Source organism: Oncorhynchus masou, unplaced genomic scaffold (assembly GCF_036934945.1).
Source record: "Oncorhynchus masou masou isolate Uvic2021 unplaced genomic scaffold, UVic_Omas_1.1 unplaced_scaffold_1462, whole genome shotgun sequence".
Classification (NCBI taxonomy): domain Eukaryota; kingdom Metazoa; phylum Chordata; class Actinopteri; order Salmoniformes; family Salmonidae; genus Oncorhynchus; species Oncorhynchus masou.
Window position 1 is genome coordinate 22,501 of NW_027004606.1, and position 127,166 is coordinate 149,666.

General features: G+C 49.1%; 1 protein-coding gene and 1 long non-coding RNA gene across 2 annotated transcripts; one reads left to right on the forward strand and one right to left on the reverse strand.

Annotated features, from left to right (window-relative positions):
- Positions 1 to 10,125: 10,125 nt before the first annotated feature.
- On the forward strand, positions 10,126 to 14,725 carry LOC135530933 (uncharacterized). The gene is made up of 3 exons (XR_010453923.1): positions 10,126 to 10,197; positions 12,020 to 12,112; positions 14,413 to 14,725. It is a non-coding gene; the product is annotated as an uncharacterized LOC135530933 (long non-coding RNA).
- An 11,360-nt stretch (positions 14,726 to 26,085) lies between these two features.
- On the reverse strand, positions 26,086 to 116,413 carry LOC135530934 (liprin-alpha-1-like). The gene is given in 35 exon segments (XM_064959101.1): positions 26,086 to 27,697; positions 28,071 to 28,138; positions 28,377 to 28,545; positions 28,982 to 29,050; positions 29,221 to 29,396; positions 30,351 to 30,448; positions 30,916 to 31,091; positions 32,217 to 32,243; positions 35,575 to 35,637; positions 37,119 to 37,147; positions 37,150 to 37,318; positions 38,552 to 38,633; positions 44,334 to 44,427; positions 44,607 to 44,785; positions 45,822 to 45,946; positions 46,544 to 46,573; positions 56,103 to 56,328; positions 57,540 to 57,766; positions 59,742 to 59,892; positions 60,327 to 60,409; positions 61,002 to 61,064; positions 63,226 to 63,357; positions 64,142 to 64,225; positions 72,089 to 72,223; positions 74,609 to 74,698; positions 74,700 to 74,771; positions 76,932 to 77,153; positions 77,618 to 77,719; positions 81,860 to 81,936; positions 82,025 to 82,193; positions 83,210 to 83,311; positions 107,386 to 107,421; positions 107,424 to 107,488; positions 107,491 to 107,644; positions 115,398 to 116,413. Coding segments are annotated over 33 exon segments (3,735 nt in total). The 5' UTR covers positions 115,398 to 116,413; the 3' UTR covers positions 26,086 to 27,697; positions 28,071 to 28,079.
- Between the last annotated feature and the right edge of the window lie 10,753 nt (positions 116,414 to 127,166).

Below are 127,166 nucleotides of genomic sequence, written 5' to 3' on the forward strand. Positions count from 1 at the left end.
GTGTTACTGTAGATCTACAGACTGACTGACTGTGTTACTGTAGATCTACAGACTGACTGACTGTGTTACTGTAGATCTACAGACTGACTGACTGTGTTACTGTAGATCTACAGACTGACTGACTGTTTTACAGTAGACCTACAGACAGACTGACTGTGTTACTGTAGATCTACAGACAGACTGACTGTGTTCACAGTAGGGCTACCGACTCTACAATCACCAGCTGTCATTCAAACCAAGCCATGGTCAGTTATAGTGTCCTCTGTTCTCCTCTATGTCCCTGTAACAGGGATGCTTCATAGCGTCTGTACGGTCGGTACTGAGAACCGGCTCATCTAACCACATAATTATGTTCTATGACCACATGAGTCATTTAATACAATCTCTGTGCCTCTAACTTTGTCCTGTTTGAATACTGACACCTTCCAGAATAGATGCTCTATAACATACATCCTGAGGCAGTAACATTAAAGTGGGCATAAAGTGGATTGGGTCACCTTTTACCTACCACTTCTAGTACGGGTGGTGTGATAAAGCAAACAGTGGATCATGTTGTGTAGAAACCACATCTCCTGAGGAGAGAGACTCTAACCACATTTATCATGAAGATCAAATCACATCTCCTGAGGAGAGAGACTCTAACCACATTTATCATGAAGATCAAACCACATCTCCTGAGGAGAGAGACTCTAACCACATTTATCATGAAGATCAAACCACATCTCCTGAGGAGAGAGACTCTAACCACATTTATCATGAAGATCAAACCACATCTCCTGAGGAGAGAGACTCTAACCACATTTATCATGAAGACCAAACCACATCTCCTGAGGAGAGAGACTCTAACCACATTTATCATGAAGATCAAACCACATCTCCTGAGGAGAGAGACTCTAACCACATTTATCATGAAGATCCAAGACATCTCCCGAGGAGAGAGACTCTAACCACATTTATCATGAAGATCAAACCACATCTCCTGAGGAGAGAGACTCTAACCACATTTATCATGAAGATCAAACCACATCTCCTGAGAGAGGATGATGTCACCTAACAGAGCAGATAGGGATTCATCTACGAACCGTACATCTGCATCACAAATGGCTCCTGGGTCAAAAGTAGTGCACTACTGTATAGGGAATAGGATGCCATTTGGGACGTAGGCTTCCAATAGTTTCTCAGTGCCAGTACTGTGGGTCTGAATGGGTCTTTGTAGTGTTTATGAGAGGCAGTACTGTAGTATTGTAGTAGTACTGTCTCCAAGACTTGGTAGGAGTCTGTTGTGTTCCCATGCCAAGCAGAGAGGATAGGAGCACCCTGTGGTTTGTCAATGGCATGCCAACACAGCACACTAAGCCAGGCCTGGTGCGCTCTCTGTCTCTGTCTCTGTCTCTGTCTCTCTCTCTCGTCTCTCTCTCTCTCTCTCTCTCTGATGTCTCTCTAACTCTCTCTCTCTCTCTCTCTCTCTCTCTCTCTCTCTCTCTCTCTCTCTCTCTCTCTCTCTCTCTCTCTCTCTCTCTCTCTCTCTCTCTCTCTCTCTCTCTCTCTCTCTCTCTCTCTCTCTCTCTCTCTCTCTCTCTCTCTCTCTCTCTCTCTCTCTCTCTCTCTCTCTCTCTCTCTCTCTCTCTCTCTCTCTCTCTCTCTCTCTCTCTCTCTCTCTCTCTCTCTCTCTCTCTCAATTCAATGGCTTTATTGGCATGGGAAACATGTGTTAACATTGCCAAAGCAAGTGAGGTAGATAATATATAAAGTTAATATATAAAGTGAAATAAACAATAAAAATTAACAGTAAACATTACACATACAGAAGTTTCAAAACAATAAAGACATTACAAATGTCATATTATATATATATATATACAGTGTTTTAACAATGTACAAATGGTAAAGGACACAAGATAAAATAAATAAGCATAAATATGGGTTGTATTTACAATGGTGTGTGTTCTTCACTGGTTGCCCTTTTCTCGTGGCAACAGGTCACAAATCTTGCTGCTGTGATGGCACACTGTGGAATTTCACTCAGTAGATATGGGAGTTTATCAAAATTGGATTTGTTTTTGAATTCTTTGTGGATCTGTGTAATCTGAGGGAAATATGTGTCTCTAATATGGTCATACATTGGACAGGAGGTTAGGAAGTGCAGCTCAGTTTCCACCTCATTTTGTGGGCAGTGAGCACATAGCCTGTCTTCTCTGGAGAGCCATGTCTGCCTTCGGCAACCTTTCTCAATAGCAAGGCTATGCTCACCGAGTCTGTACATAGTCAAAGCTTTCCTTAATTTTGGGTCAGTCACAGTGGTCAGGTATTCTGCCACTGTGTACTCTCTGTTTAGGGCCAAATAGCATTCTAGTTTGCTCTGTTTTTTTGTTAATTCTTTCCAATGTGTCAAGTAATTATCTTTTGTTTTCTCATGATTTGGTTGGGTCTAATTGTGTTGCTGTCCTGGGGCTCTGTGGGGTGTGTTTGTGTTTGTGAACAGAGCCCCAGGACCAGCTTGCTTAGGGGACTCTTTTCCAGGTTCCTCTCTCTGTAGGTGATGGTTTTGTTACGAAGGTTTGGGAATCGCTTCCTTTTATGTGGTTGTAGAATTTAACATTTCTTTTCTGGAAATTGATAATTAGCGGGTATCATCCTAATTCCGCTCTACATCCATTATTTGGCGTTTTACGTTGTACACAGAGGATATTTTTGCAGAATTCTGCATGCAGAGTCTCAATTTGGTGTTTGTCCCATTTTGTGAATTCTTGGTTGGTGAGCGGACCCCAAACCTCACAACCATAAAGGGCAATGGGTCTATAACTGATTCAAGTATTTTAGCCAGATCCTAATTGGTAAGTTAAATCTTATGTGGAAGTTACCTGTGGCGCTGATGTTTAGGCCGAGATATGTATCGTTTTTTGTGTCCTCTAGGGCAACGGTGTCTAGATGGAATTAGTATTTGTGGTCCTGGCGACTGGACCTTTTTTGGAACACCATTATTTTGGTCTTACTGAGATTTACTGTCAGGGCCCAGGTCTGACAGAATCTGTGCAGAATATCTAGGTGCTGCTGTAGGCCCTCCTTGGTTGGTGACAGAAGCACCAGATCATCAGCAAACAGCAGACATTTGACTTCAGATTATAGTAGGGTGAGGCCAGGTGCTGCAGACTGTTCTAGTGCCCGCGCCAGTTCGTTGATATATATGTTGAAGAGGCTGGGGCTTAAGCTGCATCCCTGTCTCACCCCATGGCCCTGTGGAAAGAAATGTGTGTGTTTTTTGCCAATTTTAACCGCACACTTGTTGTTTGTGTACATGGATTTTATAATGTTCAAATCAACAAAGCATGAGAAGACTTTGCCTTTGTTTTGGTTTGTTTGTCAATTAAGGTTGCAGGGTGAATGTGTATTCTGTCGTATGGTCATTTGGTAAAAAGCCAATTTGACATTTGCTCAGTACATTGTTTTCATTGAGGAAATGTACAAGTCTGCTGTTAATGATAATGCAGAGGATTTTCCCAAGGTTGCTGTTGACGCATATCCCACGGTAGTTATTGGGGTCAAATTTTCTCTACTTTTGTGGATTTGGGTGATCAGTCCTTGGTTCCAAATATTGGGGAAGATGCCAGAGCTAAGGATGATGTTTAAAGAGTTTTAGTATAGCCAATTGGAATTTGTTGTCTGTATATTTGATCATTCCATTGAGGATACCATCAACACCACAAGCCTTTTTGGGTTGGAGGGTTGGTGTTTTGTCTCATTCCATGTAATTGGAGAATCCAGTGGGTTCTGGGAGTCTTTAATAGTTGATTGTAAGATCTGTATTTGATCAAGTATATGTTTTTGCTGTTTGTTCTTTGTTATAGAGCCAAACAGATTGGAGAAGTGGTTGACCCATAAATCTCCATTTTGGATAGATAATTCTTTGTGTTGTCTGTTTAGTGTTTTCTAATTTTCCCAGAAGTGGTTAGAGGGATTTCTGATGAGCTGTTCCTTCTTTTTCCATCGTGTATTTCTGTACTGTTTTAGTGATTCACCATAGTCACCATAGTGAAGGAGTAGACTTTGGTTTTCTGGGTCTCTATGTTTTTGGTTGGACAGGTTTCTCATTTTCTTTCTTAGAGTTTTACATTCTTCATCAAACCATTTGTCATTGTTGTTCATTTTCTTCGGTTTTCTGTTTGAAATTTCTAGATTTGATAGTGAAGCTGAGGGGTCAACTATACTGTTTAGGTTTTCTACTGCCAAGTTTACACCTTCACTATTACAGTGGAACGTTTTGTCCAGGAAGTTGTCTACAATTTGTTGTTGCCTAATTGTTTTTTGGTAGGTTTCCAAACTGCATTCCTTCCATCTGTAACATTTCATAATGTTACTCAGTTCCTTTGGCTTTGATGTCTCATGATTGAGTATTGCTCTGTTTAAGTAGATTGTGATTTTGCTGTGGTCTGATAGGGGTGTCAGTGGGCTGACTGTGAATGCTCTGAGAGACTCTGGGTTGAGGTCAGTGATAAAGTAGTCTACAGTACTACTGCCTAGAGATGAGCTATAGGTGTACCTACCATAGGAGTCCCCTCGAAGCAACCATTGACTATGTACATACCCAGCGTGCGACAGAGCTGCAGGAGTTGTGACCCGTTTTTGTTGGTTATGTTGTCATAGTTGTGCCTAGGGGGGCATACGGGGGAGGGAATGCTGTCACCTCCAGGCAGGTGTTTGTCCCCCTGTGTGCTGAGGGTGTCAGGTTCTTGTCCAGTTTTGGTATTTTGGTCACCACAGACTAGTACATGTTCCTGGGCCTGGAAATGATTGATTTCCCCCTCTAGGATGGAGAAGCTGTCTCCATTAAAGTGTGGGGAAATAGGTAGCACACCGGAGGACATCATTTCCTTTTGAATTTCTAGCCAAATGTAAAATGTTCCTGTTTTGATTCATTTAATAGAGTGAGTTAGGTCTGCTCTATACCAAATGAGCATTCCCTTCCCTGTATCACACCTGGTAGTTTGGTGGATGGGACTACCAACTCTCTGTAACCTAAAGGGCAACCAGTGGGTCAGTCTCATCTATACCATGATTCTTGTAGGATGATTATGTCTGTATTTCTCATTTCTTTGATGAAGTCCAGGTTCCTGCTCTTTAGGCCAAAGGCAGATGACCTCAGGCCTTGGATATTCCAGGATGAGATAGTGAATTCTTTGTATTCCACAAAGTGTCCAATATTGTTAGTTGTGTGGTTTGGTCTCAGGACAGTAAGTGTGAGCAGAGCCTACTGAGCATCTGGTACATGCCATTGGCTTGAGCTAGTGTAAGAGTGGGGGATGGGCCTGTTTGCCCGCTCACGGCCTGGGCGTATGTGTGACTTTCATGTTGAGGCCCTCTTTGCGGGAGTGGAGTGTATGGGGTGGTCAGGAGGGGTATAGGTCGGATGTAGGTCCTCCCGGCGTGGGGGGGGGGGGGGGGTCCCGCAGGTCTGGCAGAGTGTCTTGCTGGTCTGGGCGGGATGTCTATTGATCTGCTGCTCCTGTGTGAGGTGTTGGGGCTGTGTTTGAGGGCGATGTCCTTTAGGGTCCGAGCGAATGTGGGCACTGCTGCCTTGTAGAGGTGGACCTGGTCATAAGAGGCTGTTCAAGTCCAGGGTGGAGTGGTGGGCCAGGTAAACATTTGGTTTTGAGGCACAGTCACAAGAAATACTTGCGTTTACCCTCTGTATGGAAGCAGGGTGGAAGTCTTTTCATGGTAGCAAGGTAGAGATAACCACGTCTCTCTCTCTCTCTCTCTCTCTTTCTCTCTCTGAGAGACGACTGTGTCCCCAATAACACCATATTGATTATACAGTGGACTATTTTATACCAGGACCCATTGGGCTCTGGTCAAATGTAATGTGTCCCAACAGAGTGGTCTTCTTCTATATGTCTCAGCAGACTGTGGAGTGTCCCAACAGAGTGGTCTTCTATATGTCTCAGCAGACTGTGGAGTGTCCCAACAGAGTGGTCTTCTATATGTCTCAGCAGACTGTGGAGTGTCCCAACAGAGTGGTCTTCTATATGTCTCAGCAGACTGTGGAGTGTCCCAACAGAGTGGTCTTCTTCTATATGTCTCAGCAGACTGTGGAGTGTCCCAACAGAGTGGTCTTCTTCTATATGTCTCAGCAGACTGTGGAGTGTCCCAACAGAGTGGTCTTCTTCTATATGTCCCAGCAGACTGTGGAGTGTCCCAACAGAGTGGTCTTCTTCTATATGTCTCAGCAGACTGTGGAGTGTCCCAACAGAGTGGTCTTCTATATGTCTCAGCAGACTGTAGAGTGTCCCAACAGAGTGGTCTTCTTCTATATGTCTCAGCAGACTGTGGAGTGTCCCAACAGAGTGGTCTTCTATATGTCTCAGCAGACTGTGGAGTGTCCCAACAGAGTGGTCTTCTTCTATATGTCTCAGCAGACTGTGGAGTGTCCCAACAGAGTGGTCTTCTATATGTCTCAGCAGACTGTGGAGTGTCCCAACAGAGTGGTCTTCTATATGTCCCAGCAGACTGTGGAGTGTCCCAACAGAGTGGTCTTCTTCTATATGTCTCAGCAGACTGTGGAGTGTCCCAACAGAGTGGTCTTCTATATGTCTCAGCAGACTGTGGAGTGTCCCAACAGAGTGGTCTTCTATATGTCCCAGCAGACTGTGGAGTGTCCCAACAGAGTGGTCTTCTATATGTCTCAGCAGACTGTGGAGTGTCCCAACAGAGTGGTCTTCTATATGTCTCAACAGACTGTGGAGTGTCCCAACAGAGTGGTCTTCTATATGTCTCAGCAGACTGTGGAGTGTCCCAACAGAGTGGTCTTCTATATGTCTCAGCAGACTGTGGAGTGTCCCAACAGAGTGGTCCTGAATTTCCCAGGTGAAATACACTAGCTGTATATCTGACTGGTTGTATTTTCTCAATATAATGGACCGTTAATGAACAACTAACATAGGGAAGTGTGTGGTCATTCCTGGACATGGGTGGGTCTGTATGGCTGTGTGTGCATGTGCGGCCATCTGTGTGTGTGTGGGCGTCCGTACATCTCTCTTACTCTCTCTCTCTCTCTCTCTCTCTGTGTGTGTAAAGGTTGTACTGGTACTAACAGCCAACAGTAGAGAATCCATCCATGGAATCTTACTCATTATGATAGAAAAAGACTAATTGATTCTAGATCAGCATTGCTCTGTGACACTTTGTGAATTCAGGCCCAGAGGTCTTGTGTTAGTTCAGCTCCCTGAGCTACTGTTGCCCCAGATCAAATGTAGTCTTATAGGGCTACAACGACCCAGGTTCAAACCCAGTCAAAAGCCTACATTATGACATTACAATGAGTGGGGTAAACATAGAGATCTTATAATGTAATCCTATGGGTGTGAATATGTTTTGGGCTCCTGAGTGGTGCGGCGGTCTAAGGCACTGCATTTCAGTGATAGAGGTGTCACTACAGACCCTGGTTCGATCCCGGGCTGTATCACAACCAGCCGTGATCGGGAGTCCCACAATTGGCCCAGCGTCGTCCGGGGTTAGGGAGTGTTTGGCCATCATTGTAAACTAAGAATTTGTTCTTAACTGACTTGCCTAGTTAAATAAAGCTTAAATATTATAATAATATATGTTTTACATCTATCCCTGGATGTCCACTCTTAGGCTGCGTTGACACAGGAAGCCCAATTCTGATATTTTTTCCACTAATTGTTCTTACCAATCACATCAGATATTTTCAAATCAGATCTTGTTCAGAGCTGAACTGATTGGACAAAATACCAATTAGTGGGAGGGGGAAAGTTCAAAATTGGGCTGCCTGTGTCAATGCAGCATTAAATGTCCAGCTTCTGACAGGCAGACTAAAACAGATGTCTGTAATATTCCTCCCTCAACCCAAAATCCTGCTCTGTAGTTTTATGTGAGTTTTAACAGTGGCCTGTTAACGTTTAAATGAGTCCAGTGTATTAGGATGGATCTGGCCTGTTAAACATCAGACAGCGTGTGTGTGTGTGTGTCTGTCTGTTCAGAGAAACGACCAGATGAATCTACCGTCTGTCTCTAGAGAAATATTTAGAAAAAGGACGTTAGGCGAGACTCTCTCTCACACAGCACCGTTAATAATTACATATCGTTTTTATTTTCGAGTGTTTGTGTGTGGTGACTGTATGCGAGTAACGCTTTCGGAGTAAAGTTAGTCAGTATCGCCACCTGCTGTCAGGAACAAGAACAGCAGAGGTGAGAATTAGTAAGAGATTATCAACGAGGGGCTATTAAAAATAATGATTTGTTTATTTTTATTTCACCTTTATTTAACCAGGTAGGCTAGTTGAGAACAAGTTCTCATTTGCAACTGCGACCTGGCCAAGATAAAGCATAGCAGTTCGACACATACAACAACACAGAGTTACACATGGAATAAACAAATAGTCAATAATACAGTAGAAAATATATAACAAAAAGTCTATATACAGTGAGTGCAAATGAGGTAAGATAAGGCAATAAATAGGCCATGGTGGGCGAAGTAATTACAATATAGCAATTAAACACTGAAATGGTAGATGTGCAGAAGATGAATGTGCAAGTAGAGATACCGGGGTGCAAAGGAGCAAGATAAATAAGAGATGTGTGTCCCACGACGTGCTAGCGGAGGGGAACTGACCTTCCATTGAGTTACATCCTTTTCCAGAGAACACATCGAGCCCAGAGTTGAGGATCCCTTTAATACCATGGCTATAATTAATCACATTTGCCGCAAGATATGTGTTCATTTTCCGGTAGAAATGTGTTCAACATCCACTGCAGTAGCTAGCAAGTTTACTAGATAGCTACAGTAGATGCATTGGTAACTAAACAAACAGACGTACTAGTTTCGCTAACTGAACCACCAGTCATAGCTTGCCAGTATGAACATCGAATTCAACAATTCCAATAATGTTTTAAATTCGACTTTTGCTTTTAAAAAGCAGCTTCAACATAGAACATGGAAGAATGAACTATAGCCATGGAATTCTACCATGCAAATATACCGTGCGTTATTTAAGCAATAAGGCCAGAGGAGGTGTGGTATATGGTCAATATAACACGGCTGAGGGCTGTTCTTATTGCATCACGCAACGCGGAGCGCCTGGATACAGCCCTTAGCCGTGGTATATTGACCAGAGGAGCCGTATTGCTATTATAAACTGGTTAGCAACGTAATGAGAGCAGTAAAACGAAACGTTTTGTCATACCCGCTGTATATGGTCTGATATACCATGACTTTCAGCCAATCAGAATTCAGGGCTCAAACCACACAGTTTCTAACAGTATATAACCAACAGGGGTCAGGAGAGGCTAAGGGAGGCCCAGTAGGCTGACTGGAGAGAGAGAACCGTTTAAGGATAGAAAATGTATAAATGCTTAATGAACTTAGTTAAACTGTCGTACCCCATCAGAACCCAAAACACAAGCTTGTTTTACTCCAATATTTGTAAACAAACATGTAAACAAACACTGTAGCCTCAAAACACGGTTAAAAAATATATAATTGAAGGTCAATCCTTGCATCCAAAGCATGTTGTATTCATTTCCGAGTGGTTCCATTTCTCGAGCGCCGTCCCTAAACGTTTTCTAAACCAGTGGTGCCAGTCCGCTTCGTTGTTGTTTCAACAGCAGATTGTTTCCTTAAAAATCATCCTCCGAATCTCAACTTATCGATGATGACAACAACGTCCTTTAATATTTATAATACCACTGATGATTATAGATGGGAGAAGAAGATATCTCTGAGAGATTTAAGGAATTAAATCAATTAAACAATTATTGAATATTATCAATAAAGTGGAATGGATTCAAAACATGTGTTCTTGAGAAGTGTGATGTATGTGGCTCTGTGAGTAGTTCTGTGTGAAACCTGAAGACGAGGCTTTAGCTCGGCAGGCTAACAGAGGCACGCAGGACATCCAGGGTTTCTCGTCAGTCATAAAGTCCTTAAAGGATATTGTTTGAATGATTAAGCAGGGACCTTCGTGTGTGTGTGTGTGTGTGTGTGTGTGTGTGTGTGTGTGTGTGTGTGTGTGTGTGTGTGTGTGTGTGTAAAACTACACACTTTATTGCTTTGCAGGGACAAAGTCTCAAAACCCTGTTCTATCAGAAGACATTCATAGTGAAAGTTAGAAAAGAACAAGCCACGGAAAGCAAGAGCAAGTGACACAATTCTGTCGGATAAAATTAGGAGGCTTCTCTCAGGTATGTATGTGATCAGTGATTGGACACTGACAGTTACGGTACCTGTAGGTTGTTTCATGAGCTTTCTCCATTCTGGTTCAATGAAAAGTGAAGCTCTTCAGAGGTTTAACAGCAGATTGATTTATCTTTCTTTTCTTATTGATCATAATGTGATTGTTCACAAATATGTTTCAGTTAATCAAAATAGAAAACATGTCAGATAACATACTGTATGTTTGTGACTATTACGACAATTTCTTAGTAATGTTATAGTTTATAATAGGTGTGTCTGTATCATGTCTCTTAGGAATGTTATAGTTTATAATAGGTGTGTCTGTATCATGTCTCTTAGTAATGTTATAGTTTATAATAGGTGTGTCTGTATCATGTCTCTTAGTAATGTTATAGTTTATAATAGGTGTGTCTGTATCATGTCTCTTAGGAATGTTATAGTGTATAATAGGTGTGTCATGTCTCTTAGTAATGTTACAGTTTATAATAGGTGTGTCTGTATCATGTCTCTTAGTAATGTTATAGTTTATAATTGTCACGCCCTGGTCGAAGTTTATTGTGTTTATCTTTATTTATTTGGTCAGGCCAGGGTGTGACATGGGTTTATTGTGGTGTGTTTTGTCTTGGGGTTTTGTTAGGTATTGGGTGTGTGGCTTAGTGGGGGTATCTAGCATAGTCTATGGCTGTCTGGAGTGGTTCTCAATCAGAGGCAGGTGTTTATCGTTGTCTCTGATTGGGAACCATATTTAGGCAGCCATATTCTTTGAGTATTTCGTGGGTGATTGTTCCTGTCTCTGTGTTTGTTGTTCACCAGATAGGCTGTATAGGTTTTCACGTTCCGTTTGTTGTTTTGTATTGTTCGTTCTTTCTTCGTCATTAAACATGTATCAAAGATACCACGCTGCATTTTAGTCCGACTCTCCTTCACCAGACGAAAGCCGTTACAATAATAGGTGTGTCTGTATCATGTCTCTTAGTAATGTTATAGTTTATAATAGGTGTGTCTGTATCATGTCTCTTAGTAATGTTATAGTTTATAATAGGTGTGTCTGTATCATGTCTCTTAGTAATGTTATAGTTTATAATAGGTGTGTCTGTATCATGTCTCTTAGTAATGTTATAGTTTATAATAGGTGTGTCTGTATCATGTCTCTTAGTAATGTTATAGTGTATAATAGGTGTGTCATGTCTCTTAGTAATGTTATAGTCTGTCTGTGTACTGTCTCTGTGTTGTTATACAACTATAATAGGTGTCTGTGTACTGTCTCTGTGTTGTTATAGGACTATAATAGGTGTCTGTGTACTGTCTCTCTGTGTTGTTATTGGACTATAATAGGTGTCTGTGTACTGTCTCTCTGTGTTGTTATTGGACTATAATAGGTGTCTGTGTACTGTCTCTGTGTTGTTATTTTACTATAATAGGTGTCTGTATACTGTCTCTCTGTGTTGTTATAATAGGTGTCTGTGTCCTGTCTCTCTGTGTTGATATAATAGGTGTCTGTGTACCTTCTCTCTGTGTTGTTATTGGACTATAATAGGTGTCTGTGTACTGTCTCTCTGTGTTGTTATGTGACTATAATAGGTGTCTGTATACTGTCTCTCTGTGTTGTTATAATAGGTGTCTGTGTACTGTCTCTGTGTTGTTATACAACTATAATAGGTGTCTGTGTACTGTCTCTCTGTATTGTTATAGGACTATAATAGGTGTCTGTGTACTGTCTCTCTGTGTTGTTATAGGACTATAATACATGTCAGTTAAGAATAAATTCTTATTTACAATGACGACTCTGATGCTGAGAGTTTCTCTCTTCTGGTTTTCTGTTCCCTCCAGTTTTATGTCAGTAACATCAATGAAGAGTGACCGTTCAATGGATTCCCCTCACTATTTCAAAGAGAGAGAAAAGGTCTCTCAGCCAAAAGCAGAGTAAGACCCTTTATTCTACCTTCTAAAACAGAGAAACTACAAGGGTGCTACTGCTTTACCAGCATATAATAAAATATTAAAGGATGCTACTGCTTTACCTCATTATAATAAAATATTAAAGGATGCTACTGCTTTACCAGCATATAATAAAATATTAAAGGATGCTACTGCTTTACCAGCGTATAATAAAATATTAAAGGATGCTACTGCTTTACCTCATTATAATAAAATATTAAAGGATGCTACTGCTTTACCTCATTATAATAAAATATTAAAGGATGCTACTGCTTTACCTCCATATAATAAAATATTAAAGGATGCTACTGCTTTACCAGCATATAATAAAATATTAAAGGGTGCTACTGCTTTACCAGCGTATAATAAAATATTAAAGGATGCTACTGCTTTACCTCATTATAATAAAATATTAAAGGATGCTACTGCTTTACCTCATTATAATAAAATATTAAAGGATGCTACTGCTTTACCTCATTATAATAAAATATTAAAGGATGCTACTGCTTTACCTCATTATAATAAAATATTAAAGGATACTACGGCTTTACCTCCAATATAATAAAATATTAAAGGATGCTACTGCTTTACCTCATTATAATAAAATATTAAAGGATGCTACTGCTTTACCTCATTATAATAATATATTAAAGGATGCTACCGCTTTACCTCATTATAATAAAATATTAAAGGATGCTACTGCTTTACCAGCGTATAATAAAATATTAAAGGATGCTACTGCTTTACCTCATTATAATAAAATATTAAAGGATGCTACTGCTGTACCTCATTATAATAAAATATTAAAGGATGCTACTGCTTTACCAGCGTATAATAAAATATTAAAGGATGCTACTGCTTTACCTCATTATAATAAAATATTAAAGGATGCTACTGCTTTACCTCATTATAATAACATATTAAAGGATGCTACTGCTTTACCTCATTATAATAAAATATTAAAGGATGCTACTGCTTTACCTCATTATAATACAATATTAAAGGATGCTACTGCTTTACCAGCGTATAATAAAATATTAAAGGATGCTACTGCTTTACCTCATTATAATAAAATATTAAAGGATGCTACTGCTCTACCAGCGTATAATAAAATATTAAAGGATGCTACTGCTTTACCTCATTATGATAACATATTAAAGGATGCTACTGCTTTACCTCATTATAATAAAATATTAAAGGATGCTACTGCTTTACCTCATTATAATACAATATTAAAGGATGCTACTGCTTTACCAGCGTATAATAAAATATTAAAGGATGCTACTGCTTTACCTCATTATAATAAAATATTAAAGGATGCTACTGCTCTACCAGCGTATAATAAAATATTAAAGGATGCTACTGCTTTACCTCATTATAATAAAATATTAAAGGATGCTACTGCTTTACCTCATTATAATAAAATATTAAAGGATGCTACTGCTCTACCAGCGTATAATAAAATATTAAAGGATGCTACTGCTTTACCTCATTATAATAACATATTAAAGGATGCTACTGCTTTACCTCATTATAATAAAATATTAAAGGATGCTACTGCTTTACCTCATTATAATAACATATTAAAGGATGCTACTGCTTTACGTCATTATAATAACATATTAAAGGATGCATATTGTAATGAAACAGATCAAGGTTATTATATACTGAATAAAAATATAAGCGCAACACACATGTAAAGTGTTGGTCCCATGTTTCATGAGCTGAAATAAAAGACCTAAGAAATGTTCCATATGAACAAAAAGCTTATTTCTCTCAAATGTTGTGCACAGATCCATTCAACTTTGAAGGGGTGTCCACATACTTTTTAATATACTGTATAGTGTACATTTCTCCAACAACTAGGAGCGTTGAAGCATGACTCTAAACTTCTTTGCTGTTTTGTTCCCGTAGCTACCACGGTTAGCAGAGTGAAGCGCACCCCAGCACATGCGCAGATTCTCTGTGTGATTGTGTGAGACCAAAGTCTTGCATCGTCTCAATGGCCAATTCTGGGCGGATCACTTTTGTCAAGTCTTTCAAAGTGTTTTCCATTCTGGGCATAAAAATAGTCTGACTAAATGTCGAATTGATGAAAAATCATGTGATCTAAGGTCATGAAGTGTCGACTGCAAGTTTCTGCAGTTGCTCTTCAACTTCATCCTGTTGCATTGTGGGAGGATCATGTAGTTGATATAATGTGTAGTAAATCTAACATATGTTTTATTGATCCATGTATTTGATTAGTAGGTCATTCCTCTTTTCTTTTCCCAATCAATAACCAGACCAGGAGAACCATGTGACATCTGCTCTGAGTGCAAAGCCATGAAGCTTTGTCTGACCTGCTCTGTCTACTACTGTGAGAAACACATTAGGAAGCACTTCATAATACAAGCACTGAGGAGACACATCATGGTGGATGTCACTGAAGAAGTCGTACTACAGAGAAACACCTCGGAGAAGAAGAGGAGGGAGGAGCAGGAGGAAGAAGGAAGGAGACAGGGACAGGAGGAGGGGCTGAGGTGGCAGACGAGGAAGGAGGACTTTAGGGAAGAGGAGAGGGGGCACCAGGAGGCTGCGGAACAACAGTGCAGAGAGAAGGAGAGGAAGAGAGAGCAAGAGAAGGAGAGGGAGAGAGAGAGGGAGAAGGAGAGGGAGAAGGAGAGGGGGAGAGAGAGGGAGGGAGAGAGGGAGAGGGAGAGAGAGAGGGAGAAGGAGAGGGAGAGGGAGAGAGAGAGGGAGAAGGAGAGAGAGAGGGAGAAGGAGGGAGAGAGGGAGAGAGAGAGGGAGAGGGAGAAGCAGCAGCAATCAATAGGGGACTCCTATGGCTGTACTGGCCAGGTCCAGCCTGAGACATCCAGGGTAGACAGGGCAAAGTCCATTCCTGAGCTGGACCATGTGGAGGAACCACAGATCAACATGACTAGCAGTGACAGGCTGGGTGAGGCATCATGGATAAAGGGCCAGCAGATCCTGCCCAAGGTGCAGCTAGAGAGGCAGCAGATCCTGCCCAAGGTGCAGCTGGAGAGGCAGCAGAACCTGCCCAAGGTGCAGCTGGAGAGGCAGCAGAACCTGCCCAAGGAGCAGCTGGAGAGGCAGCAGATCCTGCCCAAGGAGCAGCTGGAGAGGCAGCAGAACCTGCCCAAGGAGCAGCTGGAGAGGCAGCAGAACCTGCCCAAGGAGCAGCTGGAGAGGCAGCAGAACCTGCCCAAGGAGCAGCTGGAGAGGCAGCAGATCCTGCCCAAGGAGCAGCTGGAGAGGCAGCAGAACCTGCCCAAGGAGCAGCTGGAGAGGCAGCAGAACCTGCCCAAGGAGCAGCTGGAGAGGCAGCAGAACCTGCCCAAGGAGCAGCTGGAGAGGCAGCAGTTCCTGCCCAAGGAGCAGCTGGAGAGGCAGCAGATCCTGCCCAAGGAGCAGCTGGAGAGGCAGCAGAACCTGCCCAAGGAGCAGCTGGCGAGGCAGCAGAACCTGCCCAAGGAGCAGCTGGAGAGGCAGCAGAACCTGCCCAAGGAGCAGCTGGAGACGCAGCAGATCCTGCCCAAGGTGCAGCTAGAGAGGCAGCAGATCCTGCCCAAGGAGCAGCTGGAGAGGCAGCAGAACCTGCCCAAGGAGCAGCTGGAGACGCAGCAGATCCTGCCCAAGGAGCAGCTGGAGAGGCAGCAGATCCTGCCCAAGGTGCAGCTGGAGAGGCAGCAGAACATGCCCAAGGAGCAGCTGGAGGGGCAGCAGAACCTACCCAAGGCGCAGCTGGAGAGGCAGCAGAACCTACCCAAGGAGCAGCTGGAGAGGCAGCAGAACCTGCCCAAGGAGCAGCTGGAGAGGCAGCAGAACCTGCCCAAGGAGCAGCTGGCGAGGCAGCAGAACCTGCCCAAGGAGCAGCTGGAGAGGCAGCAGAACCTGCCCAAGGAGCAGCTGGAGAGGCAGCAGAACCTGCCCAAGGAGCAGCTGGAGAGGCAGCAGAACCTGCCCAAGGTGCAGCTGGAGAGGCAGCAGAACCTGCCCAAGGTGCAGCTGGAGAGGCAGCAGAACCTGCCCAAGGAGCAGCTGGAGAGGCAGCAGAACCTGCAGATGATAAAGAAAGTCAGACTACGCAACGACAACAGCTGGATCCGCCAGTGTTCCACCAGCAAGCCTCCTGCCGCCGGACCCATCAGGAAAGGCAAGTCTCTCGACAACCTGGACATCTGCTCTTCCTGGCGCTCGTCGTGGACACCGGAGAGCACCTCCTCCATCCTCAACTACAGTTGGCCTCACTCTGCCCTCAACAGCTACATCGGCCGGGTCGGAGGTCATTCCGGCTCAGCCACGATGTCCTCTCTCTCCATGAGCTCCCTCAGAGGAGCCGGGGTTGGAAGCAACCAGTCTTCATGGTCCCAGCGCTCTCCCTCACCCTCCTCCTCCTCTTCCCCCTCCCCTTCTACTGGCCCCAAGTCCCAGTCATTCCTATCCGTGCATGAAAGCAGCAGGACAGTGAGTGGCAAGGAAATGTGTACGTTGTGTGACACGGCGCTGGTCAAGGGAGCCGCCATGGTCATCAAGTCCCTGGGGCTCGTTTATCATTTGACGTGTTTCAAATGCGTCAACTGTAAGTCCGAGCTGCTGGGCGCATCGGAGGTCGGAGCGGAGGTCAGAATACGGAACCGACGGCTCTTCTGTGACTCCTGCTACGTGACTGAAAAGTGGACAGTCAACCTCCGTGAGAAACGAGTCAAAAGATTTTCAGAAGTGAAGCAAGATACACCAGCAGTGTTGTTTCCAAAGGGAGCAAATGAAACACAGTGGGCAGAACAAGGAGTTTCAAGTGAAGTTTTATTGTCACATGCACAGGATTAAGCAGGTCTGACACAGTACAGTGAAACGTTAACTTGTGAGCTCTTTCCCAACGATGCACAAGGAAGCCAGTGAGAAAGAAATAAAAACAGGACATGAGAGAAGAAACATGAGGATGCTGTTAAATACAGGTCTGATATACAGGTCTGATATACAGGTCTGGTATACAGGTCTGATATACAGGTCTGATATACAGGTCTGATATACAGGTCTGGTATACAGGTCTGGTATACAGGTCTGATATACAGGTCTGATATACAGGTTTGATATACAGGTCTGGTATACAGGTCTGGTATACAGGTCTGATATACAGGTCTGATATACAGGTCTGATATACAGGTCTGATATACAGGTCTGATATACAGGTCAGGTCTGATATACAGGTCGTCTGATCGCTGATTGAACAGCATGACTATTACACAGGTGCACCTTGTACAGGGGACAATAAAAGGCCAGTCTAGACATCTGTGGCAATGTGTTGTGTGACAAAACTACTACAACTTTTAAAGTTAAGGGAGTGTGCAATTGGTATGCTGACTGCAGGAATGTCCACCAGAGCTGTTGGCAGAGTTTCATGTTAATTTCTCTACCAATGTTGTTTTAGAGAATTTGGCAGTACATCCAACCGGCCTCACATCCGCAGACCACATGTATGGCGTTGTGTGGTTAGAGCGGTTTGCTGATGTCATTGTTGTGAACAGAGTGCCCCATGGTGGCAGTGGTATGGTATGGGCAGGCAAAAGCTACGAACACAATTGCATTTTATCGATTGGCAATTTGAATGTTCAAAAATACTGCGACGAGATCCTGAGGCCCATTTAAAATATTTAATATATTTTTTTAAAGTTATCTGTTAACAACAGATGCTTATCTGTATTCCCAGTCGTGTGAAATCCATAGATTAGGGCCACAAGAATCTTTTTAAATTGACTGATTTTCTCATGTGAACTGTAACTCAATAAAATGGTTGGAATTGTTGCATGTCGCGTTTATATTTTTGTTCAGTATATTTCGGAGCCCGTTGGTCCACGACTCGATGCTCCGGTACCGCCTGCCGGACAGGAGCAGATAGAACTTTCCATGGCTCAGGCGGCTGGAGTCCTTGGCAGTTTTTCGGGCATAAATGTATTGGATGGCCGTCCGCACCACCCTCTCAAGGGCCTTGCGGTCGTGGACGGAGCAGTTGCCATACCAGGCGGTGATACAACCAGTCAGGAGGCTATCGATGGTACACCTGTAAAAGTTCCTGAGGATCTGAGGGGCCAAATCTCTTCAGTCTCTGAAGGGGAAAGAGGCACTGTCACACCGACATGACTGTGCTGGTGTGAGAGGACCATGTTGAGTTCTCAGTAATGTGGACGCCGTGGAACACAGGTATTCCTCGTTTCTCGGCAGGAGAGGACAGTGTGGAGTGAAATAGAGATTGCGTCGTCTGTGGATCTGTTGGGGGCCCAAATTGGAGAGGGTTCAGGGTGTCTGGGATGATGGAGTTGATGTGAGCCTCGAACAGCCTTTCAAAGCACTTCATGATTACAGATGTGAGTGCTACAGGGCGGTAGTTATTGAGGCAGCTTGGGAACAGGAATGATGGTAGTCAACTTGAAACATTGGGATTACAGACTGGGATAAGGAGAGATGGAAAATATCTGTAAAAGATGCCTCCCAGCTGGTCTGCACATGCCCTGAGGACACAGCCTGGAATACCGTTTGGCCCCGCGTTCTTACGGAGTGTTGACCCGTTTGAAAGCCTTATGTAAGCCTCGAGTGATATCTCCCAGTCCTCCGGATCAACGGCCCTCATGCAAGGCTCTGTTGTTTTTATCGAAGAGTGCATGGAAGAAACAGATAGAGAAAACATTCTGTACAAAACAGCAAAGTTGTGTCGAAGCTCACAAGACTGCAACCATACGACACAGCGACATCTTGCAGGTCGCAGAGCCAAGCGCGGTCTCGCAGGTATTTGCATATTTCCGTTATGGAATGCCTACTCTGTGAAGTGTGCGCGTGCAGTAACTCAAGTCGTCCTTGCTCTCCTAAATAATGCAATTAAAAAAAAAAACTTTTAGTCAAGTCTACAAAACTTAGTCCACTCTGTTCACTACAGATTTTAGATTTGGGAACAGAAAACTGCATTGAGATCGAATGTTTCATCGATGAGAGAATTAGCAGAATGTCAGCCAAGTTTCATCGAGCTTCAACTTCACCCACAACTGGACTTCCAAACGAATGCTTCAGATTCATTCATCCTGCGAGAGATCTGGCTCCTTGTTACTACAGACACCCTGGTTTGAGTCCAGGCTGTATCACAACCGGCCGTGATTGTGAGTCCCATAGGGCGGCGCACAATTGGCCCAGCGTCTTCTGGGTTTGGCCGGTGTTGGCTGTCATTGTAAATAATAATTTGTTCTTATTAATTGACTTGCCCTGTTAAATAAAATGTTAAATAAATATTCTGTGACACTGTGCGACAGCGGATAGAGGAAGAGATGCCATGAACACTGCAACCAGCCATGAACACTTAACTAAATGACAACTGTAGTAGATGTTATAAATATATATATATCTAAAATGGCCACAACATTGTACATCAGAATTGACTATGAATTAATTCAGGGTTGGTGTTTTATGTGATTTAAAGTAGGCCTTGTTTAAAAACAATACTTGTCTCTGGATTTTTAAAACAGACAATTCTTGTTTGCTTTACTAGCCTTTTAGAGAAAGAAAAGGGGGGATACCTGTACAACTGAATGCATTCAACTGAAATGTGTCTTTCCCGACAATGATACCTGTACAACTGAATGCATTCAACTGAAATGTGTCTTTCCGGACAATGATACCTGTACAACTGAAATGTGTCTTTCCCGACAATGATAACTGTATAACTGAATGCATTCAACTGAAATGTGTCTTTCCCGACAATGATACCTGTACAACTGAATGCATTCAACTGAAATGTGTCTTTCCCGACAATGATACCTGTACAACTGAATGCATTCAACTGAAATGTGTCTTTCCGGACAATGATACCTGTACAACTGAAATGTGTCTTTCCCGACAATGATAACTGTATAACTGAATGCATTCAACTGAAATGTGTCTTTCCGGACAATGATAACTGTATAACTGAATGCATTCAACTGAAATGTGTCTTTCCGGACAATGATACCTGTACAACTGAAATGTGTCTTTCCGGACAATGATAACTGTATAACTGAATGCATTCAACTGAAATGTGTCTGAAATGTGTCTTTCCGGACAATGATACCTGTACAACTGAAATGTGTCTTTCCCGACAATGATAACTGTACAACTGAATGCATTCAACTGAAATGTGTCTTTCCGGACAATGATACCTGTACAACTGAATGCTTTCAACTGAAATGTGTCTTTCCGGTCAATGATACCTGTACAACTGAATGCATTCAACTGAAATGTGTCTTTCCGGACAATGATACCTGTACAACTGAATGCTTTCAACTGAAATGTGTCTTTCCGGTCAATGATACCTGTACAACTGAATGCATTCAACTGAAATGTGTCTTTCCGGACAATGATACCTGTACAACTGAATGCATTCAACTGAAATGTGTCTTTCCGGACAATGATACCTGTACAACTGAATGCATTCAACTGAAATGTGTCTTTCCGGACAATGATACCTGTACAACTGAATGCTTTCAACTGAAATGTGTCTTTCCGGTCAATGATACCTGTACAACTGAATGCTTTCAACTGAAATGTGTCTTTCCGGTCAATGATACCTGTACAACTGAATGCTTTCAACTGAAATGTGTCTTTCCGGTCAATGATACCTGTACAACTGAATGCATTCAACTGAAATGTGTCTTTCTGGACAATGATACCTGTATAACTGAATGCATTCAACTGAAATGTGTCTTTCCGGTCAATGATACCTGTATTTTTTTTATTGCACAGTTCTTCTCTTTTATATAACCATACTGCAACAGATACAAATCTGGACACTGGACACATTTTAAAACCAAACGACAGCTATTCCATGTTAATAAAGTGTTAATATACATTACTCTGTATCTTGAAAATCAAATGACACTTGAATAAAACAATAAAATAAAGATCCATTATCAGTCACACCAGAAGATGGTCGTTATTTGTGAAATCATGTCATCTTGTCTTTTACAATTGAAGCGCCATGCAATGGCTCGGACATTCTTCCCGCGAGGTTTGGAACAGAATTGAAGGAGTCATGAATTGTTCAGTAGGAAGGTTTAGCCCAAACAATAACTATAGGTGCCAAACTGGTACAAAGAACTGAAGAGGAAAAATATTTACATTTTACACCATAAAACAAAGCAGTTATTTAATAGAGCAATTCATTTGAAACAATTGGGATGAAGTGAAATGGCTATTTTAGTCTGTATTGAAAGGTCATGACCACATCATTTCCCACTAGATGGCCTCTTTAACCACAGAAAGAGATCTTGATGACAGCTCATTGCAATTATAAAGATCATCGGTTACTCGTTACCTTCATGTTCACTGTGAAATTCACGAGGGCTTTGTGAATCGGGCTGCAAACACACGGCTAAAAAAAAATCTACATTTCCTTGCAACCCCTTTGGCAAATATAATTTCCAAATAAAAAGTTGACAACGCTGAATCCAAAGCATTGCCAAGCGCCAACTGAGCGACCAGGGTTGTAAAATCCCAGTAACTTTCTTCAAATTCACAGAAATAAACAAGAAATCTGGAATCGTCCAACCAGGATTTCTGGAGGAAACATGGGACATTTAAGTAAAGTTACCAGAATATTTCAACCCTGTGAACCACAAATGACAGTGTTTCTGTATTTTCCTCCCCTTCATGTGTAAACAAAGTTAGCAGGGGAACCCTCGTCATCATGTCTAATCAAAGTTAGCAGGGGAACCCTCTTCATCATGTCTCATCAAAGTTAGCAGGGGAACCCTTGTCATCATGTCTAATCAAAGTCAGCAGGGGAACCCTCGTCAGGACAAACAGTGGTGTACAACTACAAACCACCAACCGAGTCACTGGAAGGTGTTTCTAGTCGTGTTAAGGCAAGTCCCTGGAAGGTGTTTCTAGTCTTTCCAGTCTGTTAAGGCGAGTCACTGGAAGGTGTTTCTAGTCTTTCCAGTCGTGTTAAGGCGAGTCACTGGAAGGTGTTTCTAGTCTTTCCAGTCGTGTTAAGGCGAGTCACTGGAAGGTGTTTCTAGTCTTTCCAGTCTGTTAAGGCAAGTCACTGGAAGGTGTTTCTAGTCGTGTTAAGTCAAGTCACTGGAAGGTGTTTCTAGTCGTGTTAAGTCAAGTCACTGGAAGGTGTTTCTAGTCGTGTTAAGGCGAGTCACTGGAAGGTGTTTCTAGTCGTGTTAAGTCAAGTCACTGGAAGGTGTTTCTAGTCGTGTTAAGGCGAGTCACTGGAAGGTGTTTCTAGTCGTGTTAAGGCAAGTCACTGGAAGGTGTTTCTAGTCTTTCCAGTCTGTTAAGGCAAGTCACTGGAAGGTGTTTCTAGTCTTTCCAGTCGTGTTAAGGCGAGTCACTGGAAGGTGTTTCTAGTCTTTCCAGTCTGTTAAGGCAAGTCACTGGAAGGTGTTTCTAGTCGTGTTAAGTCAAGTCACTGGAAGGTGTTTCTAGTCTTTCCAGTTGTGTTAAGTCAAGTCACTGGAAGGTGTTTCTAGTCGTGTTAAGGGAAGTCACTGGAAGGTGTTTCTAGTCGTGTTAAGGCAAGTCACTGGAAGGTGTTTCTAGTCGTGTTAAGGCAAGTCACTGGAAGGTGTTTCTAGTCTTTCCAGTCTGTTAAGGCGAGTCACTGGAAGGTGTTTCTAGTCGTGTTAAGTCAAGTCACTGGAAGGTGTTTCTCGTCTTTCCAGTCGTGTTAAGGCAAGTCACTGGAAGGTGTTTCTAGTCTTTCCAGTCTGTTAAGGCAAGTCACTGGAAGGTGTTTCTAGTCGTGTTAAGTCAAGTCACTGGAAGGTGTTTCTAGTCTTTCCAGTCGTGTTAAGTCAAGTCACTGGAAGGTGTTTCTAGTTGTGTTAAGGCAAGTCACTGGAAGGTGTTTCTAGTCGTGTTAAGGCGAGTCACTGGAAGGTGTTTCTAGTCGTGTTAAGTCAAGTCACTGGAAGGTGTATCTCGTCTTTCCAGTCGTGTTAAGGCAAGTCACTGGAAGGTGTTTCTAGTCTTTCCAGTCTGTTAAGGCGAGTCACTGGAAGGTGTTTCCAGTCGTGTTAAGGCAAGTCACTGGAAGGTGTTTCTAGTCTTTCCAGTCGTGTTAAGGCGAGTCACTGGAAGGTGTTTCTAGTCTTTCCAGTCGTGTTAAGGCGAGTCACTGGAAGGTGTTGCTAGTCGTGTTAAGGCAAGTCACTGGAAGGTGTTTCTAGTCTTTCCAGTCGTGTTAAGGCGAGTCACTGGAAGGTGTTTCTAGTCGTGTTAAGGCGAGTCACTGGAAGGTGTTTCTAGTCGTGTTAAGGCGAGTCACTGGAAGGTGTTTCTAGTCTTTCCAGTCTGTTAAGGCGAGTCACTGGAAGGTGTTTCTAGTCTTTCCAGTCTGTTAAGGCAAGTCACTGGAAGGTGTTTCTAGTCGTGTTAAGGCAAGTCACTGGAAGGTGTTTCTAGTCGTGTTAAGGCGAGTCACTGGAAGGTGTTTCTAGTCGTGTTAAGGCGAGTCACTGGAAGGTGTTTCTAGTCGTGTTAAGGCGAGTCACTGGAAGGTGTTTCTAGTCGTGTTAAGTCGAGTCACTGGAAGGTGTTTCTAGTCGTGTTAAGTCAAGTCACTGGAAGGTGTATCTCGTCTTTCCAGTCGTGTTAAGGCAAGTCACTGGAAGGTGTTTCTAGTCTTTCCAGTCTGTTAAGGCGAGTCACTGGAAGGTGTTTCCAGTCGTGTTAAGGCAAGTCACTGGAAGGTGTTTCTGGCGTCTTTCCAGTCGTGTTCCAAGGCGAGTCACTGGAAGGTGTTTCTAGTCTTTCCAGTCGTGTTAAGGCGAGTCACTGGAAGGTGTTGCTAGTCGTGTTAAGGCAAGTCACTGGAAGGTGTTTCTAGTCTTTCCAGTCGTGTTAAGGCGAGTCACTGGAAGGTGTTTCTAGTCGTGTTAAGGCGAGTCACTGGAAGGTGTTTCTAGTCGTGTTAAGGCGAGTCACTGGAAGGTGTTTCTAGTCTTTCCAGTCTGTTAAGGCGAGTCACTGGAAGGTGTTTCTAGTCTTTCCAGTCTGTTAAGGCAAGTCACTGGAAGGTGTTTCTAGTCGTGTTAAGGCGAGTCACTGGAAGGTGTTTCTAGTCGTGTTAAGGCGAGTCACTGGAAGGTGTTTCTAGTCGTGTTAAGGCGAGTCACTGGAAGGTGTTTCTAGTCGTGTTAAGTCGAGTCACTGGAAGGTGTTTCTAGTCGTGTTAAGTCAAGTCACTGGAAGGTGTATCTCGTCTTTCCAGTCGTGTTAAGGCAAGTCACTGGAAGGTGTTTCTAGTCTTTCCAGTCTGTTAAGGCGAGTCACTGGAAGGTGTTTCCAGTCGTGTTAAGGCAAGTCACTGGAAGGTGTTTCTCGTCTTTCCAGTCGTGTTAAGGCGAGTCACTGGAAGGTGTTTCTAGTCTTTCCAGTCGTGTTAAGGCGAGTCACTGGAAGGTGTTGCTAGTCGTGTTAAGGCAAGTCACTGGAAGGTGTTTCTAGTCTTTCCAGTCGTGTTAAGGCGAGTCACTGGAAGGTGTTTCTAGTCGTGTTAAGGCGAGTCACTGGAAGGTGTTTCTAGTCGTGTTAAGGCAAGTCACTGGAAGGTGTTTCTAGTCTTTCCAGTCTGTTAAGGCGAGTCACTGGAAGGTGTTTCTAGTCTTTCCAGTCTGTTAAGGCAAGTCACTGGAAGGTGTTTCTAGTCGTGTTAAGGCGAGTCACTGGAAGGTGTTTCTAGTCGTGTTAAGGCGAGTCACTGGAAGGTGTTTCTAGTCGTGTTAAGGCGAGTCACTGGAAGGTGTTTCTAGTCGTGTTAAGTCGAGTCACTGGAAGGTGTTTCTAGTCGTGTTAAGGCAAGTCACTGGAAGGTCTTTCCAGTCGTGTTAAGGCAAGTCACTGGAAGGTGTTTCTAGTCTTTCCAGTCGTGTTAAGGCAAGTCACTGGAAGGTGTTTCTAGTCGTGTTAAGGCAAGTCACTGGAAGGTGTTTCTCGTCTTTCCAGTCGTGTTAAGGCAAGTCACTGGAAGGTGTTTCTCGTCTTTCCAGTCGTGTTAAGGCAAGTCACTGGAAGGTGTTTCTAGTCGTGTTAAGGCAAGTCACTGGAAGGTGTTTCTAGTCTTTCCAGTCGTGTTAAGGCAAGTCACTGGAAGGTGTTTCTAGTCGTGTTAAGGCGAGTCACTGGAAGGTGTTTCTAGTCGTGTTAAGGCGAGTCACTGGAAGGTGTTTCTAGTCTTTCCAGTCTGTTAAGGCGAGTCACTGGAAGGTGTTTCTAGTCTTTCCAGTCTGTTAAGGCAAGTCACTGGAAGGTGTTTCTAGTCGTGTTAAGGCAAGTCCCTGGAAGGTGTTTCTAGTCTTTCCAGTCTGTTAAGGCGAGTCACTGGAAGGTGTTTCTCGTCTTTCCAGTCGTGTTAAGGCGAGTCACTGGAAGGTGTTTCTAGTCGTGTTAAGGCGAGTCACTGGAAGGTGTTTCTAGTCGTGTTAAGGCGAGTCACTGGAAGGTGTTTCTAGTCGTGTTAAGGCGAGTCACTGGAAGGTGTTTCTAGTCGTGTTAAGGCCAGTCACTGGAAGGTGTTTCTAGTCGTGTTAAGGCGAGTCACTGGAAGGTGTTTCTAGTCGTGTTAAGGCGAGTCACTGGAAGGTGTTTCCAGTCGTGTTAAGGCGAGTCACTGGAAGGTGTTTCTAGTCTTTCCAGTCGTGTTAAGGCGAGTCACTGGAAGGTGTTTCTAGTCGTGTTAAGGCGAGTCACTGGAAGGTGTTTCTAGTCGTGTTAAGGCGAGTCACTGGAAGGTGTTTCTAGTCGTGTTAAGGCGAGTCACTGGAAGGTGTTTCTAGTCGTGTTAAGGCGAGTCACTGGAAGGTGTTTCTAGTCGTGTTAAGGCGAGTCACTGGAAGGTGTTTCTAGTCGTGTTAAGGCGAGTCACTGGAAGGTGTTTCTAGTCTTTCCAGTCGTGTTAAGGCAAGAGATGCATTAAAAACACAAAGACTTCAGCTTTTTATTGGCAGTGGAAAATAAGTTTCAGTATTTTATTGAAAGTAATCCATAAATAATACTGTGATAAAATAGTTAAGTACTCAGACTGTACATCATTTTGTTACCAGAGCAGGAGAATAAAATGGGGAAAACGGAAGATTAAAAATAATAATAATAGCATTTGCATTGTGCATTATAAAATGACTAAATCACAAAGGGAATAACGGAACTAATGCAGGGTGGAAAGGAAGTCTTTGCTTCCGCGACATTATCTGTCTTGAAAAAGTATTGCCACAGCAACCTGTGTTAAAACACTCAGAAACAGCTTTAAAAAAAAATGGCAACTCCTACAAATCAAAACTGAGAAAGCAACAAACACGACGGAGATGACGAATAAATAAGACAGCCAGAGAAATAAGGTAAGAAAAAACCCCATCAGGCTTAATTAGAAGTGTCCGTAGTAAAAAGAGTTGGTTAAAGGTTTGAGGGTAGATCGCTCCACCTCGGGTGAGTAGCTAGTCGCTGGGATCAGTTTAGGCCACAGTGGACTTGGTCCGTCGATAGTAGAGCCGCCACGCTTTCGGCTCAGGTACAAGCGAGTTGATCTTCACGCACGTCTGGCCTCCCGTTAGCGCGCTCCAGGGGGAAGGCAGGGAAAAGAGAGGGATGAAGGGAAGGAGGAAAAGAGGAATGGAGAGTTTGGGCATGCGAGGTTGACTGGAGAACACAGTGGAATGGTCTCTTACCAAGCGATGCATCTGAAAACAGCCCTGGTCTTCACTACTGTTTATGGCTTTTGTTTCAGTCTTTCTACAGGTTTGGTTTCACAGGAAAAAAAAAACAAAGAGAGTTGTTTCACGTGTCACCTGTCGTCACAGTTACCTAGGACCTTGTTGTGGTTACGGTCCGCCCGGTGCTTAGCGACCACAGCGTTGTAGCAGTTGGTGAAACAATGTCAGTCAGAACTCCAGCAATATTTCTGATATTCACATATTCTCATTGTCCTAGAAGAGCTGCATTTACAAATAATCACCATGGATACGCTTGAAGATAACAGGCTGGGGTCGAAGGGAAATGGGGTCCAATTCAGATAGAAAGTCACTTATTAAAGTCACTCGATCATCAGTTCAATGATTAAAAACAACAGAGGACAGAGAAATAAAAACATACATCTGGTCAATACAAGATCAGGAATATATATATATATATATATAAAATGATTAGATAATGTCTGTTGAAAAAATATACAAACTCCAGACCATCTAAAAACATTCAGTTACATCTGAGAGTTAACCTTGATAAGGACACAGTTGGAACAGTTTTTTAGAAAATAGGGACATTTCCATTGAGGCGGGAGAGACGGGGGAAGTAACAGATACATAAATCTAAAATCATTCCAATGTCCCACCAGCTTGCTAACATAAATAGAACAATAAGGATTGATACATCTAGGACACGGGCCCTCTAGTACGGAGATTGGTGATGTGGTTGCTACTTCTTTTATCGCTGTGATAACAATAAAACTCTGTCCTTGCAGGGGCAGCAGCTGCTCCTGATGGGGGGGGGAGCTCACCCCTCATCCTCCAACCAGCAGTCACCTATAGAAATAATGAGGATCAACTAAGACAAGAGGAGAGAGAAAGAGGTAGAGAGGTAGAGAGAGAGAGCGGCAGACAGAGAGAGGCAGAGAGAGAGAGCGGCAGACAGAGAAAGAGAGCGAGCGAGGCAGAGAGAAAGAGAGAGCGAGCGAGGCAGACAGAGAGAGAGAGAGAAAGACAGAGGTAGAGAGAGGCAGACAGACAGAGAGAAAGAGAGGCAGAAAAGCAGCAGATGAAGATGACAGAATAGAGGAGAGAAAGAGGAGAGGAGCGTAGACATGCGTTAATATAGCCAAGACCGCAGAGGCACAAGAAGCTGCTTGAACAGAAGAGATCCACTGTGAAGTGTGTGCGTGTGTGTGTGTGCGCGTGCGCGTGTGTGTGTGTAAACTTACTGTGTCGTGTTAGCAGGAGTATGTCCTGACTGTGGCAGTGTCCAGCCTCTGTATTGCAGACTGACTCCCTACATCCCCACAGCAAAACCACATGCAGAAACATGCTGTTAGTTAGTCACTCACAATCTCCGGCATAACACACCCACCACACACACTAGAGCTGGGGAAACACGAACCCATTGTTGAAAGCATATTGTGTATCGGTCTGCGTAACAAGACCGAGATAAAGGCGCAGCGGTGCCATGCCTAAACACACACAGACACAACGAGCCCTCATTCCCCGTGGGACCCACCCCCTTGTCCTACCGTCCATGTGGCTCCTTTTTGGCTGCGTGGAGGGGGACGCTGCGTTGCTATTGGTCAGTCTGAAGTTGGCGGGCAGGGTGTCGGCTGAGCCCGGGGACATCCCCCGGGTGTCTTTGGGCCGGAACTTCTTCCTCCAGGAGGGGGCGCGCCGGAAGTTGTTATCGTCCTCCTGGAAGAGATTCAGAGAGAGGAGGAAGCAGGAAGGAGATAAGGATGTGGATATACATGGAGGAGAGATTTAGAAAGTGTGTGTGAGTGAGTGAGCGAGTGAGTGTGCGAGTGAGTGAGTGTGCGAGTGTGTCCGCACGTGTGTGTGTGTGTGTGTCTGTGAGTGTGTGTGTGCTCGTGAGTGAGTGAGTGTGTGTGCTCATGAGTGAGTGAGTGAGTGTGAGAGTGAGTGAGTGAGTGTGTGAGAGTGAGTGTGTGCTCGTGAGTGAGTGAGCTCGTGAGTGTGTACTCGTGAGTGAGTGTGTGTGTGCTCGTGAGTGAGTGAGTGAGAGAGTGTGTGTGCTCGTGAGTGAGTGAGTGAGTGTGTGTGTGTGTGGTATGTGTGTGAGCTTTAGAAAGTGTGTGTGTGTGTGGTCCATCATATGTGTGTGTCTCACCTCATCCAGTCTCCTCTCTGTACCGATGGCCAGTAGACTGTTGTACTCACTCTCCAGAGCTGCTCTCGCCTACAACACAGGAAGGAGGGACAGAGAAAGAGACAGTCGATGAATGAGTGTGTCTCCTCTCTCTTCGGAGAGGAGGAGACGAGAGCTGACGTCTCAGCTGGGAGCGCCGTTTGACTGCCAGGGTGGTTCACCGCCACCCACCAATGCTGGTAGTGTGTGTGTGTACCTACCTGTGTGTTCTGGGTGGGGATCTGCAGCAGCAGGGCCAGGGCGTTGTGGTCGAAGGTTTCATCCAGGGCCAGCAGGGCTCCGTGCACGCCGCTCTCCAGCAGGTTGTTACTGTACTCCTTCAGCCCCATGGCCTGTACCCAGCTGATCACACGCTCGTTGCTCCACACCAGCACGTCTGCTCAGGGTACACAAAATGGTAACCAGCTGGTACAGAATCGTTTGGGGAATGATCAGGGAACACATCCAAAGAGACAGTCAAAATAATTCCTCTGAGAATTTATTTATTATTATTATTTTTTTAAATCAGGAAGGACTGAAATTAAGTTGACATTTTGTTGGCCTGCCCCCCCCTAGTGTAGTAGAGCTGGGAATTATTCCTCTATGTGCTAGAAAAACGTTGATATGATCGGGAAATAAATCCGGAGGAAAAGTCCAAAGAAATCCAATGTACAAACAAACCTATCATTTCTAAATGTGTCTATGGACACAATAGAAGGAAAAATACTGCACACTTCAGATTCTCCCATAGTGTTATTAGCTCAGTGTAGCTTACACTTCAGTTTCTCCCGTAATGTTATTAGCTTAGCGTGGCTGACACTTCAGATTCTCCCGTAGTGTTATTAGCTTAGCGTAGCTGACACTTCAGATTCTCCCGTAGTGTTATTAGCTTAGCGTAGCTGACACTTCAGATTCTCCCATAGTGTTATTAGCTTAGCGTGGCTGACACTTGTAATTCTCCCATAGTGTTATTAGATTAGCGTAGCTGACACTTGTAATTCTCCCATAGTGTTATTAGCTTAGCGTTGCTGACACTTGCAATTCTCCCATAGTGTTATTAGCTTAGCGTAGCTGACACTTCAGATTCTCCCATAGTGTTATTAGCTTAGCGTAGCTGACAATTCAGATTCTCCCATAGCGTTATTAGCTCAGCGTAGCTTACACTTCAGTTTCTCCCGTAGTGTTATTAGCTTAGCGTAATTAGCTTAGCGTAGCTGACACTTCAGTTTCTCCCATAGCTCAGCAACGCTAAGCTAACAACGCTAACTAAATGATGAGTGAATCTGAACAGTGTGGTCATTTCTCCCTTCGGTCGACTGTCATTTTCTCTCACCGTTATCCCAGCTGTTACCTTGCAGCTCCCGCTGGGTCTCGCCACGCCTCCTCTCCAGCTCCTTCCTGTCGTAGTTCAGTCTCCTCAGACACATCACCCCACACTGGAAACTGTTCCTGTTACACAGACACATTGACTGGTTAAACATTGAGACAGAAACAAAATTAACAACCCTCGTTGTCCATGGCACCATTTTGGCTCTTACCTACGGAAACTGTAAACCATTTTGGTTCCTAATGTCTGTGGAAGCTGTCCACCATTTTGGTTCCTAATACCTGTGGAAACTGTCCACCATTTTGGTTCCTAATACCTGTGGAAACTGTCCACCATTTTGGTTCCTAATACCTGTGGAAACTGTCCACCATTTTGATCTTTTTACCTGTGGAAACTGTCCACCATTTTGATCTTTTTACCTGTGGAAACTGTCCACCATTTTGATCTTTTTACCTGTGGAAACTGTCCACCATTTTGATCTTTTTACCTGTGGAAACTGTCCACCATTTTGATCTTTTTACCTGTGGAAACTGTCCACCATTTTGATCTTTTTACCTGTGGAAACTGTCCACCATTTTGATCTTTTTACCTGTGGAAACTGTCCACCATTTTAAGCTGTCCCCTCATGTCCTTCTTGGTGAGGTGGTCCAGCATGCGTGCGTCTACCAGGGACTCCATGAAGTAGGACCGGTACTGGGGCAGACCCAGGCTGGGCAGCCACTCGTTACCAATCCACTCATGGTTCATGTCTCCATACGCCAGCGTCTGTGGGAGGGAGGGACAGGGCTAGGTCAGACTGTGTTTGGAGTCTAATGAAGAGTCAAAAGTTAGTGGGGGGGTGGCTACCATCGCTATGAAAGAAAAAGGCTAGGTGGAAATCACCCCGTTAAAATCTAGAGTGTGCACGTGTCTGTACATTCATGTTTGTGTGTAAGTTACAGCAGGTTTAAGAGCAGCTACGACCACAGAACTAGGGACAGTGAGAGAACTAGACTGATTTGTGTTTTGATAGGTGGGAGGTCAGAGAACTAGACTGATTTGTGTGTTCTGATAGGTGGGAGGTCAGAGAACTAGACTGATGTGTGTTCTGATAGGTGGGAGGTCAGAGAACTAGACTGATGTGTGTTCTGATAGGTGGGAGGTCAGAGAACTAGACTGATGTGTGTTCTGATAGGTGGGAGGGTCAGAGAACTAGACTGATGTGTGTTCTGATAGGTGGGAGGGTCAGAGAACTAGACTGATGTGTGTTCTGATAGGTGGGAGGTCAGAGAACTAGACTGATGTGTGTTCTGATAGGTGGGAGGGTCAGAGAACTAGACTGATGTGTGTTCTGATAGGTGGGAGGGTCAGAGAACTAGACTGATTTGTGTTTTGATAGGTGGGAGGTCAGAGAACTAGACTGATGTGTGTTCTGATAGGTGGGAGGTCAGAGAACTAGACTGATTTGTGTTTTGATAGGTGGGAGGTCAGAGAACTAGACTGATGTGTGTTCTGATAGGTGGGGGAGGGGAAGGAAGTAGCCCCACTGTAAACAACTTCTAAACAGCAGAGGCTCCTAATAAATCTCTCCTGTCCTGTCTGTGGCTTCTAAACAGGACATCTGAGTCAATGGCTGTCCGCCACCACAAGAGTTGGATGAAGAAGCCATATCACAATGTGTATAACTACATTATTCTAGCTGCAATATCCTGTCTCCGATACCTCCAGATTTACCTGCAGGTTAAAATGTGCAGCTGACTAAAGTATCGGAGACCAAGAGCCATACTGTTGTCAGAGCATCCGTGCAAGGAAACAAAAATAAAAATAAAATATCTGTCCAACTGAAATAAGGTGAAATGTCGTCGTCGTCTACCACAGCCAGAGAAAAGAGACAGACAGGGGTGTGCAAACCTGGGCCCAGCTGCCCTCGTCATCCTCCTGTTGTTAGCATGGTTAGCATGGTGAGAGAAGAGAAGCGGGTTAGAGTTAGTGACTGTGGCAGTGCTGGGTTCGGCAGCTCAACATCAACATGCTACTTAACCAGTGTTAATGTTAAGACCAACTGGACATGCAACCAACAGCTCATGCTTTAGGCTACATTGGCGTCCTGTTCTCAATGAACCTGGGATTGATCTAGAATTCATTTTAATAGGATCTAATACCACTATTTGACCCGTTGAAGCATCCATGTATTAGTAAATCCCAGGTTGAAACAGGACTGGAAATATAGCATTGAGCAAAAGTGTTTAAATGAAATACAGTTTTATTATGCAAAAGTATTCACTATTCACCCCTTTGGCATTTTGTCTTTGCCATGTCATTGCCTTACAACCTGGAATTAAAATTGATTTTTTGGGGGGGGGGTTTGTATCATTTGATTTACACAACATGCCTACTACTATGAAGATGCAAAATGTTATTTCTTGTGAAACAAACAAGACAACAACAAAAAACTGAAAACTTGAGGGTGCATCACTGTCCACCCCCCCAAAGCCACCTTTTGCAGAAATTACAGCTGAATGTCTCTTGGGGTATGTCTCTATAAGCTTGGCACATCTAGCCACTGGGATTTTTGCCCATTCATCAAGGTAAAACGGCCCCAGAACCTTCAAGTTGGATGGGTTCCGCTGGTGTACAACGATCTTTAAGTCAAACCACAGATTCTCAATTGGAATGAGCTTTGACAAGGTCATTCCAAAACATTTAAATGTTTCCCCTTAAACCACTCGAGTGTTGCTTTAGCAGTATGCGTAGGGTCATTGTCCTGCTGGAAGGTGAACCTCTGACCCAGCCTCAAATCTCTGGAAGACTGAAACTGTATTTAGCGCCATCAATCATTCCTTCTAGTCCGACCAGTTTCCCAGTCCCTGCGAATGAAAAACATCCCCACAGCATGCTGCCACCACCATGCTTCACTGTGGGGATGGTATTCTTGGGGTGATGAGAGGTGTAGGGTTTGCACCAGACAGCCTTTTCCTTTATGGCCAAAAAGCTCAATTTTAGTCTCATCTGACAGGGGTACCTTCTTCCATATGTTTTGCGAGTCTCCCACTTTTGGTGAACACCAAACGTGTTTGCTTATTTTTTTCTTTAAGCAATAGCTTTTTTTCTGGCCACTCTTCCGTAAAGCCGAACTCTGTCGAGTGTACGGCTTCAAGTGGTCCTATGGACAGATACTTCAAATCTCCGCTGTGGAGCTTTGCAGCTCCTTCAGGGTTATCTTTGGTCTCTTTGTTGCCTCTCTGATTAATGCCTGCCTTGCCTGGCCTGTGAGTTTTGGTGGGCGGCCCTCTCTTGGCAGGTTTTGGTGGGCTGCCCTCTCTTGGCAGGTTTTGGTGGGCTGCCCTCTCTTGGCAGGTTTTGGTGGGCGGCCCTCTCTTGGCAGGTTTTGGTGGGCGGCCCTCTCTTGGCAGGTTTTGGTGGGCGGCCCTCTCTTGGCAGGTTTTGGTGGGCGGCCCTCTCTTGGCAGGTTTTGGTGGGCTGCCCTCTCTTGGCAGGTTTTGGTGGGCTGCCCTCTCTTGACAGGTTTTGGTGGGCTGCCCTCTCTTGGCAGGTTTTGGTGGGCTGCCCTCTCTTGGCAGGTTTTGGTGGGCTGCCCTCTCTTGGCAGGTTTTGGTGGGCGGCCCTCTCTTGGCAGGTTTTGGTGGGCGGCCCTCTCTTGGCAGGTTTTGGTGGGCTGCCCTCTCTTGGCAGGTTTTGGTGGGCGGCCCTCTCTTGGCAGGTTTTGGTGGGCGGCCCTCTCTTGGCAGGTTTTGGTGGGCGGCCCTCTCTTGGCAGGTTTTGGTGGGCGGCCCTCTCTTGGCAGGTTTTGGTGGGCTGCCCTCTCTTGGCAGGTTTTGGTGGGCTGCCCTCTCTTGGCAGGTTTTGGTGGGCTGCCCTCTCTTGGCAGGTTTTGGTGGGCTGCCCTCTCTTGGCAGGTTTTGGTGGGCTGCCCTCTCTTGGCAGGTTTTGGTGGGCTGCCCTCTCTTGACAGGTTTTGGTGGGCTGCCCTCTCTTGGCAGGTTTTGGTGGGCTGCCCTCTCTTGGCAGGTTTTGGTGGGCTGCCCTCTCTTGGCAGGTTTTGGTGGGCGGCAGGTTTGGTGGCTGCTCTCTCTTGGCAGGTTTTGGTGGGCGGCCCTCTCTTGGCAGGTTTTGGTGGGCTGCCCTCTCTTGGCAGGTTTTGGTGGGCTGCCCTCTCTTGGCAGGTTTTGGTGGGCTGCCCTCTCTTGGCAGGTTTTGGTGGGCTGCCCTCTCTTGGCAGGTTTTGGTGGGCTGCCCTCTCTTGGCAGGTTTTGGTGGGCTGCCCTCTCTTGGCAGGTTTTGGTGGGCTGCCCTCTCTTGGCAGGTTTTGGTGGGCTGCCCTCTCTTGGCAGGTTTTGGTGGGCTGCCCTCTCTTGGCAGGTTTTGGTGGGCTGCCCTCTCTTGGCAGGTTTTGGTGGGCTGCCCCTCTTGGCAGGTTTTGGTGGGCTGCCCTCTCTTGGCAGGTTTTGGTGGGCTGCCCTCTCTTGGCAGGTTTTGGTGGGCGGCCCTCTCTTGGCAGATGTGTTGTGGTATCATATCCTTTCCATTTTTTAATAATGGATTTAATGGTGCTCCGTGGGATGTTCAAAGTCTCTGATATTTTCTTTTTATAGTCCAACCCTAATCTGTACTTCTCCACAACTTTGTCCATGACCTGTTTGGAGAGCTCCTTGGTCTTCATGGTTCCGCTTCCTTAGTGGTGTTGTAGACTCTGGGGCTTTTCAGAACAGCGGTATATATACACTGAGATCATGTGACAGATCATGTGACACTTAAATAAAACAAATGATGTGACTCCTGAAGGTAATTGGTTGCATGAGATCTTATTTAGTGGCTTCATCGCAAGAGGGGTGAATAGATATGCACGCATCACTTTCCCTTGAATTTATTTAAATTTGAAACATGTTATTTTTTTCATTTCACTTCACCAATTTGGACTATTTTGTGTATGTCCATTACATGAAATCCAAATAAATCAATTTAAAATTACAGGTTGTAATGCAACACGGCCTGAAACATAAAGACAAGACAAATCTAATGTTAACCAGTAATTTCTGTTCAAAAGCTAAGTCTGTACTGAACTTAGCCTTCAACCAAACTGACAGACACACAGAAACACACGTACTGACACCAAAAGCCCCAACCAAGATACAGACATGGACAAACAGGGCCGTGAGAAAAGTACACACAGGGAGTAACACCCAACTACCAACCAGATCACTACCAGTCGCCTGCGCCAGTGACTGCCCAATGGCTTGGGGGGACTAACCGTGGAGGGCGTGGCTGCAAGGCACTCCAACTCTTCGTGCGTGACCCACACGTTCCCCGTGGACTGATCATGTGACAACCCCAAGAGTCACCAGTGATGCAAGCGTGTGAGAGGAAAGGGAGGAGGGAGAGGAGAGGGAGGAGGAGAGTGAAGAGAGGGAGGCAGGGGTGTGAGGATTTGTTTATATTAAGAACAGAGGGAGGACGGGAAGGAAAATAAGACCAAACAGCAGTGTTATTATCACATCACATGATTCAGAGAGAGAGTAAGAGTTAAAGAGAAAGAGAGAAAGAACGAAAGAAAGAAAGAGAGAAAGAACGAAAGAGAGAAAGAAAGAGAGAAAGAAAGAAAGAGAGAAAGAAAGAGAGAAAGAAAGAAAGAGAAAGAAAGAAAGAAAGAAAGAGAGAAAGAAAGAGAGAAAGAAAGAAAGAGAGAAAGAAAGAGAGAAAGAAAGAAAGAGAAAGAAAGAAAGAAAGAAAGAGAGAAAGAAAGAGAAGAAAGAAAGAGAGAAAGAAAGAGAGAAAAAGAAAGAAAGAAAGAAAGAAAGAAAGAGAGAGAAAGAAAGAAAGAGAGAAAGAGAGAAAGAAAGAAAGAGAGAAAGAAAGAAAGAAAGAAAAGAAAGAAAGAAAGAGAGAAAGAGAAAGAAAGAAAGAAAGAAAGAGAGAAAGAAGAGAAAGAAGAAAGAAAGAGAGAAAGAAAGAGAGAAAGAAGAAAGAAAGAGAGAAAGAAAGAAGAAAGAAAGAAAGAAAGAGAGAAAGAAAGAAAGAGAGAAAGAAAGAAAGAAAGAAAGAAAGAGGAGAAAGAAAGAAAGAGAGAAAGAAAGAAAGAAAGAAAGAAAGAAAGAAAGAAAGAAAGAAAGAAAGAAAGAAAGAAGAGAGAAGAAAGAAAGAAAGAAAGAAAGAAAGAAAGAAAGAAAGAAAGAAAAAGAAAGAGAGAAAGAAAGAAAGAAAGAAAGAAAGAAAGAAAGAAAGAAAGAAAGAAAGAAAGAGAGAGAAAGAAAGAAAGAAAGAAAGAAGAAAGAAAGAAAGAGAGAGAAAGAAAGAGAGAAAGAAAGAAAGAAAGAGAGAAAGAAAGAAAGAAAGAAAGAAAGAAAGAGAGAAAGAAAGAGAGAAAGAAAGAAAGAAAGAGAGAAAGAAAGAAAGAAAGAAAGAAAGAAAGAAAGAAAGAAAGAAAGAAAGAAAGAAAGAGAGAAAGAAAGAGAGAAAAAGAGTGAGGCCCCAATCAGGGCAGTCCTTTGTGAGTGAGTGATGCTCCGTGAACTCTGATTGGTGGAAAGGTTACAGTGAGAAACGCCATTAGCTGGTTAGAGGAGTGACAGCAGCATGCTCCAATCAGGTGGTGAGGAGAGGAAGAAGAGGGCAGGGCCCTCCAGGGTCCACGGCTGCACTGGACTTCTTTGGACGGTCTTAACTTTGGAGCTACCAGTATCTTTGGTGTGTGTGTGTATGTATATATGTGTGTGTGTGTGTGTGTGTGTGGCCGTGTTCGTTTTCTCTTGTGTGTGTGTGTGTGTGTGTGTGCGTGTGTGTGTGTCTCTCTCTTACGGTTCTGGAGGTCGGGGGGGCAGAGGGGAGGTGAGAGACATGATCTCCTGGATGGCCAGTCTCAGTTTGAGGCGGTGCAGGGGGTTACTGATGCCAATCTCCCTCTGGATCTCTGTGTCCGACAGGGCAGACATGATGGCACCGCTCTTCACATTGGCACGACACGCCGCCACGTACCAGGCTGGCATCCCCACCCACAGCTACACAGAGGAGACAGAGGATGGCAGGGGAGGGGGACAGAGGATGGCAGGGGAGGGGGACAGAGGATGGCAGGGGATGGCAAGGGGGGGGACAGAGGATGGCAGGGGAGGGGGACAGAGGATGGCAGGGGAGGGGGACAGAGGATGGCAGGGGAGGGGGACAGAGGATGGCAGGGGAGGGGGACAGAGGATGGCAGGGGAGGGGGACAGAGGATGGCAGGGGAGGGGGACAGAGGATGGCAGGGGAGGACACAGAGGATGGCAGGGGAGGACACAGAGGATGGCAGGGGAGGACACAGAGGATGGCAGGGGAGGACACAGAGGGGCCAGGAGAAAGGATTGGGTTATTTTTGTGTTTTGAATGTGTGTGTGTACATATGAGAGTGATGGTGTGTGTGTGTGTACATATGAGAGTGATGGTGTGTGTGTGTGTACATATGAGAGTGATGGTGTGTGTGTGTGTACATATGAGAGTGATGTACATATGAGAGTGATGGTGTGTGTGTGTGTACATATGAGAGTGATGGTGTGTGTGTGTACATATGAGAGTGATGGTGTGTGTGTGTACATATGAGAGTGATGGTGTGTGTGTGTACATATGAGAGTGATGGTGTGTGTGTGTACATATGAGAGTGATGGTGTGTGTGTGTACATATGAGAGTGATGGTGTGTGTGTGTACATATGAGAGTGATGGTGTGTGTGTGTACATATGAGAGTGATGGTGTGTGTGTGTACATATGAGAGTGATGGTGTGTGTGTGTACATATGAGAGTGATGGTGTGTGTGTACATATGAGAGTGATGGTGTGTGTGTGTGTGTGTGTGTACATATGAGAGTGATGGTGTGTGTGTGTGTGTACATATGAGAGTGATGGTGTGTGTGTGTGTGTACATATGAGAGTGATGGTGTGTGTGTGTACATATGAGAGTGATGGTGTGTGTGTGTACATATGAGAGTGATGGTGTGTGTGTGTACATATGAGAGTGATGGTGTGTGTGTGTACATATGAGAGTGATGGTGTGTGTGTGTACATATGAGAGTGATGGTGTGTGTGTGTACATATGAGAGTGATGGTGTGTGTGTGTACATATGAGAGTGATGGTGTGTGTGTGTACATATGAGAGTGATGGTGTGTGTGTGTACATATGGGAGTGATGGTGTGTGTGTGTACATATGAGAGTGATGGTGTGTGTGTGTACATATGAGAGTGATGGTGTGTGTGTGTGTCTCACCTCCAGCCAGACGACTACAGTAGGGCCATCCCACTGGGCGAAGGGAAGACTCTGCCTGCGAGCCTCCTCCAGCAACTCATGCCTATAACAACACACGTGGTTAGAGAGAGAGAGACACACACACACACACAAACACACAGAGAGAGAGCGAGCCCGTTTCACCTAACACACACCTCAACCTGCACACCATGAAAACACAGTACCTCACACACACATGCACACACACACGGTTGTAAACATGCCGAGGTAAGAGAGAGAGAAAGCTGAGGATTTTAACCCTGCGGCAGGTCAGACCTAGAGAGAGAGAGAGAGAGGGAGAGGGAGAGAAAGACCAACCCCAGATAATTTCCAGAACATTCTGGCCATGTAAACAGGTCAGAAGTTTAAAAGCTGTTGACCACTTCAAAGCTTGGCAGGAGTCCCATTTAAAATCAATACATTTGGTGGACGACTCCTGTTTCCTCAGTCTAGAACAGACCCACCTTTATTTCCAAGCCACTGTTACATAACCAGTATCTTTGTGGCCAACAGACTAAAGGCATCATGGGAAATGGAGTTCACACAACGGTTCAATACTAGGGGAAAACGTGTGTTAGAATGCATCCATAAGACAACAGTCAGTAGAGGACAGAATACATGCACCAAAATACATGGAAAAAAACCTTCAGATAGTTGGTCTATTTTTGTGTGTGATATATTTTGGTCCACAAGATGGCCCCATCCACTACTTCATTCTAACAGCAGCATCGCATTAACCTGTGGAAAGATCCCACTAGTATCTGACCTAGAAACCTGGCAAGACTGACTCCGTGTCTCAGTGGTCACTTCCGGGGTTGTTAGTCTACATCTGTGTTTACCAAACACGTGACAAAAATAACATTTGAATTCAGGAAGTACACTGAAAATCCAATTCTCTACCGTGCTTTTCAAATTAGGACATTTTGGAATTGAGTTGACTTTCTGAACTGAAATGGAATTGACACCAACCCTGATAAGATCATCCTAGAACTTTAACACCGGAAGAGGCTCAGAGAAAGCTTTGTAAAAACAGCAGGTAGGACACATTCCTGTTAGTTGAGATGGTACTGTAGGTATAGCAGAGAGGAAAACACATCAGGTCTGAGGAGAGCTGGTGAGGAGAGCTGGTGAGGGCAGCATGAAGCCAACTGTTTAGAGCCAAAGAGGGCAAAGCAACAAGCAACATGGAGGAGATGACTCACCCTGTCGTTGGACTACAGATGGAATGAGAGAGGGATGAAATAAGAGTCAGAATCAGCTAAATAAAAAGAACTGAAGCCAATTAAAAATAACCTAACTAGGCATAGGAGAGCTCCTGGTGGCGATGGCCAATGAGAACCAAGCTTGGACTCCTGGTGGCGATGGCCAATGAGAACCAAGCTTGGACTCGTGGTGGCGATGGCCAAATGAGAACCAAGCTTGGACTCCTGGTGGCGATGGCCAATGGAACCAAGCTTGGACTCTGGTGGCGATGGCCAATGAGAACCAAGCTTGGACTCCTGGTGGCGATGGCCAATGGAACCAAGCTTGGAGAATGGCCAATGAGAACCAAGCTTGGATTCCTGGTGGCGATGGCCAATGAGAACCAAGCTTGGACTCGTGGTGGCGATGGCCAAATGAGAACCAAGCTTGGACTCCTGGTGGCGATGGCCAAATGAGAACCAAGCTTGGACTCCTGGTGGCGATGGCCAAATGAACCAAGCTTGGACTCCTGGTGGCGCCAAATGAGAACCAAGCTTGGATGGCGATGGCCAAATGAGAACCAAGCTTGGACTCCTGGTGGCGGCAAATGAGAACCAATGGTGGCCAAATGAGAACCAAGCTTGGACTCCTGGTGGCGATGGCCAAATGAGAACCAAGCTTGGACTCCTGGTGGCGATGGCCAAATGAGAACCAAGCTTGGACTCCTGGTGGCGATGGCCAAATGAGAACCAAGCTTGGACTCCTGGTGGCGATGGCCAAATGAGAACCAAGCTTGGACTTGGACAAATGAGAACCAAGCTTGGACTCCTGGTGGCGATGGCCAAATGAGAACCAAGCTTGGACTCCTGGTGGCGATGGCCAAATGAGAACCAAGCTTGGATTCCTGGTGGCGATGGCCAAATGAGAACCAACTTGGACCTGGTGGCGATGGCCAAATGAGAACCAAGCTTGGACTCCTGGTGGCGATGGCCAAATGAGAACCAAGCTTGGACTCCTGGTGGCGATGGCCAAATGAGAACCAAGCTTGGACTCCTGGTGGCGATGGCCAAATGAGAACCAAGCTTGGACTCGTGGTGGCGATGGCCAATGAGAACCAAGCTTGGATTCCTGGTGGCGATGGCCAAATGAGAACCAAGCTTGGACTCCTGGTGGCGATGGCCAAATGAGAACCAAGCTTGGACTCCTGGTGGCGAGCCAAATGAGAACCAAGCTTGGACTCCTGGTGGCGATGGCCAAATGAGAACCAAGCTTGGACTCCTGGTGGCGATGGCCAAATGAGAACCAAGCTTGGACTCCTGGTGGCGATGGCCAAATGAGAACCAAGCTTGGACTGGTGGCGATGGCCAATGAGAACCAAGCTTGGACTCTGGTGGCGATGGCCAATGAGAAAAGCTTGGACTCCTGGTGGCGATTACCAGTCTTTGACTGTATCAAACTAACGTAGATCTATCAAAAGTGTCATTAAATGTTAGGTTCAAAACACAAAACTAATTCAACCGCCTTATATTTGAAAGTTCTACAGCTATGATCAAGTCACCCCTTGATTACCTAAAGGAAAAAAGGGGACATTAGTTCAGAAAAATGAATGAAAGTGAAATGGAAGCCTGGCTGATACACTGCATCACATCAAGCTGAACTAGAAGCATGAAGCTGTACAAACACACAGGGCTGGTTTCCCAGACACAGGTAGAGTCCAGCTCTCCACTAACAAGCATTCATTAACAGGAGACCGGGAAACTGGCCCTTACAAAATCACATCCTGGCAGTGTGGCTGAGGAGCTGCAGTGAATTGTATGACGGCAGATCGAGTTTGTGTGGACGGGACGGGCATGAGACCAGGGAGGGACAGCATGGGGAGGGGGCATGAGACCAGGGAAGGACAGCATGGGGCGGGGGCATGAGACCAGGGAGGGACAGCATGGGGCATGAGACCAGGGAAGGACAGCATGGGGCGGGGGCATGAGACCAGGACCCAGGGAGGGACAGCATGGGGCATGAGGTCAGGGAGGGACAGCATGGGGCGGGGGCATGAGACCAGGACCCAGGGAGGGACAGCATGGGGCATGAGGTCAGGGAGGGACAGCATGGGGCGGGGGCATGAGACCAGGACCCAGGGAGGGACAGCATGGGGAATGAGGTCAGGGAGGGACAGCATGGGGCGGGGGCATGAGACCAGGACCCAGGGAGGGACAGCATGGGGCATGAGGTCAGGGAGGGACAGCATGGGGTGGGGGCATGAGACCAGGACCTGGGGAGGACCAAGCATGGGGAATGAGGTCAGGGAGGGACAGCATGGGGCATGAGGCCAGGACCCTGGGAGGGACAGCATGGAGAAGGGGACATGAGACCAGGACCCAGGGAGGGACAGCATGGAGAGGGGATATGAGGCCAGGACCCAGGGAGGGACAGCATGGAGAGGGGGCATGAGACCAGGACCCAGGGAGGGACAGCATGGAGAAGGGGACATGAGGCCAGGACCCTGGGAGGGACAGCATGGAGAGGGGGCATGAGACCAGGACCCTGGGAGGGGCAGCATGGAGAGGGGACATGAGTGCAGGACCCTCGGAGGGACAGCATGGGGCATGAGGCCAGTACCCAGGGAAGGACAGCATGGAGCATGAGGCCAGGACCCAGGGAAGGTCAGCATGGAGCAGAGGACATGAGACCAGGACCCAGGGAGGGTCAGCATGGAGCATGAAGCCAGGACCCAGGGAAGGTCAGCATGGAGCGGAGGACATGAGACCAGGACCCAGGGAGGGTCAGCATGGAGCATGAGGCCAGGACCCAGGGAAGGTCAGCATGGAGCGGAGGACATGAGACCAGGACCCAGGGAGGGTCAGCATGGATCATGAGGCCAGGACCCAGGGAAGGTCAGCATGGAGCGGAGGACATGAGACCAGGACCCAGGGAGGGTCAGCATGGAGCATGAGGCCAGGACCCAGGGAGGGACAGCATGGAGAGGGGACATGAGACCAGGACCCAGGGAGGGACAGCATGGAGAGGGGACATGAGACCAGGACCCAGGGAGGGACAGCATGGAGAGGGGACATGAGACCAGGACCCAGGGAGGGACAGCATGGAGAGGGGACATGAGGCCAGGACCCAGGGAGGGACAGCATGGAGAGGGGACATGAGACCAGGACCCAGGGAGGGACAGCATGGAGCTGTGTGCGAGAGAGCGAGTGGCAGTGTGCTGCACGGCAGGGTGAGCATAGAGCAACACAGGGCTGTTACAGTGCTGGGGTCAGATCTACAACAAACATATAGAACACACAAGCATAAACAGCAGCATGGCTGGAGCCATCAACCAGACCTATCTGAGCAAGATTGACCTCTCTAGTACAGCAAGATCTATGGTTGATTGAGTAGGTTCATATCTATTGGATGGAAGCAGAAAACACCAGTCAAGCTGCCACCAGTCCCTCTACTGTTAACTAGATGGAACCAGTCCCTCTACTGTTAACTAGATGGAACCAGTCCCTCTACTGTTAACTAGATGTAACCAGTCCCTCTACTGTTAACTAGACGGAACCAGTCTCTCTACTGTTAACTAGACGGAACCAGTCTCTCTACTGTTAACTAGACGGAACCAGTCTCTCTACTGTTAACTAGACGGAACCAGTCTCTCTACTGTTAACTAGACTGAACCAGTCCCTCTACTGTTAACTAGACGGAACCAGTCCCTCTACTGTTAACTAGACGGAACCAGTCCCTCTACTGTTAACTAGACGGAACCAGTCCATCTACAGTTAACTAGACGGAACCAGTCCCTCTACTGTTAACTAGACGGAACCAGTCTCTCTACTGTTAACTAGACGGAACCAGTCCCTCTACTGTTAACTAGACGGAACCAGTCCCTCTACTGTTAACTAGACGGAACCAGTCCCTCTACTGTTAACTAGACGGAACCAGTCCCTCTACTGTTAACTAGACGGAACCAGTCCCTCTACTGTTAACTAGACGGAACCAGTCCCTCTACTGTTAACTAGACGGAACCAGTCCCTCTACTGTTAACTAGACGGAACCAGTCCCTCTACTGTTAACTAGACGGAACCAGTCTCTACTGTTAACTAGACGGAACCAGTCCATCTACTGTTAACTAGATGGAACCAGTCCCTCTACTGTTAACTAGACGGAACCAGTCTCTCTACTGTTAACTAGATGGAACCAGTCCCTCTACTGTTAACTAGATGGAACCAGTCTCTCTACTGTTAACTAGATGGAACCAGTCTCTCTACTGTTAACTAGATGGAACCAGTCTCTCTACTGTTAACTAGATGGAACCAGTCTCTCTACTGTTAACTAGACGGAACCAGTCTCTACTGTTAACTAGATGGAACCAGTCCCTCTACTGTTAACTAGATGGAACCAGTCCCTCTACTGTTAACTAGATGGAACCAGTCTCTCTACTGTTAACTAGATGGAACCAGTCCCTACTGTTAACTAGATGGAACCAGTCCCTACTGTTAACTAGATGGAACCAGTCTTCCACCAGTACCACTACTGACGTATCTATGTTGCGTCACTGACAGAAGTGGTGACAAGATGTGGAAACACCTACTTCTTCTGCAGTTTCCTGTTCTTCTCAGCGGGGCCGCCTAGTTTGCCCAGCCCCAGTGCATCCTGGGGAGAGGTCTCTGCCTCGGGGGTACCAGCTGGGAGGAGAGATGGAGGGTCAGAGGTTAAAGTCAGTGCAGGTAGTCCCTTCCGGTTTCAGCTTGTTTTCTTCTGTTTGCTGCCTAATGAACTTGAACCAGCAGGCATGTTTTAGGGGGGGGGGGGGGGGACTGACCTTGGCTGCCAGGGGACTGACCTTGGCTGCCAGGGGACTGACCTTGGCTGCCAGGGGACTCCTTGCTCCCTGGGGGGCCTGGTCGACCCTTCTCCTTCTTGCCGAAGAGGCGCCCAATGGAGGACTTGATGCTCTTCTTCTTGGCTGCCTTGTTCAGAGAGTCCTGACTGCTGTTACTGCTGCTGGGGTTACTACCCTGGCCGTCCTGTAGGGTGGTCATACTGAGACAGAGAGAGGAGGGGTGAGAGGAAGAGAGAGAAGGGGGATCGAGAGAGAGAGAGAAGGGGGAGCGAGAGAGAGAGAGAGAGAAGGGGAGCGAGAGAGAGAAGGGGAGCGAGAGAGAGAAGGGGAGCGAGGGGAGGGAGAGAGAGAGAAGGGGAGCGAGAGTTCCTCTACTGTTAAAGAGAAGAGCGAGAGAGAGAAGGGGAGGGAGAGAGAGGGAGCGAGAGAGAGAAGGGGGAGCGAGAGAGAGAAGGGGATCGAGAGAGAGAAGGGGGAGCGAGAGAGAGAGAAGGGGGATCGAGAGAGAGAAGGAGGAGCGAGAGAGAGAAGGGGGAGCGAGAGAGAGAAGGGGGAGCGAGAGAGAGAAGGGGGAGCGAGAGAGAGAAGGGGGAGCGAGAGAGAGAAGGGGGAGCGAGAGAGAGAAGGGGGAGCGAGAGAGAGAAGGGGGAGCGAGAGAGAGAAGGGGGAGCGAGAGAGAGAAGGGGGAGCGAGAGAGAGAAGGGGGAGCGAGAGAGAGAAGGGGGAGCGAGAGAGAAGAGAGAGGGGGAGCGAGAGAGAGAAGGGGAGCGAGAGAGAGAAGGGGAGCGAGAGAGAGAAGGGGAGCGAGAGAGAGAAGGGGAGCGAGAGAGAGAAGGGGAGCGAGAGAGAGAAGGGGAGCGAGAGAGAGAAGGGGGAGCGAGAGAGAGAAGGGGGAGCGAGAGAGAGAAGGGGGAGCGAGAGAGAGAAGGGGGAGCGAGAGAGAGAAGGGGGAGCGAGAGAGAGAAGGGGGAGCGAGAGAGAGAAGGGGGAGCGAGAGAGAGAAGGGGGAGCGAGAGAGAGAAGGGGGAGCGAGAAAGAGAAGGGGGAGCGAGAAAGAGAAGGGGGAGCGAGAGAGAGAAGGGGGAGCGAGAAAGAGAAGGGGAAATATCAGAAACAGAGGGATGAAGGGATGGATGAACGGACAGATAAGAGAACGACAGAAGGAGAGATGGAGAGAAACATGGCTATTGTAGAAAACAGAGTGATATATTGGTTAGGCAGAACGGGGCTTCCTACCTGCGGATGTCCCTGATGTCCTCATGGCTGGCAGTGTGGCTGGCCCCCTTGTGCAGGCGCATGGAGCGCGGGGTGGTGGGAGGAGACGTCTCACACTGGATTGTGGTCTTGTCGTCCTGGGCAGACTAGACATAACATGGGGACACTCAGTCAGTCACTGTCTTCTAACGGGAAAAGGGGGTTGAGGAGGAGAGCTTTTAAAAAGCGTCTCTTCCCTCTCTGTATTGAGTGGATGAGGAGAACAGAGGAGATGACAGACTAGTTCTTCAACCTTTTATTTTATTTTTTATTTAACCTTTATTTTACTAGGCAAGTCAGTTAAGAACAAATTCTTATTTTCAATGACGGCCTAGGAACAGTGCGTTAACTGCCTGTTCAGGGGCAGAACGACAGATTTTGTACCTTGTCAGCTTGGGGATTTGAACTTGCAACCTTTCGGTTACTAGTCCAATGCTCTAACCACTAGGCTAAGAAGATAACCGTCTCCCCTCGCTTTGTGACATGTTCATTTCAGGATGTTCAAGACACTCAGGGTTTGGGAAGTGTAGAGGTGAGACACGCGTGACGGGGGGACGGGGGGGTCAAGGTTTGAGGAAGTTAGGGAGTGTGGGGTTGGGAAGTCACGTTTTAGGGGGGGGGTGTAGAGACTAGACTACAGGTTATGGTTGGGAAGGTGCAGGCAGGCAGGGAGAGAGCAGGAACTAGCGTGGTCTCTAGATTACCTTCCTGCGGTGCTTGCGCAGGTCACTAGGCTGAAGCATGGCAGCGGAGGAGGAGAGAAGAGAGGACGTTAGATACACACACTACCAGCAGAACAGAAAGCCCAGCACAGGCACACACACTACACAATGTGTGTGTGGAGGGAGAGTGTCTTCCAAGGAGACAGACACCACACAGAGACAGACAGACACACACAGAGACAGACACCACACACCCTGCATTACTACATCACTCTACTGTCTCCTCCTACCACCACCCTGCATTACTACACTGTCTCCCCCCTACATTACTACGTCACTCTACTGTCTCCCCCCTACATTACTACATCACTCTACTGTCTCCTCCTACCACCACCCTGCATTACTACACTGTCTCCCCCCTACATTACTACGTCACTCTACTGTCTCCCCCCTACATTACTACATCACTCTACTGTCTCCCCCCTACATTACCACATAACTCCACTGTCTCCTCCCACCACACACCCACAGAGACAGACAGACACACACCCACAGAGACAGACAGACACAGAGACAGACAGACACAGAGACAGACAGACACAGAGACAGACACACACCCACAGAGACAGACACACACCCACAGAGACAGACACACACCCACAGAGACAGACACACACCCACAGAGACAGACAGACACCCACAGAGACAGACAGACACCCACAGAGACAGACACACACCCACAGAGACAGACACACAACCACAGAGACAGACAGACACCCACCCACAGAGACAGACAGACACCCACCCACATAGACAGACACACCCACCCACACAGAGACAGACACCCACACACAGAGACAGACACACACACCCACACAGAGACACACACACACACACCCACACAGAGACACACACACACACACACCCACACAGAGACAGACACACCCACACAGAGACAGACACACCCACCCACACAGAGACAGACACACCCACCCACCCACACAGAGACAGACACACCCACCCACACAGAGACAGACACACCCACCCACACAGAGACAGACACACCCACCCACACAGAGACAGACACACCCACCCACACAGAGACAGACACACCCACCCACACATAGACAGACACACCCACCCACACATAGACAGACACACCCACCCACACAGAGACAGACACACCCACACAGAGACAGACACACCCACACAGAGGCAGACACACCCACAGAGGCAGACACACCCACAGAGGCAGACACACCCACAGAGGCAGACACACCCACAGAGGCAGACACACCCACAGAGGCAGACACACCCACAGAGGCAGACACACCCACACAGAGGCAGACACACCCACACAGAGAGACAGACACACACACAGAGAGACAGACACACACACAGAGAGACAGACACACACACACAGAGACAGACACACACACACACACACACAGAGACAGACACACACACACACACACACACAGACACACACACAGAGACACACACACAGAGACACACACACAGAGACACACACACAGAGACACACACACACACACAGAGAGACAGACACGCACACACACAGAGACAGACACGCACACACACAGAGACAGACACGCACACACACAGAGACAGACACGCACACACACAGAGACAGACACGCACACACACAGAGACAGACAGGCACACACACAGAGACAGACAGACACACACACACAGAGACAGACAGACACACACACACAGAGACAGACACAAACACCCACACAGAGACAGACACAAACACCCACACAGAGACAGACACAAACACCCACACAGAGACAGACACAAACACCCACACAGAGACAGACACACCCACACAGAGACAGACACACCCACACAGAGACAGACACACCCACACAGAGACAGAAACACCCACACAGAGACAGACACACCCACACAGAGACAGACACACCCACACACCCACACAGAGGCAGACACACCCACACAGAGGCAGACACACCCACACAGAGGCAGACACACCCACACAGAGGCAGACACACCCACACAGAGACAGACACACCCACACAGAGAGACAGACACAGAGAGACAGACACAGAGAGACAGACAGAGAGACAGACACACACACACACACACACACACACACACACACACACAGAGAGACAGACACACACACACACACACACAGAGAGACAGACACACACACAGAGACAGACACACACACACACACAGAGACAGACACACACACACACAGACAGACAGACAGACACACACAGACAGACAGACACACAGAGACAGACAGACACACACACAGAGAGACAGACAGAGACAGACACACACACACACACACAGACACACACACAAAGAGACAGACACACACACAGACACTCCCCCTACATTACTACATCACTCTACTGTCTCCTCCTACCACCACCCTGCATTACTACATCACTCTACTGTCTCCTCCTACCACCACCCTGCATTACTACATCCCTCTACTGTCTCCTCCTACCACCACCCTGCATTACTACATCACTCTACTGTCTCCCCCTACATTACTACATCACTCTACGGTCTCCCCCCTACCACCACCCTGCATTACTACATCACTCTACTGTCTCCTCCTACCACCACCCTGCATTACTACATCACTCTACTGTCTCCCCCTACATTACTACGTCACTCTACTGTCTCCCCCCCTACATTACTACATCACTCTACTGTCTCCCCCCTACATTACTACGTCACTCTACTGTCTCCCCCCTACATTACTACATCACTCTACTGTCTCCCCCCTACATTACCACATAACTCTACTGTCTCCTCCCACCACCACCCTGCATTACTACATCACTCTACTGTCTCCTCCTACCACCACCCTACATTACTACATCACTCTACTGTCTCCCCCTACCACCACCCTGCATTACTACATCACTCTACTGTCTCCTCCTACATTACTACATCACTCTACTGTCTCCCCCCTACATTACTACATCACTCTACTGTCTCCCCCCTACCACCACCCTACATTACTACATCACTCTACTGTCTCCCCTACATTACTACATCACTCTACTGGCTCCTCCCCTACCACCACCCTACATTACTCTACTGTCTCCCCCTGTCTACATTCTACATCACCTACTGTCACCACCCTACATTACTACATCACTCTACTGTCTCCCCCTACATTACTACATCACTCTACTGTCTCCCCCTACCACCACCCTACATTACTACATCACTCTACTGTCACCCCCTACATTACTACATCACTCTACTGTCTCCCCTACACCACCCTACATTACTCTACTGTCTCCCCCTGGATTACTACATCCTCTACTGTCTCCTCCTACATTACTCTACTGTCTCCCCATTACTACATCACTCTACTGTCTCCCCCTACCACCACCCTGCATTACTACATCACTCTACTGTCTCCTCCCTACCACCACCCTACATTACTACATCACTCTACTGTCTCCCCCTACCACCACCCTGCATTACAACATCACTCTACTGTCTCCCCTACCACCACCCTGCATTACTACATCACTCTACTGTCTCCCCCCCTACCACCACCCTACATTACTACATCACTCTACTGGCTCCTCCCCTACCACCACCCTACATTACTACATCACTCTACTGTCTCCCCTTACATTACTACATCACTCTACTGTCTCCCCCCTACCACCACCCTGCATTACTACATCACTCTACTGTCTCCCCTACCTCCACCCTGCATTACTACATCACTCTACTGTCTCTACCACCCCCTACATTACTACATCACTCTACTGTCTCCCCCTACCACCACCCTACATTACTACATCACTCTACTGTCTCCTCCTACCACCACCCTGCATTACTACATCACTCTACTGTCTACCCCCCTACCACCACCCTACATTACTACATCACTCTACTGTCTCTCCTACCACCACCCTGCATTACTACATCACTCTACTGTCTCCTACATTACTACATCACTCTACTGTCTCCCTGCATTACTACATCACTCTACTGTCTCCTCCTACCACCACCCTACATTACTACATCACTCTACTGTCTCCCCCACATTACTACATCACTCTACTGTCCTACCTCCCCTACATTACTACATCACTCTACTGTCTCCCCCCTACATTACTACATCACTCTACTGTCTCCTCCTACCACCACCCTACATTACTACATCACTCTACTGTCTCCCCTACATTACTACATCACTCTACTGGCTCCTCCCCTACCACCACCCTACATTACTCTACTGTCTCCCCCTACCACCACCCTACATTACTACATCACTCTACTGTCTCCCCCCTACATTACTCTACTGTCTCCCCCCTACCACCACCCTGCATTACTACATCACTCTACTGTCTCCTCCTACATTACTACATCACTCTACTGTCTCCCCCTACATTACTACATCACTCTACTGTCTCCCCCCTACCACCACCCTGCATTACAACATCACTCTACTGTCTCCCCCTACCACCACCCTGCATTACTACATCACTCTACTGTCTCCCCCCCTACCACCACCCTACATTACTACATCACTCTACTGGCTCCTCCCTTACCACCACCCTACATTACTACATCACTCTACTGTCTCCCCTTACATTACTACATCACTCTGTCTCCCCCTACCACCACCCTGCATTACTACATCACTCTACTGTCTCCCCTACCACCACCCTGCATTACTACATCACTCTACTGTCTCCCCCCTACCACCACCCTGCATTACTACATCACTCTACTGTCTCCTCCTACCACCACCCTGCATTACTACATCACTCTACTGTCTCCCCCTACATTACTACATCACTCTACTGTCTCCTACCACCACCACCCTGCATTACTACATCACTCTACTGTCTCCTCCTACCACCACCCTACATTACTACATCACTCTACTGTCTCCTCCTACCACCTACATTACTACATCACTCTACTGTCTCCTCCTACATTACTACATCACTCTACTGTCTCCTCCTACCACCACCCTACATTACTACATCACTCTACTGTCTCCTACCTCCTACCACTGTCTCCCCTACATTACTACATCACTCTACTGTCTCCTGCTACCACACATCCTCTACTGTCTTCCTACATTACTACATCACTCTACTGTCTCCTCCTACCACCACCCTACATTACTACATCACTCTACTGTCTCCTCCTACCACCACCCTACATTACTACATCACTCTACTGTCTCCCCCTACATTACTACATCACTCTACTGTCTCCCCCTACATTACTACATCACTCTACTGTCTCCTCCTACCACCACCCTACATTACTACATCACTCTACTGTCTCCTCCTACCACCACCCTACATTACTACATCACTCTACTGTCTCCTCCTACCACCACCCTACATTACTACATCACTCATTACTGTCTCTCTCCTGTCCACCCCCTACATTACTACATCACTCTACTGTCTCCCCTACATTACTACATCACTCTACTGTCTCCCCTACCACCACCCTACATTACTACATCACTCTACTGTCTCCCCTACCACCCCCCTACTACATCACTCTACTGTCTCCTCCTACCACCACCCTACATTACTACATCACTCTACTGTCTCCCCCTACATTACTACATCACTCTACTGTCTCCTCCTACCACCACCCTACATTACTACATCACTCTACTGTCTCCTCCTACCACCACCCTACATTACTACATCACTCTACTGTCTCCTCCTACCACCACCCTACATTACTACATCACTCTACTGTCTCCTCCTACCACCACCCTACATTACTACATCACTCTACTGTCTCCCCTACCACCACCCTACATTACTACATCACTCTACTGTCTCCTCCTACCACCCCCTACATTACTACATCACTCGTTACTGTCTCCTGCTACCACCACCCTACATTACTACATCACTCTACTGTCTCCCCCTACATTACTACATCACTCTACTGTCTCCTCCTACCACCACCCTACATTACTACATCACTCTACTGTCTCCCCCTACATTACTACATCACTCTACTGTCTCCTCCTACCACCACCCTACATTACTACATCACTCTACTGTCTCCTGTACATTACATCCTGTCTCCCCCTACATTACTACATCACTCTACTGTCTCCTCCTACCACCACCCTACATTACTACATCACTCTACTGTCTCATCACTCTACTGTCACCCTACATTACTACATCACTCTACTGTCTCCTCCTACCACCACCCTACATTACTACATCACTCTACTGTCTCCCCCTACATTACTACATCACTCTACTGTCTCCCCTACCACCACCCTACATTACTACATCACTCTACTGTCTCCTCCTACATTACTACATCACTCTACTGTCTCCTCCTACCACCACCCTACATTACTACATCACTCTACTGTCTCCCCCTACATTACTACATCACTCTACTGTCTCCCCCTACCACCACCCTACATTACTACATCACTCTACTGTCTCCTCCTACATTACTACATCACTCTACTGTCTCCTCCTACCACCACCCTACAGTACTACATCACTCTACTGTCTCCCCCTACATTACTACATCACTCTACTGTCTCCCCCTACCACCACCCTACATTACTACATCACTCTACTGTCTCCTCCTACATTACTACATCACTCTACTGTCTGCTGCTACCACCACCCTACATTACTACATCACTCTACTGTCTCCTCCTACATTACTACATCACTCTACTGTCTCCTCCTACCACCACCCTACAGTACTACATCACTCTACTGTCTCCCCCTACATTACTACATCACTCTACTGTCTCCCCCTACCACCACCCTACATTACTACATCACTCTACTGTCTCCTCCTACATTACTACATCACTCTACTGTCTCCTGCTACCACCACCCTGCATTACTACATCACTCTACTGTCTCCCCCTGCATTACTACATCACTCTACTGTCTCCCCCTACATTACTACATCACTCTACTGTCTCCCCCTACCACCACCCTACATTACTACATCACTCTACTGTCTCCTCCTACATTACTACATCACTCTACTGTCTCCTGCTACCACCACCCTGCATTACTACATCACTCTACTGTCTCCCCCTGCATTACTACATCACTCTACTGTCTCCCCCTACATTACTACATCACTCTACTGTCTCCCCCTACCACCACCCTACATTACTACATCACTCTACTGTAGTCTGTCCACATTCAAACATACACAGTCTGAAACCTGGGGAAATCACACTGAGGTCAAAGAGGAGGGAGCAGAGTGAAACCACTGCAAAACACACCCGGGAGGGGTTCAGTCTGCTCGTAGCTAATGGAGTTACTGCTTTATGGGGTCGCTCTCACACAGCGACCGTGCCCTCACACATGGGTGTTCTTTAAAAAAACAACAACATTTGAATATTAATTGGTTTAAGTTGATACAGAAAATGAAAACACACAACAGACTGTTTACCTAAAGGATCAGGACTGTTTACCTAAAGGAACGGGCCTGGGTAGTGTTCAGGGGGCACAACATGAAGAAAACCAGCATCAACGTGTCCAATTTTGAAATGTTTTGCCACGGTCTGCCCTACTGAACACAACCTGTGGTAATAATATTTGACTCGTGTCATGTGACAGGGGAGTGAGGCAGCCAGGGATATGGGACTCGTGTCATATGACAGGGGAGTGAGGCAGCCAGGGATATGGGACTCGTGTCATGTGACAGGGGAGTGAGGCAGCCAGGGATATGGGACTCGTGTCATGTGACAGGGGAGTGAGGCAGCCAGGGATATGGGACTCGTGTCATGTGACAGGGGTGTGAGGCAGCCAGGGTTGATGTGCTCCTGCATGCCTTTTCTCCAGCTTGGCATCTCTAGAGTAAATAAACAAATGGAGTTGCAGCACATATTTCCACAGAAGGTTCTCCTCATCCTGCTCCAAACACAGGAAGAGATAAGAGAACCGGGAGGGGGTGAGGGGGAGGACAGAACTCAAACTCAGAACTTAATCAAGCTGAGGGGAAAAGACCTCATTTAACTCTGTCGTGTCTGAAATGAAGTCTGATATTGAGCACAAGGCTCTACTTTAACTGATATCAAAACCAACAGCCATTGTGTCTGGCGTGTGATGTGCCAACAGCCATTCTGTCTGGCGTGTGATGAGGTTACAGCTAAAACAGAGTTTTTACATTCGCTCTGCATCTTCATTGGTTAAGCTACCTTTCTGAAGTCCAATGGGGGCCCAGCATTCTAAGACAAAAGCACAAGCATTTTGCTACACCCCACAAGCATTTCGCTACACTCGCATTAACATCTGCTAACCATGTGTATGTGACAAATAAATTTGATTTAGACAACTTCAAAACCCTCCCATGGGAGGCTAGTGAACAGCTAGTGATTACTGTGTGGCCCCAGATGGACCGTGGGACAGGGGGCGGTGTGTGTGAGTGCGACCCCAGGCTGACTGAACCCTGCCTGGGGAAGAGAGGAGGACGGTAGGGGGTGGTACCTGGAAGTAGCATGGAGCATAGCTACAGGCAGGGGGGGCAGGTAAGCTAATGCTAGCAGCAGGGTAGGGCAGGTAAGCTACTGTCTGCTGGTGGGACAGGGACCTCTGGATCACATAGGGGTTATAGAGGTAGTGCTGGGGGAACAGGTACAGATCACACACACACACACACACACACACACGTCACCTACCAAATACAAAACGCCAAACTAGCAGCTAGTTACATGAACGTGTCAGCAACACTGAACGGATGAAAACATTTGATTATAACAGACACAGATCAACAACACAGATCTCCTGTGGACTAGTATGAACAGGGGATGGTATTATGATCCAATAATGACACATGACAGTTAGTGAAGCTAAAGGAATGGAGAGAGAGAGAGAGAGAGAGCAGAAATGAGATAGACAAGGGAAGGAAGACGAGGTCATCCTAGGGGAGGGGAGGGCGAGGTCATCCTAGGGGAGGGCGAGGTCATCCTAGGGGAGGGCGAGGTCATCCTAGGGGAGGGCGAGGTCATCCTAGGGGAGGGCGTGGTCATCCTAGGGGAGGGGAGGGCGAGGTCATCCTAGGGAGGGCGAGGTCATCCTAGGGGAGGGCGAGGTCATCCTAGGGGAGGGCGAGGTCATCCTAAAGGAGGGCGAGGTCATCCTAAAGGAGGGCGAGGTCATCCTAAAGGAGGGCGAGGTCATCCTAAAGGAGGGCGAGGTCATCCTAGAGGAGGGCGAGGTCATCCTAGAGGAGGGCGAGGTCATCCTAGAGGAGGGCGAGGTCATTCTAGGGGAGGACGAGGTCATTCTAGGGGAGGATGATTGAAAGGCTGCTTGTTTCAGAGAGGAAGAAAGAGGAGCTGGTTGATCAACATGGATGGACTGCAGCTGAATGAGTAAAAGGAGACTGATGATGGATGGAGTGTTGGGCCCAATCTCAAATCCCCTCTAAACCCTACGCCCTGCACCCTACTCCCTTGTGGAGAACAGAGGATATAACAAGCGTAAGTAATATGATGAGAGCTCCACTTGTTCTCTGATAGGCTAGTTGGAACTTCCACCAATCAAATCCTCTCAGATCTCCACAAGGGCATAGGTCTGTCTCTCACCAGGGTCATGACTCCCATGCGGTCCACCTCTCGGTTGGGGCTGCGGTTGGGGATGCGTCGCGGGGTGGAGGAGCCTGAGCCGGGGGGCGACGAGCCCCCCATGGAGGAGGGGGGGATGGAGCTCATGGAGCGGAAGCGGCTGGCCCCCAGGCTGTCCCCGCTGCCCACACGGCTCTCCATCTCCTCTGCCAGCATGGCTGTGTTCTCCTTCTCCTCCTGAATCATCCTGGAGGGGGAGACGGGGAGAGAGAGAGAAGGGGAGAGAGGAGAGAGAAGGGGGGGAGAGAGAGAAGGGGGAGAGGACGGGGGAGAGAGAAGGGGGGGGGAGGGGAGAGAGAAGGGGGGAGAGGAGAGGCCGGGGGGAGAGGAGAGGGGAGACGGGGGAGAGGAGAGACGGGGGGGAGGGGAGAGGAGAGACGGGGGGGGAGAGACGGGGAGAGAGGAGAGAGGGGGGAGAGGGAGAGAGAAGGGGGGAGGGAGAGACGGGGGAGAGGAGAGACGGGGGGAGGGAGAGACGGGGGAGAGGAGACGGGGGAGAGGGAGAGAGACGGGGGAGGGGAGAGACGGGGGGAGAGGGGAGAGGGAGGAGAGGGGAGAAGGGGGAGGGGGAGAGACGGGGAGAGGGAGAGAGACGGGGGGGGAGAGAGGAGGAGGGGGAGAGAGACGGGGAGAGACGGGGAGAGAGGGGGACGGGGAGAGGGGAGAGACGGGGAGAGGGAAGGAGGAGAGAGGCGGGGAGAGGGAGACGGGAGACGGGGGACGGGGGGACGGGGGAGGGAGAGGGACGGGGAGAGGAGAGACGGGGAGAGGGGAGGAGACGGGGAGAGGGGGAGAAGGGGGGAGGAGCGGGGGAGAGGGACGGGAGAGGGAGAGACGGGGGAGAGGGAGAGGGGAGAGGATAGAGACGGGGGAGAGGAGAAGGGGAGGAGGAGAAGGGGAGAGGGGAGGGGGAGAGGGAGAGGGAAGGGGAGAGGAGGCGGGGAGAGGAGAGAGACGTGGGGGAGAGTGGAGAGGAGAGGACGGGAGAGGAGAGAAGGGGAGAGGGAGACGGGGGAGAGAGAGGGGGAGAGGAGAGGAGAGGGGAGAGGGAGAGAAAGAGGGGAGAGGAGGAGACGGGGGGAGACGGGGGAGAGGAGAGGGGAGAGGAGAGAGGGGAGAGGAGAGAGAGGTGGGAGAGAGGAGGTGGAGAGGAGAGAGAAGGTGGAGAGCGAGAGAGAAGGGGAGGAGAGGAGAAGGGGGAGAGGAGAGACGGGGGAGCAAGAGAGAGGGGCAAGAGAAAGCGAGGAGAGGGAGAGCGAGATGTTAGTGCTAGCATCTCCTTGTTTTCTCTAAAATAGAAAAAGGAAAATGTTGCTCAACAGATTACCAGAATGACATCTCCAGAATGATGTTGAAATACATCCAACATGCTGATAGTAGGGGTGCGTGTGTGTGTACCTGATCTCGTTGTTGATGGCGTCCAGCTGCTCCTGCAGCATGAGGGCCAGGGTCTGAGCGTCGGCCTGGCCGGCAGGGGACAGCAGGTCCACGGAGCTGAAGATGGTCTCGCGCTCGTCGTCCTCCAGGTCTGACGTCTCCAGGTCAGACTCAAACGCCTGAGCAACGTTGGCCAGAACATTAGCCTGCTGCACACGCTCCCACTCCTGTTCATTCAGAGTCTGGACCTGAGGAGAGAAGGATGGGGGGAGAGAGAGAAAGAGAGAGGGGGGGGGGGGAGTAGGGAGGGAGGAGGAGGAGGGGAGGGATGGAGGAGGGAGAAGGGAGGGATGGAGAAGTGAGTGAGTGAGTGAGAAGTGAGCGAGTGAGAAGTGAGCGAGGGAGAAGTGAGCGAGGGAGAAGTGAGTGAGGGAGAAGTGAGTAGTGAGTAAGTGAGTGAGAGAGAAGGGAGTGAGTGAGAGAGAAGGAGGAGTGAGTGAGAAGGGAGTGAGTGAGAGAAGGGAGAGAGAGGGAGGAGTGAGTGGGGAGAAGGGAGTGAGGGAGAAGAGAGGAGTGAGTGAGGGAGGGAGAAGGGAGTGAGAAGGGAGTGAGTGAGAAGGGAGTGAGTGAGGAGTGAGAAGCGAGGGAGCGAGGGGAAGGAAAGGTTACAGAGAAAGTTAGCCTAACCGTATCATAGAGTCCAGGATACCTTTAAGCCATGCTCTGTAAAACACTCCACAGCAATGACTACAGACCAACACTATCAAATCAACCTCTCATTATTATGGTGGTCTTCACTCTGACTTACATGTCTCTGATGTCCAGAGAGGAAGCAGAGAGAGAGTGAGGAGAGAGAACACCATCAGATACAGAACAAATGAGAGGGAAGGAGTGAGGGAACACCATCAGATACAGAACAAATGAGAGGAAGGAGAGAGAGAACACCATCAGATACAGAACAAATGAGAGGGAAGGGAGAGGAGAGGGAACACCATCAGATACAGAACAAATGAGAGGGAAGTATCATAGAGTCCAGGATACCTTTAAGCCATGCTCAGAACAAATGAGAGGGAATGAGAGAGAGAACACCATCAGATACAGAACAAATGAGAGGGAATTATGGAGAGAACACCATCAGATACAGAACAAATGAGAGGGAAGAGAGAGAGAGAACACCATCAGATACAGAACAAATGAGAGAGAGAAAGAGAGAGAGAGAACACCATCAGATACAGAACAAATGAGAGGGAAAGAGAGAGAACACCATCAGATACAGAACAAATGAGAGGGAAAGGAGAGAGAACACCATCAGATACAGAACAAATGAGAGGGAAGGAGAGAGAGAGAACACCATCAGATACAGAACAAATGAGAGGGAAGGAGAGAGAGAGAACACCATCAGATACAGAACAAATGAGAGGGAAGGAGAGAGAGAACACCATCAGATACAGAACAAATGAGAGGGAAGGAGAGAGAGAGAACACCATCAGATACAGAACAAATGAGAGAGAGAGAGAACACCATCAGATACAGAACAAATGAACACCATCAGGAACAAATGAGGAGGAGAAGAGAGAGAGAACACCATCAGATACAGAACAAATGAGAGGGAAGGAGAGAGAGAACACCATCAGATACAGAACAAATGAGAGGGAAGGAGAAGAGAGAGAGAGAGAGAGAGAGAGAGAGAGAACACCATCAGATATAGAACAAATGAGAGGGAAGGAGAGAGAGAGAGAGAACACCATCAGATACAGAACAAATGAGAGGGAAGAACAAAGGAGAGAGAGAACACCATCAGATACAGAACAAATGAGAGGGAAGGATCAGAGACAAAGAGAGAGAGAGAGAGAGAGAGAACACCATCAGATACAGAACAAATGAGAGGGAGAGAACACCATCAGATACAGAACAAAGAGAGAGAGAGAGAGAACACCATCAGATACAGAACAAATGAGAGGGAAGAGAGAGAGAACACCATCAGATACAGAACAAATGAGAGAGGAGAGGAGATCAGATACAGAACAGAACACCATCAGATACAGAACAAATGTGGACAGACAACAGTTTGTGGGCCGGAGATGACTTCAACACAGACAATAGATATCTGAGCTGAATGATCTAGAACATCAGTATCTAGATCCACCAGACAGACAGACACCAGCTGTCAATATTCCATTTAAACTGTCCCTCACTAGGACACACACGGCTGCGGGGGTTCACCTTGGAGGGTTCGTCCCGTAGCGCGGCGAGACGCCCCTTCTGGGGCCGCCTCAGCACCAGCGCGCTGCCGTAGTGGTCCGAGTGGCTGTCCATCATGGAGGAGGCCGACACCGGGTACCGGAAGTCTGGGGTGCTGCCTTGGTGAGACCGCCTGAGAGCGCACATACATCACACACACATACATCACACACACACACACACACACACACATACATCACACACATACATCACACATACACACACACACACATACATCACACACACATACATCACACACACATACATCACACATACATCACACACACATACATCACACACACATACATCACACACACACACATCACACACACACACACATACATCACACACACACATACATCACACATCACACACACACACACACACACACACACACATCACACACGCAAGGACAGACATGCAACACACACACACATACATCATACATCACACACACACAAAATAGATCAATCACAAAGAAATAAGGTGGACAGAGAGGCCAGAGCACTGGCCAATCATGTGTGGGCCAGAGTCCAGGGCAGCCAATGAGAAAGCTGATTATTTTACCCATGGTGCAGCAGTGAGTTGCTCCTGTTCCTGCCTTGCTCGTTCTCCGCCCGCATCGTCTCAATCTGGATCAATAGCTGCTCCTGAAGGAGGGAGAGAGGGGGGAGGAAGAGAGGGAAGGAGGGGGAGAGGGAGGAGGGGGGAGGAAGAGGGAAGGAGAAAGAGATGGAGGAGGAGGGATAGAGGGGGAGGAAGAGAGGGAGGGGGGAGGAAGTGGGGGAAGGAGGGAGAGAGGGGGGAGGAAGAGAGGGGGAGAGGAAGAGGGGGAAGAAGGGGGGAAGAGAGGGAAGGAAAGAGAGAGGGAGGGAGGAGGAGAGGGGAGGGAGGGGAAGCGGGGGAAGGAAGCAGGGGAAGGAAGCAGGGGAAGGAAGCAGGGGAAGGAAGAGAGGAGGAGGAGAGGAAGAGGGGGAGAGAAGGGGGGAAGAGCGGGAAGGAAAGAGAGAGGGAGGGAAGGAAAGAGAGAGGGAGGGAGGGAGAGAGGGAGGGGTAGGAAGAGAGGGAAGGGGGGGGAGAGGGAGGAGAGAAGGGGTAGGAAGAGAGGGAAGCAGGGAGAGAGGGAGAGAGAGGGAAGAAAGACAGACATGAGGAGTGTCATTGGCAATGAGAATCCAAACACAGCGATGACAACTCTCCAGTTGTTCAGAGGAGACAGCAGCCAGAGTCAACAGTCCTTACCTTCTCATGGTGTGTTTCCTCAACCAGCTTCTTACTGTGCTCCAGATCTCTGATCAGGCCGTTCTGGTGGAGGACAGACAGCACATGGAGAATCAGCACAGCATTGTCCCAGATTGGTTCAGCTATAGATAATGACCACAGCATTGTCTCAGCTATAGATAATGACCACAGCATTGTCTCAGCTATAGATAATGACCACAGCATTGTCTCAGCTATAGATAATGACCACAGCATTGTCTCAGCTATAGATAATGACCACAGCACTGTCTCAGCTATAGATAATGACCACAGCATTGTCTCAGCTTGGTTCAGCTATAGATAATGACCACAGCATTGTCTCAGCTTGGTTCAGCTATAGATAATGACCACAGCATTGTCTCAGCTTGGTTCAGCTATAGATAATGACCACAGCATTGTCTCAGCTTGGTTCAGCTATAGATAATGACCACAAGCATTGTCCCAGATTGGTTCAGCTACAGAGGTATGGATATAATAACATGCCATTTAGCATGTCCTACCCACCTTGTCCTAAAGGGCAGACATCCTCTCCTTGAGGGGAAGCTTTACATCCTCTCCCTTAACCCATCCTCTCCCCTAACCCACCTTGTCCTCTAGGGCAGACATCCTCTCCTTGAGGAGAAGCTTTAACCTAACCCACCTTGTCCTCTAGGCAGACATCCTCTCCTTGAGGTGAAGCTTTAACCTAACCCACCCACACACCTTGTCCTCTAGGGCAGACATCCTCTCCTTGAGGGGAAGCTTTAACCTAACCCACCCACCTTGTCCTCTAGGGCAGACATCCTCTCCTTGAGGGGAAGCTTTAACCTAACCCACCCACCCACCTTGTCCTCTAGGGCAGACATCCTCTCCTTCAGGGGAAGCTTTAACCTAACCCACCCAACCACCCATCCTCTCCTTGCTTAACCTAACCCACCCACCACCTTTTCCTCTAGGGCAGACATCCTCTCCTTGAGGGGAAGCTTTACCCACCTAGGGCAGACATCCTCTCCTTGAGGGGAACCCTAACCCACCTTGTCCTCTAGGGCAGACATCCTCTCCTTGAGGGGGGGAAGACATCCTCTCCTTTAACCTTGTCCTCTAGGGCCGACATCCTCTCCTTGAGGGGAAGCTTTAATCCCCACCCACCTTGTCCTCTAGGGCAGACATCCTCTCCTTGAGGGGAAGCTTTAACCTAACCCACCCACCTTGTCCTCTAGGGCAGACATCCTCTCCTTGAGGGGAAGCTTTAACCTAACCCACCCACCCACCTTGTCCTCTAGGGCAGACATCCTCTCCTTGAGGGGAAGCTTTAACCTAACCCACCCACCCACCTTGTCCTCTAGGGCAGACATCCTCTCCTTGAGGGGAAGCTTTAACCTAACCCACCTTGTCCTCTAGGGCAGACATCCTCTCCTTGAGGGGAAGCTCCTCTAACACCTTGTCCTCTACATCCTCTCCTTGAGGGGAAGCTTTAACCCACCTTGTCCTCTAGGGGCAGACATCCTCTCCTTGAGGTGAAGCTTTAACCTAACCCACCCACCTTGTCCTCTAGGGCAGACATCCTCTCCTTGAGGTGAAGCTTTAACCTAACCCACCTTGTCCTCTAGGGCAGACATCCTCTCCTTGAGGTGAAGCTTTAACCTAACCCACCTTGTCCTCTAGGGCAGACATCCTCTCCTTGAGGGGAAGCTTTAACCTAACCCACCCACCCACCTTGTCCTCTAGGGCAGACATCCTCTCCTTGAGGGGAAGCTTTAACCTAACCCACCTTGTCCTCTAGGGCAGACATCCTCTCCTTGAGGGGAAGCTTTAACCTAACCCACCTTGTCCTCTAGGGCAGACATCCTCTCCTTGAGGTGAAGCTTTAACCTAACCCACCTTGTCCTCTAGGGCAGACATCCTCTCCTTGAGGTGAAGCTTTAACCTAACCCACCTTGTCCTCTAGGGCAGACATCCTCTCCTTGAGACATCCTCTCCTTGAGGGAAGCTTTAACCTAACCCACCTTGTCCTCTACATCCTCTCCTAGCTTTAACCTAACCCACCTTGTCCTCTAGGGCAGACATCCTCTCCTTGAGGGAAGCTTTAACCTAACCCACCTTGTCCTCTAACCCACCTTGTCCTCTAGGGCAGACATCCTCTCCTTGAGGGGAAGCTGTAGCCTAACCCACCTTGTCCTCTAGGGCAGACATCCTCTCCTTGAGGGGAAGCTTTAACCTAACCCACCTTGTCCTCTAGGGCAGACATCCTCTCCTTGAGGTGAAGCTGTAGCCTCTCGTTGGACTCTGACAGCAGCTTGTCCACCGTCTCCGACAGACGCCTGTTGTGCTCCTCGTTCATCTTCTCCCTCTGACGCGCCTTCACAACACACACAACGCTAATCAGAAGAGCTCCCAGGCAGAGCAGGACAAACTACCGCTTCCTTTATGACAGGAAACATTTCACAACACACATTTTCATTGTTTTCTTTCCATTTTCTGTTAATTAATGGATCTTCCGGTTGTATGAATCTTCACTGACTTATTTGAATGAGAATGAAATCAAATCAAATTTTATTTGTCACATACACATGGTTAGCAGATGTTAATGCGAGTGTAGCGAAATGCTTGTGCTTCTAGTTCCGACAATGCAGTAATAACCAACAAGTAATCTAACTAACAATTCCAAAACTACTGTCTTATACACAAGTGTAAGGGGATAAAGAATATGTACATAAAGATTTATGAATGAGTGATGGTACAGAGCAGCATAGGCAAGATACAGTAGATGGTATCGAGTACAGTATATACATGTGAGATGAGTATGTAAACAAAGTGGCATAGTTAAAGTGGCTAGTGATACATGTATTACATAAGGATGCAGTCGATGATATAGAGTACAGTATATAGGTATGCATATGAGATATATAATGTTACTTACCCTACATTATTCAAGGTAGCATTGTTTAAAGTGGCTAGTGATATATTTACAACATTTCCCATCAATTCCCATTATTAAAGTGGCTGTTTGTTTTCATTGTCTACAATGAAAGTACAATGTTAAAGGAAGACAGTCCAGTGACCAAATCTGTAAACAATTTCTGCCCAACAACACAGACTGACTGACTGCCAGCCAGATGACCTTTGACCCTATATGGTCTCACCCTGAGCAGTTCCTGGTTCTTCTCCTCCAGCTGAGCCTCCATCTGCCTCACCCTCTCCTCCACGTTGCCATGACGCTCCTCCGCCTGCGGGACAGACAGAGTTAAACACCTCATACTTGCAACAAAAAAAACAAAACAACCGAAAAACATTCCCTAACCTCTACCCTTTAGGAATTTGTACAGATCTGAGAGGGCTGGCTAGGTGTGAGAGGACTGGAGAAGTTGAAGGGCTGGCTAGGTGTGAGAGGACTGGAGAAGTTGAAGAGGGCTGGCTAGGTGTGAGAGGACTGGAGAAGTTGAAGAGGGCTGGCTAGGTGTGAGAGGACTGGAGAAGTTGAAGAGGGCTGGCTAGGTGTGAGAGGACTGGAGAAGTTGAAGAGGGCTGGCTAGGTGTGAGAGGACTGGAGAAGTTGAAGAGGGCTGGCTAGGTGTGAGAGGACTGGAGAAGTTGAAGAGGGCTGGCTAGGTGGAGAGGACTGGAGAAGTTGAAGAGGGCTGGCTAGGTGTGAGAGGACTGGAGAAGTTGAAGAGGGCTGGCTAGGTGTGAGAGGACTGGAGAAGTTGAAGAGGGCTGGCTAGGTGTGAGAGGACTGGAGAAGTTGAAGAGGCTAGGTGTTGAAGAGGGCTGGCTAGGTGTGAGAGGACTGGAGAAGTTGAAGAGGGCTGGCTAGGTGTGGAGAGGACTGGAGGAAGTTGAAGAGGGCTGGCTAGGTGTGAGAGGACTGTGAAGAGGAGGACTGGAGAAGTTGAAGAGGGCTGGCTAGGTGTGAGAGGACTGGAGAAGTTGAAGAGGGCTGGCTAGGTGTGAGAGGACTGGAGAAGTTGAAGAGGGCTGGCTAGGTGTGAGAGGACTGGAGAAGTTGAAGAGGGCTGGCTAGGTGTGAGAGGACTGGAGAAGTTGAAGAGGGCTGGCTAGGTGTGAGAGGACTGGAGAAGTTGAAGAGGGCTGGCTAGGTGTGAGAGGACTGGAGAAGTTGAAGGGCTGGCTAGGTGTGAGAGGACTGGAGAAGTTGAAGAGGGCTGGCTAGGTGTGAGAGGACTGGAGAAGTTGAAGAGGGCTGGCTAGGTGTGAGAGGACTGGAGAAGTTGAAGAGGGCTGGCTAGGTGTGAGAGGACTGGAGAAGTTGAAGAGGGCTGGCTAGGTGTGAGAGGACTGGAGAAGTTGAAGAGGGCTGGCTAGGTGAGAGGACTGGAGAAGTTGAAGAGGGCTGGCTTCTTTCAGATCAATACAAATGATCCTGGAGAAGGAAGGAACTGAAAAGACCCAGTCAGAGGCTTTAGTACCATACAGGTTCATGTTAGGGGTTAGGGGTTGAGGTGCCCATCAACCCACAAACAAACACCAGCACAACTAAGCCAACCAGACAGCCATGCACCAGCAGAGACAGGGACACAGAGCAGTACAGCCAACCAGTAGCAGCCATGCACCAGCAGAGACAGGGACACAGAGCAGTACAGCCAACCAGTAGCAGCCATGCACCAGCAGACAACACCAGCACCAGGGACACCAGAGCAGCCATGCACCACAGAGACAGGGACACAACTACAGCCAACCAGTAGCAGCCATGCACCAGCAGAGACAGGGACACAGAGCAGTACAGCCAACCAGTAGCAGCCATGCACCAGCAGAGACAGGGACACAGAGCAGTACAGCCAACCAGTAGCAGCCATGCACCAGCAGAGACAGGGACACAGAGCAGTACAGCCAGTAGCAGCCAGCAGAGACAGGGACACAGAGCAGTACAGCCAACCAGTAGCAGCCATGCACCAGCAGAGACAGGGACACAGAGCAGTACAGCCAACCAGTAGCAGCCATGCACCAGCAGAGACAGGGACACAGAGCAGTACAGCCAACCAGTAGCAGCCATGCACCAGCAGAGACAGGGACACAGAGCAGTACAGCCAACCAGTAGCAGCCATGCACCAGCAGGGACAGGGACACAGAGCAGTACAGCCAACCAGTAGCAGCCATGCACCATGCAGGGGACAGGGACACAGCAGTACAGACCAGTAGCAGGACACAGGGACACAGCAGTACAGCCAACCAGTAGCAGCCATGCACCAGCAGAGACAGGGACAGGGACACAGAGCAGTACCAGCAGAGACAGGGACAACCAGTAGCAGCCAGTGCACCATGCAGAGGGGACAGGGACACAGAGCAGTACAGCCAACCAGTAGCAGCCATGCACCAGCAGACAGGGACACCAGTACAGCAGCCAGTGCAGCCATGCACCAGAGACAGGGACACAGAGCAGTACAGCCAACCAGTAGCAGCCATGCACCAGCAGAGACAGGGGACAGCAGAGCATGCCAACCAGCAGCCATGACCAGCAGAGACAGGGACACAGAGCAGTACAGCCAACCCAGCCATGCACCAGCAGACAGCCATGCACCAGCAGCCATGTACCAGCAGACAGGGACACAGAGCAGTACAGCCAACCAGTAGCAGCCATGTACCAGCAGAGACAGGGACACAGCAGTACAGCCACCAGTAGCAGCCATGCACCAGCAGACAGGGACACAGAGCAGTACAGCCAACCAGTAGCAGCCATGCACCAGCAGACAGGGACACAGAGCAGTACAGCCAACCAGTAGCAGCCATGCACCAGCAGAGGACAGGGACACAGAGCAGTACAGCCAACCAGTAGCAGCCATGCCAGACAGGGACACAGAGCAGTACAGCCAACCAGTAGCAGCCATGTACCAGCAGAGACAGGGACACAGGGACAACAGAGCAGCCATGTACCAGCAGAGACAGGGACACAGCAGCAGCCATACCACAGTACAGCAGCCATGCACCAGCAGAGACAGGGACACAGAGCAGTACAGCCAACCAGTACATGCCAGACCAGTAACAGCCAGCACCAGCAGAGACAGGGACAGGGGATCTGCAGAGGACACAAAGCAGTACAGCCAACCAGTAGCAGCCATGCACCAGCAAACCAGGGTTCTCATGTTACCATAGCAGCCATGTACCAGCAGAGACAGGGACAAAGAGCAGTACAGCCAAGCCCCATGTGACTACATTCCAGACAGACACAGACTAGAAACAAGGGGATCTGAGAGGGGAAGGGGAGTTCTCATGTTAAGTCATGTGGCTGAAGGGAAGTGTACTGCAGCAATCCAGTGTGGGGTGATCCAATGTAACCAAGAACATTTCAACATTAAAATAAAAAGGGCAAGTTTGGAAAACTGAATTTGTCCGGAGAAAGCGGGGGGGGGGAATTAAGTAGCACTTCCTGTTTGTGTTAGATCATAAACTATTTTTAGAGGTTAGGGGAGGGGAGTTGTGCACGGAAATAGACTTTAAACATAGATCAGCAGTACCAAGCTAAGCAGGCAGTGTTAGACCACTGGGCGGGGGTAAGAGATGGGGCTGGGGTGTGAGGGTATAGGGGAGGTTTAGGGGTGATTGTAGCCAGTCTACCTTCCTCTGTGTCTTGGCGTCCTTAGAGCCCGAGGCGTCAGGATAGGGGGGTTGGGGAGGTAAAGGTTGAGGACAGACCAAACGAGGAACAGAGAGGAGAAGATGACAGTGTGAGAGATGAGAGCAAGAGAGAGAGCAGGAGGTATTTTAGGACAAGAGGGAATAGAGTTTTAATGCAGCTAAAGACAGCGGACCGGCCGACAGGACTAAAGACCGCAGACAGGCAGGACTAAAGACCGCAGACAGGCAGGACTAAAGACCGGCCGGCAGGACTAAAGACAGCGGACCGGCCGGCAGGACTAAAGACCGCGGACCGGCCGGCAGGACTAAAGACCGCGGACCGGCCGGCAGGACTAAAGACCGGCCGGCAGGACTAAAGACAGCGGACCGGCCGGCAGGACTAAAGACCGCGGACCGGCCGGCAGGACTAAAGACCGCGGACCGGCCGGCAGGACTAAAGACCGCGGACCGGCCGGCAGGACTAAAGACCGCGGACCGGCCGGCCGGACTAAAGACCGCGGACCGGCCGGCCGGACTAAGGACCGCGGACCGGCCGGCAGGACTAAAGACCGCCGACCGGCCGGACTAAGGACCGCGGACCGGCCGGCAGGACTAAAGACCGCGGACCGGCCGACAGGACTAAAGACCGCGGACAAAGAGGACTAAAGACTGCGGACAGACAGGACTTCAGCAGAGATTACTAGACAGGACTTAATGACAATAACAAGAGACTGGGTGGTTGGGTGGAGGTAGCTGGGTGGTTGGGTGGAGGTAGCTGGGTGGAGGTAGCTGGGTGGTTGGGTGGGGGTAGCTGGGTGGGGGTAGCTAGAGGGCTGGGTGGTTGGGTGGAGGTAGCTAGAGGGCTGGGTGGTTGGGTGGGGGTAGCTAGAGGGCTGGGTGGTTGGGTGGAGGTAGCTAGAGGGGTGGGTGGAGGTAGCTAGAGGGCTGGGTGGTTGGGTGGAGGTAGCTAGAGGGGTGGGTGGAGGTAGCTAGAGGGCTGGGTGGGTGGGTGGTTGGAGGTAGCTGGGTGGAGGTAGCTAGAGGGCTGGGTGGAGGTGGCTGGGCGATTGGGTGGAGATGGCTGGGCGGTTGGGTGGGGGTAGCTAGAGGGCTGGGTGGTTGGGTGGAGGTAGCTAGAGGGGTGGGTGGAGGTAGCTAGAGGGCTGGGTGGGTGGGTGGAGGTAGCTAGAGGGGTGGGTGGAGGTAGCTAGAGGGCTGGGTGGGTGGGTGGGTGGAGGTAGCTGGGTGGAGGTAGCTAGAGGGCTGGGTGGAGGTAGCTAGAGGGCTGGGTGGAGGTGGCTGGGCGATTGGGTGGGGGTAGCTAGAGGGCTGGGTGGTTGGGTGGAGGTAGCTAGAGGGGTGGGTGGAGGTAGCTAGAGGGGTGGGTGGAGGTAGCTAGAGGGCTGGGTGGAGGTAGCTAGAGGGCTGGGTGGAGGTAGCTAGAGAGCTGGGTGGAGGTAGCTAGAGGGCTGGGTGGAGGTAGCTAGAGGGCTGGGTGGAGGTGGCTAGAGGGCTGGGTGGAGGTAGCTGGGTGGAGGTAGCTAGAGAGCTGGGTGGAGGTAGCTAGAGGGCTGGGTGGAGGTAGCTGGGTGGAGGTAGCTAGAGAGCTGGGTGGAGGTAGCTAGAGGGCTGGGTGGGTGGGTGGAGGTAGCTAGAGGGGTGGGTGGAGGTAGCTAGAGGGCTGGGTGGGTGGGTGGGTGGAGGTAGCTGGGTGGAGGTAGCTAGAGGGCTGGGTGGAGGTAGCTAGAGGGCTGGGTGGAGGTGGGCGATTGGGTGGGGGGCTAGAGGGCTGGGTGGTTGGGTGGAGGTAGCTAGAGGGGTGGGTGGAGGTAGCTAGAGGGGTGGGTGGAGGTAGCTAGAGGGCTGGGTGGAGGTAGCTAGAGGGCTGGGTGGAGGTAGCTAGAGGGCTGGGTGGAGGTAGCTAGAGGGCTGGGTGGAGGTAGCTAGAGGGCTGGGTGGAGGTGGCTAGAGGGCTGGGTGGAGGTAGCTGGGTGGAGGTAGCTAGAGGGCTGGGTGGAGGTAGCTAGAGGGCTGGGTGGAGGTAGCTAGAGGGCTGGGTGGAGGTGGAGGTAGAGAGCTGGGTGGAGGTAGCTAGAGAGCTGGGTGGAGGTAGCTAGAGAGCTGGGTGGAGGTAGCTAGAGAGGCTGGGTGGAGGTAGCTAGAGGGCTGGGTGGAGGTAGCTAGAGGGCTGGGTGGAGGTGGCTGGGCTGGGTGGAGGTAGCTAGAGGGCTGGGTGGAGGTGGCTGGGTGGAGGTAGCTAGAGGGCTGGGTGGAGGTGGCTGGGTGGAGGTGGCTGGGCGATTGGGTGGAGGCGGCTGGGCGATTGGGTGGAGGCGGCTGGGCGATTGGGTGGAAGCGGCTGGGCGATTGGGTGGAGGCGGCTGGGCGATTGGGTGGAGCGGGGCGATTGGGTGGAGGCGGGGCGATTGGGTGGAGGCGGCTGGGCGATTGGGTGGAGGCGGCTGGGCGGTTGGGTGGAGGCGGCTGGGCGATTGGGTGGAGGCGGCTGGGCGGTTGGGTGGAGGCGGCTGGGCGATTGGGTGGAGGCGGCTGGGCGATTGGGTGGAGGCGGCTGGGCGGTTGGGTGGAGGCGGCTGGGCGGTTAGGAGGAAGCGGTTGGGTGGAGGCGGTTAGGTGGCGGCTGGGCGGTTGGGTGGAGGCGGCTGGGCGGTTGGGGGGCGGCTAAGCGGTTAGGTGGGGGCGGCTAAGCGGTTGGGTGGGGGCGGCTGGGCGGTTGGGTGGGGGCGGCTGGGCGGTTGGGTGGAGGCGGCTGGGCGGTTGGGTGGGGGCGGCTGGGCGGTTGGGTGGGGCGGCTGGGCGGTTAGGTGGGGGGCGGCTGGGCGGTTGGGTGGAGGCGGCTGGGCGGTTGGTGGGGCGGCTGGGCGGTTGGGTGGGGGCGGCTGGGCGGTTGGGTGGGGGGAGGGCTGGGTGGAGGTAGCTAGAGGGGTGGGTGGGCTAGAGGGTGGAGGTAGCTAGAGGGCTGGGTGGAGGTAGCTAGAGGGCTGGGTGGAGGTAGCTAGAGGGCTGGGTGGAGGTGGCTGGGCGATTGGGTGGAGATGGCTGGGCGATTGGGTGGAGATGGCTGGGCGATTGGGTGGAGGTAGCTGGGCGGTTGGGTGGGGGTAGCTAGAGGGCTGGGTGGTTGGGTGGAGGTAGCTAGAGGGCTGGGTGGTTGGGTGGAGGTAGCTAGAGGGCTGGGTGGTTGGGTGGAGGTAGCTAGAGGGCTGGGTGGTTGGGTGGAGGTAGCTAGAGGGGTGGGTGGAGGTAGCTAGAGGGCTGGGTGGGTGGGTGGAGGTAGCTGGGTGAAGGTAGCTAGGAGGGCTGGGTGGAGGTAGCTAGAGGGCTGGGTGGAGGTAGCTAGAGGGCTGGGTGGAGGTGGCTAGAGGGCTGGGTGGAGGTGGCTAGAGGGCTGGGTGGAGGTGGCTAGAGGGCTGGGTGGAGGTGGCTGGGCGGCTGGGTGGAGGTGGCTAGAGGGCTGGGTGGAGGTGGCTAGAGGGCTGGGTGGAGGTGGCTAGAGGGCTGGGTGGAGGTGGCTGGGCGATTAGGTGGAGGTGGCTGGGTGGTTAGGTGGAGGTGGCTGGGAGGTTAGGTGGAGGTGGCTGGGAGGTTAGGTGGAGGTAGCTGGGAGGTTAGGTGGAGGTGGCTGGGAGGTTAGGTGGAGGTGGCTGGGAGGTTAGGTGGAGGTGGCTGGGAGGTTAGGTGGAGGTGGCTGGGAGGTTAGGTGGAGGTGGCTGGGAGGTTAGGTGGAGGTGGCTGGGAGGTTAGGTGGAGGTGGCTGGGAGGTTGGAGGTGGAGGTGGCTGGGAGGTTAGGTGGAGGTGCTGGGAGGAGGTGGAGGTGGCTGGGAGGTTAGGTGGAGGTGGCTGGGAGGTTAGGTGGAGGTGGCTGGGAGGTTAGGTGGAGGTGGCTTTGTCATTATGCGGTATTGTGTGTAGCTTGATCAGGGGGTAAAATATGTATTTAAATCTTTTTTAGAATAAGGCTGTAACGTAGTAAAATGTGGAAAAGTTCAAGGGGTCTGAATACTTTCCCGAATGGTCTGTATATCGTCTCCCCATTTGAACATGTTTTATTTATCTTCAATAAGTATTTTCACAAATTCCCTTCTAGTGTACAAAAGTCATCCAAAGGTTAGTATTTGGTCCCATATTCCTAGCACGCAATGAACACATCCAGCTGGTGACTACAAACTTGTTGGATGCATTTTAAGTTTGTTTATGGTTGTGTTTCAGATTACGTTCTTGTCCCAATAGAAACTGAATTGTGAACTACGTATTGTGTCACATTTATTGTAAATAGGGACAGAATATGTTTCTAAACATTTCTATATTTAAAAACGTGGATGCTACCACGATTATGGATAATCATGAATGAATCCCGAATAATGATGTGAGAAAGTTAGAGGAACGAAGCACGTGCACACAAACACACACACGCACACACACGCACGGGGGGGGGATGAGAAATGGAGGAGTCTCTCTCAGGAGGCATGATGTTTGACGGCATGGAGGCAGGACTGACCTTGGTGAGGGCCGCCACCCTCTGGGCTAGCTCCGCCTCCACCTCGGGCAGAGTCTCCGCCTTCCTGATGGTCTGCTGCAGCTTCTGCTCGGCCAGCTCTAAACGCTCCTGCAGCTGCCTGTTCCTCTCCTCAGTCTGTAGATCAAATACAATAATCAATCATATTAATCAACACATTACAACGGTTCCTCTCCTCTGTTTGTAGATCGAACACATTACACAGTGTTTAGGTACAGTCTTGTTGGCCTGTGGGGTGATACACAGTGTTTAGGTACCATCTTGTTGGCCTGGGGGGTGATACACAGTGTTTAGGTACCGTCTTGTTAGCCTGGGGGATGATAGTGTTTAGGTACAGTCTTGTTAGCCTGGGGGATGATAGTGTTTAGGTACAGTCTTGTTAGCCTGGGGGATGATAGTGTTTAGGTACCGTCTTGTTAGCCTGGGGGATAATACAGTGTTTAGGTACAGTCTTGTTAGCCTGGGGGGGTGATACAGTGTTTAGGTACTGTCTTGTTGGCCTGGGGGATGATACAGTGTTTAGGTACCGTCTTGTTAGCCTGGGGGATGATAGTGTTTAGGTACAGTCTTGTTAGCCTGGGGGATGATAGTGTTTAGGTACCGTCTTGTTAGCCTGGGGGATGATAGTGTTTAGGTACAGTCTTGTTAGCCTGGGGGATGATAGTGTTTAGGTACCGTCTTGTTAGCCTGGGGGATGATAGTTGTTTAGGTACCGTCTTGTTAGCCTGGGGGGGTGATACAGTGTTTAGGTACCGTCTTGTTGGCCTGGGGGATGATAGTGTTTAGGTACAGTCTTGTTAGCCTGGGGGGGTGATACAGTGTTTAGGTACAGTCTTGTTGGCCTGGGGGAGTGTTTGATAGCCTGGGGGTGATACAGTGTTTAGGTACAGTCTTGTTGGCCTGGGGGGGTGATACAGTGTTTAGGTACCGTCTTGTTAGCCTGGGGGATGATAGTTGTTTAGGTACCGTCTTGTTGGCCTGGGGGATGATACAGTGTTTAGGTACCGTCTTGTTGGCCTGGGGGATGATACACAGTGTTTAGATACAGTCTTGTTGGCCTGGGGGATGATAGTGTTTAGGTACCGTCTTGTTGGCCTGGGGGATGATAGACAGTGTTCAGATACAGTCTTGTTGGCCTGGGGGATGATAGTGTTTAGATACAGTCTTGTTGGCCTGGGGGATGATACAGTCTTTAGGTACCGTCTTGTTGGCCTGGGGGATGATACACAGTGTTTAGGTACCGTCTTGTTGGCCTGGGGGATGATACACAGTGTTTAGGTACAGTCTTGTTGGCCTGGGGGATGATAGACAGTGTTTAGGTACCGTCTTGTTGGCCTGGGGGATGATAGACAGTGTTCAGATACAGTCTTGTTGGCCTGGGGGATGATAGTGTTTAGGTACCGTCTTGTTGGCCTGGGGGATGATAGTGTTTAGGTACCGTCTTGTTGGCCTGGGGGATGATACAGTGTTTAGGTACCGTCTTGTTGGCCTGGGGGATGACTTGATAAACTCCAATCTGGATGTAATCTCCCTGCTATAACAAGGCTAGCTATTTTCTCTGTTCGCCGTCTCCCTCCCTCCTCTCCCCTCCAGCAGCGTGCTGGCCCAGTTCTGGCAGCATGGAGGCCCAGAATAAAAGAGAAACCACCAATAGAGATTAGAAAAAGAGAGAAGAGATCGAGGCAAGAAAGAAAACAGAAGGGAGGGGAAGAGGACATACAGGAGAAGAGCAGGCAAACCAGAGAGGAAACGGAGAGAGAAGTGAATGTGTCTGAGGCATCTGATTCAGTGCCTGCTGCGTTGGGCAGTCTGTGAATGCACGAGAAGGGGTCCAGGACCCCGCAGGCTCTTCCTGCTGTCGGAAAGAGCCGACAATCACACTAACCCCCCAAATACACAAATCCTGAGAAAACACTGGTGGGCAACCAAAATTGAAAAACTGTAGGCTTCCCTGTGGTGAAAACTAGACCTGAGAACTGCTTCCTTACTGGTAGGCTTCCTTACTGGTGGGCTGATAGACCTGAGATACTGTAGGCTTCCTTACTGGTGGGCTGTAGACCTGAGATACTGTAGGCTTCCTTACTGGTGGGCTGTAGACCTGAGATACTGTAGGCTTCCTTACTGGTGGGCTGTAGACCTGAGATACTGTAGCCTTCCTTACTGGTGGGCTGTAGACCTGAGATACTGTAGGCTTCCTTACTGGTGGGCTGTAGACCTGAGATACTGTAGGCTTCCTTACTGGTGGGCTGTAGACCTGAGATACTGTAGGCTTCCTTACTGGTGGGCTGTAGACCTGAGATACTGTAGGCTTCCTTACTGGTGGGCTGTAGACCTGAGATACTGTAGGCTTCCTTACTGGTGGGCTGTAGAGTATGAGATACTAGGCTAGACCTGAGATCCTTTTACTGGTGGGCTGTAGACCTGAGATACTGTAGGCTTCCTTACTGGTGGGCTGTAGTCTGTGTACAGTATGACTGCTCTCTTGGTACAGGGACTTCCTACCTGTCGGAACAGGGCTGTAGACCTGAGATTCTCCAGCTTGTCGTTGAGGCTGTGACTGGAGGTGGCCTCTACTGGTGGGCGCTGCGCTGACCAAGTACCTCTTCTCCAGGGTGACCTGAGATACTGTAGCTCCTCTGTAGATGTCCTCCTTCTGGGCCATAGACTAGACTGCTCTGGGCTTGCTGTTGGAGAGACGGCTACGTTTAGACACACGGAACACTACACCCGTATACATACACACACAGACATCATTACACAAACATACACAATCCTTACATGAAACGCTCCACATCCTTCTCTCTGCAGGCGTTAGTAACGTTAACATCCAGTACGTACCCGTATGTCTCTCTGCAGGCGTTAGTAACATTAACATCCAGTACACATCCTCTCTCTGCAGGCGTTAGTAACGTTAACATCCAGTACGTACCTCTCGTATGTCTCTCTGCAGGCGTTAGTAACGTTAACATCCAGTACGTACGTATGTCTCTCTGCAGGCGTTAGTAACGTTAACATCCAGTACGTACCTCTCGTATGTCTCTCTGCAGGTGTTAGTAACGTTAACATCCAGTACGTACCTCTCGTATGTCTCTCTGCAGGTGTTAGTAACGTTAACATCCAGTACGTACCTCTCGTATGTCTCTCTGCAGGTGTTAGTAACGTTAACATCCAGTACCATCGTACCTCTCGTATGTCTCTCTGCAGGCGTTAGTAACGTTAACATCCAGTACGTACCTCTCGTATGTCTCTCTGCAGGTGTTAGTAACGTTAACATCCAGTACGTACCTCTCGTATGTCTCTCTGCAGGCGTTAGTAACGTTAACATCCAGTACGTACCTCTCGTATGTCTCTCTGCAGGTGTTAGTAACGTTAACATCCAGTACGTACCTCTCGTATGTCTCTCTGCAGGCGTTAGTAACGTTAACATCCAGTACGTACCTCCGTATGTCTCTCTGCAGGTGTTAGTAACATTAACATCCAGTACGTACCTCTCGTATGTCTCTCTGCAGGTGTTAGTAACGTTAACATCCAGTATGTACCTCTCGTATGTCTCTCTGCAGGTGTTAGTAACGTTAACATCCTGTACGTACCTCTCGTATGTCTCTCTGCAGGTGTTAGTAACGTTAACATCCAGTACGTATGTCTCTCTGCAGGTGTTAGTAACGTTAACATCCAGTACGTACCTCTCGTATGTCTCTCTGCAGGTGTTAGTAACGTTAACATCCTGTACGTACCTCTCGTATGTCTCTCTGCAGGTGTTAGTAACGTTAACATCCAGTACGTACCTCTCGTATGTCTCTCTGCAGGTGTTAGTAACATTAACATCCAGTACGTACCTCTCGTATGTCTCTCTGCAGGTGTTAGTAACGTTAACATCCAGTACGTACCTCTCGTATGTCTCTCTGCAGGTGTTAGTAACATTAACATCCAGTACGTACCTCTCGTATGTCTCTCTGCAGGCGTTAGTAACGTTAACATCCAGTACGTACCTCTCTCTGCAGGCGTTAGTAACGTTAACATCCAGTACGTACCTCTCGTATGTCTCTCTGCAGGCGCTAGTAACATTAACATCCAGTACGTACCTCTCGTATGTCTCTCTGCAGGCGCTAGTAACATTAACATCCAGTACGTACCTCTCGTATGTCTCTCTGCAGGCGTTAGTAACGTTAACATCCAGTACGTACCTCTCGTATGTCTCTCTGCAGGTGTTAGTAACATTAACATCCAGTACGTACCTCTCGTATGTCTCTCTGCAGGTGTTAGTAACGTTAACATCCAGTACGTACCTCTCTGCAGGTGTTAGTAACGTTAACATCCTGTACGTACCTCTCGTATGTCTCTCTGCAGGTGTTAGTAACATTAACATCCTGTACGTACCTCTCGTATGTCTCTCTGCAGGTGTTAGTAACGTTAACATCCAGTACGTACCTCTCTGCAGGTGTTAGTAACGTTAACATCCTGTACGTACCTCTCGTATGTCTCTCTGCAGGTGTTAGTAACATTAACATCCTGTACGTACCTCTCGTATGTCTCTCTGCAGGTGTTAGTAACGTTAACATCCAGTACGTACCTCTCGTATGTCTCTCTGCAGGCGCTAGTAACATTAACATCCAGTACGTACCTCTCGTATGTCTCTCTGCAGGTGTTAGTAACATTAACATCCTGTACGTACCTCTCGTATGTCTCTCTGCAGGTGTTAGTAACGTTAACATCCAGTACGTACCTCTCGTATGTCTCTCTGCAGGTGTTAGTAACATTAACATCCAGTACGTACCTCTCGTATGTCTCTCTGCAGGTGTTAGTAACATTAACATCCAGTACGTACCTCTCGTATGTCTCTCTGCAGGCGTGTGTTCACGTCTTCACTCTTGATGAGGTCCTTGCGTGCCGTGTCCAGGTCCTCCTCCAGCTCGCTGATGCGTCCCGTCATGGCCGCCATGCGCTCCATCATCTGCCCCAGGTCTGACGTCTGTCTCGCCACCACCTCCTGCAGCTCTCCCACCTTCCCCTGGTCCTCCTCCTGGCTCAGAGAGCCATCTGACGACCGCTAGGGACAAGACAGGGTTTAGGTTCCTTAAATATAGACAGAAACAACTAGGACATGACCTATAACCCCTGACCCTTCCCCTGGTCCTCCTCCTAGCTCAGAGAGCCATCTGACGACCGCTAATGACAAGACAGAGTTTAGGTTCCTTAAATATAGACAGAAACAACTAGGACATGACCTATAACCCCTGACCCTTCCCCTGGCTCAGAGAGCCATCTGACGACCGCTAGGGACAAGACAGACTTTAGGTTCCTTAAATATAGACAGAAACAACTAGGACATGACCTATAACCCCTGACCCTTCACCTGGACCTCCTCCTGGCTCAGACGACCACTAGGGACGATTTGAGAGAGGAGGACAGTAGATATTAAATGCTGCAGGACGCGGCCTTGGAGGCTTGTGGTTGTTTATCTTCCTTATTTAAATGCACTGACTCAGGCTCTCTGGATAAAAGGTTTCCTACCTTGCCGTTTGTGCTTGGGGTGTTTTCAGAGTTGTGGTTGAGACCTTCCATTCCATCGCCTAGCGACCTCTTCTGGATGTTCTGCTCTCTCAGGTAAGACATCTAAGGGGAAAATGGTACTTTATTAAATACCCCAAATTGGGGACATTTGATTGGACCAGCCAATACATAAGAAGACCAATAAATACCCAATAAAAACACAACAGAACCCACCCAGACACTAACAGCAGCACATCATTAATGATTAGAAAAAAACTAAGGGTTCACGTTAAAGAGACTCCTATCACGGAACGCAAACCGGCTGCGCCATGGTGCATAAATGTACCCCCCCCCCACACCAAACACGATCACGACACGCAGGTTAAAATATCAAAACAAACTCTGAACCAATTACATGAATATGGGGAGAGGTCGAAAAGCATTAAACATGTACGGCAATTTAGCTAGTTAGCTTGCTGTTGCTAGCTAATTTGCCCTGGGATATAAACATTGAGTTGTTATTTTACCTGAAATGCACAAGGTCCTCTACTGCGACAATTAATCCACACATAAAACTGTCTACCGAATCGTTTCTAGTCATCTCTGCTGCTTCCAGGCCTTTTCTTCTCTGGACTTTATATAGCGATTGGCATCTTTCATAAATTAGGTGATTACCGCCACCGACCTCGTTTGTCTTTCAGTCACCCACGTGGGTATAACCAATGAGGAGATGGCACGTGGGTACCTGCTTCTATAAACCAATGAGGAGATGGGAGAGGCAGGACTTGCAGCGCGATCTGTGTCACAAATAGAACTGACTTCTATTTTAGCCCTTGGCAACGCAGATGCTCATTGGCGCGAGCAGTGTGGGTCCAATAATTGAATAATATAGATTTCTACATTTCTTTTGTAACACTCGCGCACGCGACGCGAGCGGTGTAGTCTGGGTATAAGGGACTCCACAGTCGGATCAGAGTACTGTTAAAAACCCCCCTAAGGGACTCCATAGTCTGATCAGAGTACTGTTAAAAAGCCCCCTAAGGGACTCCACAGTCAGATCAGAGGACTGTTAAAAAGCCCCCCAAGGGACTCCACAGTCAGATCAGAGGACTGTTAAAAAGCCCCCTAAGGGACTCCACAGTCTGATCAGAGTACTGTTAAAAAGCCCCCTAAGGGACTCACAGTCTGATCCTGTTAAAAACAGTCTGATCAGAGTACTGTTAAAAAGCCCCCTAAGGGACTCCACAGTCGGATCAGAGTACTGTTAAAAAGCCCCATAAGGGACTCCACAGTCGGAGCGGAAGTCTTCTCAAAGTTAGCAGGCTAACTCATTCATTGATCCCACTTTGTCAAATCCCCAAATACAGATGACCCTCTCTGACATTAAAGGTAAACACACACACACAAACACACACTATTGCTTTAGAGGCAAGAGAAGATTCCTACTGAAACGTACAGCTGAACTGAGGGGGGTATCACAGGAGGTTGGTGGCACCTTACTTGGGGAGGACAGGTTTGTGGTAATGGCTGGAGCGGAATCCGTGGAATGGTGTCAAATACATCAAACACATGGTTTCCATGGTTTCCTTGACTTTGATGCCATTCCATTCGCTCCGTTCCAGACATTATTATGAGCCGTCCTCCCATCAGCAGCCTCCCCTGGTGTGTGTGTGTACTTGTGTGTGTGTTGTCTGGCCACCATTTTAAAAACAGTGAGTGAACTCATGAGACTGAAGCACCAGGGAAGAGTCCAGCTTGGGCTGTGAACCTGACCACAACTATTCTAGTGCTGCCGGCCCCCGGTCAGGGACCAACCACACAAACGCATATATCCCTCCACTGACAGGCAGACACGCTCTCCCCATCTTTCACAGGTCAGACGGTAGAGCTTGCAACTCCAGGATAGTGGGTTTGATTCCCGGGACCAGCAGCACGTAAAACATATTCACACATGACTAAGTCCCTTTGGATAGTGTCTGTTAAATGCCCAACTCGCACACATTCATGCAGGCTGACACACACAAGGAAAAGTGTAAGAGAAGTGTGTGTGTGTACTGCTAGGCTAATTCCCTACTCTCTGAGACGAAAGGGAATCAAAGGAGAGATGTAGAGGACAGGAGAGAAATCTAGTCCACTTTCCCATGATCCTCGAGCCCTTTTGTCCATTTTAATCCCATTCACGACTCATCTCCTCAGAGCTCTGTGCATTCTGTGTGTGTATACGTCCATTCGTGGAGTCCCAGTATCGGGCTCTCAGTTAATAAGTCTCACATCAATGTGTGACTCATGTCCCTACAACACCTGTATCTGTGTACAGTGGAACATTACAGATACTGTGTAACCACAAGACAACATTACAGATACTGTGTAATCACTAGACAGTATAACATTACAGATACTGTGTAATCACTAGACAACATTACAGATACTGTGTAACCACAAGACAACATTACAGATACTGTGTAATCACTAGACAGTATAACATCAGATACTGTGTAATCACTAGACAACATCACAGATACTGTGTAATCACCATACAAAGCCTATTCTTCTTTATCCGCGTGTTAAACAGGGGAATGATGAAATAAGGTCCATAGTCATTCAAGATGGATTGTTTTTTTATTCCCCAAGAAAACGAGTGAGGACTGTTGTCATGGATACGATTAGCTGATTGTCAGGCGAGAGTGAGGAGTCGCCATTGGCAAGTTGACTGGGAACATGGTTGAATCCCTCCACGAGGCAATCAAACAGGCAAAATGTCAGTACAGAGACAAAGTGGAGTCGAAATTCAACGGATCAGACATGAGATGGATGTGTCAGGGTCGACAGACAATCAACTGATTACAAAGGGAAGACCAGCCACGTCGCGGAGACACCGACGTCTCGCTCCCCAGGAAAGACAAACAGCTTCTTCACCCGCTTAGAAGATAACACAGTGCCACCATCGCGGCCCGCGTTGAGGATAACAGTGTCACCATCACGGCCCGCTTTGAGGATAACAGTGTCACCAACGGGGCCCGCTTAGAAGATAACACAGTGCCACCAACGGGGCCCGCTTTGAGGATAACACAGTGTCACCAACGCGGCCCGCTTTGAGGATAACACAGTGCCACCATCGCGGCCCGCTTTGAGGATAACACAGTGCCACCATCGCGGCCCGCTTTGAGGATAACACAGTGCCACCATCGCGGCCCGCTTTGAGGATAACACAGTGCCACCATCGCGGCCCGCTTTGAGGATAACACAGTGCCACCATCGCGGCCCGCTTTGAGGATAACACAGTGCCACCATCGCGGCCCGCTTTGAGGATAACACAGTGCCACCATCGCGGCCCGCTTTGAGGATAACACAGTGCCACCATCGCGGCCCGCTTTGAGGATAACACAGTGCCACCATCGCGGCCCGCTTTGAGGATAACACAGTGCCACCAACGCGGCCCACTTCCAAGGAATGTAGGTAGTGAGGAGGTCAGGGCTCGGAGTGTGGTACCAGGTAACCTCTCCCTCAACAAAACTAAGGAGCTGATTGTGGACTTCAGGAAACAGCAGAGTGAGCACGCCCCACTCCACATCTTCGGGACTTCTCGTTGAAAAGCTTCAAGTTCTTCGGACTTCGTCACTGACATCCTGAAATGGTCCACCCACACAGACAGTGTGGCGAAGAACGCGCAACAGCACCTCTTCAACCTCAGGAGGCTGAAGAAATGTGTCTTGACACCTAAAACCCTCAAACTTTTACAGATGCACAATTAAGAGCACCCTGTCCGGCTGTATCACCGCCCGCTGCCGCAAGGCTCTCAAGAGGGTGGAGGCCAACAGACTGTTAAATAGCCATCACTAGCCGGCTACCACTAGGTTACTCAACCCTGCACCTTAGAGGCTGCTGCCCAATATTCATAGACATGGAATCACTGGTCACGTTAATAATGTTTACATACTGCTTAACCCATTTCATAGGAATATATTGTATACCAGCCTACTGTATTTTCGTCTATGCCACTCCGACATTGCTCGTCCAAATAGTATATACATCTTAATTCCATGATTGTACTTTTAGATGTGTGTGTACACAGGGTTACCACGGGGCTACCACAGGGCTACCACAGGGCTACCACAGGGTTACCACGGGGTCACCACAGGGTTACTAGAGGGTTACCACAGGGTTACTACGGGGCTACCACAGGGTTACCACCGGGCTACCACAGGGTTACCACCGGGCTACCACAGGGTTACCACAGGGTTACCCTGGTCCGATGAGGCTTACCTCTTTGTGTTGTGATGTGAGCTGTTCTTCCAACTGGCTGCATCTTTCTACAGGGCTACACGCTACCACAGGGTACTCTCCCTGACCTGGAAAACAGACAGGACACTTGCCATTACATCTCTACAAAAGAAGAGATTAGCAGGCAGACGATGTCCTCCCCCCTACCAACCTTCTCGTCCAGGGCTTTGTGGTGTTCGAACAGGGACTTGAGTGCCTTGAGGACCTCTACCTCGCTGGAGACCCCGGCAGGAGACTGGGCCTGCCTCTTCACCACCGTCATCCTCAGACTGCGTTCATGACGAGACACCAGACACTCCAGATGCTCCAGGAGAAGCTACGGTCATCACAGAACACACATCAGATGTTACACATCATGTTACACACACACACACGTTCCAGGAGAAGCTACGGTCATCACAGAACACACATCAGATGTTACTCGTCATGTTACACACACACACACACACACACACACGTTCCAGGAGAAGCTACGGTCATCACAGAACACACAAGTTTCAAACAGCTTGTTCACGCCACACACACACACAGGATTGTGAAACAGTACAGACATGTTTACACACGAGTGTGTGTTGTGCTCAATCCCATGTGGTTGAGCAGCTCAGGGGGGTCCCATCAGAGCTGCAGCTGACAAAGACCAGACTCATCCCTTAATCTCCCCTTCCCCCTTCATACCCCCCCTCTACCCCCTTCCTCCCATATTCTACCCTCCATCCTCCCTCTCCCCTTCCTCCCATATTCTACCCTCCATCCTCCCATATTCTACCCTCCATCCCCCCATATTCTACCCTCCATCCTCCCTCTCCCCTTCCTCCCATATTCTACCCTCCATCATCCCTTCCTCCCATATTCTACCCTCCATCCCCCCATATTCTACCCTCCATCCCCTCTCCTCCTCCTCCCACCTTCCCTCCCCCTTTTTCAATTCCTCCTCCCTCTCCCCTTTAATTCCCCCCCTCCCTCCTCTCCCCAGTCAGTGTGCATCGTTCCTAATTAGACTGACCCAGACTCTGCTCATTTCAACTGGACTGGCAGGTGGATTAACCAGTTAGAGCCACACATCTGCCACTAGGCCTGAGCAGAGAAGTGACAGACAGGGGAATTATCCTATGGCTGTCTGCGCTGTGACCTGGGAGGGCGGGTGCTCTGTCAACCACTCATTAGTGGTGACCTAATCCTCAGAACAAAGATCAAGCCCTCCCTTAAAAACACTCGTAAATACACACACACACAGGTCAAACCAGTGGGAGTCTGACACTGTTAATGGACTATGCTAGGGACTGGAAGGGGACTGTGTGTGTGTGTGTGTGTGTGTGTGTGTGTGTGACTGACCCGTGTGTTGTTCCTCTCAGCCTTGAGCTCAGCAATCTCCTCCTCCCTCTCCATCAAATGCTCTCGACACACATTCACCTCCTTGGTCAGCGCAGCAAACTCCTGGACAACAACAACACATTATCACAACGTTAGAGAGACCGCAAACTCCTGGACAAACACAACACATTATCACAACGTTAGATACAGTGCCTTGCGAAAGTATTCGGCCCCCTTGAACTTTGCGACCTTTTGCCACATTTCAGGCTTCAAACATAAAGATATAAAACAGTATTTTTTTGTGAAGAATCAACAACAAGTGGGACACAATCATGAAGTGGAATGACATTTATTGGATATTTCAAACTTTTTTAACAAATCAAAAACTGAAAAATTGGGCGTGCAAAATTATTCAGCCCCTTTACTTTCAGTGCAGCAAACTCTCTCCAGAAGTTCAGTGAGGATCTCTGAATGATCCAATGTTGACCTAAATGACTAATGATGATAAATACAATCCACCTGTGTGTAATCAAGTCTCCGTATAAATGCACCTGCACTGTGATAGTCTCAGAGGTCCGTTAAAAGCGCAGAGAGCATCATGAAGAACAAGGAACACACCAGGCAGGTCCGAGATACTGTTGTGAAGAAGTTTAAAGCCGGATTTGGATACAAAAAGATTTCCCAAGCTTTAAACATCCCAGGAGCACTGTGCAAGCGATAATATTGAACTGGAAGGAGTATCAGACCACTGCAAATCTACCAAGACCTGGCCGTCCCTCTAAACTTTCAGCTCATACAAGGAGAAGACTGATCAGAGATGCAGCCAAGAGGCCCATGATCACACTGGATGAACTGCAGAGATCTACAGCTGAGGTGGGAGACTCTGTCCATAGGACAACAATCAGTCGTATATTGCACAAATCTGGCCTTTATGGAGAGTGGCAAGAAGAAAGCCATTTCTTAAAGATATCCATAAAAAGTGTTGTTTAAAGTTTGCCACAAGCCACCTGGGAGACACACCAAACATGTGGAAGAAGGTGCTCTGGTCAGATGAAAACAAAATTGAACTTTTTGGCAACAATGCAAAACGTTATGTTTGGCGTAAAAGCAACACAGCTCATCACCCTGAACACCCATCCCCACTGTCAAACATGGTGGTGGCAGCATCATGGTTTGGGCCTGCTTTTCTTCAGCAGGGACAGGGAAGATGGTTAAAATTGATGGGAAGATGGATGGAGCCAAATACAGGACCATTCTGGAAGAAAACCTAATGGAGTCTGCAAAAGACCTGAGACTGGGACGGAGATTTGTCTTCCAACAAGACAATGATCCAAAACATAAAGCAAAATCTACAATGGAATGGTTCAAAAACAAACATATCCAGGTGTTAGAATGGCCAAGTCAAAGTCCAGACCTGAATCCAATTGAGAATCTGTGGAAAGAACTGAAAACTGCTGTTCACAAATGCTCTCCATCCAACCTCACTGAGCTCGAGCTGTTCTGCAAGGAGGAATGGGAAAAAATTTCAGTCTCTCGATGTGCAAAACTGATAGACATACCCCAAGCGACTTACAGCTGTAATCGCAGCAAAAGGTGGCGCTACAAAGTATTAACTTAAGGGGGCTGAATAATTTTGCACGCCCAATTTTTCAGTTTTTGATTTGTTAAAAAAGTTTGAAATATCCAATAAATGTCATTCCACTTCATGATTGTGTCCCACTTGTTGTTGATTCTTCACAAAAAAATACAGTTTTATATCTTTATGTTTGAAGCCTGAAATGTGGCAAAAGGTCACAAAGTTCAAGGGGGCCGAATACTTTCGCAAGGCACTGTAGACAGCAAACTCCTGGAAAACAACACATTATCACAACGTTAGAGAGACAGCAAACTCCTGGACAACAACAACAACACATGAACAACGTTAGAGAGACAGCAAACTCCAGGACAACAACACCACATTATCACAACGTTAGAGAGACAGCAAACTTGATATAGTTCACTGCTATAGACCAGAGCCCTATTCCCTATATAGTGGTACTACTATAGACCAGAGCCCTATTCGCGATATAGTGGTACTACTATAGACCAGAGTCCTATTCCCTATATAGTGGCACTACTATAGACCAGAGCCCTATTCGCGATATAGTGGTACTACTATAGACCAGAGCCCTATTCCCTATATAGTGGCACTACTATAGACCAGAGCCCTATTCCCTATATAGTGGTACTACTCCTAGACCAGAGCCCTATTCACTATATAGTGGCACTACTCCTAGACAACAAGCCCTATTCCCTATATAGTGGTACTACTATAGACCAGAGCCCTATTCCCTATATAGTGGTACTACTATAGACCAGAGCCCTATTCCCTATATAGTGGTACTACTATAGACCAGAGCCCTACTCCCTATATAGTGGTACTACTATGGACCAGGGCCCTATTCCCTATATAGTGTACTACTATAGACCAGGGCCCTATTCCCCATATAGTGCACTACTATAGACCAGGGCCCTATTCCCTATATAGTGCACTACTATAGACCAGGGCCCTATTCCCTATATAGTGCATTACTATAGACCAGGGCCCTATTCCCTATTGAATGCACTACTATAGACCAGGGCCCTATTCCCTATATAGTGTACTACTATAGACCAGGGCCCATTATTCCCTATATAGTGCACTACTATAGACCAAGCCCTATTCCCTATATAGTGACACTACTATAGACCAGGGCCCTATTCCCTATATAGTGTACTACTAAAGACAGCCCTACAACCTTATATAGTGCACTACTATAGACCAGGGCCCTATTCCTGGATAGTGCACTACATAGACCAGAGCCCTATTCCCTTATAGTGACTACTACAGACCAGGACCCTATTCCCTATATAGTGTACTACTATAGACAACAGGGCCCTATTAACACCTTATAGTGTACAGCTATAGACCAGGGCCCTATTCCCTATATAGTCACTACTATAGACCAGAACCCTGGACCCTATATAGTGTAATACTATATACCAGAGCCCTATTCCTATATAGTGTACTACTATAGACCAGAGCCCTATTCCCTATATAGTGCACAAACTATAGACCAGAGCCCAATTATAGACCAAGCCCTATTCCCTATATAGCGCACTACTATAGACCAGAGCCCTATTCCCTATATAGTGCACTACTATAAACCAGGGCCCAGAGGCTGCATAAATAATACGTTTCCATGTTGGTAACAACAGGTAGGGCAACTACACATCCTGTCAGTCAACAGGCAGGACAACTACACACTTCCTGACAGTCAACAGGTAGGGCAACTACACACAGCCTGACAGTCAACAGGTAGGGCAACTACACACATCCTGACAGTCAACAGGTAGGGCAACTACACACATCCTGACAGTCAACATGTAGGGCAACTACACACAGCCTGACAGTCAACAGGTAGGGCAACAGCACACATCCTGACAGTCAACATGTAGGGCAACAGCACACATCCTGACAGTCAACATGTAGGGCAACTACACACAGCCTGACAGTCAACAGGTAGGGCAACTACACACAGCCTGACAGTCAACATGTAGGGCAACTACACACATCCTGACAGTCAACATGTAGGGCAACTACACACAGCCTGACAGTCAACAGGTAGGGCAACTACACATCCTGACAGTCAACAGGTAGGGCAACTACACATCCTGACAGTCAACAGGTAGGGCAACTACACATCCTGACAGTCAACAGGTAGGGCAACTACACATCCTGACAGTCAACAGGTAGGGCAACTACACACAGCCTGGCAGTCAACAGGTAGGGCAACTACACACAGCCTGACAGTCAACAGGTAGGGCAACTACACACATCCTGTCAGTCAACAGGTAAGGCAACTACACACATCCTGAGTCAACAGGTAGGGCAACTACACACAGCCTGACAGTCAACAGGTAGGGCAACTACACACATCCTGACAGTCAACAGGTAGGGCAACTACACACAGCCTGACAGTCAACAGGTAGGGCAACTACACACATCCAGACAGTCAACAGGTAGGGCAACTACACACATCCTGAAGGTCAACAGGTAGGGCAACTACACACAGCCTGACAGTCAACAGGTAGGGCAACTACACACAGCCTGACAGTCAACAGGTAGGGCAACTACACACTTCCTGACAGTCAACAGGTAGGGCAACTACACACAGGCTGACAGTCAACAGGTAGGGCAACTACACACAGCCTGGCAGTCAACAGGTAGGGCAACTACACACATCCTGACAGTCAACAGGTAGGGCAACTACACACATCCTGGCAGTCAACAGGTAGGGCAACTACACACATCCTGACAGTCAACAGGTAGGGCAACTACAAACAGGCTGACAGTCAACAGGTAGGGCAACTACACACATCCTGGCAGTCAACAGGTAGGGCAACTACACACAGCCTGACAGTCAACAGGTAGGGCAACTACACACATCCTGACAGTCAACAGGTAGGGCAACTACACACAGCCTGACAGTCAACAGGTAGGGCAACTACACACATCCTGACAGTCAACAGGTAGGGCAACTACACACATCCTGACAGTCAACAGGTAGGGCAACTACACACATCCTGGCAGTCAACAGGTAGGGCAACTACACACAGCCTGACAGTCAACAGGTAGGGCAACTACAAACAGGCTGACAGTCAACAGGTAGGGCAACTACACACAGCCTGACAGTCAACAGGTAGGGTAACTACACACATCCTGACAGTCATGGGAAAAGAAACAATTTAAGCTGTATGTTCATGTGAGAATTTAATTAAAAATACAATTGAAGTATTGAACGAGTATTACCACTGTTTCACGAATCTGACTGAAAAATACAACTGGGGTTTCAGAGTACGTTCTGCCACTAAGATTATAATATATCTATTCAGAGAGGTCAAGTTCTCCATCTCTCAGAGGACCAGGTGGACAACCACAGTAAGAGCAGCACACACTGACTACAACTATCAGTAGAGGAGAGATGGAGAGGGGACAGTAGCAGAGGAGGAGAGATGGAGATGGGACAGTAGCGGAGGAGGAGAGATGGAGAGGGGACAGTAGAGGAGAGAGAGGAAAGGAGAGAGAGGACAGGAGAGAAGAGAGGAGAGAGAGGAAAGGAGAGAGAGGACAGGAGAGAGGAGAGGAGAGAGAGAAAAGAGAGGAGAGGACAGGGAGAAGAGAGGAGAGAGAGGAAGGACTGAAGAAGGAAAGGAGGAGAGGACAGGAGAGAAGAGAGGAGAGAGAGGAAAGGAGAGAGAGGACAGGAGAGAAGAGAGGAGAGAGGACAAGGATGGAGATGGAGGGGACAGAGGAGAGACAGAGGGAGAAGGAGGGGAGAGGAAAGGAGGACAGGATGGAGAGGAGAGGAGACAGAGGAGGACAGAGAGAGGAGAGAGGAAAGAGAGAGGACAGATGGAGAGAAGAGGGGACAGAGGAAAGAGAGAGGGGACAGGGAGAGACAGAGAGGAGAGAGGAAAGGGAGAGAGAGAGGACAGATGGAGAAGGAGGGGAGAGAGAGAGGACAGGAGACAGAGGAGACAGAGGACAGGAGACAGAGGACAGGAGACAGAGGACAGGAGACACTTTTCCTTTCAATGCATTAAGACTACATGCAGTTTACCAACGAGAGACTCTTGCCCTATACCACCCACCCACAGCCCTTAACAGATCCCATGATGGTTGTGCCAACAGAATGAACCATCCTGATGTTTGGTTCCCTGAGTATCCAGGCCTTCTTTGCGGACACACTCACGTAACCACACACACACGTAAACACACACGCACGTAAACACACACACACACGTAAACACACACACACACGTAAACACACACACACACCACGGCCTGAGGAAGCTGTCTTCTTTTCCCCTCTTATATATTGATCTACTTCTTTGGAGACTGGCACCGATTCCACACGAGAGACCATGGGAGTTTTTGATTGGCCTGACCATTGCATAAGTGCCCGTCCTTTAGCCAGTGAGGGAGGAGGAGGAGGCGGGGAAAGGGGTTATTATGTGGGGAGTTGGAATGTTGGATTCCTGAATTCCAGAGCAGAGTCTGATGTACAACCAGCCGCCAGAGAGAGAGCGAGAGAGAGAGCGAGAGAGAGAGAGAGTGAGCGAGAGAGAGAGAGAGCGAGAGAGAGAGCGAGCGGCCCTGCCTGTCTGGCTACTTCAGTACAGCCTGCCCTGCCTACCCTCTCCTTCTTGGTCTCCCTTTATCTCTCGGTCTCTTCTCCTCACTGTCTGTCTGTCTTGCCTACTACTAACCAAAAACCAAATACTGTGTACTCACCATACAACATACTATTTAGTAGAAATGTATGCAGCCGTTCACTAATCGTACAACATACTATTTAGCACATAGTGTTTAGCAGAAGAGTATTCAGTAAGCAACAAATATCAACATATTCGGCTCTCCCATACTGACAATCAGTGTTGGGGTTAGTTACCTGGAAACGAATGTAATACATATTACTCGGTACATTAAACTAAAGTAACGCGTTACTTTATAATATTACGTTGCATGTCGAAGGGAGCCGGCGTTATTTTCATGAAAAAAAATCTCTAAACGTTTCGGACTGTCGGAGGGAGCCGCGCGCACTCTACCAAAGATAGGCTGGTTACTAACTCAGGTCTGATCACTAGTTCCTCCTCCCATCTGATAGGCTGGTTACTAACTCAGGTCTGATCACTAGTTCCTCCTCCCATCTGATAGGCTGGTTACTAACTCAGGTCTGATCACTGGTTCCTCCTCCCATCTGATAGGCTGGTTACTAACTCAGGTCTGATCACTGGTTCCTCCTCCCATCTGATAGGCTGGTTACTAACTCAGGTCTGATCACTGGTTCCTCCTCCCATCTGATAGGCTGGTTACTAACTCAGGTCTGATCACAGGTTCCTCCTCCCATCTGATAGGCTGGTTACTAACTCAGGTCTGATCACTGGTTCCTCCTCCCATCTGATAGGCTGGTTACTAACTCAGGTCTGATCACTGGTTCCTCCTCCCATCTGATAGGCTGGTTACTAACTCCGGTCTGATCACTGGTTCCTCCTCCCATCTGATAGGCTGGTTACTAACTCAGGTCTGATCACTGGTTCCTCCTCCCATCTGATAGGCTGGTTACTAACTCAGGTCTGATCACTGGTTCCTGCTCCCATCTGATAGGCTGGTTACTAACTCAGGTCTGATCACTGGTTCCTCCTCCCATCTGATAGGCTGGTTACTAACTCAGGTCTGATCAATGGTTCCTCATCCCATCTGATAGGCTGGTTACTAACTCAGGTCTGATCACTGGTTCCTCCTCCCATCTGATAGGCTGGTTACTAACTCAGGTCTGATCACTGGTTCCTCCTCCCATCTGATAGGCTGGTTACTAACTCAGGTCTGATCACTGGTTCCTCCTCCCATCTGATAGGCTGGTTACTAACTCCGGTCTGATCACTGGTTCCTCCTCCCATCTGATAGGCTGGTTACTAACTCCGGTCTGATCACTGGTTCCTCCTCCCATCTGATAGGCTGGTTGATCACTGGTTCCTCCTCCCATCTGATAGGCTGGTTACTAACTCAGGTCTGATCACTGGTTCCTCCTCCCATCTGATAGGCTGGTTACTAACTCAGGTCTGTTCCTCCTCCCATCACTGGTTCCTCCTCCCATCTGATAGGCTGGTTACTAACTCCGGTCTGATCACTGGTTCCTGCTCCCATCTGATAGGCTGGTTACTAAGGTCTATCAGGTCTGATCACTGGTTCCTCCTCCCATCTGATAGGCTGGTTACTAACTCAGGTCTGATCACTGGTTCCTCCTCCCATCTGATAGGCTGGTTACTAACTCCGGTCTGATCACTGGTTCCTGCTCCCATCTGATAGGCTGGTTACTAACTCAGGTCTGATCACTGGTTCCTCCTCCCATCTGATAGGCTGGTTACTAACTCAGGTCTGATCACTGGTTCCTCCTCCCATCTGATAGGCTGGTTACTAACTCAGGTCTGAACACTGGTTCCTCCTCCCATCTGATAGGCTGGTTACTAACTCAGGTCTGATCACTGGTTCCTCCTCCCATCTCATAGGCTGGTTACTAACTCAGGTCTGATCACTGGTTCCTCCTCCCATCTGATAGGCTGGTTACTAACTCAGGTCTGATCACTGGTTCCTCCTCCCATCTGATAGGCTGGTTACTAACTCCGGTCTGATCACTAGTTCCTCCTCCCATCTGATAGGCTGGTTACTAACTCAGGTCTGAACACCAGTTCTTCCATTCATCTGTGGCGCTGCTTTCCTGTGCTAGTCTAGTGTGCTGCACTGTCATCTGGGCTGCTGAATTATCCATATATACTGGAGGACAAACACCTGTACAGGTTAGCTTGCTTTTCATTCAAAATCTCTCTCTCATGTTGCCAGTTCTGGTTAAATGAGGAAACAAGTTGAGATCGGATCATGAAAACGCTCGCCCGGAAAGGTTATGATTCTAAAAAAATAACACACTTTACTTCACAAAGTAACTATTAAAGTATTACCAAGTGTTGAAAAGTAATACATGATATTGCTAGTTACTCGTAAAAGTAATCTGATTACATTTCATTACTTTCGTTGCCCCCGTCGCTGCATCATCAGTAATGAATCATCAAATGTTGCCTCGTTTCATTTTTATCCAGCCCCGCCCACTTCTCTAATAATTAGCTAATTATCAGTTGTCGTCAAACACGAGATTCCCTCCCTCAGTAGCGTTTTATTTAACCTTTATTTAACTAGGCAAGTCAGTTATGAACAAATTATTATTTTCAATGACGGCCTAGGAACAGTGGGGTTAACTGCCTGTTCAGGGACAGAACGACAGATTTGTACCTTGTCAGCTCGGAGGTTTGAACTTGCAACCTTCCGGTTACTAGTCCAACGCTCTAACCACTAGGCTACCCTGCCGCTCCAACGTGCGGCGAATCAAACTAGATGAAAAGCCAAATTGAGTATGAAATCTTGGCACTTTAAAAATTTTTTTTCAAAATGTCACAAACTATGAAAATAAATCTGCAACCCCTGTGTCGCTTTCTTTTTCGCCTCTGTGGTGCCCCTGTGTGTGTGTCTCTCTCCTCTGTGGTGCCCCTGTGTGTCTCTCCTCTGTGGTGCCCCTGTGTGTCTCTCCTCTGTGGTGCCCCTGTGTGTCTCTCTCCTCTGTGGTGCCCCTGTGGTGCCCCTGTGTGTCTCTCTCCTCTGTGGTGCCCCTGTGTGTCTCTCTCCTCTGTGGTGCCCCTGTGTCTCTCTCCTCTGTGGTGCCCCTGTGTGTCTCTCTCCTCTGTGGTGCCCCTGTGTGTCTCTCTCCTCTGTGGTGCCCCTGTGTGTCTCTCTCCTCTGTGGTGCCCCTGTGTGTCTCTCTCCTCTGGTGGTGCCCCTGTGGTGTGTGTCTCTCTCCTCTGTGGTGCCCCTGTGTGTCTCTCCTCCTCTGTGGTGCCCCTGTGTGTCTCTCTGTGGTGCCTCTGTGGTGCCCCTGTGTGTCTCTCTCCTCTGTGGTGCCCCTGTGTGTCTCTCTCCTCTGTGGTGCCCCTGTGTGTCTCTCTCCTCTGTGGTGCCCCTGTGTGTCTCTCTCCTCTGTGGTGCCCCTGTGTGTCTCTCTCCTCTGTGGTGCCCCTGTGTGTCTCTCTCCTCTGTGGTGCCCCTGTGTGTCTCTCTCCTCTGTACTAAAGACATGTGACCAAACCGGACACCAAGGGAAGCTTTTCTCTTTTCTACATCACCAAAGGCAAAAAAGGCTTCGGTCAGACATGCTTTAATGTTTAGCACACAAGTGTATCTAGGCTAAGGGCCCCGTGGTAACGGCCTAATGTGGGCTCAACTGATAAGCAGCGTGTCTGTCTGTCCACTGTCCATCCATCCATCACTGCAGCACTAAGAGGCCTGAGAGCAGAGTGGGACAAAAGCACAGCTGAATGCTCTCCTTTTCATTCCTGACCTCGCGCTCCGGGGGGGAGAGAGAAATACCACTGGAGATCATTTATCTTACGCCTGTCAGCACGGCTTCCTAGAATATGTTGAGAGTGTGATGTGTGTGGGCGTCTAACTGAGTGCACCGAGTGTCTCCGTGTGCGGGGGGGGGGGGTATCCGTGTGCATGTGGGGGGGGTAATCCGTGTGTCTCCATGTGCGGGGGTATCCGTGTGTCTCCGGGTGCGGGGGGGGTATCCGTGTGTCTCCGAGTGCGGGGGGGTATCCGTGTGTCTCCATGTGCGGGGGTATCCGTGTCTCCGGTGCGGGGGGGGTATCCGTGTGTCTCCGAGTGCGGGGGGTATCCGTGTGTCTCCGGGTGCGGGGGGGTATCCGTGTGTCTCCGGGTGCGGGGGTATCCGTGTGTCTCCGGTGCGGGGGGGTATCCGTGTGTCTCCGGGTGCGGGGGGGTTTCCGTGTGTCTCCGTGTGGGGGGGGTCTCCGTGTGTGTGCGGGGGGTATCCGTGGGTCTCCGTGTGCTGGGATATCCGTGTGCGGGGGGGGGTCCGTGTGCGGGGGTGTGCGGGGGGGGTCTCCGTGTGCGGGGGGGGGTCTCCGTGTGCGGGGGGGTATCCGTGTGCGGGGGGGTATCCGTGTGTCTCCGTGTGCGGGGGGTATCCGTGTGCAGGGGGTAACAGCCAAACAGAACAGTCCTCATTAACAGGTCTGTGTAAAGCCAAACAGAACAGTCCTCATTAACAGGTCTGTGTAAAGCCAAACAGAACAGTCCTCATTAATTAACAGGTCTGTGTAAAGCCAAACAGAACAGTCCTCATTAACTGGTCTGTGTAAAGCCAAACAGAACAGTCCTCATTAACAGGTCTGTGTAAAGCCAAACAGAACAGTCCTCATTAACTGGTCTGTGTAAAGCCAAACAGAACAGTCCTCATTAACAGGTCTGTGTAAAGCCAAACAGAACAGTCCTCATTAACAGGTCTGTGTAAAGCCAAACAGAACAGTCCTCATTAACTGGTCTGTGTAAAGCCAAACAGAACAGTCCTCATTAACAGGTCTGTGTAAAGCCAAACAGAACAGTCCTCATTAACTGGTCTGTGTAAAGCCAAACAGAACAGTCCTCATTAACAGGTCTGTGTAAAGCCAAACAGAACAGTCCTCATTAACAGGTCTGTGTAAAGCCAAACAGTGTAGACAGTAGAGTCATGAAAAACACACACCACCATATGGGTCTGTCTGTGATGCGTCAGACAGAGACAGGTGACAGGGAGCAGCCCTGTTGGTATAAACACAGAGGTAAAATCACTTTACATCACTTACATGTTTACACCACAACGACAACCTCTGACAGAGAGATGAGAGAGACAGGGAGGAGAGAGAGAGGAGAGAAAGAGAGAGGAGAGAGAGAGACAGGGAGGAGAGAGAAGAGAGGGAGAGAGGAGAGAGAACTGACAGAGAGAGACAGGGGGGGAGAGAGAGAAACACTAAATATACATATTCACCCTCTGAATGGCACATATACACAATCCATGTCTCCAGGTTTAAAAACCCTTCTTTAACCCGTGTCCTCCCCTTCATCGACACTGATTAAAGTGGATTTAACAGAATGACATCAATAAGGGGCCGTATCTTTCACCTGGTCAGTCTGTCATGGAAAGAGCAGGTGTTCCTAATGCTGTGTACACAGTGAGAGAGAGAGGGGATCTACCGGATGTCATGTTTGATAAGATTGGACATTTCCAAGTGAATGTAAACAAGAGACATAGTGCAAATAGACGCACGTTAGTCTGAAGAAAGAACAGTACTGGCTCTGGAACAGCATGTACACACACACACACACACACACACCTCTATTAAATATGTACGGTGGAGCCCGTGCATACACCCATTTGAATGAAATGGGAGCAGCCTCTCTGTGTTCGCTGAGCAGATGTCCGGTGGGTAACAGAGAGGGTGTGATGTTACCGCGGGTCGTCTCGCCTGTCGGGGGGCGAGCCCTCTACCGCGGGTCGTCTCGCCTGTCGGGGGGCGAGCCCTCTACCGCGGGTCGTCTCGCCTGTCGGGGGGCGAGCCCTCTACCGCGGGTCGTCTCGCCTGTCGGGGGGCGAGCCCTCTACCGCGGGTCGTCTCGCCTGTCGGGGGGCGAGCCCTCTACCGCGGGTCGTCTCGCCTGTCGGGGGGCGAGCCCTCTACCGCGGGTCGTCTCGCCTGTCGGGAGGCGAGTCCTCTTCCGTGTGAGTCACATTGGTGGAACTCCCAATTGACAGGGGGCCGGGCCACACGGTGGAAGATACAGGGGGAAATGGGCCGGGCCCACACGGTGGAAGATACAGGGGGAAATGGGCCGGGCCCACACGGTGGAAGATACAGGGGGAAATGGGCCGGGCCCACACGGTGGAAGATACAGGGGGAAATGGGCCGGGCCCACACGGTGGAAGATACAGGGGGAAATGGGCCGGGCCACACGGTGGAAGAAATGGGCCGGGCCCACACGGTGGAAGATACAGGGGGAAATGGGCCGGGCCCACACGGTGGAAGATACAGGGGGAAATGGGCCGGGCCACACGGTGGAAGATACAGGGGGAAATGGGCCGGGCCCACACGGTGGAAGATACAGGGGGAAATGGGCCGGGCCCACACGGTGGAAGATACAGGGGAAATGGGCCGGGCCCACACGGTGGAAGATACAGGGGAAATGGGCCGGGCCCACACGGTGGAAGATACAGGGGAAATGGGCCGGGCCCACACGAGTGGAAGATACAGGGGGAAATGGGCCGGGCCACACGGTGGAAGATACAGGGGGAAATGGGCCGGGCCACACGGTGGAAGATACAGGGGGAAATACACAGGTGGAAGGGCCGGGCCCACACGGTGGAAGATACAGGGGGAAATGGGCCGGGCCACACGGTGGAAGATACAGGGGGAAATGACAGCACAGCTTCCAGAAAGACCGTTGCTTTCAAACGAGGGATTTGGTGGCAACAACAGTAAATCTGTATGTATGAACGACACATTGACACATCCAGCCCAAAGCGAGACGTTAAAAAACAAACACTTAGTCGACATGTCTTTAATAAGCACGTAGGATGGCAGGGAACTGAAAAACAAGTTCACATGTATAATACAATGTAAATGCCAATGGTGTTGATACCAGGCTCCCAACAGCACTCTGCAATCTGAAGCCACGGAGACGTTTCGCCCTGAACCACACAACTCCAGGCATCTGTGGGTCAAAAGCCAAAGTACACCCAGACAACGGGCTTCCGGCTCGGGGCACACCAGGGCACTACACACTGTAAAGACAGAAAGGACCTTGGCTGAACAGTGTGTTGAGCTGGAGCCTGGCCCATGGCATGCAGCATCTCCTGAAACTGGTATTTACTCTGCTGTTCCATCTGGTAAGAGACTGCAGCAACACTGGTCTGACTCTCTACTCTGCTGTTCCATCTGGTAAGAGACTGCAGCAACACTGGTCTGACTCTCTACTCTGCTGTTACATCTGGTAAGAGACTGCAGCAACACTGGTCTGACTCTCTACTCTGCTGTTACATCTGGTAAGAGACTGCAGCAACACTGGTCTGACTCTCTACTCTGCTGTTACATCTGGTAAGAGACTGCAGCAACACTGGTCTGACTCTCTACTCTGCTGTTACATCTGGTAAGAGGCTGCAGCAACACTGGTCTGACTCTCTACTCTGCTGTTACATCTGGTAAGAGACTGCAGCATCTCCTGAAACTGGTATTTACTCTGCTGTTACATCTGGTAAGAGACTGCAGCAACACTGGTCTGACTCTCTACTCTGCTGTTCCATCTGGTAAGAGACTGCAGCAACACTGGTCTGACTCTCTACTCTGCTGTTCCATCTGGTAAGAGACTGCAGCAACACTGGTCTGACTCTCTACTCTGCTGTTACATCTGGTAAGAGACTGCAGCAACACTGGTCTGACTCTACTCTGCTGTTCCATCTGGTAAGAGACTGCAGCAACACTGGTCTGACTCTCTACTCTGCTGTTACATCTGGTAAGAGACTGCAGCAACACTGGTCTGACTCTCTACTCTGCTGTTCCATCTGGTAAGAGACTGCAGCAACACTGGTCTGACTCTACTCTGCTGTTCCATCTGGTAAGAGACTGCAGCAACACTGGTCTGACTCTCTACTCTGCTGTTGCATCTGGTAAGAGACTGCAGCAACACTGGTCTGACTCTCTACTCTGCTGTTCCATCTGGTAAGAGACTGCAGCAACACTGGTCTGACTCTCTACTCTGCTGTTACATCTGGTAAGAGACTGCAGCAACACCGGTCTGACTCTCTACTCTGCTGTTCCATCTGGCAAGAGACTGCAGCAACACTGGTCTCACTCTACTCTGCTGTCCCTCTTTCTCCCCCTCTCTCGCTCCTTTGTCTCAGTCTCCTGTTCTGTCCCTCTTTCTCCCCCTCTCTCGCTCCTTTCCTCACACTCTTGGTAAGTCATTGAGTTTTCCCCCTCTCTCTCCCAGTCCCAGTTTGGTTCCTTGGATGTTATTTGTTATCCTGGGAGGAAAATGGGAGAATGTCCCTGTATGTCCAATGTCCCCATGCAGGGGCTCTATGTTCATACGCTGCGTCTATTGGTGGAATAGTGGGTCTAAAGTGGACTGGAACTAATTCTACATGCCGGTCCACTGCCCTGTGTGTAAAAGATGCTGACGCTGGGGGGGGAGGGGGTCTAGATCAGTGGTTCGAACCTCTCCTCGGGACCCCCAGACATTACATGGAGGGGTAGGTCCCCCAAGGAGAGGTTAGAGAACCAGTGGTCTGGCCCTTTAAGTATTATAGCTACAGTGATGTCTGGGTTAGATGGCTCCACTGCTACAAGGCCTTATGAGGCCACAACACCCTGTACTGTGGTAAGCCACTCTCAGGTTAAGGAGCTTTACATCAGCCAACACAGTGTCTCCCTCTCTCTCTCACACACACACACACACACACACACACACACACACAATTAGTGGAATGAAACAAAGTGCAAACAGAGATGGGGCATAATTCAGAGAAGCCTGTCATTTCAGCCCCCAGAGAGCCACGGTCCGGCCCCCAGAGAGCCACGGTCCGGCCCCCAGAGAGCCACGGTCCGGCCCCCAGAGAGCCACGGTCCGGCCCCCAGAGAGCCACGGTCCGGCCCCCAGAGAGCCACGGTCCGGCCCCCAGAGAGCCACGGTCCGGCCCCCAGAGAGCCACGGTCCGGCCCCCAGAGAGCCACGGTCCAGCCCCCAGAGAGCCACGGTCCAGCCAGAGGTCCAGCCCCCAGAGAGCCACGGTCCGGCCCCCAGAGAGCCAAGGTCCAGCCCCCAGAGAGCCACGGTCCGGCCCCCAGAGAGCCAAGGTCCAGCCCCCAGAGAGCCACGGTCCGGCCCCCAGATAGCCACGGTTCAGAGTCGTCGTCTCATTCCTCTACTGGGTTCAATCCATTCCTGAACCCCCATACTACTCCTTGCCCTACTCCAGTTCCAAACCATGGATTATTTATCTGGAGGGCAAGACCCCACTCTAATTTCCACTGATCAGAGCCCCTCTGATATCAGAGATTAACAGTCCCCAAATCCTTAATCTGGGTTAGGGCAGGGAGGGAGGGCTGCCTCAAGGAGACTGCTGCTGCCTCATAGGTCTGTGTTATAGAGGCGCTTCATGGCAGCAGGCAGCAAATAGTGCATTGCAGTAATGTGCAACGTTGACAGAGAGCCTGTGGACTGAGTCAGGAGCAAACATGCCAGTCTTAGAGAGTCAGAGGGTCCTAAAGGGGACCTGACCCAACCTGCCAGACCGGACCTCGACCACGAGTGGCCAAACCCAGAGTGGAAGGGGACTTGTGTGGGATCCGGTACCAGGACCTGGGTTTCAAAGTCCATGCAGAGAAAGTCAACCTTTCTGTCACAGATGTCCAAAACTTGGACTACACAACCATATACAAAAACAACTCACGTCTGGAACTTTGGGTAGATTGTTTTGTGGGGGTTACTGTGTTTCTCTGCCCCTCTCAGGGTCCCCTCAATGGATAGAAGGAGGAATGATCCCCTGGCTATGCTCCACCAACTCCATACTTCCACCAGTGAATTTAAAAAAATAAGAAATAAACTTTCCCTCGTCATATTTTCCATGGAATACAGAGTGAGGCTGGATTTATTCCCCACAATCAAATGAATAGCAGTTCTCTCTCTCTCTCCCTCCCTCCCTCCCTCGGAAACCATAAAAGATGCTAAAACAAGATGCTAAAACAAGGAACATAACTCTAAAAGGACTTTGAAGAGAGGAAAGGAGAGAGAGTGAATGTGGGAATAAAAACGAATAGGCAGAAGAACACGAGGAGAAAAACAGATATTTTATAGAAGCCCTCTAAACCAAGACGCCACGGAAACAAATCACATTTGGAGTTGAGTGAGGCAAAAGAGTAGGGGAGGGAAAGAGGGAGAGAAACGAGGAGGAAGGAAGAGTTTAAAACAGTAAGACACCGTGAGCAAGAGAGACGGGAAGAGAGGAGGGAAGAGGGGAGGGAAGAGACAGAGCTATGAAACGCCTCACTGCTCTCTGTTAGTATATGAGACTTCACTAAATCTCCATCTTATAATAAGAGCATTACTACAGTCCTCTACTGGCCCCCATCACAAGACCAGTAAGCCCTCCCTGCCGGCCTCTCATTCTCCCCCTCTGGCCTCATCACGTGAAGAGGCCCCTGCTTTCCCCACCCACACCAAGCAGCCACTGGGCCGAAATGTCACTCAGGCCCCACGCCCTCCACTCAGGCCCCACGCCCTCCACTCAGGCCCCACGCCCTCCACTCAGGCCCCACGCCCTCCACTCAGGCCCCACGCTCTTCATCTGGTCTGTCTCTCTCTCCATCTTGTCTGTCTGTTACCCTCTCTCTCTCTCACCATTTTCACTTTCCCCTCTACTCCTCTCCACCCCCCTCCCTTCTCCCCTCCCTCTCTCAGCCACCCCCTCCTAGAGTGGTGGTACACCATCCAGCAGAGCACCGCTTTTTGTTAACCCCCCCATACTCCCCCTTTCTCCTCTCCCTCCACCCCCCCTTCTCCCTTTAAACTTCCATCACCTCCTCCCTTGTGTAGAGCCATAGAAACACCACCAGGCCTGAAGAACAGATTTAATTCACCACACACACAGAGAGAGCGTGAGAGAGAGAGAGGGAGAGAGAGAGACAGAGCGTGAGAGAGAGACAGAGAGAGACAGAGAGAGAGAGACAGAGAGAGACAGAGAGAGACAGAGAGAGACAGAGAGAGACAGAGAGAGAGAGAGAGAGAGAGAGAGAGAGAGAGAGAGAGAGAGAGCATGAGAGAGAGAGAGAGCATGAGAGAGAGAGAGCATGAGAGAGAGAGAGCATGAGAGAGAGAGAGAGAGAGAGAGAGAGAGAGAGAGAGAGAGAGAGAGAGAGAGACAGAGCGTGAGAGAGAGAGAGACAGAGCGTGAGAGAGAGAGAGAGAGAGCGTGAGAAGAGAGACAGAGAGAGAGAGAGAGAGAGAGAGAGAGAGAGAGACAGAGCGTGAGAGAGCTCAGAGAAAAACAGTTCCCCACTTTAACAGAACCACACTGTGCTTCAGACGGCACTGACCTTAACGACACAATTAGCCCAATTCCACCATATGGGGCATAACATTAGATTAAACCTGCTGGGGCTGAACACAACACCACCCCGGTGTCAACAGTCTAAAACAGAAGGGATCATAAATATATTCATGGCGCTGGTCGTGTGAATTAGTGTGTGTGTGTGTGGTCGGTCGTTTGAATGAGTGTGTGGTCGTGTGAATGAGAGTGTGTGTGTGGTCGTGTGAGTGTGCGTGTGTGTGTGTGCGTGTGTGTGTGTGTGTGTGAATGGGCCATCCTGGTCAATTAGGGGGAAAAGAATGGCAGTTGAGAATCAACTGTCCCGTCAGTCAGCGGTCAACTGTCCCGTCAGTCAGCTGTCCCGTCAGTCAGCAGTCCCGTCAGTCAGCAGTCAACTGTCCCGTCAGTCAGCAGTCAACTGTCCCGTCAGTCAGCAGTCAACTGTCCCGTCAGTCAGCAGTCAACTGTCCCGTCAGTCAGCAGTCAACTGTCCCGTCAGTCAGCAGTCAACTGTCCCGGCAGTCAGCAGTCAACTGTCCCGGCAGTCAGCAGTCAACTGTCCCGGCAGTCAGCAGTCAACTGTCCCAGCAGTCAGCAGTCAACTGTCCCAGCAGTCAGCAGTCAACTGTCCCAGCAGTCAGCAGTCAACTGTCCCAGCAGTCAGCAGTCAACTGTCCCAGCAGTCAACTGTCCCAGCAGTCAACTGTCCCGGCAGTCAACTGTCCCGGCAGTCAGCAGTCAACTGTCCCGGCAGTCAGCAGTCAACTGTCCCGGCAGTCAGCAGTCAACTGTCCCGGCAGTCAGCAGTCAACTGTCCCGGCAGTCAGCAGTCCCGTCAGTCAGCAGTCCCGTCAGTCAGCAGTCAACTGTCCCGTCAGTCAGCAGTCAACTGTCCCGTCAGTCAGCAGTCAACTGTCCCGTCAGTCAGCAGTCAACTGTCCCGGCAGTCAGCAGTCAACTGTCCCGGCAGTCAGCAGTCAACTGTCCCGGCAGTCAGCAGTCAACTGTCCCAGCAGTCAGCAGTCAACTGTCCCAGCAGTCAGCAGTCAACTGTCCCAGCAGTCAGCAGTCAACTGTCCCAGCAGTCAGCAGTCAACTGTCCCAGCAGTCAGCAGTCAACTGTCCCAGCAGTCAACTGTCCCAGCAGTCAACTGTCCCAGCAGTCAACTGTCCCAGCAGTCAACTGTCCCAGCAGTCAGCAGTCAACTGTCCCAGCAGTCAGCAGTCAACTGTCCCAGCAGTCAGCAGTCAACTGTCCCAGCAGTCAGCAGTCAACTGTCCCAGCAGTCAGCAGTCAACTGTCCCAGCAGTCAGCAGTCAACTGTCCCAGCAGTCAGCAGTCAACTGTCCCAACAGTCAGCAGTCAACTGTCCCGTCAGTCAACTGTCCCGTCAGTCAACTGTCCCAGCAGTCAACTGTCCCAGCAGTCAACTGTCCCAGCAGTCAACTGTCCCAGCAGTCAACTGTCCCTGCAGTCAACTGTCCCTGCAGTCAACTGTCCCTGCAGTCAACTGTCCCTGCAGTCAGCAGTGAACTGTCCCGTCAACCCCATCAGGCAGCAGTGAACCGCCCCGTCAGTCAGCAGTGAACCGTCCCGTCAACCCCGTCAGGCAGCAGTGAACTGTCTCAGCAGTGACCCGTCCCGACAACCCCGTCAGGCAGCAGTGAACCGTCCCGACAACCCCGTCAGGCAGCAGTGAACCGTCTCAGCAGTGAACTGTCCCGACAACCCCGTCAGTCAGCAGTGAACTGTCTCAGCAGTGAACTGCCCCGTCAGTCAGCAGTGAACCGTCCCGTCAACCCCGTCAGGCAGCAGTGAACTGTCCCGTCAACCCCGTCAGGCAGCAGTGAACTGCCCCGACAACCCCGTCAGGCAGCAGTGAACCGTCCCGACAACCCCGTGAGTCAGCAGTGAACTGTCTCAGCAGTGAACTGTCCCGACAACCCCGTCAGTCAGCAGTGAACTGTCTCAGCAGTGAACTGTCCCGACAACCCCGTCAGTCAGCAGTGAACTGTCTCAGCAGTGAACTGCCCCGTCAGTCAGCAGTGAACCGTCCCGTCAACCCCGTCAGGCAGCAGTGAACTGTCCCGTCAACCCCGTCAGGCAGCAGTGAACTGCCCCGACAACCCCGTCAGGCAGCAGTGAACTGCCCCGACAACCCCGTCAGGCAGCAGTGAACTGTCCCGTCAACCCCGTCAGGCAGCAGTGAACTGCCCTGACAACCCCGTCAGGCAGCAGTGAACTGCCCCGACAACCCCGTCAGGCAGCAGTGAACTGCCCCGACAACCCCGTCAGTACAGTTTACTACTAACTGACAGGGTTGACAGTGAGGTTCACTACCGACTGAGGGTTGAGGGGCTGTGGATGTATGAGCACTCTGCCCTGGAATGTTGGTACATTCCACTAGAGGGGCAACTCTGGGGGAGGGGCAACTCTGGGGGAGGGGCAACTCTGGGGAGGGGCAACTCTGGGGAGGGGCAACTCTGGGGAGGGGCAACTCTGGGGGAGGGGCAACTCTGGGGGAGGGGCAACTCTGGGGGAGGGGCAACTCTGGGGGAGGGGCAACTCTGGGGGAGGGGCAACTCTGGGGGAGGGGCAACTCTGGGGGAGGGAAAAGAGGAGACGTGAGGGAGAGGTGTGGCCATATTAGCAAGCAGCCTGATACCTTTCAGGTAAAGCCACTCCCACCTACCCAGTGCTTCCCAAGACCAGACAGAGAGAGGAATTGAAACATTTAAATTGAGAGGAAGAGAGAGACAGAGCGGGAGAAAGAAGGAGAGGGACAGAGCGGGAGAAAGAAGGAGAGGGACAGAGCGGGAGAAAGAAGGAGAGGGACAGAGCGGGAGAAAGAAGGAGAGGGACAGAGCGGGAGAAAGAAGGAGAGGGACAGAGCGGGAGAAAGAAGGAGAGGGACAGAGAGGGAGAAAGAAGGAGAGGGACAGAGCGGGAGAAAGAAGGAGAGGGACAGAGCGGGAGAAAGAAGGAGGAGGGACAGAGCGGGAGAAAGAAGGAGAGGGACAGAGCGGGAGAAAGAAGGAGAGGGACAGAGCGGGAGAAAGAAGGAGAGGGACAGAGCGGGAGAAAGAAGGAGAGGGACAGAGCAGGAGAAAGAAGGAGAGGGACAGAGAGGGAGAAAGAAGGAGGAGGGACAGAGAGGGAGAAAGAAGGAGGGACAGAGAGGGAGAAAGAAGGAGGGACAGAGAGGGAGAAAGAAGGAGGGACAGAGAGGGAGAAAGGAGGTGAGGGACCGGGATATGGTGTATGGTGTGTAATGTGTAATGGTGCCAAATAAAAGCAAAGGGATGACATGGCAGGAGGGAGGGGGGGGGGGGCAACACATATTATTGCTCTTACAGTCTGGCTCCATAACCAGTGCCTCTCTACACAGTGCATTGGAGGCACCTGTAATTAGTGCATGTTTGGCCTGTACCCCAGGTTACTGTGAATTAGCTAGGCTAGTACCCCGGTAATGTTAACCCCCCCCCCCAAAAGCCAGGTCCCAAGCCCTACCCACCCACCCCAACAGCCTAGTACCAACCCCCCTCCCTAAAAGCCAGGTCCCAAGCCCCCCCCCACAACAGCCTAGTACCAAGCCCTCCCAACAACTGCCTAGTACCAAGCTCCCCCCCCCAACAACCTAGTACCAAGCCCTCCCGCCAGTCTTTCACATTCCACAACCTTTACTATGTAGTAACATGTCTGAGGTGTTGCCACAGGGCTCCTATAGTGGGGGATTGACAAGAGCAGACCTGTCCTGACGTGGTGTACTGTAGACACCATCACCGAGCAGAATGACAGACTGGTTCCTCTCTCTTCCTGGGCACACACACTGATAAAGAGTTCACCTCCATGGTTCCTGTTCACAGCTGTGTGTGCTGGGGGCACCCCCACAGACAGAGTTTAATTAGCCCTGGCATCGTAGCATGTTAGCAGGGTACCCGTAGCTCCACGCGGTCCCGAACGGCAGGGTGAGGTCCCGAGCGGCAGGGTGAGGTCCCGAGCGGCAGGGTGAGGTCCCGAGCGGCAGGGTGAGGTCCCGAGCGGCAGGGTGAGGTCCCGAGCGGCAGGGTGAGGTCCCGAGCGGCAGGGTGAGGTCCCGAGCGGCAGGGTGAGGTCCCGAGCGGCAGGGTGACACAGACACGTCCCGAGCGGCAGGGTGGGGTCCCGGAGCTACAGAACTGGAAGTTAACTGGTGAGTGGTAGCAGTGCAGAACCCAATAAAGTTGAAAATCCTTTGTAGAGATGGATTCCATTTCTAGAGCAGAAAAAAAGTGAAGAACATGTCTAGGAATTAATTTCCATCAGCAATAGAACTGCTTCTCTTCAGAGTTCTGCATTCTGACGACCACTCAAGGCATCAGTCCATTTCTGCCCCGAACGAATGGTTAAAACACTCTGGCTTCCTCTCTGGTGCACCAGATTGTTTGAAGGGTCAACAGGAAAGCGAGGCGTGTGTTCCCAATGACAGTGTTACGCTGTGTGAGGTCAGCGACCGCTCCAAAGAACAGAAGAGAAGCTGAATGGAATGAGGAACAAAGTAGAAAACTGGGCAGGGTACAGGAAACCAACAGCTTTTTATGGGATTCTCATCCTATTGTCCAGCTATGGAGAATAGAACTAGAACTCTTTCCCTCCTTTGGATATCATTAGTGTGAGATTAATTTAATTAAACTCTGTTAAGTATCCGATGTGCTTTTGTATTAGTGTCGGCCATCGTCTGGCGAGCCCAGAACAGCTGGTTTAATTGAACTCCAGGTCCTTGTGCATTATTAACAGAGGACACCCAATCCCCTCAGGGCCCGGTTCACAACGTAAAACCACCCAATCCCCTCAGGGCCCGGTTCACAACGTAAAACCACCCAACCCCCTCAGGGCCCGGTTCACAACGTAAAACCACCCAACCCCCCCAGGGCCCGGTCCACAACGTAAAACCACCCAATCCCCCCAGGGCCCGGTTCACAACGTAAAACCACCCAATCCCCCCAGGGCCCGGTCCACAACGTAAAACCACCCAACCCCCTCAGGGCCCGGTTCACAACATAAAACCACCCAATCCCCCCAGGGCCCGGTTCACAACGTAAAACCACCCAATCCCCCCAGGGCCCGGTTCACAACGTAAAACCACCCAATCCCCCCAGGGCCCGGTTCACAACATAAAACCACCCAACCCCCTCAGGGCCCTGTTCACAACGTAAAAACACCCAATCCCCCAGGGCCTGGTTCACAATGTAAAACCATGAGGATGTGCCTTGTGAGAAGGACTGAAACCTGAGCCTCCATCATACACACATACAGAGAGACAGACCGACCAGACGGATGCAAGGCTTAATCGAGAGAGAGAGATAAAACGTGTGTGGGGGGGGCAGAAAGAGAGAGAAACTTTTCTTCATTACAGTAGAAAGAGAAATGAAAGACTACCACCTCATGCTACAAACAAACTAACTAATACGAACCAACAGCTGAAGACACGGTCAGTCTGAATAAAGACCAACCAAAGTCCACAACCAAAGCCAGAACAAAGGTCACTTCAGGGAAGGAATTTCATTAGACAAATGTACTCACCAGCCAAACCACAGCCGTTCCTGAATTTACCTCAGCGGCACAGTATACAAAACTGAGTTCTTCTCTGGTTGAGGTGCTTCCTGCTCATGACCTACCCAGTTCAGATATGCAACTGATATGAACACTTTAGAATTACATAAGAGCAATAATTTCAAAGCCCCGCCGCGGTTCCGTTTCCCTCCATGGCAGAAACGTTGGCGATTGCATGCATGTCACAGTCCGTAAAACTACTTCCTGTAGGAACACAATGCCATTCCATGAGACTCAGCTCACCAGAAACCTCTCCAGCACTCGTTTTATTGGACCAGCCAGACAGGCCTAGCAGTGTGTGTGTGTGTGTGTGTGTGTGTGAGATCCGTGAGGTCAGCAGTGGCCGTTACAGAGGGCAGAGGAGGATCAAGCCCATCATACATATTCTAGCACCGCGTGACACAGCAACGGCAGGTCATCTGACGGACGGACAAGTGCTCTGTGTGACCTTGGAGAGCGTCCAGAATGACAACAGAAGGTTCAAACTCAGGCGTTTTACACTGGCTGGTTGAGTGACCACAGTAATGAACTTAGCCCACCACCCTTCACCAGAGTCCCTGTGGAGTCTCAATCACTAAGGCCATCTGCTGAGGGAGAAGGCTGCATGAGGGCCCTTCATCCCGTAGCTAAACACACACAACAAAATGCAGCTAGTGTGGACTTATACAGTAGCTTCCCTCTCCGCTTGTGGGAACAAACTCTACTCTCTCTCTACCCCGGTAGTCTAGAATTAAATGGTATATTTAAGCAATAAGGCCAGGGTGGGGGGGGGGTATATTGGCCATATATCACAAACCTCTGAATTAGAAACTGGTTACCAACTTAATTAGAGCAGTAAAAGGAAATGTTGTCATACGGTCTGATTTACCACAGCTGTCAGCCAATCAGCATTCAGGGCTAGGACCACCCAGTTTGTAACAGGCCTTATGTGATTTCACCATATATCAAAAATAACAAATAAAAAACACAGAGCAGTGTAAACCTAAGCCATGTGTCCCGTACAGTAGCATCAGCAGCCTCACTATCGACACCAGCAGCGCCAGCCTCAGGTCTCTTACCTGGGGCAGGGCGGTGTTAAGCTGCCTCTGCAGCGAAAGTCCCTCTCGTGGCTGACCTCGTGCAGCTTGCCCTGGGTCAGGCCTAGGTTCTCCTGGGTCTCCTCAGCGTGTCCAGTAGCCGGTCGCGTTCCTCCAGCATGGAAACCATCAGAGATTCAAAGTGCCCCTCCGAGTCGGAATGCAGAGGCGAGCCAGACCCCCGCCGGCCACCCGAAGGCCCCTCTGACTCGCTGATGGTGGGCATCACCTCGCACATCATCTAGGATAGGAGGAGAGGGGTGGAGAGAGAAAAGGGAGAGAGGAATGGGAGACGGAGAGGGAGAAAATGTCAGAGGAAGAAGTCACCAACACATACAAGGAACAACGCCTCGGAGCTCAACAGCGTCTTGATCTTTACATCAGAGTTGAATGACTTATCACACATCAGGATCAATGACAACGTCACTAAGCGGCGCTCTCCATGGAAAACCGTTACGAACACGGAAACATGAAACCGCAAGGTGATCATGAACATACAACATTGTATTTTCTTCATGTTTGACTCTGAGGAAATCATTAAGTTCATTCACAACCGAGAGCACAGAAAGAGCCTGGGAGGGCTGGACACAACATCACGCCAGCACTGCCACGATGGGCCTCGAGACACTGGGCCGCGAGACACTGGGCCGCGAGACACTGGACCGCACACTTGTGTTAAGTTACAAGTGCTGACATTTCTGTGTGGTGCCATCTCTGATGTTCTGTGTGACAGAGTGCTTGCACAGATTTTATGAAGTTTGTCTCTAACACACTCAAAATACACACGCACACAGCCCATCAACAGAAACACCCGGCCCAGCCCATCAACAGAAACACCCGGCCCAGCCCATCAACAGAAACACCCAGGCCCACCAACAGAAACACCCGGCCCGTCAACAGAAACACCCGGCCCGTCAACAGAAACACCCGGCCCGTCAACAGAAACACCCGGCCCGGCAACAGAAACACCCGGCCCGGCAACAGAAACACCCGGCCCGGCAACAGAAACACCCGGCCCATCAACAGAAAACACCCGGCCCAGCCCATCAACAGACACACCCGGCCCAGCAACAGAAACACCCGGCCCAGCCCATCAACAGAAACACCCGGCCCAGCAACAGAAAACACCCGGCCCAGCCCATCAACAGAAACACCCGGCCCAGCAACAGAAAACACCCGGCCCAGCCCATCAACAGACACACCCGGCCCAGCAACAGAAACACCCGGCCCAGCCCATCAACAGAAACACCCGGCCCAGCAACAGAAACACCCGGCCCAGCAACAGAAACACCCGGCCCAGCAACAGAAACACCCGGCCCATCAACAGAAACACCCGGCCCATCCCATCAACAGAAACACCCGGCCAGCCCAGCAACAGAAACACCCGGCCCATCAACAGAAACACCCGGCCCGGCAACAGAAACACCCGGCCCGGCAACAGAAACACCCGGCCCATCAACAGAAACACCCGGCCCATCAACAGAAACACCCGGCCCAGCAACAGAAACACCCAGCCCATCAACAGAAACACCCAGCCCATCAACAGAAACACCCGGCCCAGCCCAGCAACAGAAACACCCGGCCCAGCCCATCAACAGAAACACCCAGCCCATCAACAGAAACACCCGGCCCATCAACAGAAACACCCAGCCCAGCAACAGAAACACCCGGCCCAGCCCATCAACAGAAACACCCAGCCCATCAACAGAAACACCCGGCCCAGCCCATCAACAGAAACACCCGGCCCAGCCCAGCAACAGAAACACCCGGCCCAGCCCAGCAACAGAAACACCCGGCCCAGCCCGGCAACAGAAACACCCGGCCCAGCCCGGCAACAGAAACACCCGGCCCAGCCCATCAACAGAAACACACGGCCCAGCCCATCAACAGAAACACACGGCCCAGCCCATCAACAGAAACACACGGCCCAGCCCATCAACAGAAACACCCAGAAAATGACTTCTTCATTAAATAAAATGCTATTGGTCACATCCACATAGTTAGCAGATGTTATTGAGGCTGTAGAGAAATGCTTGTCTTAACTCCAATAGTGTAGTATCTAACAATTCACAACAATACACATACACACACACACACACACACACACACACACACACACACACACACACACACACACACACACACACATATATATTCATAGAATACACATACACTGCTCAAAAAAATAAAGGGAACACTAAAATAACACATCCTAGATCTTAATTAATTAAATATTTTTATTAAATACTTTTTTCTTTACATAGTTGAATGTGCTGACAACAAAATCACACAAAAATTATCAATCTAAATCAAATTTATGAACCCATGGAGGTCTGGATTTGGAGTCACACTCAAAATTAAAGTGGAAAACCACACTACAGGCTGATCCAACTTTGATGTAAGGTCCTTAAAACAAGTCAAAATGAGGCTCAGTAGTGTGTGTGGCCTCCACGTGCCTGTATGGCCTCCACGTGCCTGTATGACCTCCCTACAACGCCTGGGCATGCTCCTGATGAGGTGGCGGATGGTCTCCTGAGGGATCTCCTCCCAGACCTGGACTAAAGCATCTGCCAACTCCTGGACAGTCTGTCGTGCAACGTGGCGTTGGTGGATGGAGCGAGACATGATGTCCCAGATGTGCTCAATTGAATTCAGGTCTGGGGAAAGGACGGGCCAGTCCATAGCATCAATGCCTTCCTCTTACAGGAACTGCTGACACACTCCAGCCACATGAGATCGAGCATCGTCTTGCATTAGGAGAAACCCAGGGCCAACCGCACCAGCATATGGTCTCACAAGGGGTCTGACGATCTCATCTCTGTACCTAATGGCAGTCAGGCTACCTCTGGCGAGCACATGGAGGGCTGTGCCGCCCCCCAAAGAAATGCCACCCCACACCATGACTGACCTGCCGCCAAACCGGTCATGCTGGAGGATGTTGCAGGCAGCAGAACGTTCTCCACGGCGTCTCCAGACTGTCACGTCTGTCACATGTGCTCAGTGTGAACCTGCTTTCATCTGTGAAGAGCACAGGGCGCCGGTGGCGAATTTACCAATCTTGGTGTTCTCTGGCAAATGCCAAACGTCCTGCACGGTGTTGGGCTGTATGCACAACCCCCACCTGTGGATGTCGGGCCCTCATACCACCCTCATGGAGTCGGTTCCTGACCGTTTGAGCAGACACATGCACATTTGTGGCTTGCTGGAGGTCATTTTGCAGGGCTCTGGCAGTGCTCCTCCTTGCACAAAGGCGGAGGTAGCGGTCCTGCTGCTGGGTTGTTGCCCTCCTACGGCCTCCTCCACGTCTCCTGATGTACTGGCCTGTCTCCTGGTAGCGCCTCCATGCTCTGGACACTACGCTGACAGACACAGCAAACCTTCTTGCCACAGCTCGCATTGATGTTCCATCCTGGATGAGCTGCACTACCTGAGCCACTTGTGTGGGTTGTAGACTCCGTCTCATGCTAACACTAGAGTGAAAGCACCGCCAGCATTCAAAAGTGACCAAAACATCAGCCAGGAAGCATAGGAACTGAGAAGTGGTCTGTGGTCCCCACCTGCAGAACCACTCCTTTATTGGGGGTGTCTTGCTAATCTCCTATAATTTCCCCATGTTGTCTATTCCATTTGCACAACAGCATGTGAAATTTATTGTAAATCAGTGTTGCTTCTTAAGTGGACAGTTTGATTTCACAGAAGTGTGATTGACTTGGAGTTACATTGTGTTGTTTAAGTGCTCCCTTTATTTTTTTGAGCAGTATATATATATATATATATATATATATATATATATATATATATATCAGTATGACCCTGGTCTGCAGAGAGTCAGTATACATCTCATACACTAATAGTTGTATTAGTTCCCATCCTGTCAGCCACCTCGTTAAGTTCGCTGATGACACTGCCTTGAAAGAGCCTGTTGAGGGAACGTCCGAAATGACTTTGAAGAGTGGTGTGACCAATCACACATGGTCCTCCATACCAACAAGACCAAAGAGATGTGCATAGACTTCAGGAAGAGAACACCACCTACCTCTGCAACATCTATCAGAGGTCAGAACATAGAGATTGTAGAGGAATACACATACCTGGGTGTCCTCTTGGACAATAAGCTTCAGTGGAGTAAATGTACAGACCTGATCTACATAAAAAAAAAGAGTCAACAGAGATTGACTTTTTTCAAAAAGCTGGGATCTTTTAATGTTAATTGTACTATACTGACTCTGTTTTACAAATCTTTCAGTGAGAGTATTTTAACTTTTTGTATTGTTTGTTGGTCTGGCAATGCCACTGTCAGCCAGACAAATATGCCGAGAAGGATCATCACCACAGCAAGCAAGGTACATGGAGTCAAAAAGACAGGCCTGGGTGAGATCTTTAAGGTCAGGGCCGTCCGCAAGGCTCACAAAATAAATTTAGACCCAAGCCACCCCCTGTACCTGGACTTTGAACTACTCCCCTCTGGGCGCAGGTATAGAGCACCCCTCAACAAGAAAATCACAACTAGACAATAATTTGTGCCAGGTGTGACATCCCCCCCCCTAAATTGCTTGGGCTACTGTTCCTATTGACCCAGTAAGGCCAGCAGGCTACTGTTCCTATAGACCCAGTAAGGCCAGCAGGCTACTGTTCCTATAGACTCAGTAAGGCCAGCAGGCTACTGTTCCTATAGACTCAGTAAGGCCAGCAGGCTACTGTTCCTATTGACCCAGTAAGGCCAGCAGGCTAATGTTCCTATTGACCCAGTAAGGCCAGCAGGCTACTGTTCCTATAGACTCAGTAAGGCCAGCAGGCTACTGTTCCTATTGACCCAGTAAGGCCAGCAGGCTACTGTTCCTATAGACTCAGTAAGGCCAGCAGGCTACTGTTCCTATTGACCCAGTAAGGCCAGCAGGCTACTGTTCCTATAGACTCAGTAAGGCCAGCAGGCTACTGTTCCTATTGACCCAGTAAGGCCAGCAGGCTACTGTTCCTATAGACTCAGTAAGGCCAGCAGGCTACTGTTCCTATTGACCCAGTAAGGCCAGCAGGCTAATGTTCCTATTGACCCAGTAAGGCCAGCAGGCTACTGTTCCTATTGACCCAGTAAGGCCAGCAGGCTAATGTTCCTATTGACCCAGTAAGGCCAGCAGGCTACTGTTCCTATTGACCCAGTAAGGCCAGCAGGCTACTGTTCCTATAGACCCAGTAAGGCCAGCAGGCTACTGTTCCTATAGACTCAGTAAGGCCAGCAGGCTAATGTTCCTATTGACCCAGTAAGGCCAGCAGGCTACTGTTCCTATTGAGAGTCAGTAGACTGAGTAATGGTTTCTTCATCAGGACCCTGATCCACAGAGAGTCAGTAGACTGAGTAATGGCTTCTACACAATGGCCCTGGTCCACAGAGAGTCAGTAGACTGAGTAATGGCTTCTACACAATGGCCCTGGTCCACAGAGAGTCAGTAGACTGAGTAATGGTTTCTTCATCAGGACCCTGGTCCACAGAGAGTCAGTAGACTGAGTAATGGCTTCTTCATCATGACCCTGGTCCACAGAGAGTCAGTAGACTGAGTAATGACTTCTTCACAATGGCCCTGGTCCACAGAGAGTCAGTAGACTGAGTAATGGCTTCTACACAATGGCCCTGGTCCACAGAGAGTCAGTAGACAGTAATGGTTTCTTCACAATGGCCCTGGTCCACAGAGAGTCAGTAGACAGTAATGGCTTCTTCATCATAACCCTGGTCCACAGAGAGTCAGTAGACTGAGTAATGGCTTCTTAATCAGGACCCTGGTCCACAGAGAGTCAGTAGACTGAGCAATGGATTCTACACAATGGCCCTGGTCCACAGAGAGTCAGTAGACTGAGTAATGACTTCATCATGGCCCTGGTCCACAGAGAGTCAGCAGACTGAGTAATGACTTCATCATGGCCCTGGTCCACAGAGAGTCAGCAGACTGAGTAATGACTTCATCATGGCCCTGGTCCACAGAGAGTCAGTAGACTGAGTAATGACTTCTTCATCATGGCCCTGGTCCACAGAGAGTCAGTAGACTGAGCAATGGCTTCTACACAATGGCCCTGGTCCACAGAGAGTCAGTAGACTGAGTAATGACTTCTTCATCATGGCCCTGGTCCACAGAGAGTCAGTATACGCTACTAGAACATGTTATAATGAGGGGGTCCTTTATGCTTTCCAAGGGCCAATTCCTAACTGGAGATTTGTGCTTGAGGTTTGCACCAAAGCATGTGGTGCATCAGATCAAATCAAATGTATTTATATAGCCCTTCGTACATCAGCTGATATCTCAAAGTCCTGTACAGAAACCCAACCTAAAACCCCAAACAGCAAGCAATGCAGGTGTAGAAGCACAGTGGCTAGGAAAAACTCCCTAGAAAGGCCAAAACCAAGGAAGAAACCTAGAGAGGAACCAGGCTATGAGGGGTGGCCAGTCCTCTTCTGGCTGTGCCGGGTGGAGATTATAACAGAACATGGCCAAGATGTTCAAATGTTCATAAATGACCAACATGGTCAAATAATAATAAGGCAGAACAGTTGAAACTGGAGCAGCAGCACGGCCAGGTGGACTGGGGATGAAGCCAGACCACTACTCAGCCCTTCCATTGACCAGACACTAAGAAACCCAATGTACACAAACACATGTAGACCTAGCCTACACTCACAATCACTCTGGATGTGTGCGTGTACAGTAATATGGTTTTCCATTGTAAATGGGCAGGCATAAGATGTTGGGGATGCAGGCCTGACTGAGTGGTTGACTCCATCCACTGGCTCCACAACAGGGGGCTCAACACTGGCGATTAGGCCCTGCAGACGGGCCTCCAGGCGGGAAAGCCCAGAATAATGTGAGCTACATTTTTTTTTTACGGAACTGCAGCTAATGAATTGGAACGAAGTGCATTTTTTACTGGGTGGCCGGGGAGGACTAGGGCTTTCCTTTCTTCTTCTTCCTCCACGGCCTTCAACGCCAAAGGCACTTGCTTTCAGAAGCCACTATGTTCAGTTTAGGGACCTGAGCAGTGGCACTGTACCTTAGGAGCTTGTTTACAAAGCAGGCCCGTCACTGAGCCAAAACCATCCAAATCCCCCACACACCGAGGTGATAAATATTATGATTGGCTACTGCCAAATGTAACCTAATTTTCACCTAGTCAAAATGGACAGCAGCTCTCCAATAACAAGGTCAAACCAACAAAACAATGGAGTTTAAGGGGGAGGAGCCCTACTGAAGAGCACGAGACAGAATGACAGATGGTAGCAATACTCTGTAGTGTAACTACCTCAATGTACAAAACAACAACACGTCCCTCATGTCAGTAGGCTTCAAAGTATGGCAGTTCAGTTGTAGATATCTCAATGCAGTGAGTTGGGAGGAGGAGGAGGAGGGGGGGGGGAGGAGGGGGGGGGTACACCTACATCACCAAGTAGCGTTACATAAGGCTGCAGTCCCTATGCACATCCATTGAACAAAACGTACACAGTGTTCGTACTGGTCGGGCTGCTAACATACCAGCGTAAACAAGGCTGCTACAGGTAGGCTGAAGTCCGAAGAGAGAGAGACAAGAGGGTCAAAGTCCGGTAACATTAGTGTGTAAACCATAACAGCAAGGTCACGGGGAAAGCCGAACGCTAATAGTTTCTGTCTGGAATGTGACTGTTTTTGATAAACAACTAGCTGCCAAGGCGCGTTGTGTTGGTACTGTAGGTATAGTGTAGAACAGTCCTAACTCTTTCAAACTCAAGGCAGGAGGGATAAAATCTGAGTACGGACACCTAGCTAACTAGATCAATCAATTGGCAGTTATCGAAAAGGTTTTCGAGGTATTTAAGTTAAATAAGTTAATTCAGTTACTGCCAAATGCACTCCTTTCTAGAGCTGTGAACCAAATGGACATATAACATGACATATGCCTGGTAGAAAGTTAGGAAAGCTGGTACAATAAAAAGAGTATACATTCATGCAAATAGATCAATGGTTAGCTAACTTTACCTTTGCAAAGTAGGCGAAATTCCTCTGTGGATGTCCACTTTTCTATTTATGTTGCCGAGCTTTCTTCAACTTAACTTCGAGCCAGTTCGTTCAACTAATACAACGGTACAATTGTATGAATAATCCAAGCCATTCAAAACATTAAATCCAATGAAATGTTGAAAACCATCCAGACTGAGAGGTCCCCGACGGCGAACAAAAAGATAACTCCAAAAGGCCGCACCGCCAGACCCACATCAGAGGGCAACAACTCCAGCTAGCTATTTCGCTAACGGTAGTGACTTCTGCATTGCACAAAGATAAGTGACTCACACTGATTATTAGTGTTTGCACATATAATATACAGACACACAATTATTAACTCATCCTAACATTTTCTATACTTTGTTCAAGGGAAGAAGAAAAAAAGTGTAGTTAGGCAACACTCCTTACAAGGAACAAAAGTGGAAACAGATGTAGCTAGCTACCGTTAGCAATCAAATGTCCAGAGCTAGCTCTGCACTACAGCCGGTTACGATAGCTCATTGGACTGCAACTAAAAAGTGTAATGTTACTGTCCAAGACAATACCAGGCAAAGTATATATATATATATAAAAGTGTGTTTTATAATCCAACTTCAAGGGTCAAATGAAAAAAAAAAAAAATGAAGACGAAGTCAGAAAACTAAAATATCTAAAAACACATTTTCTCTGGTGTATTTTGCCAGCTAACGTTAGCTTAGCTTCCCGTCGACGAGCCGCGTCACCACATCACAGCCTGGCAAAAAAGAAAACTGTGAGATCCAAGAGAGGAGATCGCGGAAACTTTAAACTCCTTGGATTGAGCTCGAAACGCACTTGATAAATATGTATCCACGGCCAATTTGTCCATGGGTTACCAACGTATCAAATAAACCAGATTTCCGTCCGAATGCAAGCTTTTAATCCAGTTTTCTTTGGTAGTCCAGCTCGACAGGAGCCGTCCCTCTCCCGGTCGGCTCAGGAGTCACTTCTTGTTGTCTATCGTTTCCTGCTCTCCTGTGCGTCAATACGTTGGAACGGTGGAAAGCACGTCAGTACGTCGCAGGCTACGGTCGGTGACCAAGGTTGCCGCTCATTCAGTCTGACGTTAGATTTACAGTATATTATCTTTGAGTGTGTTTTAGGTCATTGTCATTAGCCTATGTGTGGTGGAATAATGGCCGCATTTTCCCTCTTGTTTTATTTATAATGGAAGAGATTTAGTTATCTTTGAAAAATCTCTCACACACACATATACACACACACAGCACTCCAGAGACACTCCACAGGGTGTCTTTATTAAAGTAATTATGCCCTCCATGTACACTATGAGACAGATATTGCCAATTTCAAAGTGAACACTTTATATGTTTATTATCCTCAGCGTCCTGGTCTGACCTGAATAATTTATGTCTTCCAGACCTTCTGGGAATTTCCAGTCAATCAAGTGAGTAGACGTTTTGCTTCAGGGACCTGCAATATTGGCAGTAATCAGTCAACATAATCATCCTGAGCTCCAACATCCTCTCCAGCTTTTGAGAGTGAAGGAGAAAGAGAGAGGGGAAAAGCCAGAGAGAGGAAATGTGAGGGTGCGTTTTGCTTAAATTAGTTATGGAGCCTCAGGATGGTTCTGTTAGACTACAGGATGGTTCTGTTAGACTACAGGATGGTTCTGTTAGACTACAGGATGGTTCTGTTAGACTACAGGATGGTTCTGTTAGACTACAGGATGGTCCTGTTAGACTATAGGATGGTTATGTTAGACTACAGGATGGTTCTGTTAGACTATAGGATGGTCCTGTTAGACTATAGGATGGTTCTGTTAGACTACAGGATGGTTCTGTTAGACTACAGGATGGTTCTGTTAGACTACCGGATGGTCTGTTAGACTACCGGATGGTTCTGTTAGACTACAGGATGGTTCTGTTAGACTACAGGATGGTTCTGTTAGACTACAGGATGGTTCTGTTAGACTACCGGATGGTCCTGTTAGACTACAGGATGGTTCTGTTAGACTACAGGATGGTTCTGTTAGACTACAGGATGGTTCTGTTAGATACAGGATGGTCCTGTTAGACTACAGGATGGTTCTGTTAGATATAGGATGGTCCTGTTAGACTATAGGATGGTCCTGTTAGACTGACAGGATGGTTCTGTTAGTACAGGATGGTTCTGTTAGATCACAGGATGGTCCTGTTAGACTACAGGATGGTTCTGTTAGACTACAGGATGGTTCTGTTAGACTACAGGATGGTTCTGTTAGACTACAGGATGGTTCTGTTAGACTACAGGATGGTTCTGTTAGACTACAGGATGGTTCTGTTAGACTACAGGATGGTCCTGTTAGACTACAGGATGGTTCTGTTAGACCAGGATGGTTCCTGTTAGACTACAGGATGGTTTTGTTAGACTACAGGATGGTCCTGTTAGACTACAGGATGGTTCTGTTAGACTACAGGATGGTTCTGTTAGACTACAGGATGGTTCTGTTAGACTACCGGATGGTCCTGTTAGACTAGCAGATGGTTCTGTTAGACTACAGGATGGTTCTGTTAGACTACCGGATGGTCTTGTTAGACTAGCAGATGGTTCTGTTAGACTACAGGATGGTTCTGTTAGACTACAGGATGGTTTTGTTAGACTACCGGATGGTCCTGTTAGACTACAGGATGGTTCTGTTAGACTACTGGATGGTTCTGTTAGACTACTGGATGGTCCTGTTAGACTACTGGATGGTCCTGTTAGACTACAGGATCTGTTAGACTACAGGATCTCTGTTAGACTACAGGATGGTCCTGTTAGACTACAGGATGGTTCTGTTAGACTACAGGATGGTCCTGTTAGATGACAGGATCTGTTAGACTACAGGATGGTCCTGTTAGACTACAGGATGGTTCTGTTAGACTACATCAGTAGTAATGAGACCCAACCCCTTCTCATAATGGCGGTATTGGGGGATGATGGAATTGCTAAACAGACAGTCACACTCTTATGACATAGCAGCGTGTGGTGGAACTGCAAAGTGACATCAGACCTGCTTCCCTGATCATCCATCAGATCTGCTTCCCTGATCATCCATCAGACCTGCTTCCCTGATCATCCATCAGATCTGCTTCCCTGATCATCCATCAGATCTCCTTCCCTGATCATCCATCAGATCTGCTTCCCTGATCATCCGTCAGATCTGCTTCCCTGATCATCCATCAGATCTGCTTCCCTGATCATCCATCAGATCTGCTTCCCTGATCATCCATCAGATCTGCTTCCCTGATCATCCATCAGATCTGCTTCCCTGATCATCCATCAGATCTGCTTCCCTGATCATCCATCAGATCTGCTTCCCTGATCATCATCAGATCTGTCAGATCTCCTTCCCTGATCATCCGTCAGATCTGCTTCCCTGATCATCCATCAGATCTGCTTCCCTGATCATCCATCAGGCTTCCTGTTCCATCAGATCTCCTTTTCATTGATTTGTTGATGTTTTATGTTTGCTTATATTCACAATTGGATCATCCATTTCCTTCCCTGTATCATCCAAAATCTCCTTCCCTAAAATCAGTGTACTGTCATGCTAGACTGTCCTGTCTGTGAACTATAATGCAGTGCTTACTGTGTCCTAGACTGTCCTGATCATCCTCAGTGAACTATAATGCAGTGTACTGTGTGCTAGACTGTCCTGATCTGTGAACTATAATGCAGTGTACTGTGTGCTAGACTGTCCTGTCTGTGAACTAAAATGTCCATAGACTGTCCTGACTGTGAACTATCCAATGCAGTGTAATATTTTATTGACTGTCCTGTCTGTGAACTATAATGCAGTGTACTGTGTGCTAGACTGTCCTGTATATGCAAAAAACTAAACTAAACTAAAATGCAGTGTACTGTGTGCTAGACTGTCCTGCCTGTGAACTATAATGCAGTGTACTGTGTGCTAGACTGTCCTGTCTGTGAACTATAATGCAGTGTACTGTGTGCTAGACTGTCCTGTCTGTGAACTATAATGCAGTGTACTGTGTGCTAGACTGTCCTGTCTGTGAACTATAATGCAGTGTACTGTGTGCTAGACTGTCCTGTCTGTGAACTAAAATGCAGTGTACTGTGTGCTAGACTGTCCTGTCTGTGAACTATAATGCAGTGTACTGTGTGCTAGACTGTCCTGTCTGTGAACTATAATGCAGTCTACTGTGTGCTAGACTGTCCTGTCTGTGAACTATAATGCAGTGTACTGTGTGCTAGACTGTCCTGTCTGTGAACTATAATGCAGTGTACTGTGTGCTAGACTGTCCTGTCTGTGAACTATAATGCAGTGTACTGTGTGCTAGACTGTCCTGTCTGTGAACTAAAATGCAGTGTACTGTGTGCTAGACTGTCCTGCCTGTGAACTATAATGCAGTGTACTGTGTGCTAGACTGTCCTGTCTGTGAACTAAAATGCAGTGTACTGTGTGCTAGACTGTCCTGCTTGTGAACTATAATGCAGTGTACTGTATGCTGGACTGTCGTGCCTGTGAACTATAATGCAGTGTACTGTGTGCTAGACTGTCCTGTCTGTGAACTATAATGCAGTGTACTGTGTGCTAGACTGTCCTGTCTGTGAACTATAATGCAGTGTACTGTGTGCTAGACTGTCCTGCCTGTGAACTATAATGCAGTGTACTGTGTGCTACACTGTCCTGCCTGTGAACTATAATGGGAAAGGGCCATTTATGTTGTGTATGAGGTAACCGGTTAACCGACCCTTTGAAACTTGAGGAAGGTACCCAGCACTCTACCTGTATGGTCACACTGATGACAGGTCTAATGAGGTGTCTGTCACTACAGTCTTATCAATCCCTCCCTCCATCTCCCCATCACCCCTAGCCATCTCCCTTCTCCCCCTCTACCCATCTCCCCTCTCTCGCTCTCCCCCTCTACCCATCTCTCCATCTACCCTCTCCCGCTCTCCTCCTCTACCCATCCCCCCCTAGCCCTCCTCCTATCCATCTACCCATCTCTCCTCTCTCGCTCTCCCCCTCTAGCCATCTCTCCATCTCCCCTCTCCCGCTCTCCTCCTCTACCCATCACCCCCTACCCCTCCTCCCTCCCCCTATCCATCTACCCATCTCTCCCTCTACCCTCTCCCGCTCTCCTCCTCTACCCATCACCCCCTAGTCCTCCTCCCTCCCCCTATCCATCTCTCCCTCTACCCTCTCCCCTGTCTCCACTCTCGTGTTTCACATAGACCTACACCCAAACCCAACCCCTGTCTGCCAGTCAGAGAATCACAGGAAAGCTGTGCGTTTCCGTAACTCTTGACCTCTGAGCTTTACCCTGTCGCTTCCTGCCCATTTCAACACTTTAAAAATAGATGGCCACCAATGACCACCACTTCCTCCCCAAGCTCTGACAGCTGACACACCCTACAGGAATGTGCCATGATCATGGCATGTCTGCCCAACTACAGTTGAAGTCGGAAGTTTACATACTGTCACGGCTCTCGTCGAAAGGAGTGGACCAAAGCACAGCGTGGAAAGTGTTCATGATTTTTATGATCAAAAACCACTGAAACAAAAATAACAACGCAAACAGTTCTGTCAGGTACAGACACTAAACAGAAAACAACATCCCACAAAACTCAAATGGAAAATGACAACTCATACAGTATATGATCCCCAATCAGAGACAACGATAGACAGTTGCCAATGATTGGGAACCACACTAACATAGACATAAGGAAACTAGAATGCCAACCCTAGTCACACCCTGAACTAACCAAAATAGAGAATAAAAACCTCTCTATGGCCAGGACGTAACACATACACTTAGGTTGGAATCATTAAAACTCGTTTTTCAACCACTCCACAAATTTCTTGTTAACAAACTATAGTTTTGGCAAGTCTGTTAGGATATCTACTTTGTGTATGACACAAGTCATTTTTCCAACAATTGTTTGCAGACAGATTATTTCACTGTATCACAATTCCATTGGGTCAGAAGTTTAAATACACATTGACTGTGCCTTTAAACAGCTTGGAAAATTCATGTCATGGCTTTTCCTTCTGATAGGCTAATTGACATTGAGTCAAATGGAGGTGTACTGCGGATGTATTTCAATTATTCAAACTCAGTGCTCTTTGCTGACTTGGGAAAATCAAAAGAAATCAGCCAAGACCTTAGAAAAAAATCGACCTCCATAAGGTTCATCCTTGCAATTTCCGAACGCCTGAAGGTACCACATTCATCTGCACAAACAATAGTACGCAAGTATAAACACCATGGGACCACACAGCCATCATACCGCTCAGGAAGGAGTTCTGTCTCCTAGAGATGAATGTACTTTTGTGCGAAAAGTGCAAATCAATCCCAGAACAACAGCAAAGGACCTTGTGAAGATGCTGGAGGAAACGGGTACAAAAGTATCTATATCCACAGTAAAATGAGTCCTATATCGACATAACCTGAAAGGCTGCTCAGCAAGGAAGAAGCCACTGCTTCAAAACTGCCATAAAAAAAGCCAGACAGTTTGCATCTGCACATGGGGACAACGATCATACATTTTGGAGAAATGTCCTCTGGTCTGATGAAACACAAATAGAACTGTTTGGCCATATTGACCATCGTTATGTTTGGAGGAAAAAGGGGAGGCTTGCAAGCAGAAGAACACCATCCCAACCGTGAAGCACGGGTGTGGCAGCATCATGTTGTGGGGGTGCTTTGCTGCAGGAGGGACTGGTGCACTTCACAAAATAGATGGCACCATGAGGTAGGAAAATTACGTGGATATATTGAAGCAACATCTCAAGACATCAGTCAGGAAATTAAAGCTTGGCCGCAAATGGGTCTTCAAATGGACAATGACCCCAAGCATACTTCCAAAGTTGTGGCAAAATGGCTTAAGGACAACAAAGTCAATGTATTGGAGTGGCCATCACAAAGCCCTGACCTCAATCCAGTTGAAAATTTGTGTGCAGAACTGAAAAATGTGTGCGAGCAAGGAGGCCTTCAAACCTGACTCAGTTACAGCAACTCTGTCAGGAGGAATGGGCCAAAATTCACCCAACTTGTTGTGGGAAGCTTGTGGAAGGCTACCCGAAACGTTTGACCCAAGTTAAACAATTTTAAAGGCAATGCTACCAAATACTAATTGAGTGTAAACTTCTGACTTCTGAAACTTCTGAAATAAATCATTGTCTCTACTATTATTCTGACATTTCACATTCTTAAAATAAAGGTGATCCTCACTGACCTATGACAGAGAATTTTTACAAGGATTAAATGTCAGGAATTGTGAAAAACGGGAAGTACTGGTGCTGAAGGTGCTGCAGCGCTCCCTGGTGGTGAGATGGTAAAACTGCAAAGATGTGTGTTGTAACAAGGGATGTCTAATGATGATGATGATGGTCTGTCAGTGAGGGGATTATCACTGGCCCCATTATGAAGTACTAACTAACGTAACTTACAAATATACTGTAACTGTGGCAAACTAGACAAGACATGGCATTATGCTTGAATTTATACTACATACTACAATAGATACTGTTCGTCTGGGTGATAATATTCCTGGATTTAACTCATATTTGACCACAGGAGGGCAGTGTAAATCAACATACTTGTACTACAGTACTTGGGTCATTCTTAGGCTGCGGAAATATTTGAAAATTATATATGTTTTTTTACTAGAATAAATGCATTTTCTGAACAGCGCACAACATTAAGTAGATATTAAACCTTCAAGAAAACCCATTCTCCCACCTCAGGCATTAAAACCCCTGTTTATTAATGTCCATGTTTGTCTGATATGGACACCATTTATCTTCAACCCCGTCACAGACAATATGGAAGTTGTCTGAATGTAAAAAAATATACATTTACCCGATGCTCACGTGTTCCCCCAAACATATTCAATTATTATAAATATAAAATGTAAAATCTCTGAATGTTGCTTTATGAAACTCTGAGATAAGACATTATGTCAGCGGGTTCATCATTTAAATAAACAAGCTTTCAATTCAGCATTTGAACATGAATCTGATCTTTTTGGGATCGTCCTTAACAGACTGAGCTCAGAAACACTCAATTCATATTCATTCATCTTTGACATGTTATTGAACAAATAGTGTCATGTGACGGGGTTGAGACTAGGGTGACGGGGTTGAGACTAGGGTGACGGGGTTGAGACTAGGGTGACAGGGTTGAGACTAGGGTGACGGGGTTGAGACTAGGGTGACGGGGTTGAGACTAGGGTGACGGGGTTGTGACGGGGTTGAGACTAGGGTGACGGGGGGGGTTGAGACTAGGGGGGGTTGAGACTAGGGTGACGGGGTTGAGACTAGGGTGACGGGGTTGAGACTAGGGTGACGGGGTTGAGACTAGGTGACGGGGTTGAGACTAGGGTGACAGGATTGGGTTGAGACTAGGTGGACGGGGTTGAGACTAGGGTGACGGGGTTGAGACTAGGGTGACGGGGTTGAGACTAGGGTGACGGGGTTGAGACTAGGGTGACGGGGTTGAGACTAGGGTGACGGGGTTGAGACTAGGGTGACGGGGTTGAGACTAGGGTGACGGGGTTGAGACTAGGGTGACGGGGTTGAGACTAGGGTGACGGGGTTGAGACTAGGGTGACGGGGTTGAGACGGTGACGGGGTTGAGACTAGGGTGACGGGGTTGAGACTAGGGTGACGGGGTTGAGACTAGGGTGACGGGGTTGAGACTAGGGTGACGGGGTTGAGACTAGGGTGACGGGGTTGAATACTGCAATGGGGTTGAGACTAGGGTGACGGGGTTGAGACTAGGGTGACGGGGTTGAGACTAGGGTGACGGGGTTGAGACTAGGGTGACGGGGTTGAGACTAGGGTGACGGGGTTGAGACTAGGGTGACGGGGTTGAGACTAGGGTGACGGGGTTGAGACTAGGGTGACGGGGTTGAGACTAGGGTGACGGGGTTGAGACTAGGGTGACGGGGTTGAGACTAGGGTGACGGGGTTGAGACTAGGGTGACGGGGTTGAGACTAGGGTGACGGGGTTGAGTTGAGTTGAGACTAGGGTGACGGGGTTGAGACTAGGGTGACGGGGTTGAGACTAGGGTGACGGGGTGAGACTGACGGGGTTGAGACTAGGGTGACGGGGTTGAGACTAGGGTGACGGGGTTGAGACTGACGGGGCTGAGACTACGGGGTTGAGACTAGGGTGACTGAGGGGTTGAGACTAGGGTGACGGGGTTGAGACTACGGGGTTGAGGTGACGGGGTTGAGACTAGGGTGAGAGACTAGGGTGACGGGGTTGAGACTAGGGTGACGGGGTTGAGACTAGGGTGACAGGGTTGAGACTAGGGTTGAGACTAGGGTGACGGGGTTGAGACTAGGGTGACGGGGTTGAGACTAGGGTGACGGGGGTTGAGACTGACGGGGTTGAGACTAGGGTGACGGGTTGAGACTAGGGTGACGGGTTGAGACTAGGGTGAGACTAGGGTGACGGGGTTGAGACTAGCGTGACAGGGTTGAGACTAGGGTGACGGGGTTGAGACTAGACGGGGTTGAGTGACGGGGTTGAGACTGACGGGGTTGAGACTAGGGTGACGGGGTTGAGACTAGGGTTGAGACAGTAACGGGGTTGAGACTAGGGTACAGGGTTGAGACTAGGTGACAGGGTTGAGACTAGGGTGACAGGGTTGAGACTAGGGTGACGGGGTTGACAGGGTTGAGACTAGGGTGGGTGAGACTAGGGTGTAACGGGGTTGAGACTAGGGTGACAGGGTTGAGACTAGGGTGACGGGGTTGAGACTAGGGTGACGGGGTTGAGACTAGGGTGACGGGGGTTGAGACTAGGGTGACGGGGTTGAGACTAGGTGACGGGGTTGAGACTAGGGTGACAGGGGGTTGAGACTAGGGTGAGACGGGGTTGAGACTAGGGTGACGGGGTTGAGACTAGGGTGACGGGGTTGAGACTAGGGTGACAGGGTTGAGACTAGGGTGACAGGGGTTGAGACTAGGGTGACAGGGGGGTTGAGACTAGCGTGACGGGGTTGAGACTAGGGTGACGGGGTTGAGACTAGGGTGACGGGGTTGAGACTAGGGTGACGGGGTTGAGACTAGGGTGACGGGGTTGAGTACTGTAACAGAGTTGAGACTAGGGTGACAGGGTTGAGACTAGGGGTGACAGGGTTGACGGGGTTGAGACTAGGGTGACGGGGTTGAGACTAGGGTGACGGGGTTGAGACTAGGGTGACGGTGACGGGGTTGAGACTAGGGTGACGGGGTTGAGATACTGTAACGGGGTTGAGACTAGACAGGTGACGGGGTTGAGACTAGGGTGACGGGGTTGAGACTAGGGTGACGGGGTTGAGACTAGGTGACAGGGTTGAGACTAGGGTGACAGGGTGACGGGGTTGAGACTAGGCGTGACAGGGTTGAATACTAGGGTTGAGACTAGGGGGACAGGGTTGAGACTAGGGTGACGGGGTTGAGACTAGGGTGACGGGGTTGAGACTAGGTGACAGGGTTAGACTAGGGGTGACAGGGTTGAGACTAGGGTGACGGGGTTGAGACTACGTAGGGTTGACTAGGGTAAAGGGGTTGAGACTAGGGTGACGGGGTTGAGACTAGGGTGACGGGGTTGAGACTGACAGGGTGACGGGGTTGAGACTAGCGTGACAGGGTTGAGAATACTGTAACAGGGTTGAGACTAGCGTGACAGGGTTGAGACTAGGGTGACGGGGTTGAGACTACTGTGACAGGGTTGAGAGCGTGACAGGGTGACGGGGTTGAGACTAGCGTGACAGGGTTGAGACTGTGACAGGGTTGAGACTAGCGTGACAGGGTTGAGACTAGGGTGACGGGGTTGAGACTAGGGTACTGTAATGGGGTTGAGACTAGGGTGACGGGGTTGAGACTAGGGTGACAGGGTTGTGACAGGGTTGAGACTAGGGTGACAGGGTTGAGACTAGGGTGACGGGGTTGAGACTAACGGGGTTGAGACTAGGGGTGACGGGGTGAGACTAGGGTGACGGGGGTTGAGACTAGGGTGACGGGGTTGAGACTAGGGTGACGGGGTTGAGACTAGGTGACGGGGTTGAGACTAGGGTGACGGGGTTGAGACTAGGGTGACAGGGTTGAGACTAGGGTGACGGGGTTGAGACTAGGGTGACAGGGTTGAGACTAGGGTGACGGGGTTGAGACTAGGGTGACAGGGTTGAGACTAGGGTGACGGGGTTGAGACTAGTAACAGGGTTGAGACTAGGGTGACGGGGTTGAGACTACTGTAACGGGGTTGAGACTAGCGTGACGGGGTTGAGACTAGGGTGACAGGGTTGAGACTAGCGGACAGGGTTGAGACTAGGGTGACAGGGTTGAGACTAGGGTGACGGGGTTGAATACTGTAACAGGGTTGAGACTAGCGTGACAGGGTTGAGAATACTGTTACGGGGTTGAGACTAGACAGGGTGACGGGGGTTGAGACTAGGGTGACAGGGTTGAGACTAGCGTGACAGGGTTGAGACTACGGGGGTGACAGGTTGAGACTAGCAGGGTGACAGGGTTAAATACTGTAACAGGTTGAGACTAGCGTGACAGGGTTGAATACTGTAACAGGGTTGAGACTAGCGTGACAGGGTTAAATACTGAGTAAAGACTACGTGACAGGGTTGAGACCTAGGGTGACTGAGACTAGCGGACAGGTTAAATATGAGTTGAGACTAGCGTGACAGGGTTGAATACTGTAACAGGGTTGAGACTAGCGTGACAGGGTTAAATACTGTTACGGGGTTGAGACTAGCGTGACAGGGCTGACAGGG